Source organism: Canis lupus, chromosome 1 (genome assembly GCF_003254725.2).
Source record: "Canis lupus dingo isolate Sandy chromosome 1, ASM325472v2, whole genome shotgun sequence".
NCBI lineage: Eukaryota > Metazoa > Chordata > Mammalia > Carnivora > Canidae > Canis > Canis lupus.
Window position 1 is genome coordinate 23,597,718 of NC_064243.1, and position 139,992 is coordinate 23,737,709.

General features: G+C 48.3%; 1 protein-coding gene and 1 long non-coding RNA gene across 2 annotated transcripts; one reads left to right on the top strand and one right to left on the bottom strand.

Moving 5' to 3' along the window:
• Window positions 1-50,956: 50,956 nt before the first annotated feature.
• On the bottom strand, window positions 50,957-75,217 carry LOC118352095 (uncharacterized). Its single transcript, XR_004808638.2, has 3 exons — window positions 74,937-75,217; window positions 59,047-59,259; window positions 50,957-51,214 (listed from the first exon to the last, which is right to left on the bottom strand). It is a non-coding gene; the product is annotated as an uncharacterized LOC118352095 (long non-coding RNA).
• Window positions 75,218-93,275: 18,058 nt separating this feature from the next.
• MEX3C (mex-3 RNA binding family member C) lies at window positions 93,276-113,370 on the top strand. Its single transcript, XM_025422247.3, has 2 exons — window positions 93,276-94,200; window positions 110,336-113,370. Exons 1-2 carry the CDS (start codon window positions 93,486-93,488, stop codon window positions 111,559-111,561), a joined length of 1,941 nt encoding a protein of 646 aa, XP_025278032.3. The 5' UTR covers window positions 93,276-93,485; the 3' UTR covers window positions 111,562-113,370.
• The last annotated feature ends 26,622 nt before the right edge of the window (window positions 113,371-139,992 follow it).

Consider the following 139,992-nt stretch of genomic DNA (forward strand, 5'->3'; position numbering starts at 1 on the left):
TGAAGACATGAATTAGCTGAAAAGGAAGCTATAGAAAAAGATACTCCATGCAAATTTTAACCAAAAGATCAGGTGTGGCTATACTTATAACAGACAAAATAGACTCTAAGTCAAAAAATTTCAAGAGACAATGGCCATTATATAATGGTAAGAGGATCAATTCAACAAGAAGATAAAACAATTATAAGTATATATGCATCCAACCTCAGAGCAGCTAAATATATAACACAAACACTGACAGATATGAAAAGAGAAATTGACAATAACCCTATAATAGTAGAAGACTTCAATACTCCCCTGTCAACAACAGACACAATATCCAGTCAGAAAATAAATAAGGACACAGCTGACTTGAACAACAATATAGACCAAATGGATCTAACAGACAAATTCAGAACTTTCCACCAAACAGTTGTTGAATACACATTCTTCTCAAACACATGCAGAACATTCTCCAGGATAAATCACATGTTAGGTCACAAAACAAGTCTTAATAAATTTAAGAACACTGAATTCATGCGAAGTGTCTTCTCAGAACACACTCAAATGAAACTAGAGCTCAATAACAGAAAACAAGAAAAATCACGAACACGTGGAAACTAAACAACACACTGTTGAACAACCATTGAGTAAAAGAAGAAACCAGAAGGGAATTTTAAAAACACTTGAGACAAACAAAAACAAAATTACAACTTACCAAAACTAATGGGATGCAGCAAAAGCAGTACTAAGAAGGAATTTTATAGCAATAAATGTCTACACTGAAAAAGGAAGGAGATGTCAAATAAACAGCCTAACTTATAACTCAGGAATTAGAAAAAGAAGAACAAACGAAACTCAAAATTAACAGAAGAGAAATAATAAAGATTAGAGAAGAAATAGAAAATAGAAAAAATTAAAAATCAATGAAACTAAGACAAACAAAATCAACAAACCCTTAGCTAGAAAGAAAAAAAAGAGAGAAGACTCAAAATTAAAAAATGAAGAGAAGACATTATAATGGGCAACATACAAATTAAAAAAAAGATCGTATGTGATTGTTATGAACAATTATATGCTAACAAATTGGATAGCCTAGGGGAAAATGGATAAATATCTAGAAATATACAACCTACCAAGAATAATTCATGAAGAAATAGAACAGACCAATAAACAAACAAGGAGATAGAATCGGTAATCAAATACCTTTCAACAAAGAAAAGCCCAGGAACAGGTGGTTTCACATCTGTTGATGAATTCACATCACTAAGAATTTTACCAACATTCAAAGAACTAATACCAACCCTTCCTAAACTCTTCCAAAACACAGAAAAGGGAACATTTCCAAATACATTTTACAAGACCAGCATCACCCTGATTCCAAAGCCAGGCAAAAACATCAGAAAGCTATAGGTAACACCCCTGATGCACATAGATGTAAAAATCCTTAATAAAATACTGCAAATCAAATTCAACAGCACCATAAAAGGATTGTACACCATGACTAACTGGAATTTATTCCTGCAATGCAAGGATGGTTCAAAATATGAAAATCAATCAATTTGAATAAAAGAGAAAAACACATCCTCAATTCAACAGACGCAGAAAAGAGATTTGACAAAAGCCAACATTTTTACATGATGAAAAGAGGGAACATACCTCAGTAAAACAAAGGCCATAAATGAAAAACCCACAGCTAACATCATAATCAATGGGAAGTAACTGAAAATTTTTCCTCTTCGTTCTGGAACAAGACAAGAATGTCTACTATCACTACTGCTATTCAACATAGTACTGGAAATCCCAGCCAGACCAATCAGGCAAGTAAAAGAAATAAACGACATCCAAAAGTAGAAGTAAAGTAATTTTTTGCAGATGACATGGTTGTATGTATAGAAAATTTGTTAGAACTAATAAATTCTATGAAGTTGAAGGACACAAATTTGACACATAAAAAGCAGTTAATGTCAGGCACCTGGGTGGCTCAGTCACTAGGTGACAACCTCTTGATTTCAGCTCAGGCCATGATCTCAGGGTCATGAAATTGAGTCCTACGTTGGGTTCACCCTGGGCATGGAGAGTGTTTGAGATTCTCTCTTTCCCTCTCCTGCTGCCCCCTAGCCCACACCCATGCACACACTCTCTCTCAAAAAAAAAAAACAAAACAAACAAACAAAAAAACCCAGTAATATCGCTATACACCAACAAACTATCTGAAACAGAAATAAAAAAAAAAAAACAATCTCAAAAAAAAAAAAGTCTCACTTACATTAGCAACAAAAAGAATAAAATACTTAGGAATTAACTTAACCAAAGAGGTGAAAGACTTGTTTACTGAAAATTATAAAATACTGTTGAAGGAAATTTAAAGAGCCACAAGTAAATGGAAAGGCAGCCTATATCTATGGACTAGAAGAATTAATATTGTTAAAATGTCCATAACTCCCTGTTATCTGCAGTAATTCTGCAGTTATCTGCAGATTTAATGCAATCCCTATCAAAATCCCAAAGATGTTTTATTTTTTTTACAGAAATAGAAAAACAATCCTAAAATTCATGTGGAACTACAAAAGACCTCAAATTTTCAAAGCGATCCTGAGCTAGAACAACAAAGCTAGAGGCATCACAATTTCTGATTTCAAATTACATTACGAAACTATAGTAATCAAAAATATTATGGTACTGGCATAAAAACAAAAATATAGACCAATGGGACAGAATAGAAAACCCAGAAATAAACTCATGCATTGGCTGTCAACTGATCTTTGACAAGGGTGCCAAGAACATACAATGGGGAAAAAATAGTCTCCTCAACAAAGTGCTGGGAAAACTGGCAATGTACATGCAAAAGAATAAAATTGGACCCCTAACTCATACCATTACAAAAATCCACTCAAAATAAAATAAGGATGTAACACCTGAAACTGTAAAAGTCTTAGAAGAAAACATAGGAGAAAACCTTCTTGACCTTGACCTGGGCAATAATTTTTTAGATATAACATCAAAAACAGGCAACAGGGCACCTAGCTGGCTCAGTCAGTAGAGCATGAGACTTCTTACCTAGATGTTGTGAGTTCAAGCACATGGTGCACATAGAGCCTACTAAAAAAAGAACAGAAGAAAAAAATAAAAATTAAAAAAATTAAAAAAGAACAGAAAAAGAAAAGCATAGACAACAAAGGCAAAAATAGACAAATGCGATTGAATCAAACTAAAAAGCTTCTTCACAGCAAAGGAAACTATCAACAAAGTGAAAAGGCAACCTCTGAATAGGAGAAAATATTTGCAAATCATGTATCAAATAAAGGGCTGATAACCAAAATACCTAAGGAAATCATACATATACTTCAACACCAAAAACACAAATAACCCAATTGAAAAATGGGGAAAAGATCTAAATAGACACACCTCAAAAGAATAAATTTAAATGGCTACTAGCCATTTAATGGCTAAGCATTTCTAATCATCTGGGAAATGCTAATAAAAACCACAATAACGATATTATCTCACACTTGTTAGGATGGCTACTATCAATAAGACAAAGGGAAAAAAATCAAAGCATAACAAATGCAGGTGAAGAGAAAAGGGAGCCCTTGTACACTGCTGGTGGGAACGTAAATCAGTACATCATTATGGAAAATAATATGAAGTTTCCTAAAAAAAATAAAAAATGGAACTACCCGTTGGGTGCCCAGCAATGCCACTTCTGGCTGTAGATCCAAAGGAAACAAAGTCAATATCTCAAAGAACGATCTGCACTCCCATGCTCATGGCCGCGTTATTCACAGTAGCAAAGATACGCTAACAACCTAAATGTCCTTTAACAGACAAAGGAAAAAGGAAAATGTGTCCCCAAAGGAGCACATGCTGTGTGATTCTGTTTATATGAAAAATCCAGAACAGGCAAATCTATAGAGACATAGAGTAGATTAGTGGTTGTCTAGGGCCGTCGGGAAAAATTGGGATATGATTGTTGATAGGAACAGTATTTCTTTTAGTGTGATGAAAACGTTCTAATATTATGAATATAGTAAAAACCACCAATTAAAGTGGTGAATTGTATGGTATGTCAATTGTATCTCAATAAAAAACATTATTTACCAACAACAAAAAAATGAGGTTAAATGCAATAAGCGTTACTACCTCAAATGTGAATAAGGGCATAAAAACTAGTGAAATCCGAATGAAATCTGTAGTCTAGTTAATAGTAATATAATGATATTGGTTTCTCAGCTTTAACAAATGTACCATGGCGATGTACGTTGGTAACGACGGGAGGAATCAGGAAAGAGCTATGTAAGAATTCTCTGTAAGATCTTCGAACTTGCGGTAAACCTAAAATTATTCCAAAATAAAAAGATTTTTTAAATGTTAAAGCGAAATACACACAGAGAAAGAGTGTTTCACTGCAATAACATTCAAATAGCATTTTAAAAAATGAGGGGACGCCTGGATGGCTCATTGGTTTCGTGATCAACTGGGGTCCAGGGATCGAGTCCCGCATCGGGCTCCCTGCGTGGAGCCTGCTTCTCTCTTTGCTTGTGTCTCTGCCTCTCTCTGTGTGTCTCTCATGAATAAATAAATAAATAAAATCTTTTTTTTAATAGGAAACTACTATATATTTGTTTGAGGATACAAGTTCGAAATAGGATATGAAAATATTTATGGGCATAATAAACTCCAACATCAGGACAGTGCATATCTCTGAGCAGGAAGAGAGTGGACCAGACAGTGGAAGACATTATTATACTTTCTTTTTAATTAAAAAAAAAATTAAAGCAAATAGGACAAAACATTAAGTGAAACCTGATAGAGTCACATTCAGACATGAGTCATGTTATTCTTTCTATGCCTCGATATGTTCGAAATATTCTCTTTGAGACAGTGTGAATCGGGCAACATGTGAGAACAACTCAGGCCTCAGCGCTAGTGCTCATAGGGTGGGAAGGGATGACAAGCGGCTGCACGCGAGAAGGCCTGGGGAGGCACAGACACTACTGCCGCGAGCGGCTGCTTATTCACAAGGACACACAGATTCGTCGAGATAGAGACCCCACTCTACAGTCAGGACACCCGCGGCCTACGATCACACGCACTCTGACTTTGGGCAAGTCATCTAACCTTCCCCACCTCGGTTTCCTCCAGGGTCGACTCGGAAATGATAGCAGTGCCTTTCACACGGTGCGGGGAGGATCAAATGACATAATGCACGCAGAGTAGTGGCTCTGTCACCCAGGGGACGCCTGGCACCACTGGAGATAGTTTGGATTGGGACCAGCTGGGGGGAGGCCTGTGAGCAGCCTCCACCACGCAGAGGCCAGGGAGGCTGAGGAACATCCTAGAAAGCAGAGGGCAGCCTCTCGGAACAAAGGAGCATCCGGCCCCCCAGGTCAGTCATGCCAGGTGCAGGGACCCTGCTGCAGAGCGTCCCCCGGCGCCTGGACTCCGTGCGTGTGGCCCGCGAGTTCCTCCTGGCCTACAGCTCGGCTCTTCTCTTGCTCTCTGCTGTCATTTTGTATTTCCACTTTGGAGCTGCGTTCAGTAACCCCAGAAAGGGCTCGGATGCCCATGGATAGAGAGGACGCTTGCCTTCAGAGATAAAGCTGTATCCTCGTCCAGCCTCCTCGGCCCAGCCCCAGAAACAGCCCTCGGACGGCGGCTCCAGGACAACAGCGGCCAACCATCCCTGGCCAGCCCCGGGCTGCCTTTAGAAGAAAACATTTTAAAAGGAAAGAAAAGCAAAGGCAAAGCGAACGGTAGGCAGACAAGCTCTGTGCGCCCTCCCAGGACCCACCATTTCAGCCGCTAAGCCAGTATATAGTGGGTCAATCAACAACCACCGTGAGACGGCACCCATGGGTTCCTAATCAGCTTGCCCCACTCTCTGTGAAGAGAGGCTCTTCTCTACAGAACAAGCAAATCTTACAAGCAAAGTGGCCACCTCCAAACACAAAGAGCATATGGCACCATAAATGAAAGCAAAGACATTTAACATCTTCAGAAAATATTTCCTTCTCTTGTTCTGTTCCTTCTCTCACAAACCACAACAAGTAAATAAAATCCTTTTTTAAAACAGGGAGTGAGGGGGACTCCTTGGTGGCTCAGGGCGTGATCCTGGGGTCCCGGGATCGAGTCCCACATCAGGCTCCCTGCATGGAGCCTGCTTCTCCCTCTGCCTGTGTCTCTGCCTCTCTCTCTGTGTCTCTCATGAATGAATAAATACAATCTTTAAAACACACACACATGGAGCATCCTGCAAGGCTTATACCTATGAATTTTGATTAGATAATTTCCTACCGGGGTCAAAAAGTATTCACGTGTACTGGATTCTAAAGACAAGCCGTGAGATCATGAGGTCACCTGAGCATCAGCAACGCTATTAATTCTGTAACAAAAACCCACATCCATTAGGATGACTACTCTTTGGAGAGAGAAAGAAAAAGAAAGAGGAAAGGAAGAAAAAGGAAGGGAGGGAGAAAGGAAGATAGACAGATAAGGGTTAGCGAGAATGTGAGAAACGGGAACCCGTGTGCACTAGTGGTGGGAATGTAAAGTATTGCAGCCACTGTGGAAACCAGAAGGGTAGTCGCTCAAAATATGAAAAATAGAATCCCCACGTGATCCACCAATACCAGGTATGGAACCGAAAGAATTAAAAGCAGGGACTCGAGCAGATATTTGTACACCTGCGTTCAGAGCGGCATTATTAGCAGTAGCCAAAAGGGGAACACAACCCAAGTGTCCATCAACAGACGAAGGAACAAGCGACCGTGGCATATGCACACAGCGGGGTGTTATTCGGCCTTAGAAAGAGAAGAAATTCCGACACACGCTACAGGAGAGAGGAACCCCGAGGACGTTAGGCTGAACCAAATACAGCCAGACACGAAAAGACAAATACTATAGGATTCCGCTCATCACAGGTAATTAGGGGGTCAAATTCATAGGGGCAGAAACCTCTAAAATGGCGGTTTGGGGGGCTGCAGGGAGAAGGAGCTGAATGGGGACCCAGTTCCGCACAGCGCGGAGTTCCATGGGTGGAGGGTGGCAATGGGTGCACCGGAGCGGGAACGTACCTCATGCCACTGAACTGTAGGCTTGAAAGGGTTAAGATGGTAGGTGTCCTGTTGAGGAGACTTTGCCACAATTGAAGATTTTTTTTTAATGCAGTCCCCCAAGAAGGGGCTAAATACCTATTAGTTGCCTGGAGGTGGGAGACAAAGAAATATTAGGGGTGAGTCTCTGCTTCTCCCAAAATAACACAAAATGTGGCTCAGCCCAAATCCCACACCGTCATCACTATCACCCACGGACAAAGTTCCTTCCACGCTCCTCGACACTCCCTTCAACTTCTGGGTTTCTTCATGCACAGGAAACCACCGCTTACTCCGTGTGTGTGAGTGTGTTTCCGCTGGGAGGAGGAGAGACACAGCCTGAACCACACACACCAGGCCTGTGTCCTTCAGAAGCACCGCATCGCAGGGAAGTGACACTGGACGGAATTACCCACCTCCCACCCCCACCCCCACTGCGCCTTCTTCAGCCCAGACACCGCGTTTATCAGCGAGCATGCAGGTGCACGCACACCCCTGTTTTCCAATTAACCTCTTAGCCCCTCCAAGTTAAGAGGTAAATTTATTTAGACTCAAAGTAGAAAATGATATGCCTGCTTAATTAGACAGTTTATCTGTTATCTTCATTAAGTTTATCTTTGTTGGAGAGAGCTATTAATGTAATCACTCCCAATCACAACCCAACCGACTGCAATCCCTGCAGATACTTGGGCCCACAGGACAAGAGGGAAGAATCGATGAACCTGCAACGACCAATCCTGCGTGAGGTCGGCTAGCCAAGAAGAGATAGGATTAGACTGAGTTAGGCAGTAGCTGCATGAAGGCTGGTGGAGCTGCTGCTGGCCTTGTGGGGACAGGGAAACCCACTGGGCTTGGCTCGCGGGGGCTTGGGGGCTCTGTGTCGTGGCCTCGGGAGCCCGTGTCCCGCGGCTTGATCTCCAGGCTGCTGAGCACAGGAGACAGTACGGCAGAGCCCTCCTGGACCACAGCCTGCAGGGCCCCAAGAGAACATCCTGGAAATGGGAAAGTAAGACCTGGAGACAGGCTGGGCACGCGTAGTGGAGAGCTGGGGTCAGAATTCAGGCCCCCAACCTTCATCCCGAAGCTCTGTCTACTGTACCGCCAACACATCACACATTCTCCCATTGTCTTCGGAAGCATCCAGCATCATACAATCTGGCGCAAGTCAGGTAGGAACAGGCAGGTGGTTCAATCATTCCTCGACCATCTCCTATGAGTTCACTCCCCTCAGTCCACCAGCAGGGACTCACAGACCATCTCTGCAGGAAGCCAGACACAGCTTTCTGCTTCCAGCGTCACCTTAAGAACCAGACTTCACAGATGCAAGGACTTTCTTCTAAGAAAATAGGAACAAGAATTTATTGTCCTACTTTGATCAGGGGAAAGAAGGTTGCATGGACTTTGCCCTGCTTGGTGGTTAGATGCTAATGTGTGAGACAGGGAGCTCCCACGAGAGCCCTCATGCCCCATCATCACAGGGCTGAAGAAACGGGGAAGGGGCCACATGCTTCCCCGTAACTCATGAGGCATCTCTGTGGGCATCAGGCAGGTAACTGATGGGAAGCCAGGAGCGTCAGATAAACACATCCCACCACTTTCCACCCATCAGCACCAAGTAATTGCTTTTCTAGGCTTCATTTCAGAAGAGTCAATGTCTTACGATAGTGAATAATTTGAGAAATCCACTATCCCAAGAATAGAAAAGAGGGGCCTGCGTGCATGTGTGTGTGCACGCGCGTGTGCGTGTAAGAAAGAATAAGCAAGAGCGATAAAGGTGGCAGTTAAGATTCCAAAAAGCAAATGCTTAGAGCTAACTCACTGGCCCGAACCAAATGCTGGTAATCAAAGGGAATGCCATTAATGGGTGCTAAGCGCACGGAGTTAATCAGAAACGTGGAACTTAAGGTCTGTATAATAGCCTTCACTCACCACACATTTCATGCTGCATTTTCAATTACCCTTTAGGCAATTAACTGTGCAGCTTAAATGAAATGTGTGGAATTCGGGAGAGATTAAACCTAATACAGTCTGCTAGCAAAGCTTCAGCATTCAGAAGTTTAATGAGGTGATAATGGGGAAGAAACTGCCCTAACCCTTGCGAAGCCGGGCTGCACCCAATCTATCATGCGTTGTCAAAGGTGTGCAGCAATCACAGAGCCTCCCCATGCAGTGGCTGAAAGTTCGGGATGCTTCATCTGGAAGCAGCTTTTTCTTGTCCCGTCTTCCGGCCCCCTCCAGATCTCCCAGACCCTCCCAGGAATGACAGGAAAATGTAACTCTCTCCACAAACCTTAACATTTGATTTTCTGGCTGTTTGGATTAAGCTTCTCATGAGATTATCTTTTCCTCTCCCAAATTGTTCAACATTCTCTTGACTTTTCTCGTCTAAATTAGCAAATACGTGCTCTTCACGGGGCAATTAATTTTTTAAAGCGGACCATTTGTGAGTTATCTTTAAGAAAAATAGCATAGAGTGCAGATGTCAGAGATGCAGCTTCTCTTCCAGCTCGGCCCATTGAACAAGCTGGATGATCTTGCCAAAGTCACTTAACTATATTTCCATCCAGCATTCATTCATGCAACAAATATTTACTCTACGCCTGCCATGGTACTACGCTGTGCCGCGTACCATCCGTAGGAAGGCATGAAGATGTATGGAACACGGCCTTGGCCCCCACGGAGATCAAAGTCCCCACGTGGATCTCAGTACCTGCTAGGTGCCCAAAGTTGAGCAAAAGTAAAGTGCAACAAGAATTCAGAGAGAAATCCCTTTGGCAGGAGCAGATCCCAAAGACTGAGTGGAGCCAACCACATTCAGGTCAGACTTTGAAAGACAGGTGAGATTCAACAGACAGAAGAGAAGGTGAAAAATCAAGGGCAAAACCCGGAGTGGGGCAGTGTCATACAAATGTGTTCAGAGAGGAGAGGTCCAGTTCGGCCAGCTGGCAGAACAAAAATAGAGCAAAACTAACACATGAAAGCTTTTCAAGGCCAAGCTGAGGAGTTGAGAACTCGTCCTCCGTCTGGCCTCATGTTTCGGGTAGAATGACAAGCAAAGCAGAGGATAGAGCTGGAGACTAGTTTACAGGCTAAGGGACTAGATCAAATGCAAGCTAATAAGACATGAGCTAGCATGAGGGCAATGGAGGCGAAACAAGTGGATCGAAGCAAGAAATATAACAAAAGAAATTTCTTCTCAATTCCGAGGCCCACCTTGAAGATAAGGAGGATATTAAAGATGCCTGAGGTTTCCGGGAAGGTGCTGAGGATAATAATGGTAAGAATATTAAGAGTTGAGGCTGAAAAAAAAAAAAAAAAGAGTTGAGGCTGGTTGGACAGGAACGTTTCTGTGTTGCTGTTGTTTGTTTTAGAGTTTTTGAGATTTAGGCGTTGACCAAGTCTCCAGGGGGATGCCAACAGGAATTTAAATGAAGGACTTTACTTTGAGAGAAATCGGAGCCCCCAGTTCATTTGTAGATTGAAGGTTTAGACAAGATCGGTAAATTCCCCATACTGGATGCGTGTCCTGTATTAGAATCTCCTGGAACTTTCTGAAAGAACAGAGGTCCAGGTCATATCCCAGACCAATTAAGGCATAATCCTACACGTGGGATCTTGGTGGGCAACCACCAGAGGGATGGTGCCCTCGTGGTAACTTCCAGCCCTTTGATAGTTCCGGTTTCTCACCTTTTTCTGAATGAGACTATGGGGAGCGGGGGGAAGGAAGCTCAATAACTTTTACTCAGATCAACAAACATTTACCTCAAGAATTCTCGATAGAGAGAAACACTTCACTAAGTATTCCCAAGCAAAGGCTGGCTTCTTTGTTCTTTAGCCCCCACTGGCAGCATTTTCGTGTCCCCCCCACCCACTACCACCACCACCACCGCCAAGAGAGAGCTACAAAAGAGTTAAAAAGAAAGAAACCTAAGGAAGTCAGTAGGTTGGGAGGAAGGACAGGGAAGGGACCCAAGTTGGGGAAGGTTGACCAGAAGTCTGGAATCCTGAGTCACTGCGACTTGGGGGAACTTGGGACCCACATTGACTGGACGTGATCATTCCCACAGGAGAGCCTTGCAGAGGATCCCACACACATTCTTTATTCCTTGTGGCTTGGAAATCTCTTTCCATCCATTTTCTCATTGGATCCCACAACCACCCTGTGCACTAGACAAACTGGCGTTATTAAGACTTTTTACGAGTGCAGAAACAGAGGTCTGGAGTTGGAAGTAGCTCTTGCCTCAAGTATTCCAGCTAGCAAGGCCAGGATTAGAAAGGACACAGTCCTCAGGCCGGAACTCTGCCCACCGCATCCTGCTGCCTCTAGAGATGGGTGCTCTAGGGAATCTAATGGTGGCGTGGGTGAAGAATCAGGGACAAAAACTTCTTAATTAAGCATCCGCTTGGTCAGCTTATAAACCCTGTCATCCACCAGGCTTTGAACTAGAACTCAAAGTATGAAGCAAGACTGGCTAGTTTTCATCTTTCTCCCTGCATCTCTTCTCTTCTTTCCTCTATCTAGTGGCGGAGGTGCCTAAGAGCAGTGAACCTGGTACAGAGCAAGAAGATAGAGAAGCAAGCACGATGTGTCCTCCAGAAGCTGGGTAACCACAGCTATTCACCAGGATTACGGAGCAAACGCGAATTCTATGCTGATATGTTCGACCGTACGATTCCTTTGGGCACGTGACAGGTACTCAAATATTTCCTGAACAAGAAGTGGGGATTCTATGCTGGGGTCCTCACGCCACCTTGTCAGCACAACTTTGCTTGGACCAAAGCGACACAAAATACTGCACATTGCATTCCATTTATACCCATTAACACGCCAAATGCAAGCTGATAGAGACTCCCCAAACCAGAGGGAATCCTATGGCTCAAACCACTCTCACAGGCCTCAGTGGGTTTCAAGGAATAGGAATTCACTCAAGCTAAAAAGACTGTGTTGTAGGATGCACAGAAACTCCTGCACTGCAGGCAGACCTTGGGCCACCTCTTGGCACCCATGTGCTCTCTCGGAGCTCTTTCTCTTCTCCATTTCTCTTTGAGGGATCCCTCCACTTTACATCCCCAAGTCTAACTCTCTACTGGACCTTTCAAGACTACTTTGCCATCTGTCTCCGATGTCAAATTCTCAAAAGAGGGAATTGGGTGCTGGCCAGCTAGTGGGTTGACTGGACTTTGGTCAAGTGTTCCCCACAAGTCCAATCAGGGGACAGGAGGGTGCATGGTGGAAACAAGGCCCCCAAGGCCCCACCCCTCCTGTGACTGAAGCTATTGGTGAGGGGGAAGTAGTTTCCAGAAAAGACGGCTATGGGTAGAATAAGCATCCTAAACATATCTATTATGGTCATTATCCTATATAATTATACTAAGAAGTTGTTTTAGCTGCATTAGCTAAAATAAGACCGCATTTACGGGCCCCTGTACCTCCAGGAATCTTCTCACTGAGCATGAGTCTTACGTCGCATTTTTCAATACAGTTAGGAGATGGGCCACTTTCTAAAGCTATTACGTGGGGACGCCTGGGGGGCTCAGTGGTTGAGCATCTGCCTCTGGCCCAGGGCGTGATCCCAGAGCCCAGTATCAAGTCCCACATCAGGCTCCCTGTGTGGAGCCTGCTTCTCCCCCTGCCTATGTCTCTGCCTCTCTCTCTCTCTCTCTCTCTCTCTGTGTGTGTGTCTCTCATGAATAAATAAATAAATCTTTTTTAAAAATCTTTAAAAAATAAAATAAAATAAAGCTATTACGTGTTTCAAGTGCATTGGACCTTGAGGGTTGATTACAGTAGATGGCTTTAATTTTCAACATTTTTTCTTTTGAAATGAAATCTGTTTTGACTCACCATATTAATTAATGTAAGTGACATATAATCTGGAGATTTGTTTTTCTGTCCAAAAACAGCTGTTTCTCTTAGCAACACAGTAAGAAGTGCCATGTCTGGAGAAGAACCCCTAAGCCTTGCCTAGCAAATATCCCAGTACCTTCCAAGTACCAGGCACCATGCTGGCCTAGGAATGACGTCACTGCATCCTCCCAGCCACCCCTCCAAGGAAGATGTCACGATCTCTTCTAAGCAAACAAGGAGATTTCCAAGGAGTTTACACTTTAAAAAGAGCAGTTTAGTGTAGTGATTCAGTATGGGCCCACAATCCCTAGGACTGCGTCACTTCGGACAAGTAGTTAATATCTCTGTGCCTCAGTTTCCTAATCTGTAACACAGCAGTAACCTTAGTCCCTATCTCATAGGCTGGCTAGAAGACTTGAACAAGCCAATAAATGAAAAGCACTTAGAAGAGAGCCTGGAGTGTAGGAAAGGTTCCAAAGTGCCACCAGTTATTATTATTAGAATATAGTTTAGAACAACACACACGAAATAATCAGATCTTAAGGGATCCCTGGGTGGCGCAGCCGTTTGGCTCCTGCCTTTGGCCCAGGGCACGATCCTGGAGACCCGGGATCGAATCCCACGTCAGGCTCCCGGTGCATGGAGCCTGCTTCTCCCTCTGCCTGTCTCTCTCTCTCTCTCTCTCTCTGACTATCATAAATAAATAAAAATTTTAAAAATAAAATCTTTAAATAATTGGATCTTAAGACACCACGTATCTAAGTGCTAAGGTGAGTGTCACATTTCAAGGAGCAGGAAATGGGTAGGAGGTGAGCAGCCTAGAGGGTGGAGACCAGCTAAGGCGGGTGGTAAAGGATTGAGGAGATACGGGTGGGTGGGGAGGGACTTGCCCTGAAGTCACTGGGGTGCAACACCGGGATGGAGGCGAGGAAGGGCTCACCAGAACCAGCTGCCCTCTGGCGATTTATGTCTGTGCCCAGGAAGGAGAGCAGCACAAAGAGTGGATGGGTAGGACGAGGCCAGACGGGCAGCCAAAACAGGATGCGCGGCTCCCTGGGAGCCCGTGTAAGCTCACCACTAGAGGAGAGGCTGGCTGAAGATGGTAGTGGGGGAAGCAGGGTCCAGTAGTGACCAGAGCAACGGGAAACAGCCCTCCTGCCCCTAGCATGGCTCCATGGGCCACGTGGACAAGACCGCGCAAACCCAAAGGCAATGCGTCCTCGCTCCTGACACAGACCAGTCGGCTCTCCTCTCCAGGCCTCAGTTTTCCCATCTGTAAAATGTGGAGATTGGGACTGAGCCTGGGTTGGACAGCAAGCTCCTGGCCTTCCCTCTCCCCGGCTTCAGAATACACCTTGGAACAGGTAGAAAGCGCAGCTCACGTTTGCAAAGCCCTTAGTCGGAAGACTCTAGAGGTCGAGTGACCTTCCCTCCTCCACACCTGCCATCATTTCTGCAGATGCCACGTATGTGTCAGGAGTCCCGGCTCCTCCACTTAGCAACCCGAGTACTGTGTGTGCCTGTGTCCTGGAGGTCCTGGGCCTCGGCACTGCCAACCACAGAGGCGTGAGCACACCTGGGCTGCTCGTCACGGGAGGCTGAGTGAGGCTGAGCGAGGGCGGAGCTCCGTGAGCACGAGGCACCTGGTGGCAACACATGGGCCCAGTGTGTCGCGACAGGCCCTGAAGGTGCCGTCATGTGTCCTGGGCTCGGGTTCCTCGGGCTAGCACAGGCCCAGTGGCCGTGAGCAAAACACTCGGACACCCCGGTTCCCTTGCCTGGGAAATGGGGAGAAGACGCAGATCGGGAGCCGCTCAACAGCTCTGGGGGTGGCGACCTCGCTCCTTCGGATGAACGCAGCGTCGAGGTGAAACTTCAGTGGTATTCGTTCTTTAAAAATTCAAGTTGGAAAAAAAATATCTGAATGATATTCAGGAGGAATCTTGGAACGCAATTACTAAGCCTTCAAAAACGCTGCTGGAAAGACTCGCATGACTCAGGGGTCGGAGCCTCGCAGGGCGGGTGATGTGGCACCTGCTCAGCTGAGCGCGGGCTGGCCCGGCCCTGGGAGCCGCGTGGCCCGGGGGACCCGGAGGCCTGGGGCCTGCCGTCAGGCCCTTTGGGGAGGCCTGGACGAGCCAGGGCGGCCTCAGGGGAAGCACCAGCACCCACGAGCGGTCGCCCCGGCTGGCTGGGTGAGCGGACTGGGCGCTGAGCAACGACGGCCAGCAGCCCGGCCCGGGGGAGCAGCGCAGGTGGCCGGCCAGGGACCCCGTGTCACACGCTGGCACCCTCCGGAGGCTGGGCTGCTTGCCAGGCCCCGGCACTCGGAGCTTTCAGCCCGTCCGGGGGCTTGCGCAGGCCCCGTTGCCCGAAGGCCCCCGTGCCAGGGAGGGCACCCACCTGCATGCAGCCTGGCAGTGCCCCCTCCACGGGGAGAATGGCACCAGCGGCAAGTGCAATCCTTAGGCAAACATGTTCTTCCGGGAGAACTTTTCAGCTCGGACTGAAGTGGCTCAAGTCTCTTAAAATAAGAATGTAATAGGGCAGCCCAGGTGACCCAGCGGTTTGGCACCTGCCTTCGGCCCAGGACCTGATCCTGGGGTCCCGGGATCAAGTCCCGCGTTGGGCTCCCTGCATGGAGCCTGCTTCTCCCTCTGCCTGGGTCTCTGCCTCTCTCTCTCTCTCTCTCTCTCTCTTTGAATAAATAAATAAAATTTTTAAAAAGAAATAGCAAACAAGCAAGATCACTCTGTAGAGAAAGGATTGACCAGGGACAGGGCCGGGGATAGGAAGGCCAGTTACAAAAACAGTGACTCATTCTTGGTAGAGCTAGATCAGGCTAAGCATATTGAAGTTATAGACGGGGGACAGGTGCCGGCGGTGGCAGAGGGAAAATAGGAGGACTTGGCTTTGTAACAGGGAAGCCACAGGGCGAGGATAATCATTAGGGCGAGAGTCCGGCATCCCAAGGAAGTGGCTGTGCAGCCCTATAAGAAGGAGAAAGGGGTTTCAGAATGAGCATAACACAACCTGAAGCTTGCCAGGGAGCCGGGCGTGGGGCGGGGCGGGGAGGGGGGGGGAGGAGGCCCTGAGCACCTGTCGGGACAGGTGTCCCGCCTCGGCATCTGCATGGCCTGTTCCCAGCGGCCCATCAGCTGCCAAGGGGCCAGGGCTCATCCCTTTGCCCGTGCCCAGAGCCCAGCCCGGCACCTGGCACACAGCAAGCACCAACCCAGGCCTGCAGGCCGGACAGCAAGGAAGGGCAGGGGCCCCCAGGAAGGGCTAGAGAGAGGCGGCTTCTGTGGACCCAGCGGCCCTCCCGACTGCGGGGTACCAAGGCCTCCCGGAGCACGGGGTCTCGGGGGCCCACGTGCCCGAGGCCCGGGGTGCTGGTGACATGAGGCTTCGCGAGGCTGGGGGCCGGCAAGCTCCACCTCCTGCTCCCCGACGCTGCAAGCCTTCAGGAGCGGCCTGCACAGCACCCCGGCCCAGCACCACCTAGAACCTTCCCCCCCAATGGCTCTCTCTGCTCTCCTGGCTCATTTGTCCCAAGACAAACATCTCTGGGCTCTGGGCTTGGAGGGTTTCCTCCCTGTCCTTGTTTTCACCCCAACAAGACTATGATTCCTTAAAGTCGGGGACCAAGTCCTATTTCCTTTCTGCACAGAGCCTGGTACGATGGCCAGTAAGTTCCCTCTCGTTTATCTCATCATCCCCCAGTGGAATGTTTCTAGGTGGCAGATTGGGTGCAGTGGATTTTTTTTTTTGATATTTTATTTAAATTCAATTAGCCAACATGCAGTATAACACCCAGTGCTCGTCTCATCACGTGCCCTCCTCAGGGTGCAGTGGATTTTTAAGTGGCATATAGGATTTGTACTTTGTAGGGACCAAGAGACCAACAGGCAAAAATTTAAAGATTAGGCCCCACATGCAAACTGATGTGTGATTTTTAGGTCTTCTAACCGTCTCCCTCTCTTTCTTCCTTACAGAACAACAGAATTAGGAGCAGCAGCAGGCCTGCACCGATGGCCACCTCTACTTACCTTTTTGACCTCTCTCATCTATCGTGCTCCCCCTTGCCCTCTGTACTCCAACAAATGACCTCTCCAGTGTTCCCCGAACATGCCCGGTGTGCTTCCATCACCTCAGGGCCTCTGACCTTGCTCCTCCACCAGCCTGGGAGTCCGTTCCCCAAACAGGCACTTGGCTTATTCACTTGCCTCCTTTAGGACTTTTCTCAGATGGGACCTTCCTGGTGAGGCCTTCTTGACCACTATTTAAGATTATAACCCACCCTCCCCCCACCCCCATTCCTCTTCCAATACTACCTCTCTCCTCCACTGGCTTGATTTGTTTTTTTTTTTTTTTCCATGATGCATATCACCATTTCACCTACTGTAAGTTGTGTTTCCTTTTTTTTTTTTTTTTTTTTTTGATTATCAGTTCCTCCCAGTAGAATGTAGGCTCCATGAGAGCAGGATTTCTTTCTTTCTTTTTTTTTTTTAACAAATATTTATTTTTTTGTTGGTGTTCAATTTGCCAACATATAGAATAACACCCAGTGCTCATCCCCTCAAGTGCCCCCCTCAGTGCCTGTCACCCAGTCACCCCCACCCCCCTGCCCACCTCCCCTTCCACCACCCCTAGTTCATTTCCCAGAGTTAGGAGTCTCTCATGTTCTGTCTCCCTTTCTGATATTTCCCACTCATTTTTTCTCCTTTCCCCTTTATACCCTTTCACTATTTTTTATATTCCCCAAATGAGTGAGACCATATGATGATTGTCCTTCTCCGATTGACTTACTTCACTCAGCATAATACCCTCCAGTTCCATCCACATCGAAGCAAATGGTGGGTATTTGTCGTTTCTAATGGCTGAGGAATATTCCATCATGTACATAGACCACAGCTTCTCTATCCATCATCTGTCGATGGACACCGAGGCTCCTTCCACAGTTTGGCTATTGTGGACATTGCTGCTAGAAACATCGGGGTGCAGGTGTCCCGGCGTTTCACTGCATCTGTATCTTTGGGGTAAATCCCCAGCAGTGCAATTGCTGGGTCATAGGGCAGGTCTATTTTTAACTCTTTGAGGAGCCTCCACACAGTTTTCCAGAGTGGCTACACCAGTTTACATTCCTACCAACAGTGCAGGAGGGTTCCCCTTTCTCCACATCCTCTCCAATATTTGTGGTTTCCTGTCTTGCTAATTTTCCCCATTCTCACTGGAGTGAGATGGGATCTCATTGCAGCTTTAATTTGTATTTCCCTGATAGCCAGTGATGAGGAGCATGTTCTCATGTGCTTGTTGGCCATGTCTATGTCTTCCTCTGTGAAATTCCTGTTCATGTCTTTTGCCCATTTCATGATTGGATTGTTTGTTTCTTTGCTGTTGAGTTTCATAAGTTCTTTATAGATCTTGGATACTAGCCCTTGATCTGATGTGTCATTTGCAAATATCTTCTCCCATTGTGTAGGGTATCTTGTAGTTTTGTTGACTATTTCTTTTGAGAGCAAGAATTTCTGAAGGTTGAATTTATTGCTGCATTTCCACTGCCCAGAACCGTGCCTATTACACTGCAGGCACTCAAAGTATTTATCAAATGAATAAACAGCAGAACTTTCCAAGCTATATCATGTGAACCAGTAGGTGGTACGGAACCAATGTTGTTATAGTCACATACTTATTAATATTATGCTTTAAAAATTGAACCAGCACATCAAAAAGGATTCCCTGGATATACTGCTTAGTATGAAATTGTTTTTGAAAAGTAATAGATTTTGAATTATAATGATAAATTATAAATTATTTAAACAATCAAAATATGAACTAGTGAAGTATTAGGTAAATAGAAATTCCGTCCTCCCCAGATGTCATAAAATCACGATGGGGTCTGCAAAAGACGGAAGTTTGAGCCCCTACTGGATTGATGATAGATCATCTGATTGTGTTGCTATTGTGAATTTTTCAAAAATCCTAATCTCTAAGTTAACAGTAATGCCATTTTATTGTCAGTATATGTGAGACATGTCAGTGTGGCCCTTCTGTCTTTGAATATGCCCTGGGACCCCAATAGCTCAGAATTTATTTCAGTCTGGTGCTCTGTACAAGCCTAAATATGTGATTAGTGATGAAAATAATAAAGGACAATAATAACATTTATTGAGCATTTACTGCTAAGCATTCTAGACCTATTATTCGATTTAGTCTTCACAACCTTATGAAGTAGGTACTATTATCATCTCACTTCATAAAAAAGTGAGAACTAGAAAGTTCTATGAATTTGCTCAAGATATTTGCCCAAGAATTTGCAAACCTAGCAAGTGAACAGAAATAAAAACTATGCAGTTGCCTTCAAAGCCTAGTCTTTTCAGCACGATGTTTTTGCTTTTCAAGTGGTAATATTTATCATTTTTATCTACTACTTTCGAACAACATAGTAAAAAAGTCAAACTTCATTCTCTATATTTTTGGGAAACCTGTTGGCTCCACGTTATGACTGGAGATGAAAATCCATCTCCTCTGACCACCCTCCTCCCCTCTATTACCCAATTTTGGTTGTTATATTCTTTTTTTTTCTTTTATATATTTATACATATTTATATCCTGTTTCTTGATTTAGCAGAATCAAACAACATCTCTGGGTCACCTGCTATGAAAAAATGAGAAAATTCATGTGCGCTTACACCACTGTCCACCGTCTCAGCCTCTGGGCTGTCTGACGTTTTTATTTTTGTGCATTGTTTCTTTCTCTTTATAACATTTTCATTGTGTTCTGAAATGATAACTGCCACCGTTGCGTTAGTTTTATTGCTGCCTTTGGACAGATTCAGTCGCCCCTGCCAGTCCTTCTTCTGTAGCTTCTTCGTTCACTTTTGAGACAAGTACATTTTATCCTTCAGTAGTTTTTTAAGGTCTTGTGACAACTATACTCAGGACTGCCACCGACGTCTGTACAGGTTGTACGCTGCACACCATTCATAGTAGGGCCTACATCATGAGTGGCCACGTGTGACAGCCATGACGTTCTATCATATTTGAAAATATTTCTCAGCTATTTATTTACTTTTGCACAATTTATTTTGATATAGTTTTTTTCTCTGTCCCTGAGGACTTTTTTAACTACTGCTCTGGTTATTGCTCCAGTGTTTTCTTACAATAACTAATACGTTGGAGAAGCATAACATGTGAAGCTGGCCTGTGTCCCAGACTTGGCCTTATGGGTTCTTAGTTAGAGGACCAGGGTTTTGCTAGTCTGGTACGTAAGCAATAATACCTTCTTGCAGTGTTATTTTATATTATTCCTTTTATTACTTACAATATATATTAGTAATTAGATATTCTTATATATTATATTTGATATATTTGCTGATCATTAAATGCAAAGCTGACCATCTTTTCATGTGTGAGGGACCTTTTAATCCATTTTTCTGTGAGCTGGCTGTTCATGTCCTTTGTCCATTCTTCCTTGGTTTTTAGATCTTACTCTTGATGATTTCTAGAAGTTCTTTATTTACCGGAGTGATGAGCCCTTTGCAGCTCAAGACCTGTCTCCTCCAGGAATCTTCACTTGAGTCATATTCTCAGATGAGCTAACAGCTCCAGCCGGGGAGCAAACACAAAAGGGGCTTGACTCAGACTTAACATGAGGTAACTAGAGCAAGGGAAGGAAAGGGTTATTAGCCCTGAGCTTGGTGGTTTTTATTTACAAACTGTGAAATCTCTAGCTTTGGAGGGCACAATTATCTTCACATGTCTTGACCTAATGATCTGAGGCTGTTCCAAAGCCCCCCTAAGAGGAAGGAACAAAAGCAATAATTCAGCTTTGTGCCAGGTAACACCCCCACCTCAAAACCAGAACACCTAACTCAAAAAAAAAAAATTTAAAAAAAAAAAACCCTAGCCTTCTAATGTCTGACAAGCTCTATCTAACAGAAATGATTTATACTGTATGATATGAAATTGGCTCCTCTTTTCATTGCTAGTCATGACATATACAGGGAGGGAGCCAGAGCAGATGAAAAGAAGCACACAGAGAAAGAGGAACAAAAACAAATAAAAGCAGAGAGATCATATGGTGTGGATGTTAAAACAACTCAGGAGCCAGACCACCTGGGCAGCCAGTGGCCCAATGGCCAGGAGATCCCACTCTGTAGTTTGCGCTGTAGCCCTAGTGTGTGGAGTTGGCAAGACGGCAGGTATTTCCCAAAACACATCAAGTGGTGACTTTGATATATTTGACTGTATATAAAGTTCATCTCAAAAGGAAAAGAAAACCACAAAGATTGGATTCTAATATTATGTAGCTAGAATGTTTAGGGGTGACAGGTTCTGGTGCCTGTTATTTCATTTATAAAGCATCAAGAAAGAAAGTGGTGTGACAGATGGAAAAAGAAGGGTGTTCATGTGGACAGGTGCATGGGAGAGTAAGTGTACTAACATGTAAACGGTGGAATCTGAGCAGCAGGTATAAGGCTGTTCACTACAAAATTCCTTAAACTTGTCTTGCATTTTGAAAATTCATGTAATAAAATCTTATGGGGGGATCCCTGGGTGGCTCAGCGGTTTAGCGCCGCTTTCAGCCCAGGGAGTGATCCTGGAGCCCCGGGATCAAGTCCTGCGTCCGGCTCCCTGCATGGAGCCTGCTTCTCCCTCTGCCTGGTCTCCACCTCTGTGTGTGTGTGTGTGTGTGTGTGTGTGTGTGTGTGTGTGTGTCATGAATAAAATAAATAAATAAATAAATTTTTTAAAAATCTTATGGGCAAAAGCTGTGGGGAACAGCCAACTCGTGGAAACAAAAGGAAACACTCAATTATGTCTAAATGAATCACAGAGGAGAAAAAAAGACAACGGGGAGGGAAAGCCCCCCTCCAAAAAAAATTGAGAACCTGGGTTTCAGGGTGGATGGGCCTCAGTCCTAGAAGAACAAAACTGGGAGCCATGAGGAGACAACCACCAAAGGAAACTGTGTAGATCTTCATAAAATTGCATCTATATGAAAAGAAACAATCTAGAAACACACAAAGTGATAATATGAAAAACATTATAGTCACAGTTGGTTTGGCCCTGAGAAAGAAGAAACCAGATATGATTTTACTACAAGAAGTAAAGCTTACGACCTACAGAGAATTTTACTGAACATAAAGGGGGTAGGTTTTGGAGTCTTCCTACAACTAGTAACAGAGGAAAGGAATCACATAGAAGGAGAATTTTGTTCAATATGCAATTGAGGATGTTTGAAAGAAAATCTCAGTTGCCAGGTGTATATGTATAATGCTGTCCGTGAATGGGAGCCTAGGAATAATAAAATGTGTTAACTGTCTCCCAAAAGGAGTTTTTCCTCCGTACAAGAATGTTTCAGTGTTGTTTTTCAAGAGGCTGACACGTAAGTAGTCATCAAAAAAAAAAATCAATCTATAATAAGTAAGGTCTCTAGGCAGAGTTTGGGAAAGCTGAATTGAAAATGACAACTGGGGTACCCGTCCATCAAGACTCGAACACATTTCTTCTCTCTGTTTGCTAAGGATAGATATTCAGTAAGTATTTGGGCAGACAGGGCACCGAGAGAGCTTCAAACACAATTTTGTAATGATGAATTCCAGGCCTTTGTATCCTGATCTGTAGAATGGAAATGATTCTCGGTGTCTGACACATTACTAACCCTCAGTAAGTATTTCTACTGGCTTGTGAGAACACCTAAATAAAGATCATTTACTTCCATTCATGTGTCTGAAATATACGTACCAGAAAGAGAAGGAATTGGTAGAAATTTCTGGACTGTGACAGAGAAAGAAAGAGCAGAGATTATGAAGTATAAGGTGTAAAATAATATTCTTCCAACATTCCAGAGCCATAGCTGAGATCAATTTTTCAGTATGTAATAAATTTGTCTGAATTGAGAATGAGCTAGATTGTATTAGATCAAGAAGGAATTTTTTAAACGATCAAAGCAAGGAGGGAAAGAGGGCTCCAATTATCCTTCAGGATTTCGGAGAGGATGGCACATGCTAAAATGGACACAACTGATGGAAGGATAATGTCACATATTTGCTTGCCAGTTATAAAGGGACATGTGTTCATTATTAAAAATCCAAATAATACCAGCACGTATAAGGCAGGAAGTCAAAGTATCCGCCTTCAATTATGTAGGTTGGCGTTGAAAAATAAAAGTAAATATTCCTCCTCCAATTCCCTGAGCAGCTTGCAATCCATGAACTGAATTTCCCAATTCAGCCAGATTTGTGGAGGTGAGACTCTAGCATCCGTAGCTAAATCTGCCCAGGTGACTCCAGGGGGCAGCCCAGAAGGAGAAGCAGGGCCTTGGGGCGGTGGACCTTCAAGGGTGAGCCTCGAAACAGCAGCAGCAGCAACAACACCTAGGAACTTAGTAGAAGTGCAAATTCTTGGCCTCCCAACCCCACCCCCACTACTATAGGTGTTCTGAGACTAACTTCCAACGTGGGGGCGAAGGGTACGCCCCACACCAACAAAGAGCAGTTCTCTGGACAGCAGCAGATCACAGTTTGTGCATAAAAGTCTGCTAATTATGGGTATTGTCATCTCAAGAACTTTGCAAAACAAAAACAACCCTTGGCTATGATGATTCTGGGAAAAGAAACAGCAGTAAGAGAGTCATATGCAGCACCCAACACAACATGGTTTAATAGAATAAAGAGTTGTGGGTTTTTGTTTTTTTGTTTTTTTTTTTTTGAGAATATTAATAGGGATTCGCCGTCAAGTTGGCAGAGGCTGTCACATGAAACAGCTGGAGCAAAGGCGCGTGTTCAAACGCTGAAGGCAGAAAATAAGTTCAACTCGGTTCTGGCACCATCTGGCCAGAGACAGTGTCCGCTTAGGGCCTAGGGCTTAGGGCTGACCGGTTCAGGGCTCAGTCCTGCGGGCCTCCCCTCTACCGCCCCTGCAGCGGCCCTTGCGCACCCGTGTTACTCTCCGTTCTTCGGACCCACCGACCACGGACTTTCCAATGACCCCTCCTTGGCCTTCAGACCCCAGTCCAGGTGCAGGCTGTTACCTGTGCTTCCGACCAAGACTGGCCATGAAGAGGTCCCCATGACCCCCATTAGGTTCAATTAAGTCGCGAGAGCAGCTCTCAGAACTCGAGACAACGTGGCTCGTGGGGTCACCCGTTCACAGACGAGGACGTAAGTCAGGAACAGCCAGAGAGAAGAGCTGCAAGGACAGGGACAGGGAACAGTGGGGCGCTCCCAGGTCCCCTCCAGGGTACCCGCTCTCCCAGAATCTCCACGAGCTCACAACCTCAACGCTCTCCAAACCCTCTCCTTTTGGGGTTTTTATGGAGGCTTCATTATATTCCCACACGCCTGATTAAATCATTGGCGGCTGGCGACGGATTCAACCTGCAACCCCCTTCGTCATTCCTGGAGGGCGGGGATAGGACCGAAGCTTCTGCTGTCCCAGGCACAGGCTGGATTTCCCTGGCAACCCGCCCCCAGCCTCGGCGGCCCCAGGAGCACTTCAAAAGTCACCCCGTTAACAGAGAAAAAGATCCCTTTACTGCTCTCAACTCTTAGGAAACTCCCGGGCTTTCGGGAGCTCTGTGCCAGATACGGGGACCCAGACCGATCCCTCCTCCTTACTAGAAACCACGGTTTCACTTACTCAGTGACAACCCGGGAACAGAGCCCAGCAATCCGGGCTTCGAGGAACACGTCAGGGATTCGGTGCAGCTCAAGGGCGAGACCCACGGTCCTCGCGCCCAGCAAGAGAAGATGCCGGTGACGTTTGTATTGAGTACAGTCCCCAGGGTTTGCATGATGTCACACCTGAAGAGTGTAGCTTGTCGGACGGACAAGCACAATTGGTGACATAATTAGAGGACAATTTTGTTTTATCTTTCACTTTCCCTTTCAAATGTCGGAGTAAACGTCACCTGTCCCTTCGCTGAAAACACAGCCGGGCCTTAGGACTTTGTCTGCTCGCTCTAAGGCAACATCTCCCAACCTAGAAACTACAAGATATCTTCAAAGATGAGACTCCTCCTCTCGGCCATGCCCTGCGAGGTGGCATGATGTCTCTCCGTCTGGCACATAGGAAGAGAAGACGGCAAGGGGTAAGGAGGGCCGAAGAGGTCCCTTGTGACTGATGGGCCTGCTCTCATAGCTGCGGGGGTAGACATCTAGGGCCACACGCCCCCCCATGGAGGCCACTCTGCTAGACATCTCTGCCCCCTCCATTGGAGGTCAGTCTGCTACACGTCTCTGGCCAACTTCCCCCCCATTGGAGGCCACTCTGCTAGACGTCTCTGGCCAACATCCCATATGGGGGCCTGCCTTCCGCTCCTCAGGCCACTGCCCCCTGCCCCCCATGGCCCTCTGCTGTCCCCTCCACAGACTCTGTCAGGGCCTCCTTTGCTGTTCCCTCACCTTCTCTGGGGGCGGGGCAAGATGCTACATGGCTCCAGCCCATTTCTCACTCCTGCAAGGCCAATCGACCTCTGATCCCCAGGAAATCCTCGTACCCTCCACAGCCCCCCAAGTCCCTGTGAGTGTGAGCAATACACCTACCCTGCTGGCCCTACATTTCTGTGACTTTCTCGGACATGAGTCGGGCACCCCCGCGTCAGCTCTTCCCCCACCTGCAGGGACGGAGATCAAGCTCTCCTAATGGTTCCCTTGAAGTCACTTGCCCCCATTGGACAGGAGGTGGGGACTTACATTGTGGCAATTGTTCTCTCAAGAAAATTCCCTCACACATTCTCTGTCCTCTCCTCTCTCAAATTTGTATTATTTCAAGCAGTTGAGCAGTCCGAGAGAATTTGAACCCATTTGGGGACATTTTCTTTGTAAATGGTCCATACAGTGATTTGGTTTTGGAATGTGACGTATCATGACTTAGGGTCTGTATAGAAACTTCTATTTTATTTTTTTATTTTTCTAAAGACTTTATTTATTTATTAGAGACAGAGAGAGAGAGAGGCAGAGACTCAGGCAGAGGGAGAAGCAGGCTCCATGCAGGGAGCCTGATGTGGGACTCGATCCCAGGTCTCCAGGATCATGCCCTGGGCTGAAGGCGGCGCTAAACCACTAAGCCACCGGGGCTGCCCAGAAACTTCTATTTTAGTATTCTGTTGCATAACAAGCTTCTCATGTGAGGTGTGTGACATGACCATCGTTATCATCCAAGGTCATATCCCTAAAAGAAACAAGGCAGAGACATGGACTCAGGTCTTCCAGCTCCAAACTGCTCTTCTAACCCTCCCATGAGATTAGACAGCACTTGCCGAAAGATAAATAAATATGAGACAGACACAGAATGTATGACCATTTATCAAAGTGGAAGTCCAGCACAGGCCGACAGCCCTAAGAGTACGGAACCGGAAAGAGCGTGCTGCACAAACACACCCAAGAACAGGAAAATGTAAATAAAATGGTACCTTAGATAAATTTCTTTTGATTGCAAAGCATAAAGACCAACCTAGAGCACTCGAAATAAATGGCTCTGTTCACTATCTGGGTTGTGGTAACGGTTTTATGGATTTACACGTACGTCAAAACGTACGTACGTCAATTATACCTCAATAAAGTGGTTAACATTCGAACAGAAGAAACAATAAGACGGGACGGAGTAGGACGGCCAATACGCAATACGAGGGATGAAGACATTCCGGGGTAACAGGAACATGAAAACTGCAGGGGCGATCAGAAGTACTAACCACATCCTATAAAACAGGAACATCAAGCAAGGAAGGGGGGGGGAGGAAAACACTGGGGGGTAAGCGTCCCTCCGATACTGGTATTCAGTGTCTGTGGAGGTCTGTTGGCTTCGGTAGGTGTTAGGAAAAGGGTTGTAACTATTCCAATATACAATAAGAAGCAGAGTTTACAGCGAAAATTCTTTTAAAGGTCCAACGAGACCCACGTACATATTAGCTTTTCGAAAGGTGCAAGTATAACCTGCGAGACGAACGTAAGTCATTATTAATAGCACGTTACTAGTGATTCCTGGTTGATTCAGGTTTCCCCCATCAGATGCCTTCTCCCTTTGTGTAAGATTGAATATCACGCACATCTTTCTCGTCTAGAGGTTGAGAAATTTCCAGAAAAGTGTTTTCGCATGGACAGGCCCCCCCTCATTCGCCTCTTTGAGCCCGTCGCGGACCCTGCCTTGCTGCTGGCATCCGTCACCAGCCCGGTCCCACCTGCCGAGAGGAGGAGCAGGGACACCTTGTGCTGCAGCTGGGCCGGGGCGATCGGCGCGGCCAACCATCTGCCACGGGGAAAGCACGTCCCCACGCGCGTGTGTGGAGCCCACAGATGGAAGCCCGGGGCTGGTTACGGCTCCTCAGAGGGGGGCAGAGCCTGCGTCTTCCCTCCCGAAGCGGCCTTTCCAAGGCCTGCAGACTGCTGGGCCTCATTTCCCGGGACCCCCCCACCCCCCGAGCTCCCGAGCAGCCGTGATCACGTGCCCCTCTCCTGGCCACGTGTCCCTCTTCTCCCCGGGCGATGTTCTTGTCTAGCACCCAGCGGCCTCCCTTGGCACCTGTTCATCAGAGGAGGGATGACGTCGGCCTGTGTCCCCAAGTGCCTGGGACAGTATCTGACACACACTGGGGACTCGAGGAGGATTCGTGGAAGGAAAGAAAGAAGGGAGAGAGGGAGCAAGGCGGAAGGCAGAGTGAGGACGCCCTCTCGGGAGGCTGGGCCCCGCGGACGCGCCCCTGTGCCACCCGTCAGGATGCTGAGGGAGGGCACGGCCTCGCGACGGGCCCTTCGCCAAGGGGGCCTGCCTCGTGGGAACACGGACCTGAGAAATTTCCAGGACTTGGGAACACTGCCCTTTCCCCCAGACCACACCTGACCCGGAGGGATGGTTTCCCACGGCAGGCCCTCCATGCTGTCTACCGGCAGCCCTTCCTGCTTCCTCCTCAATTAGAGAACATCGACTGGCTTGGCAAGGTGCCATGTCAGCTCCCTTGGATTTCCTTGCAGGCAGGGAAGGGGCCATGTGACCTGGTTCTGGCAAATAAGAAATAAGAAGAAGCCTACGGCTTGGAGCTCCTAGGGAAGCTTGGTTGTTTCCTTGGAAAGAAGGAAGGAAGGAAGGAAGGAAGGAAGGAAGGAAGGAAGGAAGGAAGGAAGGAAGGAAGGAGGGAGGGAGGGAGGGAGGGAGGGAGGGAGGGAGGGAGGGAGGGAGGGAGGAAGGAAGGAAGGAGGAAGGGAAGGAGGGAGGAAGAAATTGGCCTTTTTACTGTCGTTTCTCCCCTTCCTACTGAAGCAAAGCGTGGTTCCTAAGGGTGAAGTAGTCGTCTTTCTATCGCGGAGACCAAAGCCGCCCACTATGGATCGCAAACCAGGGAGATAAAGGAAGCCTGAGCCCCTGCTGCATTGTGGATACTTCCTATCAGCTGGAGACCGCCTTCCTCCAGACTTCATGTAAGAGGAACACGAAACCTGTGTTTGGTTCACCACAAGCAGATTTCTGTTACAAACTGTCGGATGTAATCATAACTGATGAGTCAGGAACACAACGTGGATAAGGGCAACACCAACTCTCCTGGAAACCAGCCCACTGGGAGGAGAATCACAGCAGCGAACCCCCATGGGTGCAATCCCATGAGTTAGAGCTATTGTCCCAATTATGGTCTCTCAGACTCCTAAGGAAAGAGACTAAAGAAAGCAACCGGATGAGGTGCTGCAACGCCCCAAGGTCAGCCCAACGAGGCTGTCATGGCGTCCGTCACCCCCTGCCCGAACACAGGATTGGCGCCCTGTTGGTGGGAGTGGTGCTGCTGGGTTCGGGTGCAGTAGGAAGACAGCTTTTCAGGGAGACAGTCCGGTGGGTGGGACAAGAGTGGGGACCGCTCGTCAGACTACCAGCAGACTAGCACCTACGGCCACTATGGCAAAGTGATGAGAGATGACGGCAGAGGATGGCGTGTCATGGGCTAGAACAGGATGTCCACACGCCAACAGAATCTCCCAAGCTACCGAGGAAACAAGCTGAGGTAGGCGACGGAAATTTGATGGACTTTTGGACGTTGCCGTCAATGGCCCTGATCAGATGTTTGGAGGACCAGATGCTCCTGGCTGCCCGCCCAACAAGGGTCCCCTCGACCTTTCCTCCTTGCCGAGCAGCCCATCACCACCGCACAGGTGAGGAGGCCACTCCCCTCTTTCCCAGCTTCCCCTGCGGCGGAGGCATGAGCCTGAGACCTAACCCTGGCCTGTGGACCTGAGCAAATTTCAGCGAAGGGCTTCCAAAAAGAGATTTTCCTCCTAACCAATGCACTCTTCTTCACTTGACATAGGTTGAGGTCAACACTGTGGCGAGCATCAGTCCTGAACTGGGTCATACGTGGGTCAGCAGGGACATACGGCTCTGTTCTCGGGACTTTACCCTTGGGTCCATCATCAACAAGCACGTTTTCTTCGAAGTCATCGTTTTGTAAGAAGATAGGCCTCCAGTGTCCAAAAAGCAGCAAACGTCCTGAAAGCCGTCACGGGGCTTCTAGCAGTCAGGATAGGACAGAGAACAGCCACGTGACTCCCCTGGGACTCTCTCGACCACCCCCCTCCCCAAGAGTTGAACGAGGAGCCACTGCAACTTCCAAACTGCCAGGAGTGAACATCGCGTCAACACGGCGCTCTCCCGGGGCTGAGGGGGCATGAGGCTGGGCACGGCCGCCTCCCCTCCCCCCGACACCCGGCGCCCAGCCCCTCAGCGGTGCCCACATTCCATGATGGGGACCAGTCTTGGCCCAGAAGTCAGCTTTAGCAGCCCCAGAGCATGGCCCCGTCCACAGGGTGGCAGAGGGCCCAGGGGTGGCTTCGGCTGCCACGGCGCTGCCCGGGGGGGCTCCTGGGCCTCCCCCCGCAGGCCCCTGGCGGCCCAGCACCTCGCAGGTGGCCTCCCCTCCCCGCAGGTGGCCTCCCCAGGGTGTTCCCCAGCCCCGGGACTGGAGCTCCCCGCAGGCCTCAGGGCCACAGGAGGAAACCAGCTCGTCCCAGAGGTCACCGCTCCTTGGGATTCTTAGATGCAAGTAATACATGTTTTTATGGCAAAGAAGAGGAAGGAAATAGAGGAAGGGAGGAGGAAGAAAGGAAAGGAGCCCGTAAGGCTAAGAAACACAAACATCACACGTCTGCGCATCAGCAAGCCGGCCTGCGGCTGTTAGTCTGCACGGCCGTGGACGCGGACAGACAAGGTGACAGGGCTCCTATGACAAAGTGCAATAGTCCCGCCCGGGCCCTCGCGTGCCCCGCCCTTCCCCTTGGCAGCACAACCGCGGGCCCTCGTGTCGTGGCAGGCAGCTCTGCCCTCAGCCCAGATGCCGCACCATTTCCTCCATCGATAAGATCGGGGAACAGAAGCCCCCGAAGGGCAGGAGCAGACGCCCCAGCTGCACCGGGGGGCGGGTGGTGCTCACGGCGCACCCCGCACAGGCCGCTGGCCGCCTCGGCACCCATGCACCCACCAGCCCCCCAGAGGCCGGTTTGGGAGCTTCAGCATCCGACCCTGCCCAGCTTATCCTGGCCTCAGTGGGCCTTGGACCCCCCGGCCCCGGGTCAGAGACACAGTGAGCTTTAAGGAAAGCGGCCCGAATCTTCAACGTGATACTTACTGTTTTCAGAGTGTTCTACGGTAAAAGAAGGTATATTCACACTCGTTTATCAGACACTTAGGATTCCCGTTGGCATCCATTTAGGATATCTCATTATTTTTTTAGATAAGTCCCATCACTACGCCAGATCTCGGTGCACTCCCATAAATATCTCCCAAAGATAAGCTTCCAGACGTAGAACTTCTGGATCAAAGAAAACCACAGGTTTTAAGGCTCTGAAACAACCGAATTGGCCGAGGGTGTATCAGTCTTAGACTCGTGTCTCAAAATGCTCAAGAAGAGTGGTCTGTACCCCATCCTCACCTTCGCTGCCGCTGGACAAAAATATGGCAGGAAAGGGCAACCAACCCACCTGCTGTCTTTTTTTCTTATTTGTAAATTCTCGAGGGAACGTAAGACACATTTTAAAGATTAGGTGACTGCTGCCCGTTGGCTCAATTCATACTTTTTTGAACTGCCCATGAGAGTAAATAATTCCGAAAACAGTCAAGAGATTATTTTCGTCCCGTCTTTTGTGAAGGGAGAGTTCTCGAGCTTCGCCCCAGACTCCGGGATGTCCCGCCGCTTAGACGCCTTGGGGTAAAACAGCCGAAGCCTGGGTTCTGTGCGCCGCGGGCTCCGCAGGGGTCAGAGAACAGCTCTCCCGTTCCCAGGGCCTGGCCCCCCACGGCTGCACCCTCGCCGCTCCCCGGATCTGGTTACGGAGGCCCAGAGGCTCAGGCCCATCTGATGAAGCAGCGGCGGCTTCTTTAGTCTCTAACTGCAGAACCCCGAAGCCACCCGACCTGCAGCGACCCCCCCAGATGCAGCTCAGCCCAGCCCACCTGCAGCTGCCTCCTATGCCCCAGGCCCCGGGGGACCTCCCAGGTCACGCGTCCTCACGTCCCTCTGCCCTGGTACACCCGGAGCTGAGGCACTGAGACCGAAGCCTGTGTCTGTGTGTCTGTGTCTGGGTGTCTGTGTGTCTGAATGTGCGTCTGTGTGGGCCCGTGTGCGTCCGTGTATCCGTGCATGTGCCTGGGCCTCTGTGCATGTGTGAGTGTGCGTCTGTGTGTGAGTCTGTGTGTGCCTGCCTCTACGTGTCTGCGCCTCTATGTGAGGGTCTGTGTCTGCACGCGCACAAGCACCTGAGTGTGTCTGTGTGTCATTTTGCCAGAGCTGAGCACCGGCCTCGGCCTGGGGCCCAGTGCTCGCGGAGGCCTGGGGATGGGAGGGAAAGGCCCGGCGCTCACCTCTGGCATGGAGGAGCAAGCGTGGGGGACCACCTGGGGCAGGTGGCGGAGACGGTGACGGTGACGGAAGGCAGAGTCTGCGGATGCCCCAGCAGAGGCAAGGCCACGTGGCCTGGGAGGCCGCCCCGGGTCTGGAGCCTGGAGGGCTTCCCGGAGGAAGAGGCCGTGAAGGCCGGGCGGGGCCAGTCAGGTGCAAGGCTGGAAAGGGCATTCAGGGCCCAGTCGGTGGAGGGCAGGTGGTCCACGGAGGAGCCACGGGGAGGCCGGGGGGCTGGGCCGGAGCCAGGGTCCTGGCCCCAGGACTGAGCGAAGACGGCCCGACGTGATCAGCCCCGAGCACCACAGTTGTGTCCACGCGGACATCAGGCGACTAACCCGGGAAGACAAGAAAGGTATAAATTGCCTGTTGTGCCTGAAAATACAGCACTAGCGGCTGCCCTCGATGTGGGCTGAGTACGGTCCCACGGGTGTTGTTTTCCCACACAATGGGATTTGCTTACAACCCAGAAAGCTTTGCATGGGCTCATCCTCTTGGTTCGTCGGGGTGGCTCCCTCTGTGGTCTGGTCTCCTCCAAGGCTTCCAGGCGGGAGGAAGAGGGAGTGCCCCTTCTGCAGCCCAGTCTTCAAATACATCTGGGGAGCTGCTGTCTCCACCTCCACCCCCTGCCTTCACCCCCTCCCCAGTGGATCGACCCAGAGCCCCTCTCTTTTCTCCTCTCCTGATCTCTCAGGCTCCTCCTCCCAGTCCACAAGGGGCTTTTACTGGCTCCCTGGGTGGTGGGCAAGTGCCCTGCTGTCACACCCCACCTGGCTTCCTCTTCTGTGGTTCACCTGCATAGACTACGCTCTGGTCCTGCAGCGTTGTCTCCCACAGAGCCCACAGACTCCATTTCCCTCAAGGAAGCTGGCTCTGCATGTAAAGCTCCTACAAATGAAAATCCCCATTGTTGCCTCTGCAGGGCACTCGGAAGGCCTCTCTAGGAAGTCAGGGGCTGGAATTGGTCTCTGCTTTTCAGCTAGAGTCTGTGAAGCGTCCTTTGTGGTCAAGAATCTAACATTGCCTGAAGAGAGGTCTGGCCTTCACCTTTGGCCCCTGGGGAGGTCAGCTCTAAATGCTTGGAATTTCCTGCTGGATAAGAGTGCCCTTGCTTACGTGGGGGCTTGGAGCCACACCAGAAAGTCCGGCAATATGATTTATAGCAGGGGCTTTGAGTCAAAGTTATCAGTTCAAGTTCTGGAAGAGCTGGAACCCAACAGGAGCCTCGTGGGCAGTCGGCCATGGAACTCCAACAAAAACACTGGACGCTGAGGGTCAGGTAAGCGTCCCTGGTTGGCGAACCAGAACATACGTTATCACCCATCCTTTCTGGAAGAGTGACACTGTCCATGACGCCGGGAGAGGCCAACTGAAAGCTCTGCACCTGAAACTCTCTTAGGTCCTGCCCCATGGGCCTCTTCATCTGGCTGACCTAAATCCCCATCCTTTCCCTGTAATAAACCACAACATGAGTGTCACAGCTTTTGTTGATTTATTTCAAGCCTGAAGATGGTCTTGGAAACGTGCGCTTTATGTCAAAGTGAGGGCAGCCTTGGGAGCTGTGCCTCTAACTTCTCTAACTTTGCACCCCCCGATTCAGTAGATGTCTCAGCCTCAATGGGGAGAGAGGGAAACAGAGGACAAAAATGACCAACAATGAAAACTATACCAGGGAACAGTTGAAAATATTATCCCATCCCACATGTATAAAAGGGAAACCAACAGGGCATAGCAATCCGTGGTAAGTGCCAACAGTGAGTCGCTGGCTGAGTGCTACTGAATTCAGAAGAAAGAGCCGGGACTGTGGGGAGAAGGAGTCGGGGAGTACCTCGTAGAGCTGGTGGCACTTGCACTAGTATTTTGAGAAAGTAGAGAAATTAAACAGGCAGGGTGAAGAACAGCGTCCCAGGTGGGAAGGAATGGTTGATGTCCGCTTGCTAAATTGGCCTGTTACTTAGAAGTCTAGGGAAGAAAGGCTACAATAGAAAATTAGGGTATGATTAGCCTTGAAAGCTTCTTGATGTTATTTATTTCCCTGAACTCCCTCATTAGCCAATCATGGTGAGAATCTCTTCAAAATACCAAATAATCACTCTGCTAGTTTGGAACACAGAGGCCAGGCTCCGATTCTTGATGCTTCTTTGATCTTTTCCACAGCCCATGCTAAACATGTATATGAAAGAATAGATTGGCCATGAGAAAGAACGGTGTCCGTGAAGACCTCAGTGGCCTTTGCACCCACAAGAAAGCCTCAGTTACTAACAAGGCTGTTGTATGGCCCAGTTCTGAGAGGTGCCACCAACATGGATGAAAGTGAACCGTGTCCTCTAAAGTTGTGTGATGCGGCTGCCCTCTTGGGTAAGGAAATGCCTCCGGCTACAAGCCTGATACGGCTAATTATGCTAAGGGGGACTGCAAACGCCCAGAGTGAAGCCCGCGACATAAGTAAAGCAGAGGGAAACATGCACACACAGAGATCCCCACACATCCGGTGACGATCAGAACTGTCAACCTGGGTCACTTTCTGGATGCACAAACACCAAAGACAGCACTTGTAGTTCCGAGGAGGTAATCCAAAGGCCAAAATGTTGGGAGCAAGGAAGATCGTAGCTGTTCTAGTCCATCCATCCTGGAGCTCAGAAACGCCATCAACCAGGAGCCCCAGCTCTGGTGGCACGAGGATTCAGAGGCAACAAGCCTGAGCTGCTAACTACTCTCACTGTCCTGGAACAGAACACCACAGCCTACGCAGGCTGCAAACCAGAGGATCCCGTTTCTCCAAGTTCCAGAGGCTGGGAAGTCCAGGTGAGGTATAGGCAGATGCCGTGTCTGGTGAGGACCCATTTCTTGGTTTATGGGTGGACATCCCCTCAGTGTCCTCACACGGCAGGAAGGCCAAGAAAGCTCTTGGGGTCTGCTTAATAAAAACACTAGGCCCATTCGTGAGAGTTCTGCTCATGACCTATTGCCTCCCAAAGCCCACCTACCTCCTAATACCATCACATTGAGCGTTGGGACTTCAACACGTGAACTGGGCCGGGACATAGACGCTCCGTGCATTGAACCATCCCACCTGGATATCTGCACTTTTTGCCATCTGTTTCCTCCAAGACACTACAGAAAATAGAATTTCCTCTTTCAGTATGTCTTATAACATTTGTAGGGAGATAGTGACCCACCCGGAGAGTCCAATAAAAGCTCTAAACTCTTACCTCAACTACATACACACACATAGAGTTTTGTGCAAAACTGCAGACAAGGGAATAAAGGGGAATGGAGAAAAAAAAAATAAGTGGGAAATATCAGAAAGGGAGACAGAACATGGAAGACTCCAAACCCTGGGAAATGAACTAGGGGTGGTGGAAGGGGAGGCGGGTGGGGGTGGGGGTGACTGGGTGATGGGCACTGAGGGGGGCACTTGATGGGATGAGCACTGGGTGTTACTCTGTATGTTGGCAAATTGAACACCAATAAAAAATAAATTTATACAAAAAAAACTGCAGACAACCTGAAGCCCATCCTCAACACCCTACTCCTCATAGAACCAAAGTGTGATCCCGCGACTCAATAAGAAGTATCCTTTCCTTACTAACACTCAGCACTTTGCCTCCATCAGGAGCTTTTGAATTTTAACTGCGCCACAGTGGCAGTGTGGTCATTCACTTTAAAGACTTTGGCTTTGAACTATGTAATCTGCAGAGGTGATCAGTTAGCATGAAAAACCCTACACAGGAATCCACAATTCAGAGGTGGCTACTAAGCCCTTCAAACGTTGTTGCTCACACCTCCTCCACCAGTTTGTTAAATAGCAAAAAAAAGATGTGAAAGATGATCTATTTTGGTGAGTGAGTGGTATTCAAGAAACATAGTTGCTATTAAAATTACCCAGGTTCCTTGTAGACATTAATGTCGACTTAAGCCAGACACAAAAGGACAACCATGATTCCACTCATATGGGGGATCTGAAATAGTCAAATTCATAGACACAGAAAGTAGAAGGGCGGTTGCCAGGGGAAAGTAAGAATGTGGGATCCCTGGGTGGCGCAGCGGTTTAGCGCCTGCCTTTGGCCCGGGGCACGATCCTGGAGACCCAGGATCGAATCCCACGTCGGGCTCCCGGTGCATGGAGCCTGCTTCTCCCTCTGCCTGTGTCTCTGCCTCTCTCTCTCTCTCTCTCTCTCTCTGTGTGACTATCATAAATAAATAAAAAAAATTTAAAAAAAAAAAAAAAAGAAAGTAAGAATGTTTAATGGGTGCAGAGTTTCTGTTTGGGATGATGAAAAGTTTCTGGAGATGGTTGGTGGTGATGACAGCACAACGTGAATGATTTACTTGATGCCACTGAATGGTGTGTGACGCTTAAAAAAATGGTAGAATTTTATGCTATGTGTATTTTACCAAAACAAAAGAATACGTATGTATCCAGTCCCTTCTGTGCCTACATAAATGAAGTATTAGGATCAGGCAAGCCCAGGACCTAATACTACCTTCAGAGAAACTTGCCTCCTTTACAAAATCCCATCCCACACCTTAGGGACTCCAACAAGTACTTGTGTGAGTATCTTAATCCAGGGTGGATGCGGTGGTTTATGATGGCAAGGAGAGCCAGTCTTGCTCTTGGACTCTGAGTTTAACTTGACTCCAAAGTCATCAGAAACCACAGCATTCACCTTGAAGTAACGCTTTGACCAGGTCAATGAAAGGACCTTCGCCCAAGCTCACAAAGCAGACTGCATGACTGGTTCTGACGTGTCTCACACAATTTAGTTGAAGATTCGCTTTCTTTGTAACATCCCACCGTGAGCCTGGTTGTGGTGGTCCATATGCCCCTCTATTCATCAGAAGCTGTTAATCCTTTACCTAAGGAGCTGGACAAGAGCTAAACAGATCAGATTTGCCCAAGCCACACCCCAAGAGTGCCTACGAGCTTCTTTCAGAAGAAACTCCGATCTTAACCTCCAGCCAAGAATGCAGCCAAACAAACAGTAGCTCAGGCCTCCACATGGCTGCTCCCTCCCGCAAAGCAGACAGCGGCCCAAGGCCTTACACCCAGCGGGGATAGTTTTGATTTTAAGAAAAGGCACAGGATGAATGGAGAACCCTGTCTTGTCTCCACCCAGATTCAATAAGAGAAAGTAGCCGCATCAAGATGTTTTAAGAGCTGCCCCATAATATTTTACCAGCTGCTAGGGACTATGAGGAGGAAAAGGAAATACTGTCATCTATTTAATTAAGGAGCTAACCCAATTATGACAAAACATTCATGCACACCACCGTATAAATATATACGTTAGATTAAAAGTGTGGAACTATGTCATAATTAAGCTAAAGCTTGTAAAAATTAGAAAAATTGTTCATTCTCGGGGCCCCTGGGTGGCTCAATCGGTTAGGCATCTGTCTTTGGCTCAGGTCATGATCCCAGGGTCCCAGGATGGAGCCCTGCATTGGGCTCCCTGCTCAGCAAGGAGTCTGCTTCCGCCTCTGCCCCTCACCCTACTTGTGCTGTCTCTCTCTCTTTCTCTCCTTCTTTCTCCCTCTCTTGCTCTCTGTCTCCCAAATAATAAAATAAAATTTAAAAATCAGAAAGAAAGAAAGAAAGAAAAAAGAAAGAAAGAAAGAAAAAAGAAAGAAAGAAAGAAAGAAAGAAAGAAAGAAAGAAAGAAAGAAAGAAAGAAACTGTTAATTCTCAAAATTCAGAAGTGCTGTATCCTAAAGAACAAGGAGTGAGATTGCAGTGATGAACACAGGTTTGACCACACGCACCACAGATGTTAACTAGCCGGTCCTCTCCATCACGGGCGCATGCTTATTGAGCAGGTACGATGCACTAGGCTGACCTGGGATGACACACAGATGAGGATGGCCTTGGCTTTTTTTTTTTTTTCCCCTTACAAGTTATTTAAAGAGGAAGTGAAAACCAAAAAAAAAAACAAAACAAAACAAAAAAACAATTCAGAGATTGAAGATCTCCCCCCGCCCCCCCGACTACACTTCTGGCACCAGATGTGGGGGTTTTCCACACCAACAAACCGATTCTCTGCGGTCTTACAATTCAGTTCAACTCTGGCATTAACTACCCAGGGATGGTGTCAGATTTCACAGGTTGAAGGGCTCAGTCCACAAGACCAGCCCCTCTCTGGACGCCAGTCACAAGTATCAGGTGCCCAAGTTGTCCACACCTCTGAGCAGCGTGGCCACAAAGTCAGAGTTTCTGACAACCCCACCTCAGTTTTGATCATTTGCTAACATGGATCGCAGAACTCAGGAAAGCACGCTATTTACATTTCCTTGTTTATTATAAAGATACAACTTGTGAACATTCAAATGGAAGAGATGCAGAGGGCCAGGTCTGGGGAAGAGGCGTGGAGCTCCCTTGCCCTCTCTGCATGCGCCACCCTTCCAGAACCTCGTATTGTCCACCAACCTGGAAGCTCTCTGAATCCTGTTCAGAAGTTCTTGCGGAGCTCACTCTCCAGCCCATTCCACCTGCCCAGAGCTCAGTGGGAGGGGCTGAATGTTCCCACTCCCCCAATCACTGGGTCTTGTAGATGACCAGTCCCATCTCGAGGCTATCTAGGGGCCCACTCTAAGTTCCCATTAGCACAAACTCAGGCTCATTATGAATGGCAAAGTCAGTCCTAACACTCGGGAAATTCCAGCAGTTTAGTTAGTTCCTCCTTCCCAGAAACTGGGGCAAAGTCCGATATATTTTTGTTTTATACTGCAGTATTAAAGTATTCGAAGTGGGTTTCAAGGGGACACAAACAAAGTAGTGGACAATTTTATTGGGGGCAATGAGTCAGGGAAAGCCTCAGACAGGAAGCCGTGGCTGCATCTTAAAACATGACAGGTGTTCACTGTATAGACAATGGAAGAAATGACAAAGGGCAAGGGCCCAGCGCAGGACCTTGGAGGACCAGCTCCCAGGAACTACCACAGCTGCTCTGACTGGTCTCCCTGACTCCTCTGTGGCCCCATCTTCCACCAAAAAGTCAGACGAATTGTTTAGAAATGCACATCAAATCTTATCACTAGTTTGCTTTCAATCCTCCAAGGACTTTCCATCTCACGTTAAATAAATAAAATCTAAACCCTTTGCCCTGATTAACAAGGCCCTCCGTGATCTGGCCCTGCCTACTGCTCTGTCCCAAAGTAACATTTTCCCTCCTTCGTAGGCCTCATTCTAACCTGATCAGCTTTGGGCAATTTCCCAAGTTCCTTCCCATCTGGGTGGTTACTTTTATGTGTAGACCTGTCCAACCACAGGGTACCCAGATTAAACTTCATTTCTGGAAGTGGCTGTGAGGGTGTTTCCAGGTGAGATTAGCCTTTAAATCAGTGAACTCAGGGAAGTAGATTGCACTTCCATATGTGCGTGGGCATCACCCGCAATTTGTTTCAGGCCTGAATAGAAACAAAGGTGGAGGATGGAGGAATTCACCCATTTTTTGTTTGTTTGTTTGTTTCCTGCCAGCCTGTTGAGCAATGGCATCTCATCTTACCTTCTGCCCTCAAACTGGAGTTTACACCATTGGTTCTCAGGCCTTCAGACTCAGGAATGAATTGTACCACCTGCTTTCTTGGGTCATTAGCTTGCAGGTGGCATCTTGTGGGACCTCTCAGCCTCCTTAATCACATGAGCCAATCCTCATAATGAATCTTTTCTACATAAATAAATATGCACATGCACACGGATATGTATCTACCTCCTGCTGGTTCTCGTTCCCTGGAGAACCCTGCTACACCGTCCCAGCACCGCTGTGTTTCTGGACACCTTGTTGGCAGCAGAAGGTCTGGTCGATGGCACTGAAAAGTTTGGAGACAGCGTAATGACGTGATTGACAGCCCAGTTTCTGATGTCAGAATGCCTCGCTTGACAGTCTCACTGCTCTTGCTGGCTGTGTGAAAGTTTTTAACTTCTCTGTGCCTTGCTTCCCTCATTTGTAGAAAGGAAATACTAAACAAAAACAGTGACTACATCTATAGAGTTATTGAAAGAATGAAATGAGTTAGTCCTTACAAAGCTTTTAGTACAGTATCTGCACAGAGCACGAAGCTCGTTACATTTCTTATCTTCTTATGGGTGAAGGCGGAAGGCTGGAAGGTGTTAACCTTAGAATAAAAACTGCAGGTTGCTTCACCAGGAAAAATGAGTTTGGAAATAAAAGGATTGCACTCAGGAACAAACAAACCCTGGAAAAATAGTCAGGAGGTAAGGAGAACAAAAGAGAGGGATGCTTTTTTTAAGGAGAAAAGGGGTAAACTGGGAGTTATAAACTAAAAGTCCATTGGAGCAAACTGGGAGTTCCAACTGCAGTGGCTTCTCGTTGGCAGAGTTGTTGAAGGGCTGGATGGGGTCAGGTGAGCCTTTCCTCCCCTGCTGGGATAGTAAAGCAATACCCACAGGCAGGGCCAGGGCAGTTGGCTCTTCCTGTTGGGTCCACAATTGACTAGGAGTGGTAAGGCATGAGAGCCCTCTCCCTGACTCCACTTCAGAGAGGTTTCCCATTATGAATATTCACAATGGGTCTTGAGCAAGAGAGTAATGGGATCAGGTTCCCATTTTTGCACGTCAGCCTGGGACTGAGAGTGGAGGAGCTAGACTTGACCCGTAATGTCTACATTCCTTCGTTCAGCAAACTGATACTAGACAATGTGCTGGGGCCTGAGAGAGTCACTACTGTCACCACGGGGCCGTGGATTCTGCATCAAGTCCCAGCCTGAACTTCTCCCAACTTTGCTAAGACCGTCCTTCCAAAATATGCTTCTCCAGGTGGATAGGCTCAGTTCCAGACCCGGGTCTTTCTTAATCACTTGGCAAGTAAAGAAGACACGGAACTGGAAACTGAGACCTGGATTCTGGTCCTCTACTGGAAATAGGGCCAGTCACATCTGCCCTAAGGACAGATCCTCAAGGCACACATTAAAAAAAAAAAAAATACTTGACACGGGAGTCTGAGGAAAACTAAACTCTGACTCTGGGTTGGTTGGGTTTTTTTTTTTTGTGTGTGTGTGTGTGTGTGTGTGTGTGTGTGTGTGTGTGTTTTAAACAAAAGTAACATACCCACATGGACAAAAATTCAAATAATACCATAAGACATTAAAATTTGAAATTAAAGACTCCTACTCACTCGACCCTCCACCTACATTATCTCTCCACAAAAGGTAGCCATTGTTAATAGCTTATCATTTATCTTCCCTGAAAAAATCTGTTTTTGCATATATCTGCATTTTATACATAAATATATTTAAAAGTTTACACAAATGGTGTCATGCAGCTTTTACTCCATAAATGCTAAGTTCTTTGATATTCATCCCATCAAAAAGTGGAATCTGAATCCCCTCCCCTGGAATCTGGGCTTATTGACTGCTTGACCAATAGAATATGGTAAGTGATGCGGTGCCAGGTTCTTGGCACTTCGGGTCTGGAGATGCTTGTTCTTGGAACCCAGCCATCAAGCTGTGAGGAAGCCAAGAAACCACAGAGGCTACATGTGGCTGTTCCAAGTGACAGTAAGCATCAACTGCCAGACATGTGAATGACCAAACCTTCAAATGATCCCAGGCCGCAAATGTCAGGTCACCCCATGTCTTCAAGCCGTCCCACCTGCCTCCAGGTGGAAGAGATGAACGGGCCCCATCAGACCCTCCCAACTTGCAGATTGGTGAGCAAAATTAACAATTGCTGCAGTTTGAAGCCAGTAAGTTTGGGACGGTTCTCACACAGCAACGGATAAAAACGGTAAAGTGATCACACTTTACCCACTGCTATGAAATTCCTTTTCTTTTAATAAAAAAATCCTGCAGATCTTTCAACAATTCATACATATCTAAATTGTTAATTTTGGGATCCCTGGGTGGCGCAGCAGTTTGGCGCCTGCCTTTGGCCCAGGGCGCGATCCTGGAGACCCAGGATAGAATCCCACATCAGGCTCCCAGTGCATGGAGCCTGCTTCTCCCTCTGCCTATGTCTCTGCCTCTCTCTCTCCCAGTGTGACTATCATAAATAAATAAAAATTTAAAAAATAAATAAATAAATAAATAAATAGTTAATTTTAATGATCTAATCCTCCATTATATGGATGTTTCATATTAAACCAACCAACATCCTGTTGATGGCATCTAGATCATTTCCAGTTTTTTCCCACTTCAAACAATATTGCAATAAGCATTTTAGCAAACTTTGGGAGTACATCTGTAGGATAAATTTCTAACAGTTAAATGTTGGGTCAAAAGGAATCAGCATGTGAAATCTTGATAACTATCACCAAATTCCATCAAATTCCAAATTCCCTTCCCTATAAAAGTAATAAAGGCAGGCAGCCCCGGTGGCTCAGCAGTTTAGCACCTGCCTTCAGCCCAGGGTGTGATCCTGGAGACCTGGGATCGAGTCCCACATCGGGCTCCCTGCATGGAGCCTGCTTCTCCCTCTGCCTGTGTCTTTGCCTCTCTCTCTCTCTCTCTCTCCCTCTGTGTGAGTGTGTGTGTCTGTCATGAATAAATAAATAAAATCTTTTAAAAAAAAGTAATAAAGATTCCATCAGTTTATACTCTTACCTGAATAAAACTGGGATTCTCTGAGGAAGAAAGATAATGAAGAGAAGCCTCATTTATTCCTCTGGGGCCATCCTACCTTTATATACCTGGAGTAATATATGGTTATTTTCAAAAATTAGCTAAAACTGAATTTGTTTCATGCATTTTCAAGGAATATAAACCAGAATGCTCACAATCATAATTAAAGAAATGTAAACAAAAGAATAAACTTTAAAATATTTATCCATTTAAAATAACAATAATAAAACAATTACATGCTAACGTATTTTTATAAAAATAACCATATTTTTCAAAACAAAAATTTAGTGAGCAAAAGGACATTGTTTCATATTTTTGCAAATTAATTTCTGGCTCAATAGAAGAAGGTTGGACTCTCATCTCTGCTTCTGCATTCAACATGTCATGATATGGATTTTTTTGTTGGCACAAATTTTAAAAATTCAGCCCCACACAAATAATACACATGGAAAAGGGGGAAATATCTGAATAGCTTTTTCCAATAATTGTAAATATTCTTCTCTGATATTACACTAAAACTAGACGAGTGTTAGAAAACCATTCCCATTATGAACATTATGAAAATTAAGTAAAACTGAATTTGTTCCATGCATTTTCAAGGAATATAAACCAGAATGCTCTCCATCATAATCATAGGCCCCAAATGGAGTCACTTCTGCTAGACCACATCACCAAATCAGGGCTTAATACCTAACCTCTTTGCAGTGTCAACCTCTCAGATAGATAGTATTAACTGGTCAGTCTGGAGTTTTCTGATGTTCAACATCAGTTTTCTGATGTTCATCAACATCTGTCACATGTGCCCTCTCCATCCCCCAAAGGAAGATAGGATAATTTACCTAAGACCCTTTTATCTACAGTGAAAGGTGATCTCACCTGAAATAAGCCTTCTTTTCTGCTTATAACTTTGTTATCCTGCCTTTAGAAGCCCATCTCTTTCTGTAGCCCTTTGGAAGTCTCCCCTACTTGCTAGATAAGATATTGCCTGATTCATTATGAATCATTTAATAAAGCCAAGTAGATCTATAAAATTCAGCCAACTGAATTTTTGTTATTTAACACAAGTGACATATTCTTAAAGGTTAGCTGTGATGTTAACACATCTAACCTGAAATCAACTCACTAAATATTTTCACACTCTGTTACATTAAATTCCACTCATCTGCCTTGAACTTTGAGTGGATCTTTTACCCATGCATGATTTTATAACATCACGCATCAGTCATTTGAGACATTGGTTTACTAAGCTATGCAGAGCTTCTAACTATTGGCATGTCTCATTATACAATATCAAAAAGAATCACAGTCACTTATATCACCACCATTCTCATCATAAAAGACTTTAAGGATTGGAAGTTGTCAAGATCACAGTGGCAGATACAAGCTTTTTGAAATTCTTCTTTTTGCTTAAGACTCTAATTTTTTCATTGGCAGTAAATATTGTCAGTTATTTTCCTTGAAGTAGCAGGTTCGCTTTGTTCATTTTCAACAGTATATCTGTCAAATACCCAAGTCTGAATAGCCATACTTTGTCTGACAATTGTTTTTCAAGTAAAAATGATGTTTCATGAAAAAAAAAAAGTTCAACTGACAAAGCAAACAATAGCAAAAGTGCTTTTCTCTGAGACAATCATCACACTTTGATTTGCAGCAGAAGTACTTCACACAGAACATTGAAAATATCTGTGCCCAGGGATGGCAATTTAATAAAATTCAGTTATTACCATTTTATCAGATAATTCTTATGTACAACTGGTTTTTTTTTAACCACTAATATAATTTGATGTCACTACCATAATTCATGATAAAGTACCAGGACTTTTATCCCTCATTAATTTTGTATCACCACCACAAGAAACATCAACACAATGAACAAGGCAAATAGCATCTTATTTACAATTATTACAAAAACCATTTTAATCTCTCAGAGTTCCTAAAAAGATGTCAATATCCTCAGAGGTATGCAGACCATACTTCAGGAAGCTCTGGTCTAGGCAAATCACAGTAAATCCATTTGCTTACTTGTTGACTGGTACAATTCCAGCCAAGGAGATATGAGGAGAAATCTTTTTGGGGAGTTTTGGAAAAGTTTTCCTCACTCTTAAAAGGGATCTCAAGACTCAAAGAGAAATCTGTACACTTATGTTGATAGCAGCATTATTCACAATAGCCAAGAGGTAGAAAAACCCAAACATCCATTGATGCATGAATGGATAAGCAAACCCTCATATATACACACACAATAGAATACTACACAGCCTTAAAAAGGAAAGAAATTTTGACACATGCATGCCACAGCGGGTGAATCTTGAGGACACTATGCTGTGTGAAACAAGCCAGACACAAAAAGAAATACTATATGATTCCACTTATATGGCCTACCCAGAGTGGTAAAATTCATAGACAGAAAGTAGAATGGTGATTGCCAGGACCCTGACATGCACGAAATAGAGGATTATTGTGTAATGGGTAGAGAGTTTTAGTTTTGTAAGATGAATAAATTTTAGGGATTAGTTGCACAACAATGTGAACACAACACTCTTGAACTGTATACTTAAAAATAAACGTGCTAAATTTTATGCTGTGTGTATTTTACTGCAATAAAAATATTTAAGATTTTTAAATCAAATAAAATTATTAAGAAGGTTCTCATGGATAAAATAGGTGACAGGGATTAAGGAGTGCACTTGTGACGAGCACTGGGTGACGTGTAGGACTATCACTATATTGTATACCAGAAACTAATATAACACTGTATGTTAACTGGACTTAAGATAAAAATTTAATTAAAAAGGGATCTTAAAATAAGAAAACAGATTTCAATTCTAGCCTTTGGTTGATGTTGTGTGGAGAGGTGATGCTAAAGCCATACTGCAGTCTTGAGAAGTTGAACTCCAATATTTTGAGGATAACAGAGGAGAAGGAGGAAATAATGGAAGAGCCTGAATCTTGATAACATGATTAAGATCCTAAATTAACCAACCTTGGCACCCCCTACTGTCAATCATACTATGTAAGTTAACACATTTTCCTTTTTCCTTAGGAAATATTCAGTGGGATATTCTGTTACTTGTAGCTAAAAGCATTCTCACTGATACCAAGAGAAAAGTATCAAAAAAAGCAAACAATGAGTTTAGCCGTTCCTCTGCCCCTTGGTCACGGTACAGTCTTGGGAAAATCATTTCACTGCTCCCTGCTGTTCAAGGCGGAAGATGGATTCGATATCTATGGACACTGCCTATGACTTTTAACAGATTTGCTATTATATATGCTGGAAGTTGGATATATCATAAAATTTCGCTTATCCACATTGGCCTTTTATGGCTGAGTAAGTATTGAGATTTATTCCTCTTAGATCTAGGTAGTTTATCTGCCTGTCACTGACTTTCCTGAACTACTCAGAGGATTGACTTGTTTTCGGAAGCTTGAAATGACAGGTGTGGTTACTTCATGTCAGGGTGCATGTTACGCAGATGCCTGCCACATGGGCATGGTGACGAAGACCTCCTCTCCACAAGAAATCTCGGAACTTGTGTGAATTATAGAGCCTTTATCTCCCTACTGGGAAAGTTCTGAGACCTAAAGTATGGAGGGCTATAACAAGTGGGATGCGGGTACCTGGGTGGCTCAGTCAGTTAAGCATCTGCCTTTGGCTCAAGTCATGATCTACACATACAGACACACTTGAGCTCTCTCACTCTCTCTCTCAAAAAAAAAAAAAAAAAAAGTGTCTCCGTGGCACATTGGCCAAGGCCACCAAAATTCCATAGGAGCACACCTGATTGACAATACCATTTAAGAAATGAGATTGTTCAATTGCGATATTATAAATGTTTGGTGCTGGCAAGTTTAGTGTACAGTCAAGTTTTGCTAAGAAATTCTCCCAGCAAAGCAGGAAGGTATTGATTCTTCTAGCTCTAGACATAGAGGTTGATTCTCCAAGTCCAGGAGAGTTAAGAGCTTTTCTTAATCAGAGATCTTCGGAATGGCAGTGATCTCCCCTTACCGGCAGGATTCTTTGTCTGAGTAGGTGTTCAATGTATCTTTGAGTTCCTCCTGTCCATCTCCCCCACCTTACCTCCAGAGCAGACAGGCAACTAAACAGGTTTGTTCTGGCTGGAGTCAGAAGGAATAAAGACGGTCTTCATGTTCATGGCAACTCCCAGCTCCTTTGGAAATACCTCAGAAATGTTGTTTAAAATTTCCTGCGGGGGGGTACTCCAACAGCATAAGGTCTCGAAAGCTGAGTCCTATCTGATTCCTATTATAATTCTTTCCTTGTCCATCACCTCCACCACACTGAGTGACTTGAGGAAGGAAACTATCTTTATTCCTCTCTGGCACTATCCGGTCGTAACAGAGAATCATTAGATTTTTTTTTTTTAATAAATGAAAGAGTGTCTGAATTCATTAATGAATGAAAAAGCAAACCAGTTCCTTTGTGTGGGATTATCTGTTGTTTTCTTGTGCCCTGAATTTTCCCTTCTTTTAGTAGTAGCAGCTTTCTTCCTTTCTCCCATGTGGTTCCAGTGGGGCTGCGGTTCAGTACCCGACCAGACCCGATCCAAGCCAATCAGGATAGTCCTTATCACTCACCACAGGGATTGGTCCTTGGACCAGGTATGCAACTCAAGCAGAACCAACCAGTTCCCTGGCATTTGGATACAGGGAGAAAGATATTGTCTCTGCTACTGAGGCCACCAGACTATATATTCCTGGGGAAGCCCATGGTTCCATCTTTTCTTGCACAAGAAGTAGCTTCTCTACAGAATACAATATAGAAAACCCAGAGAGAAGCAAAGAGGTGGGGCGTGGGGAGGAGATGAGAATAAGAAAGATTGAGATGTAAAGAGACTCAATTATATTTCTTAGAACCCTGATTCTTTTGTCAAGTCCCTTCATCCCATCCTTTCCATGTTTTGCCTCCCGTTTTTCCCCTTCTAGTAGTCTATGTGGGAGTCAAATGTCTTTCTTCCTCAAGCTAGCCTGACGCCACCTGGAGTTTAAACCCTGTTCGAAGGCATATGCCTCTTAAATCTGTCCCAGATTATGACGAGACAGTGAAGAAAGGGAAAGAGAAAGAAGGCTTGGGAAAGACAGACCACAGAAGGAAAAGGAAGAAATCAGATGTGCTCTCCCACTTTACACTTTTACCTTATGTCCAGTCAATGAGAGTGAGGAGAAAAACAGAGATGGAAGACGTCGTGGCATTTTGGAGATGCTAGAGAATTGGGACATTAGCTAGTCGGTCCAGGATTTCTCAGCGTCAGCACTATTGACATTTGGGGCTGGGTAGCTGGGGTGTGGAGAGAGCTGTCCTAATACACTATAGGATGCTCAGCAGCATTCCTGGACTCAGTACAGGTAGTGACAGGCCAGGTGTGACAACCAAAGTGTCTTCAGATACCGCCAAATGTCCACCGGAGGGCAAAATTGCCCTTGTTGAGCCCCACGGAACTAATCTGACCTCTCCATTTTACAGATGAGGAAAACAAGACTCATAGTGGGAGGAATTTTGCCCAAGGCTGCAGAGAGTCAAAACGAGAATCTAGATTGCCCCCCAAAATTGATCATTTGATCATAAAGGCCATATTTTCAGACTGTTTTGTGTAAAGCTAACTCTGATGAAAAATAGTAAAAAAATAATAATAATAATCACACAATATCTATAATACAGCAAAAGGTAAGAGAGAGCCATGGTTGGATGTGAGTGGCTCCTGGGCCGGTCTGCCCAAAGAGCATTTGCATTGGTGAGAGCACCGTGCACTGCCACCAGCAAAGGGTATTGAGGCAAAACACGTGAGTTGTCATTTTATTTGTATCAAGCTCAGGAAAACTTCTGGTGTAGTATGCAAGTCAAGGAATATTACACAACCTTTAAAAAGAACTTCTGTGACAAGCCACAATGGGGATGAAACTTGAGGACACGATGCTAAGTGCAATAAGCCAGGCAAATACCACGTGATTCCACATAGATGAAATATCTAAAGCCGCCAACCTCATAGAAACAAAGCACAATGGCGGTTGCCAGGGCTGGGGGAGGGGAAATGTGGGGTTGCTGTACAAGGGGTATAGAGCTTCAATCATCAAGGCGAGAAGGTTCTAGAGATCCCTGCACAAGAGCAATATGTACTGTACACTTAAAAATGTGTTAACAGGGTAGATGTTATGCTGAGCCTTTACCACAATAAAAAAAAAAAAAAATTAACACAGGCCAAGGACTGTTGCCATTCTGTCTCCCTATTTCCTTCAGAGTCAGCTCCTATTTGGAAAAGTTTCTAGTGTTGATTGATGACAACCTGGAAACCGCAGGTCCCAAATCCCAGCCCTCATTTATTACACTCAAGTCACTGCAAAGGTACAGAATACAAAATGACTTGAAAGCCAGTGTTAATTATCACCAAAGGCCCATATTTTCAAATACAAGTGCAAATCTCATTTCTTAAACAAAACTACTCCTTATAAACACCATAAAACATTAATGCCTAGAGATCATATTGGTCAAATCCTTCCTCTTAGAGATAAGGGCCCTAAGACTCCAAGAAGTTGCAATTTTGCCTAAGGTCATCCAGCTAGTTAGCGATAAAGTCCTGCACGCAAACCCAGGTCTCCTGAACCCCAGGTCAAGACGTTCTCTGCTTTACCCAACTGCTGTCCTGCTATTCCAAGAACCCCCAATATCCCACCTCCATTGATATAAATTATTGAAATGTTACTGCCATCCCAGAGAGGAATGAAAGGAGACCTCGATAAGGAAACTGCGGGGAGACATCAAAGAGGAGAGATGTGATGAAAAATAAATGAAAACTGCAAAAAAAAATTTTTAAATTAAGAAAATTCAAAGGACTAGGGAAGGAAAATATCAGAGAGTGAGAATCAGGCCTAAAAAAAAAAAAAAAGACATTAACAAAGATAAGCTTCTAGTTATTCTTGGGCCCCAAGGAGTATTTGAACTGCTGCCAAAATTGCTTTTGACCTAAATGGAGAATAAAAACTATTTTCTTTATCTGCTGAGAGTAAAATCAAATTTCACGTTAGGAAGCATTGGTTTGGATGAGGTGAGCTAAAATTTTAGGGAAGAGAGTATTATTAGCCACTCTAGCATACCTGAGGCTCAAGAAGCGTTTGTTGCTAAGGGAATATCTAGATTTTACTAATCCGTATTAGTCAATTACTAATCCAGCGCCGTGCCTGGAGTTCATTATTCCAGTCTTGCTTCTAAATAAACATCCTCCTCACCCCCCCCTTTCTCCTACACGTGCACACTCACAACTTGTGTCCTTCACCACGTGCTTTCACACGCATGCACACGCATACACGCATCTGCACGCACACACGCCCGGACTTGAAGCCCCTCCTTCTCCCCATCACCCCCTTTCACACACGCCCCAGGCTGAAGTGACCTGGACAAAGTCTGCTTCGGCTCCCACCCCAGTTCACTGGGCCGGTGGTGCACATATGGGTGACTGTGCTTTCGGCTGTGAGGAAGCACCCCAAAAATAAAATGAGCTTCGAGCAATACATTTCCTCATAACAAGAGTCCTGAGACGCACCTTGAAGCACAGGGGGGTGCTGACCTGACTTGCCCTGCAGCTCCCCCCCACCCCGGCAGAGGACAGCACCCGCACACTGAGGGCCGGGGCACGGGGACAATGGGGAAACACGTGCTCACGGCCTCGAGACAAGGCCGTGTGACACACGCCCACCCACTGGTCTGGGCTCCTGCTCCTGAGGCGTGGAAGGGGAAGAGAGCTGTGTGACTGGAACGGCCTGTGAGGCCTACCTCGCGGGGCTCGAATGTGGGGAGACTATGACGAACCGGAGATGCTTCGGCAGGTGCAGATGCTGACCTGAGGGCATTCAAGGTGCGGGAGAGGTGGAAGTAGAAGAGACAGTGGACTGTGTGACTACAGGGAGGTGGGGGTGGGGGTGAGGAGGGCACAGCTCTGGGGGTCATGCAGCTGGTCAGGGGCTCAACGCCACAGCGGAGACCCACGGTGTACTGCATGCTGGCTCACTGGATCTAAATAAATAAACTGAGAAGAGGGGGTTGACCCTCCAGGCTTAGGGAGAGATAAGAGTTAGGACTGTTCACCTCCAACCATGAGAGTCAAAACAAGGGGGAGTCCCTCACGGAGCAGGGCTGGGGAGGCCACCCTGGAGACCTGGGGACTGAAAAGACTTAATCCCTCAGACAGGAAGCGACTACGCCTGGGAGGCCTAGTTCTGTCAAATCTGAATTGCTAGGTGAAAAGGAAAACTGAAGGGTCTAGAGTCAGGCAGAATGAGTTATGGGTCCGTGTCCAGTGACCCACTCAAGGGCCCGGGGCTCTCCTCTGCTGGAACACCAGAGCCTGTGGAGGCAGGAATGGGTGCACACAGAGCTGCGAACGGCAGACGTGAGGAGCAAGTCCGCAAGCTCGGAGAGTCATGTGAGCTCTTTTAGACTTGCAATTCCACTCCCTGAGGATTCAGCTTAGGGAGGGAGCTCCTGTTCCCCCAGGTCAGGTGGGTTAAAGACGGGCTATTGCATCAGTCAGAGAGCAGTAATGCACAACTGAGGCAAGTGCACATTTTTAAGTTTACTTTTAGAGACTATTAGCTATGTTATTATATGATACCTTCATATTTCATATGACAATACACTGAGCTACGGGAAGCTTCCGTGCTGGCTGAGTTGATTCAGGGAGGTCTGGGCTGTGGAGCAGCTTCTCCATGGTTCTTTTGGGTGTCCTCTCCCTCTGGACTGCAGAATGGCTGCAACAGCTGCAGTGTCCAGGTGTTCACACGAGGTCCTCCCCAACAAGGACGAGGATGAAGGGCTGCCTTGTGTCTACCCCTCTATTGTCGAAAGAAAGAAGTTTTCACTACACGTGATCCTTACCCTCCCCTACAGACTTCCATGGGCTTCATCCCCTCAGCCAGAGCTGCTCACAGACTCGTGTTCTAGGTTCAAGGGAGCTGGGAAAGTGAGTATGGAGCCTGGCAACCTCTCTGATGGGTGGTGGGTGCCACCCGACACAAAAGAAGTCAGAATGAGCATGGGCACCCAAGCAACAGTGCCCGTCACAGCCATGGTGGAGGAGGGGTGAGAGATGACGTCAGAAGACAGGCTCAGGTTGAGTTATGAAGGGCCTGCAGTAGGAGTTTGGGATTTATTTTATGACCATGAGAACCCAGCATAAGTCTCTGTGGTGAGAAGTCACTGGCCGGTGCTGAGATTTAGAGAAATAACTGGACACAAAGGTGGGAGAAGGTTTGAGAGGAAACGCACAAGTCAGATTGGGGCAAGGATTAGATAGTTAGGACACTTTGGGGACCCCTGGGGGAATCAGGAGGCTGTCCCCCAACATGAGAACATGTTCAAGAATAACCAGTGTGTGTATACTTGGCAGAGTTGAGAAACTAGGCTGTAGGCCCAGCTTTTCCACTAACCTGAGAAGGTTAATGGAAAGCACCTGAGAAGGTCACTTCCCACGCCCTACCCCCAGCCTTGGTTCCTCATCTCTAAAACGGGGTCACCGGACTAAATGCACTGCATCCCCCCTTCCTCTAGCAATCCAGGAAGGCCAAGAATGGCCCACTGTAGGGGTGTTTGCTTAGGCAGATGCCATCCACCGTCTTACAAGCAAGGAAACAGGGCTGATGAGAGGCGAGTCACTCCCCACACTGCCACCAGCTGAGTGGCACCCTGTGTGTTCCCCCCAACATCTGCTCCGTCGTTAGTAATGTCTACACTTCCAAACACAATGGGGTTTATTATCGTTAATGATAAGCACCGTTATCGAAGAACTAGAGAAGCTCCATCTCATACCGATTATTTTGTTTTGTGCCTCACATCAAATCTCTTTCTTCCCAACACATCTTTAATTTTCTTTAGAACACAAAAGAAAGGGCAGAAGAATGGGTCGAGTGATATCAGGGTTCTTAACCATGAGTGAACCTCCGAAATCACGTGGAGTTTTTTGTTTGGGTTTGGTTTGGTTTAGTTTTCAAAAACCAGATCCACGAACCCCAGCCCAGACCTAGAGACTCTCTGGCTGGGGGTGGGTCTGGCAATATGAAATGTTGAAAGTCTACCCAGAAGATTCTGATGGGCCCCCTAAATTCTCTTTATTAATTTGGTTAACAGATATACTGTGGCTCAACATCCAAAGGTCTAAAGTAGAGAGAGTTAAAGGTTTTATTCCTGCCCTAAAGGAGTTAGCAAACAGCAGAAGTGAACACAGAAGCCAACATGGACTGGATGGGGTACGCGTACCGGGCCAGAAGCACTGGGGTTATAGGAGCCCCCGTGAGGGGCTCCCCTTCGGCCAAAGGGGGCAGGAAGTCTTCTCGAAGGAGACAGGCTTGAGTTAAGCGTTAAAGGACAATCAGAAGTTCGAGGGGGTGGGACGAGGAATGCCACGGGGAAAGGTCCAGAATCCAGAACTACTGCTCAGGCAGAGAAAGCAGAGCGGGACAGAAAGGATGGGAACGAAAACCAACAGGAACTGCCCACTTCTAACGCTCCTAGCAGCCATGTGGGAAGACACTCTCCTTCTTGACCTGCAGTGTCAAGCCTGAGGAATCACAGACGGGACTGGCTGTCGGTGTGGGGGTGAGAAGTCGGAGGATGAGGAGGAAATGCTATGGCAAGAGCCAGATGGACGGGGGGGCTGCGCGACTGTGAGCTTTTGCTGCAAACACGCGAGGCCCCCTGTCCGGAATCAGCAAGGAAATGGCAGGGAGAGGACTAAGCTTTGCAGCTAGGTCCAGCGTCTTCCTCGCCAGCCCCCACCACACACACACACACACACACACACACTCACACACTCACACTCATCAGGCTGCACTTAACCTTTGCACGAAGTCTCCATCCAGCCTTTTCTCCCCCTGGAAGCGCAGCCTGATTATATCTAGTTGGCAGGCGGCTGACTGCGGGGGTGAAGGTCAATCCCGCAAGCACCTGTAGCCCTGACAGTGGCGTTCCTCACGAGCTACTCAAGCCCGGCCTGAGTTGCACTGAGTGATAGTCTTCTCTGAGGAGCAAACCGATTCAGCGACCCACACTCACACTCCTTCGTCCTCTGCAGCTTCCGAGCTCTGTGATTTAGGGCCACTGGCCTCCACCGCTGGGCGGAACTTCAACACCCTGGCACTGCACCCCCAGCACTCTGACAGCTGCCCTGAGCACTGCAGGACCTTGAAGGAAAGGCCCCTGGAAAGGCCCGTCCTGCACAAGCAGCCTGGAGCAAAAGCTAGGAGGTTCAGGGGTTAGACTCTGGAGTTTAGAGCCTCCCTCATTGTTGATCTGGAGTCTCCTTGTCTCTCAAAAAAAAAATATTTAAAGGAAACATTTTTCATGGGGGCCAAACACCAATCTCTCCCAGAGCTTCCAAACACTTATGAGGCGCCACTGTTTGCCAGGTAGCCGGTATGCAGATGGTTAAGACCGGAGCACATGCTGAGATGTGGAAACAACCTCAAGCTGCTAAGCCTTCATCTGCAGCCCTCAGCTCCGCCCCTGCAGAGGCCTGGTGGAGCACCTTTGCGGCCCACTGTCTGTCCTCTTCGAAGGAAGGTTTTGCCCCCGTAAGAGAATCCGTGCAACCCACCTGAAGTGGTTCTCAGTGGGCGGGGACTATGTCCCCATCCAGGGGATATTTGGCCACGTCTGAAGACATTTTTGGTTTCCACAACTGGAGTGCCTGGCCTTATGGGCCAGGGGTGCTTGTGAACATCCCACAGCACAGAGGCAGCCCCCAACAACCATGAATTGTCTGGCCCCAAATGTCAATAAGCCCGAGACTGAGAAAGCCTTGAGGTAGACTATGTAAGGGAAAGATGTGCTCTTCCTTCCTGTGACTGGAAGCTGGGCCTCCAGTTGTTTGTTTGGGTGAAGAAGACTCACAAATGCTTGCTCCCCTCACAAACCCAGAGACTGGCGGCCCAACCGCAGCATTTACAGACGCTGGGAAAACACCAAGTGACTTTCTGAAGTCACCCAAGGTAGCCCAGTAGAACCTGGGTACTGAGCACAGGGCTACTGCATCATGCTGTGGCCCCTCCGCTATGCCATGGTCTTTTTATTTTTTTTAAAGATTTTATTTATTTTTTCATGAGAGACTTGGGGGGTGGGGCAGCAGAGACCCAGGCAGAGGGAGAAGCAGGCTCCACAGAGGGAGCCCGACGCGGGACTCGATCCCAGGACCCCGGGGTCGCGCCCTGAGCCAGAGGCAGACGTTCAACCGCTGAGCCCCCCGGGCACCCCTGTGCCATGTGCTTTCAAACCAACTCTAGTTTCGACCAAACTGTTGGTGCCACAAGTTACAATATAATGCTGCTACTGGAGAGGATTTTTTCTTCTTTTTCCAAAACTCTTGGAACTTTCACATTGGAACTCTGTGTGTGCATGTGCATGTGTGTGTTGGATGCCCCCCCGCCCCCGTAGAATAAATCTGCCCCTCTCTAAGAGGGGGGGAACTTCAAGGGATTATCCTGCCAGACCTGGATTGCAGGCAGGGTAGGTGACATGACGGCCCAAGGCTTTAGCCAGGAGCTAATGAGGAGATCAAAGATCCTTGATGTTCTTCAATCCCCAGGATTTCTGTCTCCATACCTCTACCCTGGGGGGGGGGGGGGGGATCCCAGCACATGGAACCGCTGTGGAGTTGAACAGCTCCTAGATACAAACCCTCCGGGCCCAGGTAGCCAACTCAGATTCCTGCTCTGGCTCCTTCCAGCGGACAGAGCAACGAGGGGAGATCTCCACTGACGGTCACGTCTGGGGTGGCCGCGGGCTGCGGGCCGTGGCCAGAGGGAAGACGCCGGCTCCGAGGCGCCCGGGACCGGGAGGGAGGAAGCAGAGTTGGGGAGGGCGGCTGCGGGGCAGATGAGCCTGCGGTGACGGAGGGTGGGGGGGACAGGGCGTGTGCCCCGAGATCTGAGACATGCAGTTGGGAAGGAGGGTGTGAACCAAGCCGCCCGGAAGGAGAGTGCCAAGGGGCAGCTGCCCAAGGCGGTAGCAGCTGGACAATTCACAGACAGCGGTCTCTGGGGAGAACATGGAACAGAACTGCAGGTGGAAGTGAACTCAACTTTAAGAGCCTTTTGAGTCCACTGTCCAACCTCCAGATGAGACCAGAGAGCACAGCGGGATGAGGGGATAGGTTCTGGGAAGAGACGGTTCGGCAGTTTGCTCATGTACCCTGTTGGCCTTCTATCCGTCCAGCACACAGTGAACCTCTGTCTGCTGCAAGGTTCAGGGACCCTCCAACAATGGTCTAGAGATGGCGCCCGAGGTGCTAGACCCCAAGGACCCCTTGGGGAATCTTTTGGGGTGCCACGTGGTATAAGGGATCCATCTATGCCAGGATCACCTGATAGAAGCCAGATTCTGAGGAGGACAAAGAGCCTCCTGAGAGGAAAACTCCTCTGAGTGATGGAAAAGTCTGGAATGGTGGGTTAGGCCAGACCAGGCAGCAAGGCTGTAGTGCCAAATGGGAGGGATGGGTTCTTTCCAATTGGGAGACTATTAATCATCCCTCCTCCCCGGCACCCTCGTACTTGGCCTCTGCCCTGGTATGTACGTGCTTCAGGGAGAAGAAACCTGGACACTCAAACGACAAGAACCAGTTCTCTCTGGGCTCTGGTTCCCGTGCTGGAGGAAGGACCCCTATGGGGGCTTCTCTTCTCCCACTCCTCCCCCGAAACACAGACCTAGCCAATTTGAAGAAGAAGATCATTTTATATCAGTTGAGAGAGAGAAAAAGGTTCACGTGAGCTGGAGAGAGATGTTGGCAAACCCCAAAAAAGTCACGAAGAGCAAATCCCAAAGGTCAAGATGCAGTTAGCACCACCGCAAGATGCAGTTAGCACCAGCACCAGGACAACTAACAACATGCACTTTGGAGTGAGACAGAGATGCAGTTCCACCTCCTGGGCCTGCTGCCTCTCTGCCCTTGGGAAGTTCACTTAACCTGTAAGAGCGTTCTTGTAAGGACTTAATGAGATCATTCCTGTAACATACTTAGCACTGTTGCCATAGACTTAAGTACTTGTGTCTCCCCAGAATTCACATGTCAAATCCTAATGCCTAACGTGATATTTGGAAGTTGGGGCCTTTGGGAGGTGATTAGGCCATGAGAGTGGAGCTCCCATGAATAGGATTGCGTCTTTATGAAAGAGGCCCCAGAGAGCTCCCTTGCCCTTCTACCATGCAAAGACCAGAAGGAACACAGCCATCTACAATAGGAAAAGGGTCCTTGCCAGGTACCAAATCTGCCTCCGCCCTGATCTTGGGTTTTCCTGCCACCGGAAGTGTAAGAAATAAGTTTCTATTGTTTATAAGACCCCCAGTCCGTAGTAACTCTCAAAAAAGGTGTAGATGTCGTCATCACCGGTGGCTAAATGTCATTGGTGGCATTGAGATTAGGGGACTGGAGGCTGGCCAGGAAAGCATGGAACTCCAGGTGGGCCTGGATGATGACCAACACCCAAGAAAGTCGGAGCAGTGGGGCTGGTGGCCAAGGTGGGGAGAGCATGGCAAAAGGGCCAGCAGGGACGATTCCGTGTTCCAGGAGAACTCTCACAAAGCCAGAGGAAGAGGGAACTCTAGGCCAATCAATTCAATAAGTATCGCTGGGGGAAGTAAAGCTGAGGTCTGCTGATCGGCCTGACTCAGTAGATCCAATGACAAACTGGACCCTTCATAGGATTCACAAGGCCCAGAGGGTATCAAGAATGCTGATTTTTAAAAAATGGACACAAATGTCTCTTAAACCTATAAAAAGATGTTCAGCCACATGATAAAAAGAAAAGTGCAAGGGATGGCTGGGCAGCTCAGTCAGTTAAGCCCCCAACTCTTGTTCGGCTCAGGTCATGATCTCAGGGTCGTGAGATCAAGCCCCACATGGGGCTCTACACTGAGCTGAAACGTGCTTAAGATTCCCTCCCCCCCACACACCATCATGCTTTCTCTCTAAAATAAAAAAAAGGAGAAGAAAAAGGGAAATAAAGAAAAGTGCAAGAAGCTATAATCAGAAGGACAAGAAATAAAAGTTTAAGAACACATGAGCAATCCTGTAGATTGTTTGCAGGGAGTTAAATTGGGTATATTCTCTGTGGAAGGTGGGTTGACAACAACTAGCAAAACTCCAAACGCATGCATATGCCCTTGGATACGACAATTCTACTTCTAGGAATGTATTCTCCTGTTGTACTTGTCACATATGTGCAAAATAATCTATGCACAAGATTGTTCACTACAGCACCGTTTCTCATAGAAAAAAAAAAAGGAAAAACCTAAATGCTGAGTAAATAAGTTATAGCCATTACAAGATGCAGCCACTAAAAAGATTAGTAAGGCACTCTGTGTGCTATGAAATGAACTCCAAGAAAACAATAGAACTTCTGTCTACTAGGACATCAATATGAAAAAGAAAAGAAAAAGAAGGGGCACACACACACACACACACACACACACACACACAAGCACCTTCAAGGAACTACACTGTTGGACTTAGGACAGAAAGGACCACAACTGACCTGCAGCCTAGTGTTCCCATTTTCCTCTGAGATCTTGGCCATTCAGCCCTCTGAGCTCTAGCTTCAACTGTGAAATGGAGCTAAGAACTACTACTTTAGAACTTTGCCTTGAGGTTTAAATTTAGAATTCGATGTGTGTTTATACTAAATGGTATCATATTAAACTCTTATTGTAGGAATCAGATAACAGATGGTCCGTATCTACTACACAATAATTATTTAAACCATTATATAAATTTTTGAAGAGCCACTTCATCGAGCTTTAATTGACATGTAAAAAGCTGTACACATCTAAGGGATACAACTTGATGAGTTTGGTGATAGCTACGCACCTGTAAAATCATCACCACCATCAAGGCCATTGACATATCCATCATCTCTCCAAGTTTTCTCCCCCACCCTGTGTCTGTGTGTGTGTGGGGGGGGGGCGGTAAGAATGCTTTCCATAAGATCTATCACCTTAGAAAAATTTAAATATACAATGCAGTACTGCTACCTATGGGCACCATACCACAGAGTTGATCTCCAGAACTTATGTTCATTAACTGAAACTTTGTGCCCTTTGACCTTCACTGCCCCCTTCCCCCCTGCCCAGTCCCTGGCAACCACCCTTCTACTCTCTGCTTCTAGGAATTTGACTACTTTAGATTCCATGTCTAAGTGAGATTATGCAATATTTGTCTTTCTGTGTCTGGCTGATTTCACTCAGCATAAAGTCCTCCAGGTACACCCGTGTTGTCCCAAATGACAGGATTTTCCTCCTTTTTTTTTTTTTTTTTTTGATTTTCCTCCTTTTTAAGGCTGCATAAAATTCTTGACTACATGTTTTAATGGCCGAATTTCTCTTTTTTAAGCCATATAAATTTGCCTACTTTCCTCAACACCCTCTCCTTTTTCACTGCATCGCTATAGACCCAAATTGAGTTTTCAGTTTGCAGAGACTAGGATTTATGGCTACCCTGGCACATGGGAGACAAAACTATCAGTAAAATATGAGAGAAACCCATACCAGGGAAGGACTCTTGATTGACTAATCAAGAGTCAATAAAAATCTGATCTATGCAATACCACCAGTTCAGTTATTGGTGTGACGGGAGAGGTGGGGGTCTACCCAGGCTTTCATTTGTGCTCACAGATTTACTTACTGTCTAGCCTGGCTGAGAAACCAGGTACCAAGAAGCGTGAAGATGATTTTCAGTAGTTACTCCTCAGATGGGAGTCAACCTTCCCAGAAACATCCGGTTAATCAATTCAATAATCAGTTGTTGATGGGTCTCGAATACCGAAGGAGTCAAGATATCTGGGGACAGTATTTTCTCTATTCTTCTCATTTATAACGTTGCTGGGAAATGGGGGTCCTTTAAAGAAAAATAATAATAAAACAGGGAAAGAGAAGAGACATCATGGACCACCCTCGGTCCTCAGTCTATTGCTTTTACGTTGCCACCTCTTCCCCCAAAGAACTAACCCACTATCAACATTTTGCCTGTCCCTGCTAGGCTGTGGACTCCTATATCCTCAGTCCTATCCTCCTTCCTAAGCACACAACTGTCTGCTTAGGAGAGATTTCGGCATGAATTGCACTGCTACCTTAAAATGAATGTTTTCTTAAAAAACACATTATCTCTCCTCTCCAGCCTTTTTATGTCCATCACTTTTCATTATGTTGCTCTCCATCTCCTCCCCGTCAGGCTCCTAGCATTTGAGCCTGAATAATCACGGTGGCCTTCAACATGATTCTCCTACTTTCAGTCCCTCCTACCCTCCAATATAATGTACTGGAGGAAAGACTTTTCCCTCTACCTCCATGTTCCATAGCTGAGTCTATGAAATAAACTGGCAATGGCCAGGTTAACAGAAGAAAAAGCATACAAATTTATTAATTTTGAAAATTACATGGATGGGGGCACCACAGGGGGAAGAAGTGATTATCCAGAAAAGTGGTGAGATTTGAAACCGTATATACTGTCTTAGTGGTGAAAGGGGGAATGTAGGCAACTGAAGGAGAGTAAATGTTTTTTAGGGAAAATGAGGGGGCCCTAGAAGAATAGAAGGGAGATTTGACAGTTTATGAGAAGGTTTATCTGGGTGTCAACTCTAGTGTCCTCTCCTGTGATCAGAACTCCTCTTCCCTAGTTGATGGAACCCCCAAGGAATAGACTTAACCATAATGAAGTCCCTAAATTCTCTGAATTCCCCTTATGGAATTCAGAGAAAGCCTCTCCCGCAGCTGGTGTTTGTTCAAGTGTCTTCAGCTCAAACTAATCAATATCCCAAAGCAGCATACTTTGGGGTAGCATGTCCTGAACTCTTCAGTTCCCTGCACAGACAAACAGATTAGTCCATAACATGGCCTTCATTGTCACTCTCTACTCAAAAGCCTTCCCTGGCTTCCCAATGGCCTGTACAATAAAGTCCAAAGTACTTGTCAAGGCATTAAAGGAATGCTAAGGTGCACATAACTTCCTCCTCCTCCAACCTTATTTCTCAGTATCTTTATAGTGGGATTTCTCAAGCTCAGCACCATTGACATTTTGGACCTGATGATTTTTTGTTGTTGTCACAGACTGCCTTGTGCCAATGGAACCGAGAGTAGCATCGCTGGCCTCTACCTACTAGATGCCAGTCACATTCCCCACCCCAATTTTGACAATCAAAAACGTCTCCCAACATTGCTAAATGCCCTCTTGGAGGCAAAAATCACCCCAGTTAAGAGCCATCACTCTCCAGGAACTTCACACATCCAAAGTACTAATCAATTCATTGTTCTCCCTCTTAAAAAAAAAAAAAAAGCATTCATTCATTTATTCATTCAATTATATATGTATGTGTTCATGGTGCCTGTTTATACATGTTTATACCTCTTTGTCTTACCATATTGCTTCTCCTTCCAGGACACTTCAAAGGGCTTTAGGCCCTTGGGCAAGTGGTGCTCTTAACTACCAGCAACGTAAAGATCAGATGATCTGTTATTCACAATGTAAAGCATTCCGTCATCTGGCCCCAGACTTACCTCTTCTGCTTCAGCTGCCACCAGTTCATTCTCATACTCTCTGCTCTAGGCAGACGGTTCCCTTGAGTCCACCACAGCTTCTAGTCTCCCATGGGGTCACTTCCTCTGACTTTGCAGCTCAGATCATGGCTTTTCCTTGTCCAGACCATTCAGGGTTCTGAGCACCAACTCCATGCTCCTCTGAACAGCCATGGCCCTGTACATACCTCCATCAACATTCCTAGCATCTTCTACTGGAACTGTACTTTTATTTCTCCAGCTCCCCAAATAGATCATAAGCGACTTAAGAGTTAGCTCTATGTAATATTTTCCATTGTTTCTACAAATCCAAGCATAGTGCCACTGGTTTATAGTCACACAAAAAAGATAACTAACGAGTACCATTGGCTATCATAGCCTGGCCAATTTGACACATAAAATGCACCATCACGGGCTCGAAGATGGGTAAATAAAACTGGTATATTCTATAGCAATCACTCCCTCTTCTGCACTCAATACTAATAATTGTCTCTAACATTCGTTTGAGACATATCATACAGTGACCTGATTTATTGTTTATCTTTGGTTTTTATCTGTCTTGTCTTTCCAACTAAAGTAAAAACTCCTTCAGGCAGGAAGGATATGCCTTATACAGAGATGAGCACACAGCAGGAACTTACAATGTGTTAAATAAAAGAGCTAGTTTGAGAATGATGATAAAAATAAACTCAGAGATCCTTTGGGATAGATAAATCAGTATTGAACCTCAGTGCACCAACTGAACACAGTTTGGCCATTTGCCATGAGACCCTTCATCTTCTGCTCTCTCAAGAATAAATTCCTACCTCCCGAGAACCACTGAAGGCTTTGAACGTTCCCAAAGGGATGGTTTTTACCTATAGGATCTGAGAGTAGAAGCCACAGAGGAGGGAGCAGGTAACTCCACAAAGAGGTTCAAGACCCAGTGTTAACCAACAGAAAGAAAGTATTATGGAGACTATAGCACAGAGAATATAGGGCCTCTAACTAACTGCAGGGCTCTATAGGCAAAAGTAACTTCCCAGGAATGACAATATGTGTAGACACATGTGGTTCTTGATAGAATATCTGAGTTCAGGAAATGATAAATAGGAACAGAATCCTCCTTGTCAGGTCAAGTCCAAGACTGTCAAGCTTTTCCTGAGCCCCAGTCATATTTAGTGACCCTCCCCCACACCGTATTTTCCTTTCTTTTTCATTTTGCATGCACCATCTTTGTGCTATATTGTAATTATTTGTCTACTTGTCTGATTCTCTCACTAAATGGCAAATTTCTAGAAAACAAAGACTGTCTGGTTCATCATCATATCTCCTAACACCTTGAACAATGATTGGAACATAGTTGATATTTAACATTTCAGGAAAGAAGGCAAGAAGGAAGAACAGAACAGAGGACATGTGTATACACACACACACACACACACACACACAGGAATCTGGGACCTGTTTCTGACCCTCCTAAGGCAAGGCACTTGAACTTCCTGGGCTTCTGTTTTATCATCTAGAAGACAAGGAATTTATAAAGTTAGGACTATGAGCATTCAAGAAAAATACATAGTTTAGGAGTTGGGTTTTGTTTGTTTTAATGTGCATCTGCAAGACATAAATCTAAAATGGAGCAAAGACTTGATTATTTCAAAGGAAAAAAGGAGAGAGGGGGGCAGGAAGGAAGGAAGAAGTAAGGGGGGAAGGAGAGAGGAGGGGAGGAAAGTTGCAGTAATGTTACCTACACTCTCAAGTTAACTGAAACTTGGTTAAAAAGAATGTATGGGATGAGATGACTTGTTCTTGACAATTTCCTGAGCTAATTAACTCTAGTTCAATTTTGAATGTGCAAATAAAAAACAATATAGCTATATTTATAAAATACTGAGCATAACAAAATAGAAAATTTAAGGACCCAGAGATTACAATCATGGGAATGCACAAGTAACTATACTTCAAAGAAAGAATAAAGTCAGTGCTACTTAGACTATTCTAGAGCATTTTAAAAAGTGGGTGGGAGAGTCTATATTACTTATTGAAACTAGTGTGATGTGATAACAAAGCCAAAGATGTCATGGCAAAACTTCACACCAATCTCACTTTGCGTATCAATTCAAAAACCTAAATATAATAAATAAAATAGTAAACAGAATTGGGCAATTCAGAAAATACTTAGCAAACCATGACCAAGTAGGGGCTATTCTAGAAATGCAAGGATATTTCACTATTAGGAAATTTAACATCTCATTGACCGTGTCTAGGGAATAAAAAAAGAGAAAGTAGTCATGCTTATTTCTATGGATGCTGAAAGCACACTTGATATTTGATAAAAATGTAATGTCTACTCTTAAAATCTCTTACTGGATAAAGACCATCTTTAGTTTAAAACAACGAAACAAAGAATTATTGAACACTTACTATATGCTAGGCACGGTTCTAGGCACTTGGGATATGGCAGTGAATAATGCAGGCAAAAATCTCTGCCCTTTTGAGGTTTACATTGTAGTGGTGGGGACAGACAATAAAAATAAGCATAATGATTAAGCAAATTACCTAATATGTCAGAAGGCAGTGTGCAGTATGGAAAATGAAGTAGGATGGGGAAAATTAGGAAAGCTGGGAGTAGATGTAATAGTGATTTTTTAAAATTTATTTTTAAAGAGGAAGAGGGAGGTAGAGGAGAGGGGCAGAGGGAGAGGAGAGAGAGAGAGAGATGCTCAAGCAGGCTCCACGTCCAGCATGAAGCCCAACAGGGGGCTCAGTCCCACGACTCTGAGATCACAACCAGAGCCAAAATCAAGAGTCAGACGCTCAAGCAACTGAGCCATGCAGGGGCCCAGCAGTAGTGATTTTAAATAGGGTGGTTAGCGTAGGCTCAACAAGAAGGCAGCATTGTCACAAATACTTTGAGGGGGTGAGGAAGCACCTGCAGCTCTCTGGGAAAGGGGGGAGAGAACCTACCAGTTGAGTTCAAGAAATGGCAAGGAAGACAACGTAGCTGCATATTTTGTAGTATAAGGTGTGAGAAAAGATGTGTTGCTTGAAGGTGTGACAACCACGCCCTCACAGAACCACATCAAACGACAGAAAGGATGGTATCTCCCACATTTCTTTTTAACAGGGAAGGAATTACATCCAGAAGCTCTAGAGCTTCATAACACCATCCAATCTTCCTAATCTATCAATTTTACACAATCCTATTTTTAAAAACCAACATAATTTTTTTTTAAAAAATAGGCAAGCTGATTATCAAATTCACATAGGAGAAAAAAAACAAATCTCAAAAATTCCAAAAGAGAGGCACAAATAAGGGAAATGCACCTTATTAGCTAGTAAAATAACTGAAGAGCCATCTGAAAGAAAATACAGTTGCATCCCTCCATCACACCTTATACTGAAATGAAGTCCAGATTGATTGAAGAGGGAGGAGACAAAGTAGTTAGAGAAAGCTGTGGATAAGGAGGCTGCATTTTCACTGTAACCCTGTGTTGGGACGCCCGGGTGGCTCAGCCGTTTAGCATCTGCCTTCAGCTCAGGGCATGATCCTGGAGTCCCTGGATCAAGTCCCGCATCGGGCTCCCTGCATGGAGCCTGCTTCTGTCTCCGCCTTTCTCTCTCTGTGTCTCTCATGAGTAAATAAATAAAATCTTTATTTAAAAAAAAAAAAACCCTTTGTGTCTTATATTTTGTTGTGCACGTGTTGCATATTTAAAATTAATTGTTGGAAAATGTAGCTCTTACATAAGCAATATAGTATAGTAGAAAGACCACAGACCTAAGAATCTGGTGGTGTTTTCACGTCTTGATTCTGCGCTAATTAAATTGTAACCTTGGGCAAATCAGGTCATCTGCACTTCATCTCTAAAGTGTTAAATGAGACAGACTCCACTTTAATTCTAAAGTTCTATAGCACTATACGCTTAAGCTTAAAAACTGACCTAAGGGGAGTTTTGTTTGCTATACCTAGTTTTGACAGTTCTCTAATAAACAGTAGGTGATCTACTGTGGAAGGTAGCATCAAACAGCATCAGCGCCCACCGCATTCACACTCTTACTGTTGAATGAAGCCAGCATGCAAACCGCGCATTAGGGCTCAGCCAGGAGCATCTGGTCGGTTAGTCATGGAGAGAGTTGGCCCTCCCACATTCCAGATAAATAGATAAAGGTCACCTCGTGGGATTGGATGCCTGGGATCATGAGGCCTGTGACTCATACCAGAGGGCGCCAAAAGGATTCTACAGTCCACAGCCAGCGCAGAGCCCTATTGTCGGGATTTATTTGAATCTCTGATCTTTTCTGGGCCCCACCTTCTGGCCATCCTACAAAATACTTCTGTCAAATAAAGGAAGAGGAAATTTATTTATTTATTTATTTTATTTTAAATAAGATTCTAAAAAGGAAAAAGATAAAACATAAATCAGTCTGATGACTTGTTAACAACTATACAAAATAGTATTGATTATTAGCTAACTTAGCCAATAGGTGAATCATTTTATGGTTTTCAAGGAACTGAAATGCTGAAAGGCATCTTAGCCATCAGCTAGTCTAAACCACGCATTTTACAGATGAGAAAGGGGAAGCTGAGAAAGGTCAGCTTTTGTAGTGTAAGGTACATAGCCAGTTCTTGTTTAAGGTACATAGGCAGTTTCTGGCAAATTCAAGATAAAAATTCAAATGTCCAGGGATCCCTGGGTGGCGCAGCAGTTTAGCGCCTGCCTTTGGCCCGGGGCGTGATCCTGGAGACCCGGGATTGAATCCCACGTCGGGCTCCCGGTGCATGGAGCCTGCTTCTCCCTCTGCCTGTGTCTCTGCCTCTCTCTCTCTCTCACTGTGTGCCTATCATAAATAAATAAATAAATAAATAAATAAATAAATAAATAAATAAATAGCTGTTTCTACCTGTCATCTTTCATCTTTAATGTATCTTCCAAACTGCACTTTCATGTACCACCTGTCAAAAGTGTGCTTTATTTCAAATAATGGTTTGGAATTGTCCGTTGCATCTGGACCTTGATATTCTTTAGACCCATGACCTAAGGAGCAGAGCTTTGGAGCAGGCACCACTGGAGGAGGGCTAAAGGGAACATGGAAATTCCAGCTGAGATCTGCTCTTGAGAAACTGTCCCCTACCCAATTCTTCCCACCATCAGCCATCTCCCATCACTTACCCAGAGACACTTGCCATCGGACACCTTTTTTTTAAACCTTCAGGCCCTTCTTTCCACTGCCATCCCCAGCCAAAATGATTCTTAGAGCTCATAAGCTTCTCTCAGACACATGCCCAACCTACTTCTACCCAGGAACCAGCTGTCAGCAAATTTCCTTGGGGGTTTGTATTTCCCTTTAACTTAAGTAGGTCATTGCTCTAAAGAAAGTATAAAGATGGAATGAATGAAAATAAGCTGCTAGATTTGGCTTGTGTGAGATTTGTGAAAAATGCAAGGAGATGGGCAGTGTGGCAGGGCTGGGCCAGCAAAGGAAGTCCCCTCTGTTAGCCGCCCCATGACTCAGCTCTTACAGCATTACTAGTCAGACGGGCAGAGTAAATATTCAAGGGATTTAATCAAAAAGATATGAGGTCACTGTCTTGCCTGTGTCTATATGCACTTCTTCTGACACAGAGGAAAGAGCTTGAGTGGGTACAAGAGATAAGGAATCGGGAGGATGCCATTTTGTAAATTGGAAAAAGGTATTTGGGGCTAAAAAGATGAAGATGCGTGACCTGAAATGCAGAGGTCTTATCAACACAGTTGACTTCCTTCCAACAAAAATCAGTTTGGGCGGTGATCTATTTGTCACCTCACCTAAGCTTCCCCATCTCCTTTGAAGGGTCCAGAGGCCTATCGTCCACAAAATAAGCATCCCCAGGTGGATGTAGGGTGTTGGGTAGGACACCCAGTGGGATTAGTCTGGGTGAAATCAGAGTAAAATGACAAGGATGATCCTGTTGGGGAAAAAGGAAGGGAAAGTCACAAAAAGGAAACATCTGTGTTGTAGAGAAGGGAGCACTGCCCGCAGGGAACAGGTCTGTTCTCTATGTGAGGGCCACAGCACTTTCTGGCACAGCTGGCTCTCCCCTTCTTGAGACCACCTAGAAGCCTGCTTCCTGCAAAGTGCAGCAAAGTCTACTGCGCCACTACCAGCACACTCTCTACCCCATCACCGGATAGGGCCTCGTTTGCCACTGCTTAGATACAGCTACTACACCTATCGGGCTGCAGGCATCTTCACTTCCAGGAGATAGAAATATGCTAGGAACTCACTAAACTTATTGGTTGTATCATTGTTGCCGCTAAAACGTTGACTCTTAAGATATATAGTGAGGCTGACTAGAAATCTGTTGATGAAGTGTTCCTTAAGGCTAGTGAGCCCTGCTGGAGTACATACCTCCATTCATTCACTCATGTATTAAGTATTTGTGGAACACCCACTAAGAAGCATCAGTGTGTAAAGGGACACAAGGATGAAAAAACTGTTCTCATGAATTGTATTCTCCAGTCTGAAGAACTTACCAAAAGAAATAACGGTGTGAACCACATATATAATTCTGAGTGTTCCAGTGGCCATATTTACAAAAGGTAAAAAGAAACAGGTAAAAGGGATTCTAATAATATATTTCGCTTAACTCAATAGATCCAACACTTCATTTTGACATGTAATTAACATTTTTTAATTACTGGTGACATAGTTTACCTTTTTCTGTATGAACTCTTTGAAGACCAATGTGTATTTTATACTTACAGCCTATCTCTATTCAGATGCTAAATTTTCATCAGATGTATTAGTTTGTGTTTAATTTTCATAAATTTACAGTTGATAAAGTAGATTCACATGCTCAAGATTTTTCAAACATACTTAAAAATTTTCTGCTAGGGGCAGCCCGGGTGGCTCAGTGGTTTAGCATCGCCTTCAGCCCAGGGCCTGATCCTGGAGACCCAGGATCAAGTCCCACGTCGGGCTCCCTGCGTGCAGCCTGCTTCTCCCTCTGCCTGTGTCACTGCCCCTCTCTCTGTTTCTGTGTCTCTCATGAATAAATAAATAAAATATTTAAAATAAATTAAAAAATAAATAAAATGAAAAAAAATTCTGCTAACTTTATTAGTTCTTAAACTTAATTTGTTAGAATTAGAATGCAGCTCAAAGGTGCATGTATTAGTTTGCTGTTTGTACTATAACAAATTATCACAAATTTGGTGAGTTACAACAAAATGAATTTATTATGTGGCAGTTCTGAACTCCTAAAATTGAGGTGTTGATAGGGTTGCATTCCTTCGGAGAGCTTTAGAGGAAGATCTGTTTGTTGCCTTTCATTTTCCAGCTACTACAGGCTGCCTGCATTCCTTAACTTGCCATCTGCTCATTTCGTCCTGACTTCTGCTTCCATCATCACACCTCCTTCTCCACCTGATTTTCTTTAAATTTCCTGCTTTGCAATTATAAGGACCCTTGTGATTATATTGGGACTGCTTGGATAATCCAGGAAAATCTCCCCATCTCAAGATTCCTAAATTAATCACATCTACAAAGTCCATTTTGCCATACAAGGTAATATCCAGAGGTTTTTTGTGATTAGGTTGTAGATATCTTTGGGGGGCTATCATGTCAAGAAGATGAAAGAAGACAACAATGATGGATGGAAAGGTCAAGAAGGAAATATGGAGGGTTATGGTGATGGTAAGTGAGGAAGGAGCCACAGCAGCAAAGTTTTGTAGACCACGGCAAGGATTTCGTTCTGTATCTGAGACCAATGGAAAGTCATTGAATTTGCATTTTGAGAAAATGCATTCTAACTGAAAAATTAAAAATAGATTGAAGGAAGGCAAAAAAAAAAAAACCAAAAAAAAAAAAACATTGAAAATTAGTTGAGACCCTGTGTAGTAATTAGATGTTTGAAGGTAATGGCTTGGCCTAAGGAGGTGGCTGTAGAGGTGGAGAGAAACGGAAATATTTGAGAGAGATTGAGGAAGTAAATTTTGTAGAACTTGGCAATAGATAAGCTAAGCAATGGAGATTAAGGGTCAAGGCCACGTTGAAGATGACACTTAGGTTTCCAACTTCCTGAGCTAGATAGATAATGGTTCCGTTTACCACAACAAAAAAATACCTCTCAGACCAGGTTTGTTTGGGGGACAAGGAATGCAGTTTTGAACATGTTGGGTTTGAAGTGACTTTAAGAGAACCAGATAGAAAATCATTGGGCAGTTGGAGGTAGAAGTGCAGAGTTTCCTCTGGGTAGCAGAAGAATTTCAGAGCTTTGGTTTTTACATGGTTATTAAAGCCTTGTGTATAAATGAAAACACCTAGAATAGAGGCCAGTAGGAAGAGTGCCTAGGACATAGCCTTAAGAGAGTTGAACATTCAATGACAGATAAAAAAGAGACCAAGAGCCTACAGCATCACAAAAGCCAAAAAAATATATTATTAAAAGAGGATGTGGTCAATAAAGTTGATTACTCCTGAGAATTCGGTAAGTGGATTTCTGAAAGACCAATAGGAATTCACCTACACTATTAGTCCATAAACTTCTACTAGTTTACACCAGTAAGGCCAGGGCTGCCTGCCATGCCTCTGTACCAAGTTTAAGTTAATCATGGCCATGGTGACTGCTTTAGAGGTGGGCACATAACCACAGGGAGCTAATGAGATCCATTTGTTGGTACTTCAAGGAAAGAGCGTATCATTCCCACTGTCTTGGGAATGATACTTGAGGAGATATAGATACTTGAGGAGATAAAGAGCCTGAAGACATTGCTACCATTTTGCTACTAGTCTAGAACTAGAAACAACACTTGGCAGAAAAGAAAGATGGTAAATAACCAAATATTTATGACATCTTTTTGGTTCTAACTCCAGTTGTGCCTGAAGCTTGATCTAGCCCTACACTTTCAACCTAGATGAGCCAATAAATTCTTTTTGTTTGTTTGTTTTTTGATAAGCCAAATAAGTACAAAATGTCACTTACAACAGAAGAATGCTAAATTCTACAGGAGGATAAATGAAATCTGTGTTTAAGACCTTTTGAAAAACTGCCTTATATGTTAAGATGATCAGATGTTGACTAAAATTCTCATCATAATCATAAGAGATTGTGAAAGCAGATAACAGAACTTGAAAGCAGGAAAATAAAATAGCTAGAAATACCAGAAGAGTTTCTATGTTCATGAGCTCCAATTTGTGAAGCACTCAGAAACAAATAGGAATATATTAAATTAGAGTTAAAAATTATAGTCCCAGGCTGTCTTAAAGTAATTTCTTTATTGTGACCAGAAATCTGGTTCCAAGGTTTTCTTGTTCTCTTTTGTCTTGAGCTTGTATCTTTCATGAGCCCTGAAATGGCAATTTTACAGATGCATGAATTATAATATTCATGATTTCCATGGCATTGTAATTGTACTCAGTAATTATAATTTTCATTGACACAAAAGTTACAGACTCCTGGGACTTGCTCAGTAGAACTTAAGACTGTTGCTAGGCACCTCACAAAAGTGATTATCCCCTTTGTGGGAATTGAGGATTTTGACCTTGAATAACTTTTACATTGGGAAGTTAAAATTTACTGGCCTCAGCTTCTCTGAACCCATTTATGTTTTCTTTTTAATTCCAGTATACTTAACATCCAGTGGTACATTAGTTCCAGGCATACAATACAGTGATTCAATACTTGCATACATCACTCAGCGTTCATCATCAGAAACGCACTCCTTAATCCCTATCATCAGTTTCCCCCTCACCCCCCTCCCCTCTGGTAACCATCAGTTTGTTCTCTGTAGTTGAGTCTGTTTCTTGGTTTGTCTTTTTTCCTTTGTTTTATGTCTTAAATTCCATATATAAGTGAAATCATTTGTCTTTCTGTGGCTTATTTCACTTCACATTGTACTTTCCAGCTCCATCCATGTTGTCGCAAGTGGCAAGATTTCATTCTTTTTATGGCTAAGTAATTACTCCACTGTGTATATATACCACATCTTCTTTATCCATTCTTCAGTCAGGGACACTTGGGCTGCTTCCATAACTGGGCTATTATAAATAATGCAGCTATAAACACTGGGGTGCACGCATCCCTCTGAATTAGTATTTCTGTATTCTTTGGGTAAATACCCCATACTGGATCATAGGGTAGTTGTATTTTTAACTTTTTGAGGAAACTCCATACTGTTTTCAACAGTGGCTGCACCAGTTTGCATTCCCACCAATGGTGCAAAGGGTTCCTTTTTCTCTGCATCCTTGCCAATGCTTGTTGTTCCTTGTGTTTTTTATTTTAGCCGTTCTGACAGGTGTGAGGTGGTATCTCATTGTAGTATTGATTTGCATTTCTCTGATGAGTGATGTTGAGCATCTTTTCATGTGTCTGTTGGCCAGCTGGATGTCTTCTTTGGAGAAATGTCTGTTCATGTTTTCTGTCCATTTTTTAACTGAATTATTTGGTTTCTGGGTGTTGAGTGGTATAAGTGCTTTATATATTTTGGATACTAACCCCTTATCTTCTCTGAACCCATTTATTAAAAATTCACCAAAGTATGGGTCTGCCATGACTCAAGAGCATGGATCTAGGAGAAGAAAATCTATGAGCATCTACTGAATACCCACCATATACAAGACAATGTGCTAGGCACACTCAGAGGCTTGAGGAATTGTCTTGCTTTTCACAGAGCTTGGAAACTTGTGGCAAAAGTAGGACATATTCATGAAGAGTCACACATCAATATAAAACAGTATCTAATACGCGATAAAAAAGATTTGTACAAACAAGACCTTAGATGCTGGGAGAAGAAGAAATCAGTTTGGGGTAGAATGCCCTGAGGGTAGGCACAGGTGAATGGGCAGAAATAAAGAGCTCAGCAGACGGAAAGCTCTGTATTAACAAAGAAGCAGAGAGAAAGGTGTTGGTAGGTAACTGTATCATAGAGTCGCCTGCTAAAGCAATGACTCTTACAGAGTTTTAGCTGGAGGGAGGTGGCTTGAAAGGATCAGGAAGTCATTAAATGATGGCCTGTAAACTTTAGGCTTCATCTTGTAGGAAATAAAGTTCAAGGACTGCCAAAGATTGAGCCGATGGATACAGATCATCTCTCTTCCTCAGTATTAAAGCCATCATAGCTATGGACACAAGAGCCTCGACTCGGTTTGTGTGAGAAATAAACTTTTTGTTGATCAACACAGTGTAAAATGAAAAGTGAGATGTTGGAGGTTAGGACTGGGTCATGGGAAATTGGAACGTTGTACTAACAAAGCTAGATTTGCATCTTACTGTGGCTGCTACGTGGACGATGGACTTAACAAGGATGAGACTAAATCAGGAGCCCAAGTAGAAGGCAAAGCCCTAGGCAAGAGGTCATGGAGCCTATCCGACAGTGGTGACCACAGGATTGGGGAGAAGGAGATGGGATCAAGGGATAGTTGAAAGCAACATCATTAGGACTTGATGACCATCACTGACTGTTAGGGGTGATGGGAAGAGAGGATTCTAGAATGACTCCCAGGTTTCTGACCTGAGGGGATGAGGTGGGAAGTGGAACCATTAACCAGGATACAGGAAGAGGAGCAGCCTTGGGAAAGGAAGGTCATGAGTTCAGAGTTGCATATCATGTAAACCAGGACTCACTGGCTGCAAGTCATGGAAACCCATGTCAAACTACCTTAGGAGACTTCACAGTTGATAAAATTGGATGATGGAAAGGTAGAGAAAGCAAAGATTTCACAACTAAATCTAAAATCATCAGGACTTGCTCCCTGTCCTGCCCTCTCTCTCTCTCTACACTTGGCTTCTACCTGCAGTTAGGGCTCATTCCATCAAGGCCCTCCGAGTGGCAAGGGACATGTCTAACAGTGGTTCTGGAATCTAAGAAAGAGAGTTACAACTTGCCCTGCCAATATGGAAAAATCCATAGACACCCCAAGGAATAAAAGAATGAATGAGATGGTCTAAGTCCCTGGTCTCAGGAGACATGGTCATAAAAGCACAGAAACTTGAGGCCATCTCCAGTACCTCCAGAGGGCTGAAACCTGGTGCATATTAGGAGTTCAATATAATGCTCATTAAATCAAAAGATGATTAATGGTACTTTCCATGAGTAAGATCATTTGGCATTTATGAAATCGTTTGGTTGCACACATTTTATCTATTACAGAGACTAGAGCCAGGCAGTCCTCTGTCCCCACACCTAACCCGTGTGCCAAATATGACACATAGGTAGAATTTTCTGACAGAAAGGCCAGCCATACCCATTGGCCATTCTGTCTGCAGCCATACCCCACTTGCAATGCCTACGCGAGCTCCTCCTGGCTACAGGAGTCATGATGCGTCTTAGGCCTCTCATCAAAAAATTCCTCCCTAGTCACCACCACCCCCACTGCTACCATCACCACTGAGATTTTACCAACCTGTGCCCCACATTTTTACCTACAAGTTAGGAGAGAAGGCTCAGAGCCCCAACAGACCACTTTTCAGCATCATAAAACAACTCTCACAGGGAAAGCTGGTTTCTCTTCGTAATTGAGTTCCTCTGAAGGCAAAGACTGGATGGGCACGCTCAACCGTTACGAACTAAAATCAACTTCCAGGCCTACAGTTTTCAATATTGTGGCACATGACACTGTTCGCCTTTTGTCTGAACTTCAATATATTTCTTTTACGGAGTTTTATTTGCTTAGGCTGTCGGTAACACTTACGGAGGGCTACTCTATTATGCAGGATACCGTACTAAACACCAAAAGGTATATAAAAGCAGCCAGGTGTCCCCAGGGCACAATCAAAAGAGTGACAAAGATAGTAATTATTTGCTAAATCTAGATCAGACCCTCCATCCCAGTGTCTAGATTCCGATGCCACTAAACTTCTTCCTTCTGATCCTACGGGACCCCACACAGATTCACCAATGGCCATGATCATTTTTTTCTCCTACATTATGGTGGCTTCCAGTTCATTTATCATTTTAAAAGCATATCTGCTTTCCCTGCTGCTACTGTCATACCTCCTATCATCACCAGGTTGTTGTGGCCTTGGCTATAGCCACACATTTATTTTGTTCCAGCTGAACACTAGAGTGCCACACACATACACACACACACACACACACATATCTGTGATGTACTCTATTACCAGGCCACAAAATAAGTCTACTCCCAGCCTCCATTCCATAGAAAACTGAAGATTTAGTTCTTCATTCCACTTGTTTTTTTATTACAACCCTCCTGCCAACAACCCTGGCACTTGTCTCTAGAAACTACCTTAACAGTATAACACTGCTGGGGCACCTGGGTGACTCAGTCACTTAGGTGTCCAAACTCTTGATTTCAGCTCAAGTTATGATCTTAGGTTGTGAGATCAAGCCCTGAGTTGGGCTCCGCACTAGGTGTGGAGCCTACTTAAGATTCTCTCTCGCCCTCTCTCTTTGCCCCTTCTCTCCTCCTTCTCTAAAAACAAAGAAGAAAGAAAGAAAGAAAGAAAGAAAGAAAGAAAGAAAGAAAGAAAGAAAGAAAGAAAGAAAGAAAAACACTGTTAAAATCTCTAGGGACTAGGCCTAAAGACCTTCTGGAAACCTTCACTCCTTCCATTCCTGAGCCTCCTGCTTTCTTGCCTTACCCATAGTCTTTGTACCAAGTTTATATACACCCTCTCCCTGCTCAGGTCTGTTCTTTCCCTTTTTGGTACTCACTCTAAGGGGGCTTGTGGTTTCTCTAACAGCTCAGAAGTCTTGGGCCTGGTGCAGGGCAGAGGAGGCTATGCCCCTCAAAGGGGCCCACACCAGTCTGTATTCAGAGCAAACAATTAAGGCCTCTGCCCCTGGGGTTCCCTCTACACAAAGACAATTCAAGGTCAATTGTTTGGAATTCAGAGCCATCTTCCTAAAGAAATGACCTAAAAGGAGTACGTAGGTGCCCAGAACTCAAAAAAGTCCATTTGACTCAACATATGTCATCTGGAGTTCTACATGTACTCTAGAACCTACCTAACAGTACACCACTGTTCCTATAGTTTCTATGGAAAAAATGAGTTCTGAATTCCAGCTGCGAACATACCTCTGCCTCTGCCATCAGCAGGAACAGCCCAGCATTCACCTTCCACAGTCGGCCCACCCAATGGTAGGGAAACGCCAGAGGCCTAGCAGGTTTTGTTTTTAAGAAAGGGGTTGAGGGGGAGGGGAACTCTGGGAGGTGGAACCAGGCTGTGGAGAGCGGAGAGGGAGGTTTGAGGGTGGAAGAGCCCAGTTGCCTCTGGGTTTCAGGGTCTTCCAGAGAGGCGGGCTCTCCCCCAGGCTCTAACCCAGAAGACACGCCTGGTCCTGGTCGGGCCTGGTCTGTTACGGGGAGAAAGAGGGGGAGTTCCAGGGGAAGACGGGGCGGGGACTAAGGAAACTGTGTCCGTGGGCTTCTCTGTGAGGTCAAACAAGGAGTTAAAAAGAAACCACTTTTAAAAACTAAAGCTAGAGGCATGTTATGATCAGTGCTACGCTTAGGAGGTCAAATCGAACGCAGTACCCCGCCTTGCCGCCCTCCGACACACAGCTCACGGAACACGCAGTCTTCGCGAACCCCCTTTTGCAGACGGAGAGCATGTTTGGCTTCTATGTCCCATCTCTCTGTCTCTCTCTCTCTCTCTCTCTCTCTCTCTCTTATTTGCTCTTTAATTAATTCTTGGCTTGCATGGAGCCGCGGGAAATTTACTTGCAATTAAAAAAATTTAAGTCTGGAGAAAACAGGTATGTGAGATTCCATTTTATTTCCTTGGATCTATTTGAAAGATCAAGAAAAAAATGTTTTCCTAGGTTGGAGTAGGGAGAGGGGTGCACATATTTTCTGTAGAGTAGTCCCCCCTTATCCCAAGGGACGAGGTTCCGAGACCCTCGGTGAATGTCTGAAGCCCCAGATGGTACAGACCCTGTGTATGCTTTTACTGTACACACCTACCTACCTAGGAGGGTCTTACTTGTAACTTAGGGAGAGTAAGAGATTAAGGAGAATAATAAAAAATGAACCATTATAAGTTAGTGTAATGTAATAAAAGGTAAGAGACTATGATCTCTCTCTCTCTTAAAATATCCCACTGTACTGTACCCACCCTTCTCGTGACGGCGTGAGGGGACACAATGCCGGCGTGCTAGGTGGCAGTGCTGTGGACCACCAGGCGCCGTGACGAAGCAGTGGCCGCCGTGGCTTCAGTGGGAGGCGACTGCCAGCCCCTGACCAAGTGTCAGAGGAGGAGCAGCAGCTCCAGTCGGCTGTTGATGGGGCTGAGACCAAGGAGGGCAAAACCGCAAATAAAGGGCGACTGCTGTATTTTTAATGATTCCTGTTTGGAGCCTCCAAAAAGTAAATTTCAGACAATAGTAACGTGGGGGGGTGGGCGTGGTGGGGGTTAATTGCAGGTACAAGTGGATTTGTTTATTTATTTAATTGTTAGGGTTTTCTTACTTTCATTCCAGTAGAGTTAACATACAGTGTTACATCAATTCCGGGGGTACGGCATAGTGACCCCACAATCCTATACGCTACTCGGTGCTCATCACCGCGAGTGCACTCTTTAGTCCCCATCACCTGTTTCCCCCAACCCTCAACCCACTGAACGGATGTAAAGAGGGATTTTTTTTCTCTTATCTAAGTCCACTCTCTTATTCTACATTTGAGACCTTCGGAGGCCAAACTACTTTCCCACGACCCCATGCCAGACGTGAAAAAAGAGAAAGATGATTTAGAGAATTTACCAGATTCAGGGAAGGCTGGATCCGATGGGCTAGTTTATGTGCCACAATCCTAGGAGCTTTGGTAACGAATGGACAGGTAAATAGGTCAGTAACTTCTTTGATTCAATCAACTCCACGGTATTTCCCGAAGCCAGTACGGACCAAACCCCGCAGGGTGTGGCCCGGAGTCACGCACACAAGGCACACCACGTGGCCCCGTCACCGTGCAGTCCACACGTCTTTATTCAACTTACGTGCATGGAAAAGTAGAGCTGTGTGTTTTTACAAGGAACCAACTCCCACAGCAGGTGTCCCTCGCTCTCCGACAGGAGGGCAAGGCCAGAGCTTAGGGGAGCCCCCTGCAAGGGCATTGTTGGCTGCAGGCCGGAGGGCTGGGGCCTTGAGGGACAACCGGGAACCGTGCAGGAGAGGAGAGGACGCCTGGGAAGGGGGCCTGCGGGGGGGAGGGGGAGGCCAGCCGCCGTGGCCTGGGCACGAGGAGGGGAGCCGGGCAGGGGGCGCCGCAGGGAAACCGGACCCGGAGGCCGTCGTTCCCTGCGAAGTGCTGACCTGGGGTCCTCTCTCTCGAGCCAGTCCCTCTCCTTTCCTTTTTATGTTCTGTTTAAACTATTAAGTGCACGTGTTTTATTTTGGAAAGGTTGAAAAACTAGAGAGAAAAGAGCAGGAAGGCCTTGAGAAGCCCCGGTGCCCTCATGCCCGGAGATGACTTCAATACCTGTTGGGGCGCATTCTCTCCCAGCCCTGCTCGCCGCCTTTGGGACTAACTACTAAACGGGATGAGGGAGGTAGACTACGGGGATAGGACAACTGGATTTTTTTTCCCACCACTGCCTTCAAGCTTGCTTCCTCAGTCCCGCATGCTCGGCCCCCGGCCAGGCTGCAGGCCGAGCCACCCGCCCCGTGGCTGTGGGACACCAGAACCCTTGCAAGCACAGAAATGGAAAAGTCTTGTGTGATCTACACCAGTGCTTGTCTCTCCTACGAGCCCAGCCCTCTGTGGAGCTCGTGGATGAGGAGCAGAGACGGAGGCATGGCCTGGTCCTTCCTGCTCCCCATCCCACCCCACCAAACCCGGGGGAAATCCACATGCACTGCCCCAAAGGTAAAGCAAGGCCTGGGTCCCACGGCCTCATCCTGCCATCTGTCCAGCCAGCTTCCACCTTCGGATTCCTCCTCCAGGGCAGCGTCTTGCCATCAGGTTCAATCCTGAAAAGCACACCCTAGTCCTATAAATGCACTTCAAACAATTCCTCCTGAAGAACCTCTTAATATGGATTGTTCCTAGTGGGAGTCAAGAGTACTAGACTTCTTTAATTTTTCTTTTTCTTTTTAAAATTTATATTAAATGCTGTGGGACTGCCTTAACTCCTTGCTTGAGAATATGAGGATACTATTATCAATTATTCTCAGCTTTTGTCTATCCTAAAATAGACAAAAGAGAAAGTTCCGTTTCACATCCTCGTAGATACACACACACACACACACACACAAAATAATGATAATAATTGGAACCACATCACATCATTTTGCATCCTGCTTGAGTTCCATTAGTATCACACGGTGAGCTTTCCCCATGTCAAGCAAGTATTTTCCAAAAATGTGATTTTTATTGGCTTGTGATGTTTCATTATACACCTGTCCATTCCTCATTCATTATTCACCTGTCACTCAATTAGAGCATTACAATTCGGCTAATATAGTTATCATTGCAATAAACATCCTTGCATGTAACCTTGGTCATATCTTTGATTATATCCTTAGGATAATTCCTTGAAGGAAAATGTTTCAAAGGATGATGAAGATTTTTAAGGCTCTTGATACATAAAACAGAGAAAAGTCTTCAAGAAGAGCAGGATGCCCCTCATACACATGGTACCGGAGCATCTTTACCAAATTTTTCACTTTTGCAATTTGATTCGTGAAATAGATATCCAATGATCTTGATTCATGTTTTTTATTGTTATTGAGGCAGATTCTTACTTATTGACGGTAATTTTTCTTCTGCAAATGGTTCACAGCCTCTGCTCATTTTTTTTCTTGCAATGTTAGTATTCTCTTACTGATATAGAAACTGTGTAACAAGAGCATGTACCCTTTTTTTTTGTCATAATGTATTTATTGCAAATGCTTCCCGATTTGTTTTGTTTTTGTTTATAATATTTTGGCTTGCAGAAACATTTTAACCTCTGTTCAGTCAAATCTGTTGGTGTCTTCTTTGTATAAACTAGCTTAAATGAAAAGGGATTTATTAGAAGGATAGTAGTTAGCTCACAGAAATTTAAAAAGAGATCCCACAGAAATCAGGGCAAGTCTGTGGACTCTAGGAAAGGCAACTACTCTCAACATCATAAAACCTAAAACTCTGTCCTCCTTCTGCTTCTCTCATTTCCCCTGGTCTCCATCTGGCTTCATATACTCCTCCATCAGCTTTCTCCAGAGTGATATCCTTTTAGCTTTTATACCCAGAGAGGCCAAGAAGACTTATCTTCAGGCAGAAAAATCCTAGAGAAGGACTCTGGCTGGCTCAGCCTTGTGCCAAGCTCACCTCCAGACCAGCCCTTGTGCCAAGAAAATAAAGGACTCTGGTTTGCCAGATAAAGGATATATCAAGAGAGAATAGAGCAGCTAACTTGAAGGAAAGAATGGGCTAAAGCACTAGGCGGACAAAGCAAAATAATACAGAAACAAAAAACTAAATGTCCATTAGAGATTTTTTTCCTTAGGATTTTCTTCTACTGGTATGATGCTTCTTTCTTCAACCCCAAATCAAGAAATTTTTCTTTTGAATTTCATTTTTTTTTTACATTTGGTTCTAGCTTCACCAAATCCCTCATTCCCCCTCCTGACACTCACTTCATCATTTCCACTGGCTTGGCCGTAGCCAGAATGGCTAGTTCGGGGCCCTGTGTCTTTGTGTGTGGTCCAATGAGCTCATTTTCCTGATTCCTCCCACCTCCCACACAGGCTCCCATTCCTCAGTCCCTCCTGCAGGCCCTCACAAAAGTGATGTTCCCAAAATACCCCAAGCATCCCTTCAGTGATGTCACCTTCCTCTTCCAAGCCTCCCTGCCTCGTGCACTTATTAGAGAGGAGATGGCAGCTAAAGTGTCAGTGAAAGGGTCTCGTCCACCTTCGCAACTCTGCTTGGTAGATAAAATCTCCATTGGAGAGAGGGACACGCAGCCTCAGAGAAGCAAAATCACTAAGGAACATGTTGTTTGGATGTGGTGGTGCTGGGATTTACTCTACGTTGCCTGAATCCTTATACCGGAAACCAAGTTCCTCACAGTGGATGGGCCTCAGAGTACAGTCGAAACACCTCAAACTTGTCCAAATTTCCAGGCTTGGTTTTCTTTTGTTGCCATACCTCCATCTCTCACTTTAATCAAACCTACCTATTTGCCTCCCAGTCCCACCACCACTAATCCCAAGCCTGCGGGCTTCTCTTTTGTCTTCCTCTCTTTACTTGGGATGAAGAAGTACTTGCTCCCCAATGCTCTGCCTACACCCCACCCTCACCCCGCGCCCCCCTTTTCACCTATTGAGAGTTCATCTCCCCTGAATCGCTGCTTAATTTCACTTCTTCCATAAAGGCTTTCCTGATTACCTCACGAAAATAGTTCTTTTTCAAAATGCCTAAAACATGCTTCTCCGATACCCAAGTTGTTTGCCTTTTTTGCCCGTGTACTGTTTTAACTTTTGACCATCCCGCCAGGTAGATTGTGAACCTTTTGGGACCGAGGCCATGCCTCATATTTCTTCATATTCCCACATGCTTAGTCCAAGGCCTTATAAGAAGAAATGAGTCAATACTTGTTGATCCACGTCTGTCTCCTCCAACCTGCTGTATTAGGAGGCATAATAATCCTTAAAGATTTTCCCCTTCTTCCTCTCGCTCTTAGTTCAATGGTAAGCCTTCCAAATCCTTGGCCTTTCCTTTTAGGATCAGTGATTTTCATGAGTGAAGAGACTATCAATCGTACAATTCTGAGATTGTAGATAAATATACCAGGAAATTTTCACTACCATATACATAGTTTACCTCCTCATAAACCTGCAAAGGAAACTTTCTACCAGAAGTTATTGGTACATCTGAATAACAGTTCACAGCAACTAAAGAGACAGGAAATCAATATTAGAAGACATTGCATTACACTTTCTATCCATTACTATTCACTTTCTTTTTTTTAAATCTTTTTTTTTTTAATTTGATTTTTTTAAAATTTATTTATGATAGTCACAGAGAGAGAGAGAGAGGCAGAGACACAGGCAGAGGGAGAAGCAGGCTCCATGCACCGGGAGCCCGACGTGGGACTCGATCCGGGGTCTCCAGGATCGTGCCCTGGGCCAAAGGCAGGCGCCAAACCGCTGCGCCACCCAGGGATCCCTACTATTCACTTTCTAGTAGGTTTTACAATATTATTTGATATAATACATTAGCTGTTATGGGGAGACAATGGTTTTGAGGAATGTGGAGAAATCATCTAAAGATTGTCTTATTTGATGGAGGTTTAGAGCATCTGTTTCAACTGGCATTGCTTTGGAAATTGCAAGAACCTTTGGAGATGATAAATGTTTACAATTTGTACCCACATTGTTACCAACACAATAGTCTGTTAAATCCCTTGCCATGAATATGAACAGACTGCAGGCCATCCGCCCTGTTTGCCACGGGGGACACAGGCATTATTCGCAAATTTTAACCGCTCCTGTGGCACCAAGTCTGAAAATGAAGCACAAAAACATAGCCCTGGGGAAGTTTTGCTGGTGATGACTTTAGTGCAAACATAACCACAGGGACCAATGCCTCTGTCACCAATACGCAGGGACCAGAATAAAGTAGGTTTATCCTTTCAACCCAAGTCCTAGTGGACAGTTGGCATATTTTAAAATTCATCCTATCCACTGCAAACTCAACGACTCCTTCACAAGACCCAAAGTAGAGAAGTCGGAGGGGTTAGACCGATATGGAAGGCGCACGTCTTCCTGCTCCTCCTTAAGACCCGTTTCTCCTGATGAGTGTCCAAACATTCTACTAAAAACTAGGAGAAAAAAAAATGCTCCCATATCGTCCTTATCCAGAGAAATTGACTCTCTAGTGTCGCCAAATGAGTAGCAAATTGGTTCCCAACAATTGTTTTATTATAAAAAACAATTTTAAGAAAAAAATTAAGAAAAAATTTATTGTCTGAAAAAAGAATGTTAAAAAGAAGAATGGAAGTATTAGGAGGTTTTTTTGGTTTTGTGTCTGTTCTTTCCAACTAGGAGTCATTCGTATCCCCTGAAGGGTCAGTGTCCTGCGGGGGAAGGTTTGGGAGCGAGATTTACAAGGAAGGACCCGGCCTAGAAAATCAGGCTGAGCTACTTCCCTAAAGCCAAGGCTTAGAGGGTTGCAAGGTTGGGGAGGATGAGCAGTAGGGAGGCTGAGAAACCCCAAATCAGAGAAGAGCCACAAAAGAGGCTACCGATGATCATGAAACCCCAAAATATGTTATCCTGGACTTGCTGTGTCTGTGGCTCTCCCCACCGATGGCATCACTATCCTTCCGACTGCTCAGGTCAAAACCACGGAGCCAGCTGGCACTGTCCTCGAAACCATGTCCTGAATCCCCCTGCATCGTATGACCCTGCTCCTACCTGCGCCTCCTACAGAAAATGCTCCACACCTTTGAAAACGTCACTTCCGTGCTTAACCCCCAGCAATGGCTTCCTTTCCACTCACAGCGAGGCGACCGTACTTGACGTGGTCCACGACGTGTTGGCATCCCCTGCTCCCAACTTAGACCTTCACTCTCGACGTGTCACTCCTCCTGGCTCATTCTTACCCACTTTCCACTCAGCTAACTTCGGAACCTACAAGTCTTTGCGCAGACACCTGCTCCTCAGTTAGGCCTACCCTCATCACCCAACTGCACCCTACCCCAAGACGCTGCGGTCCCCACCGTCCTTACCCTGTTCCACTCATTTCGTTTTCGTAGTAGGATCACCTCCTAACATACTATGTAGTTTATGTATTACGTTTGTTAGGTTTTTGTGCCCTCCCCCTTATAAAATGTATGTGTCCTCAGGAACAGAGATTTTTCATTTCATTAATGCATTCCAGATACTTTCAAGCACCTGGGACATAGTAGAAGCTAAATTATTCTCTTTTGAATGACTGAATAAATAACTCCGTATTTTACCTGTGAAGAAACTGAGGCAAGACAGAATAAGGAATTTATCAGGATGAAAAGTAGCGAACTCCCCCTCCAGAAGACCTATTCCATGGGTTAGAACTTGGATAGAAAAACTGAGTTTCGAATGGATGAAACCCCAAAGTTAGGAAAATCAACGTTACACAATAAATTTTAAAGGCAGATAATTAGAGGTGGCGTAGAATATGAGAGATTGAGGAACCTTCCTAGATGCTGACATCATCCATAATAAGGGCAAAAATCAAAGAAGAATGTAATTATTTACATGTTCACCCATCAAACTCCTTTACATAGTTGGATTATTTCTTAAACGTAAACTCATAATGTGTTAAAATCATGTTTTTTACTTGCAACATGATTGTACAGATTTCCTTTTCACCTTTGTAAAGGCATTTTTTAGCATCTCTTATCCACTAATATTTACCTAATATTCTAGATTCGTTTCAATATGTTTTCTTTCTTGTCTACAACTTCCTTCTTTCGTTTTCTCATTTTATCTTTTATCAATCTTTATTATTTTATGTATTTCATGTGATCTCTGTCATAGCTTATCTTGAGTTAACTCTTAGTTAGCTGAACTCTTTAGTTAGCTAATTAAACTATTCCTACGTTTTTCAACATTTTGGTGCCTGTCACTTTTCCTGACTGTACTCTTTTGTGGTAACTTCTCCTTTATAGTGAGACTTTTAAACTAGTTCAATGTAAATTTGGGGATCAAATCTGCTGATTTCTCTTTTATTTTGAAGCCAGAAATTTTTTACTGAGATGTTCTTTCTTTTTGGGTTTTCGACTAACTTCCTATTTCTATTTGATAATTCCATCTAAATATTCTTCCTTTCCGATCTGCATATCTTTTGTTTCTTTCTCTTGCTTTATTGCTCTGGTTAAAACTCCCAGTGCTGTGTCCAACAAGAACCCGAAGAGTAAATACCTTTGCCTTGTTCTCAATCTTAGGGAAAAAGCATTCAGTCTTTCCCCTTTAAGTATAATGTTAGCTACAGGGTTTTTGGCAGATTTTCTTTATCAGGGTGAGGAGATGTCCCTTTATGCCTAGTTTTCTGAGAGCTTCTATCACAAATGGGTACTGAATTTTGTGATATGTTTTTTCTGCATCAATTGAGAAGATAATAAGATTTTTCTTTGGACTGTCAATATGGTGGGTTATATATATTTTTTTTTTTAGTTGAGATATAATTGACAACATACTGTACATGTTTCAAGTATACATAGTTTCTAGGCTTTTAACACACTCCCAAGATTTTTGTTTTGGTCTTTAAAGATTTTATTTATTTATCTGACAGAGAGAAAGAGAGCACAAGCAGGGGGAGCAGCCGAGGGAGAAGCCGAGGGAGAAGCAGGCTCCCCGCTGAGCAGGGAGCCCCATGTGGGGCTCGATCCCGGGACCTGGGACCATGACCCAAGCCAAAGGCAGACACTTAACCGACTGAGCCACCCAGGTGCCCCTATTCCCCAGATTTTAAACCATCACCACTAATTCCAAAACATCCCATCACACCAAAAAGAAACTCCACACCTCAGCAGTCACCTCCTTTCCCTTCACTCCCTAGTTCTTAGCAGCTGCTAATCTGCTTTCTGATTTTATGTGTTTGCCTCTTTTGGATATTCATATAAATCTAATCATATGGTACGTGGCCTTTTGTGACTGGTTTCTTTCACTTAGCATGACGTTTTCAAGGCTCATCTGTGTTGTAACATATATCAGTACTTCATTTTTATGGCTGAATAATATTCTGTTGAGTGGATATAGCATTTTGTTTATCCATTCACCAGTTGATATTTGGGCTGTTTCCACTTTTTGGCCATTATGAAAAATGCTGCAATGAACATTCCTGGCAAGTTTATGAACATATGTTTTCATTGATGAAATTTTAAATATTGAACTGGCTTTAAATATCTGAAATAAATTCCACTTGGTGGTAATGTATGTGTGCTCTTTTTATATGCTGCTAGGTTTGATTTGATAAAATTTTATTGAGATTTTTGTGCCTATATTCATGAGAGATTTTGGTCTATAGTTATTTTGTTTTCTTTGCATTCTTTGTCTGGTTTTAGTATCTGTGCTGCCATCATAAAATGACTGTGAAGTATTCCTTCCTCTTCTATTTTCTGGAAAAAGCTATATAAAATTGGTCTTAATTTCTCTTTAAATATTTAGAAAAATTCTCCAGTGAAACCATCTGGTCCTGGAGATTTCTTTTTCAGGAGCTTTTCAATTACAAATTCAATTTTCTTACCAAGAAATAGACTCTTAACTATAGAGAACAAACTTATGGTTACCATGGGGGAGGTGGGTGGAGGGATGGGTTAAATAGGTGACGGGGATTAAGGAGTGTACCTGTCGGGGGATGGGGGATGCCTGGGTGGCTCAGTGGTTGAGAGGCTGCCTTTGGCTCAGGCCATGACCCCAGGGTCCCGGGATTGAGTCCCACACAGAGTCCCACATCGAGTTCCACATCGGGCTCACTGTGGGAAACCTGCTTCTCCCTCTGCCTGTGTCTCTGCCTCTTTCTCAATGTGTCTCTTATAAATAAATACATAAAATTAAAAAAAAAAAAGAGTGTACTTGTCGTTATGAGTAATAGGTATTGCATGGAAGTGTTGAATCACTAAATTCTACACCCGAAAACTAATATTACATGTATGTTAACTGGAATTTTAAATAAAAACTAAAAAAAAAAAAAGTTCCATTTTCTTAATCACTATAGGATATTCAAATGGTCTATTTCATGTTGGTTGGTAGCTTGTGATTTTTCAGGAATTGGTTCATTTCTTTTAAGTTGTCAAATTTGTGAACATAACAATGTTAGTAGTATTCTCCTTTTCTCTTCTTAATGGCTGTGGGATGGCTAGTGAAATCCACTGTTTCCTTGATGATACTGGTGATATGTGTCTTCTCTCATCTTGGTCAGTGTTGCTAAAGATGTATCAATTTTATTCAGGTTTATTTTGCTCTTTTTTTTTTTTTCTTAGGTAGGCACTTAGATTACTGGCTTAAGACCTTTCCTCTTTTCTAACAAAAGCATTTCAGGCCATACATTACTCTCAGGTCTGCTTTAGCTGTAGCCCACAAATATTGATACATTGTACTTTCATTTTCATTCCATTCAATGTATTTTTTTAACTTTCCTTTGAGACTTCCTCATTGATCCATGAATTATTTAGAAGTGTGTCATATGATTTCCATGTATTTCAAGGTTTTTTGGTTCTCTTTCTATTATTGATTTCTAGTCTGATTCTATTACGATCAGAGAGCATACTCTGTATGATTTCAATTCTTCTAAACTTGTTGAGATCCGTCTCACAGCTCAGGATATGGTGTGTGTGTGAAAGATACACGGGCAGGTGACAAAAATGTGTGTTCTGTTGAGTAGAATATAAATATCAATTAGATCCCTCTTGGCTGATGGCATTATTCCGTTCTTCTACGTTTTTTATTATTTTGTCTAACAGTTTTAGCAATTGCTGAGAAAGGGATGTTGAAGGCCCCAAATATAATTGTAGATTTGTCTAAGTCTCCTTTCAATTTTATCAGGTTTTTTGTCTTGCATATATCTTGAAGCCCTGTTGTTTGGTGCATGTACCTTGAGGATTGCTGTGTCACTTAATAGATTGCTACTTGTGTAAATAAATGTCAGGTTCCAGGGGTGCCGGAGTGTCCAACTCTTGGTTTCAGCTCAGGTCATGATCTTGAGGCAGTGGGATGGAGGCCCATGCTGGGCTCCACGCTTATTGTGGAGCCTATTTGGGGTTCTCTCTCTCTCTCTGCCCCTCCTCTGGCTCATGCTGCAGCTTTCTCTCTCTCAAATAAATAAAATCTTTAAAAAATATATTCTCAGGTTCCACACTACAGGCAGAAATATCCCAGGCAGTCTGTGACCAGAGCATATCAATATTCACACTAAATATTGTCAATGTACAAAACAAGTTTTAAAACATTTTAATACACTTTATTTTTTAAATCAATTGTTACCTATGTTACCACAAAACAGCAGAAAGTACATAGAGTTCCCATATATGCCCTGACTCCACACACATGTGGCTTCCCCCTCCATCATCCCGCACCAGAGTGGTACATTTGTTACAATTGATGAACCTGCATTGACACATCATTATCACTCAAGGCCTATAGTTCACATTAGAATTCACTGTTGGTACTGTATATTTTATGGGTCTTGATAAATGCATAATGGCATATATCCACTATTATAGTTGCATACAGAATAGTTTTACTGCCCTAAAAATCCCCTGTGCTCCTATTTGTGTCTCCTTCCCCTTAACCCCTGCTAACCAGATCATTTTACTGTCTCCTTACAAACCAGAGGTTTTTATCCTGACCTTTTATATTAATTAAAACAGGTTAACTGCAGTAACAAGTACACAAAAATGCATACTTCCAACTCAACAATTAATACTATACAATCAATACAACATAATACTTCAAACCCAACGCAAATATTTTTCCTCTCACATACATCTAAAACACGTGTATCTGATTGGAGGGCACCTCTCCTCCATGTGGTGATTCAGATTCCTTTCATGTGTGGCTCTCACATCTTTAATATGTGGCTTCTATGGGCATCATACCCATGTACATCACAAATGGGAAAGGAGTGTGGAGATAATACATGAAGGATTTTTAAGGGTTTGGTCAGGAAATAGGGTAAAATTCATTCTTATGGCTTACTCCCAACTGCAGCGGAGGCCAGGAAATGCAAGCTACCTGTGTCCTCAGGAAGAAGAGAAAACCAACTTAGTGACCATCTAGCCAGTCTGTGTCACTGCTATGGAGGCTAACTGTGGACAGATTTTAAGGGGTTAAGCGTTCAGAAGATATATGCAAAAATGTTGCCTTAAATTGCATTTTCCTAGGGAGATGGAAGGACTAGCCCCGTATCAAGTAGGAGACACGTTGGGAGAAGTTGAATTTGAGCTGAGGCTTAACAATGGGTAGAGAGAGGTGGTTGGGATAGAAGGTAAGGGGAATCTGGCCAGGAAAACATCAAACATCACAAGCAGAGGCACAAAGATTATAACATGTGTTTGAAAAATGGCCAAAAGCTCAGACTAGCTGAAGGATTGAGTTTATTTGGAAGAATATGCATTTAGTCAGCAAGTTGATACCGGCCCGACTATGTGTCACGGCCTACAGTAGACACTGGCTCTGTAAGGGTGCAAACAGAAGAGGGACACTTGGACAACAAGCTGTGGATAATACTGGTACAGACACGTAAGATGCAACGAGACCCTGCTGAAAGGACACTAATCTCACCCCTAGAAGATTTGCGGAAGTGATCTACAAGCTGAGCCCTGAAGGACAAATGAGTGTTTGCTAAGAGTGGTCAGAGGAGCGCTGGATTCCAGGCCTGACGGTATAATAATGTATAATATGCATGGGAATGACTGCCAGAAGGCTTCTGTGGCAGAGGCCAAGAACGCAAGAGGAAGAATGGTGTGAAATCAGTCTAAAGCAACAGTCAGGATTCAGATACAGAAGACCTTATAAATTGTGTCAACAAATTGGGATGCTATTCTAAGAACAACAAGGATTTTAAGCAGGGTAGAAGAAGGAGTAAACCTGAATTATAATCATTTCAGCTGCAACATGGAAAAGGAGTTGGAGGACAGCAAGACTGGAGATAAGAATATTGCCTGGGGACTATTGGGATAGTTCATGATGTAACTGATGGTAGCCTTGACTGTGGGAATGGAGGTAAAAATGCAGAATGATTTGAGAGTTGAGAGGGATGGCCCCCACACTTGGTCTTTACTGGGTATGCAGGTTAGAGAAGCCAAGAGCATCTACCAGGCTCTTGGTGAGAAGAACTAAGTAGATACTGGTGATATTGAATACTAAGCTAAAAAATAGATTTTTAAAAAAATGAACATCCTTAAGTTAATTTTTTAAAGGTCTATTTCTTTATTTTAGAGGGTGCAGGGGGGAGGGGTAGAAGGAGAGGATAGAGAATCCCCAAGCAGATTCCCCACTGAGTGCAAAGCCCACACAGGGCTCACTCAATCCCAGGCCCCGAGAGCCAAAATCAAGAGTCAGATGCCTAACCAACCAGCCACCCAGCCACCCCTAAAAAGTGGATCTTAACTGAGATTTCAGTTGGGAAATTAGAGCTGAAATCAGGGTTGAACTTAAACTGCTGAGTGGAGACATCCATAGAACCCAGAAGGATCAGGAATGACAACATGGATCTGGAAATTGTCAACAAGGAAACAGAAATCTTGGGAATGGATGAGCTTTTAAGTGGAGAGTATAAAGCAAGCACAATGCAGGCCTGAGGCCGACCCTTGATGACTACCCAGGAGAGCAACAGGGACACAGAGCCTGTAGAGGAGAACAGGGCATGACTGTCAAACCAGGAAGAGAAGCAGAAGGCCAGCCAAGGAAGAGAGCGCCTCCGCCCACCTTTTTTTTTTTTTTTTTTAAGAGGATGGGGGGTGGGGGTTGAGGGAGAAAGAATCCTAAACAGACTGTATGCCCAGCCCAACTCAGGGCTCAATCTCAGGACCCCAACACCATAACCTGAACTGAAATCAAGAGTCGATGTGCCTGGGTGGCTCAGTCTGGTTAAGCATCTGCCTTCAGCTCAGGTCATGATCCCAGGGTCCTGGGATCAAATCCCACATTGGGCTCCCGCTCTGTGAGAAGACTGCTTCTCCCTTTCCCACTCCTCCTCCTTATGCTCTCTCATCCCTCTCTCTGAAATAAATAGATAAATAAATCTATCTTTAAAAAAAAAAAAAGTCGATGCTTAACTGACTAAGCCACCTAGGCACCCCAGGAAAGAGTGCTTTAGGGAGAAGTCAGGGGTGTCAAATCCTGCCATGGAAAGGGTAAGCAGTGCTCGTTGGATTCAGTGATGATAAGATGAGGATGATTTCAAGGACGCAGCGATAGCCCATGGGCGCACTGCAGCGTGCCCTGAAGAAGAGCAGATAGCTACCGGAACAGTGGATTTGGAGAAGAAAGACTGGCGACAGGAGGAGTGTGCCATCAAGGAAGAAGTCTTGTCTGTTAATGTAGGAGAGATTTAAATGTGTTTAGGTAACGATTGTGAGCACTTCGAAGAACGATATCAGCGTGTGGAAGGCCTGGAATTTCAGATAGGAGACTTGGTTCCTAGGTAGTTAGGAGCCCTTTCATCAAGCAGGAGAAGGATTTGGCCATTGCCGTGCTGTAGGAAGACTTATTTGGGGGCTGGGTGTACTGCCCAGGGTACATCTGACCCTAAAGGAACTTATCCTGCCTTAAAATGAAGCAGATGTTTAGGTTTGGGTTCTAGATGAGGGTCTCAGTAGAATCTTTCAATGTGCTTTTGTGGGTACTTTTCTGGAAGTCTTTTAGGCTTTGCTTCAAAATTGTGATCTAATCATCTGTTTACTTGCGAGGACCAACATCTTTGTTAAGCTTTGTTTAGTTTGCAGTTGTTCCAACCTTAAAATCATTACATTGAGACAGGTTTAAAAGGCTCGTTCAGCAGTTTTCTTTGTCCTAGATCCTTAAAGCAACTCTTCTGCCTCAGTGTGTCTACCTACATCATAAACAGGAGCAGGGGAATGAAAGAGAAACCCTACCCAGGTACAAATTAGGGTGCTGTGTGGCTGAGGTAGAAAGGACGGTGCCGTTAAATGAATTTAAATGAAAGAATCCCAAGCGTATATCTACAGCAAAAGCAAATCTTAAATTTGCTTCATAAACAATATTTAATACATGACAAATTTAGACCCAAATGGGAAGGTCCGTGAGCTTCAATATCTCCTACCTTCTTCATAAATCACAATATTGATCAAGTATAAATTAATGCATGAGTGTGTACATTTGCGTATGGGAACTTAAGAAACCTCATTTATTACGTGGGAATGAAGCAGAAAGCAATTTTTTTTTTTTTTAGAAAGCAATTTTTATATTAGGAACACCTAAGTTAAACAATTTAGCATTTTTTAAAAAATTAGCTGAATGGATCTTATCTATATGAACCTATTCATATATTAGCTGAATGGATCTTATCTGTATGAACCTATTCATATATTCATCCCCCCCATCCTATTCATCCCCCCCTCTCAAAAGAAAAATGTGTGGTGAAACATCACTCCTGTTCTTCCTTTGGGAAGAACTTAAGACCCTTGGGAAGAGAACTTAAGGCCAAGGTGTGCGCATCAAAGGACGACTCAATGAAAAGAGGTGGTGAAAGGAACTTTGGAGAATTTCGTTTGTAATCCTACTACAGATTTCCTCCCAATGATCAATGTATCCTGGCAGAGGCCACTGCATGCGTTTATTTTCTCCGTTTTCTTGCTTTGCTAGATCTACCTTTGAAAGATGGTTGTTGTTTGTACTGAAATATCAGACAGCAGACATACAGGACTTGTATGTTCTACAAGTAAATGTTATACAAGCTACTCACTGGTACATTAAAAGTTTCGGTACTTTTGTTAAGATGTGAATTAAGACGTCCTTTGGGTATATCACAGAAAGGGTGCAGACGTAGTAAATCGTACCTAATTGGGAAGGCAGGGGAGAAAAAGATCATTTTTCAAAAGAGTTAATAGGAAATTTCTTCTGCAAACCCCAAACCACACCCTAGATCAGTGTTCTCCACTCTGGCGCAGCTTCAGAACGATCTGTGTGGCCTTTAAAAACATGTCCAGGTTTCCACTCTGCATCTCCCAGGAAATCCGAATATCCAGAGTTTGCCTCCCCTTTTGCAGTTCCTTTTTTTTTTTTTTTTTTTTTTTTTTTTTTTTTTTTTTTTTTTAGCCCTCCTTGACTTTGCTGTACATCCAGGGTTGACATCACTGCTTCAGAGCTTGGTCTACACATACGTTGTTAGGGAAGCAAGGTGCAGGGTTAGAGGAGGTCCAGGGAAACCTTGGAATAACAGGGAAGTTCTCGTGTTAGCTAAAATTCTCTGGGCCTTTGCTTGGAGGTGTGGAGCAAACTGAAGTAGGGCTCGTGGCTCGTGGCTCGTGCAGCAGCTGGAGAAGCCAGTTGGCTGTGACATCCCGGACACTGGACCAGAGCAGGTGCTCGAGTGGAGTCCGCTCGTGGGAGTCTGCGGCGGCAGCACAGGATGAACACGTCCGCCCGCACAGAGGTCCCAGGTTAGGACTCGGAGGCCAGGCGGGTTTGCTGCCGGACACGCGGCTGGCGCAGGTGAAGCCGATGGAGCTGCGGGCTGCGGGGGGCGCGTCCCTAAGTGTAAGATGCGCACCGTCCAGACGGATACAAACTATAGAAGCCTACCATCAGTGGTGGTCTACTGACTGCACGTTGAAGGGACGTTCTGAATACGCTGAACCGAGGCTATTAACTACTACTTCTCACTTTTTCTAATGGGGTCACTAGAAACCCTAAAACCACACTAGGCTGCTGTCGTCGTCGTGTAGGACCACGTGGTTTAAGACTACCCTGAGACCACGCGGCAGTAAAGCGGGGGAGAGGGTGGGGGCGGGGACGGGGTGCAGGTGGAGGTGGGGGTCGGGGTGGAGGTCGGGGAGGGGATGGGGATGGGAAGGGGTGGGGATGCGGGAGGGGTGGAGGCGGGGCCGGAGGCAGGGGGGGGGGCAGGGGCGGCGGGGGGGGGGGGCAGGGGCGGCAGGGGCGGGCCCCCGGCCCGAGACGTCGGGAAGCAGCAGGTCTGGCTCCTAAGGGGCCGCGGAACAATGCACCTGCAGAGGAGACCCCGCGTGGGGTGGCCTGGGCCACACTGGGGAAGAGCGCGTCGCAGGAGGAAACGGCTTAACTTTCTTGAAAAGCCCCAAAGAAGTCGGGTGGAGCTCGAGGGCCCCGCGGCACCTGGGCGGGGCTGGAGGCCGGGTCGGCGGGCGGGGGAGGGCCCGGCCCCGCGGGAGCAGCGCCCCGGGCCGCCCAGGAGGACCCCGCCCCTCGCTCCTCCGAGGACTGTCCCCGGGCCCCGGCCCCCGAACGACGGGACCGCGCCCTCGGCGCCCGCGCTGCACCCCGAGGCTGCCCGCACCGAGGCCGAGCCGGACCCGCGGGGAGGCGGGGACGCCCAGGTGCACGCCGCCGCCGCCGCCGCTCGCGCGTGCGCAGACGCGCTCTCCGCGCAGCCCGGCCTTCAGCGGCTACCGCGCCTTCCTCCGCCCGCTTTTCCCCGCCCCCAGACGCCGCGTCACAAAGACTGACGTGCGGAGCGGACAATCACGGCCCCTGTCGGCGGGAGGGGAGCGGACGGAAGGGGAAGGCAGCGGGCCCGGCCCGGCCCGGCCGCCCAATCAGCGAGCTCCGGGAGCGGCGGGGCGGGGCCCGAGGCGCGGGCGGGGGCGGGGCCGCGGAGGGGGCGGGCTCCGGGGGCGGGCGCAGCCAATCGGAGCGCGCCGGCCCCGCTGGGAGCGCGGCGTGGGGCGTGGGGCGTGGCCACCGCGGCGCGCGCCGGGGGCTGGCCGAGGCCATGGAACAAAAGAAGCCCTGAGAGGGGAGCCGCGCCGCCGCCGCGTCCCCACCCACCGCCGGGACCTGCCTGGCCCGCGGCTCGGCCGCACCCCGCCGTCTGCAGGCTCCGGGCGGCCCTGGCGCGCCGCGGCCCCGGGGTCCGCCCCGCCGCCCGCCGCCCGCCCCGCCGCCAGCGCGCCCGCCATGGGCCCCGCCGCCCGCCGCGCCTGACCGCCGCCCGCGCGCCGCCATGCCGAGCGGCAGCTCCGCGGCCCTGGCGCCCCTGCCCCCGCCCGCCGCGCCCGAGCCCGCGCCCGCGCCCGCGCCCGAGCCCGCGCCCGCGCCCGAGCCCGAGCCCGCCGGGGCCGCGCCGCTGCTGCGGGGGCGCCTGGCCGCGCTAGGCCTCGACGACCCCGGCCCCGCCGAGCCCGGCAGCGCCGCCCCGGCCGCGGAGGAGCGCGCCCCGCCCCGCAGGCCCGGGGCCCCGGAGGCCGCGCTGGACCGGGACGCGGACGGGGCCGGGGACGCGGACGGGGCCGGGGACGCGGACGGGGCCGGGCAGCGGGGGCCGGGGCCGGGGCCGGGGCCGGGGCCGGGGCGGGCGGGGCCGGACGCCGACGAGCCCGACGACGCCGACGAGCCCCGGCCGCCGCTGCTGCTGCTGTCGCCGCCCGCCGCCCCGCACTCGCCGCCGCCGCCGCCGCTGCCGGGCGGGCCCCTGGGGCCGGTGCTGCTGCCCGCCGCCGGCTTCGACGCCCGGGACGCGGCGGGGGCGCTGTACGGGGACGCGGCCGCCCCGGCCATGATGGCGGCCGTGCTGTCCCACGCCTACGGGCCCGGCGGCTGCGGCGCGGCGGCCCTCAACGGGGAGCAGGCGGCCCTGCTGCGGAGGAAGAGCGTCAACACCACCGAGTGCGTCCCGGTGCCCAGCTCCGAGCACGTCGCCGAGATCGTCGGGCGCCAGGGTGAGTGCCGCGGGGGCGCGGGCGGCGGTGCTGCGGGGCAGCTCGGGGGCAGCCCGGGTCACCCCCGGGGGCAGCCCGGGTCACCCCCGAGGCAGCCCGGATCACCGTGCGGGGCAGCCCGGATCACCGTGCGGGGCAGCTCGGGTCACCGTGCGGGGCAGCGCGGGGGCAGCCCGGGTTACCCTGCGGGAGCCCCGCGCATCCCGCCCGGCGGTACCCGGGCCGCGCATCCCGGGCCAGGCGGGGCCGGCGCCCCGGGGGCAGGAGGTGGCGCGGCCCGCCCCGCAGCGGGGGTGGATGCTGCGGCCGCGCAGGTGCGCCCCGGGGCACGCGGCCTCCCGCCCTCCGCGCCCTCCGCGCCCTCCGCGCCCCCGACGCCGGGACAGCGGCCGGCACCGTAACGGAGCCGAGCCTCCGGGCGCGCTCACTCGGCCTCGGCGAATCCTCGGCGCTGCGCGCAGACTCCTCCCACGTGGTCCAGACAAAGGAGCTGTGTCTGGGGCTCCCGGAGCGGCTGTGCGGTGTGCGCGGGGGCAGGCCCTGTGCCCCGCGCCCGACCCCAGGGCCGGGCGGAGAGCAGCCCCCACGGGCAGGTGCGGGGCTCTCGGGGCGAGTGGGGCCGCGACGGCGCTGCCGCGGGGGTGACCTCCTCCGCCCCCCCCACCCCCCCCCCCAGCGGTGTAAGTGCAGGGCGGGCAGCGAGAGGCCTGTGGGCGCGCTGGGGCCGCGCATCGCCGTGCGTTCCGTGCTCCCCTCTGGGATCTTAATACGAAAACCCCGTCTGCACTCTGGGTAAAGGACGCGGACTGCCGAGGACTGCTGCTCCAGGCACCCCGCGAAGCTGGGACCCTTCCACCGACCGTTTATTCCGGTAGTTTGGTAAAGAAGACTCAGATGCCTTGCTTTTTGTTTGTTTTATTTGGGCCGGTTTGGGGAGGGGGGAGGGTGTTTTTGCGATGCCTGAGATCCTACTGATCCAGGAGAGCGCTGTTTCACCGTACGGGGGATGAAACCTACCGCCCCCACCTACAAGTCCAGGATGAGTTGGCCATTCGATTAAGAGCATTAAGGAATTGATAGGTTTCAAGCTTCTATTTTGCCAGGTGTTGAGTTTATGGGAGTTGGAAATGTGAGGTCGATTCACACAAACTTGCTGCCCTTAAGAAACCAAAGTTTAATCCAACTAACGTGCGGTTAATGGCACTCTGTGTAGTAGGTGACAGCCCTACCTGTGAGGACACCGACCCTGCAGGGACTTTAACAAATGGAGACAAAGAATGACCTGGGAACAATGTGAGGATTAGTCTCTAGCTCTAATTAGAAAGTGGGGTTTTATTTATTTATTTATTTATTTAGGCGCTTGGAGTCTTCGAAGGGGTGTGGTGGAAAGGGGCTGGGAATGTGTGCGTTCAGGCTTGAGTATGAAAGACCCTTAATGCTACACTAGGAGGGCACTTCCTCGGCACAGGTTGCTTGTGGTGCCAGTTGATGGTAACAAAAGAAAAGAACATTGACTTCAGTTTGCCTGAGGGACAAGATAATGAAATCTTTTGTATATTTAGTTTAACACAAACTTTTGTCCTTATCTGTATCGTACTCTTAAAAGCATGAAAAAATGGACCCCATTTACACAAACTGTTGTCTTTTTATACAAATGCATTATTTAAACTGAATTCATTCTGAGTTTTTATTTTGTACAAGCTATTAAAATAATATTTTGTAATCTATTTAATAGCAAATGAGATAAAGTCTTTAGTTTTTCTGTGCTTATTGGGCTGTACTTACTGGTTAATAAGGAAATGTGGTTCTATTTATGTCTTAGGACATGTAGACAAATTGCTGACTACTCCTCTTACACTTAATGTTTCCTAGAGTTGACAGTACTGTTAAAAGCATGTCATCATCTTCTACCTTCTCTTAAGACCAGAAAGTCTTAACACCCCTTTTCCTACCTCTAGTGGGATCATTGACCCCTTTGCTACCTCTACCCCTCAGCAGCAAGCACCATAATAAAATCTGTAAAGGGCTTTCCCACTCCTATGGAGAACAAGGCAACTCACCACGTTTGCACCCTTTTGTTTTTTGTTTTTAAAGATTTTATATATTTATTTGAGGGAGAGAGCGCCTGCACAAGTGGGGAGGGGCAAAGGGGAAGGAGGAAGAAATCGGGAGCGGACTGCACACTGGGCGTGGAGCCCAATGTGGGGCTCAGTCCCTCGACCACAAGATCGTGACCTGAGCTGAAACCAAGAATCTGATGTGTAACTGACTGAGCCACCCAGGCACCCCTGCATTCTTCTAAAGTGTAATGGTTTGTCTTTTCTCTAAGTGAATAAACAAAGCAAATCATTCAATTTACTTGTCTGCTTTGGGTGAACTAAATGTTCATTCTAAACAATTACCCGTTCTTGCCATTTTATTCATTACCTGAAGTCATAATTTTCTGTTTGCCATCTCTTAATTGGCTTTGGAAATAATTATGACACAGATGGAGACATTTCTGACTTCAGCTCTGAAGCAAAGGGTAGGACAAATGGAATTCTGAGTCATATAGGCTAGAACTCATGTAGATGGCCTCTGGTTCCAGTGTCTTTCAAAAAAAAACAAACCACTTCTTTTGATAGTGTTGAAAGTTGGCAGTGTTGACCTCATACTTGTACTCCCCAGGAGCGTATGGCCATTTGCAAATGTTAAATTGGCCCCGTCTTTTAGGCTTTGCATCTCATTGAAACCAACCATCCTGTGAAATAAAGGTAGGAAAGGTTTTTGTATGATCAAAGAAGTTTTAGAATATGGACATTTAGGGTGAACCTGATGACAGACTTTAAGACTTAATTTTTGTTAAGTGTACTACCTGCAAAACACGTTCACAGTGGTTAATAGCAGGTTTAATTTAAGGCAATGGACTTTGTTCTGCTTTGTGCAGTATTGGTAATCCAGCTGGACTTAAAAGCAAATTAAAGTAAAACTCTATACCTATTCTTAACTACATTGTAAGTAAGTATTGAATGTTATAAATTCAGTTGTTGTAAAAAACTTGTAACTCCGGGTTTTCTGTTAGTGTTTAAGCTTAATGTGGGTCTTCAACTATTTTCATTAGTGAATTTATAGGTATGTTCTCTAGTTTTGCAGTTTGGAAAAGTCCTCTCCAGCATTTTTTAGTGTACACCCTGTCAAAAAAAATTAAGCTTGTATTCTCAATGTCTGCATATGTATAAATAATATGTATGCACTATAAAACATGTCAGAAATTTAAAGAATGAGGTAAAAATGGAAATTGGAGTTCTATTTTTTTTTCCCCCCCTACACTCCAGGGAGTTTCTTATACCCTACTTTGACTATCACTGAGCTAGACCGCTTTGGAGATTGTTTTCTTCTTTATTGAACTATTCTGTTTCCACTAATTCCCAGAGTTTGTGTACATCTTCACTTTTTAAGTAAGGACTATGGGGACGCCTGGGCGGCTAAGCAGTTGAGCATCTGTCTGCCTTTGGCCCAGGGCATGACCCTGGGGTCCCAGGATCAAGTCCCAGTCAGGCTCCCTGCATGGAGCCTGCTTCTCCCTCTGCCTGTGTCTCTGCGCCTCTCTCTCTCTATCTCTATCTCTCATGAGTAAATAAAACCCTTTTTAAGAAAAATAAATAATGAATATGCTATAGTGTTTCAAGTTGTCATAAATGCATCCTTTTGACAATTTTCCCCAGTTTTGTGAAGGTAGAACCACTCTTCAGGTTTTAACACAACTGAAATAAGGTGGATGCTAATTTGTGTATGTTTGTCTAGGAGAAAAAGAGAAACTTTGGTCTTGGCATACCTAAATTCCCTATTCAAGAAAAAATACACATTTCATAAGGAAAAACTGTTTCAGAACAATGCTAAAATACAATGTCTTTTTCTTTTATGAAGGAGGGGGGATTGTTGGCTTTGTCTTTGCCAGGTGCTACAATCTTGCGAGGCCGTTATCCCCATTTTACAGATATAGAAACTGGAGGTTGGAAAGATACCCTCTTCAAAAATGGAACTTGGATTTTTTTTTTTTAATTTTTATTTATTTATGATAGTCACACAGAGAGGCAGAGACATAGGCAGAGGGAGAAGCAGGCTCCATGCCAGGAGCCCGACGCGGGACTCTATCCCGGGTCTCCAGGATCGCGCCCTGGGCCAAAGGCAGGCGCTAAACTGCTGCACCACCCAGAGATCACTGGAACTTGGATTTTTACATCAGTTTGTTTGACATCAAAGATTAAGTTACTGCCTCTGTATTCAAGCGTTCTGCTTGAGACGATTAATAGTATTTGGGTTAACTTCTGCCTTAATCATGAGCTTTGGGATACTATATTTCTAGTATGGATAACTTAAAATGTCTTCACTATCCAAATTAATTTACTTAATAAAATTTTGATGTCCCTACTACCCAGAAGACACAGTTATCATTCTAACATTCTCATTCTCCTATGCCTAACTAAAGATTCTCTGCCGTTTATAGTTCAGAAAGTTAAGTTGTGTTATATACAAGCTAGCTTTAAAAAACAGATACTGTAACTTCTAGGCTTTAAATTTTAAATTTAGTTGATAATAGTATGTATTAGCCCTGGGACCACTGGGAAAGGTTCAATTACTGTTTTGTAAATGGGCGCGGAATCTACTGCCTGTTCTTCCTGCCTTATTCAGCTAGTATACTATTTTGATTCACTTGGAGGAAATGGAAAATAAAGTGGTAATTTAAGGGTGTTGGTCAAGTACTTGAGAAGAGTAACACTTCTGTTACAGATTTCTGTTAAAAATTTTTCAACAAAGTTTATGGTTGGAATTCTGGGTAGCTCTTCTTACATCTTAAGTTTTCAAGGGAAGATTAGCATTTAGTGATAGTGGTTAATATTTTGTGGATATGGTTTTGAATGAATTTGGTATTTGTACATATTGAAGGATTTAACAACACTTTTGTCTTAAACTGAATACAAAAATGTTTCAGGATGTATGTTTTAATATAAAAACTACCCCCAAATTCCCATAACAGTCTCTGCTCAGCTGAGGAGAGAGCCAGCAATCAGAAATTAAAGTTTCTAAATTTGATTACAATGTGCCAGTAACTCACTTTGTGATCTTGGACAAGTCACTTAACCTCCCTAGACTTCAAATACCTCCTCAGCTGGGTGTAATTTTATCTTATACCTCTAGACACTGAATGATACACAAATAAATTGAAACACATGAAACTTTTAAGTGATAAGCACATATTTTTGTAAGTTAAATCTGAAATTAGGTTGAACAACTCTCTAATCTTATTTACCTTTCTTGGCTTTAGCAGTTTCACACGTTATATTCTTCTAACGTGAAAGAACTAGACCCAACTGATGTCTGAATGCCTGCTGGCTACATGGCATATCTGTCCAGATAGTTCTAAATTATGTTGTGATAACAAAGCCCAACATCTCAGTATTAATACAGTAAAGGTTTATTATTCACTGGGGCTCTGCTCATTTCAGTCATTCAGGGACATGGGCCAATGCAGTGGCCAGCACTCCCAAGTGTGGGCTGCTCTTCCCACATGCAGCGGGTTAAGAGACCCTGGCATAGCATACGCTGGTCTTTAAATGTTAGATCCAGAAGTAATAATTACATTTGTTCGTATTTCATTAATCATAGCAAGTCATCTGGCCACACCTAACTTCACGTAGGTGAGAAAGTCTATTACAACCGTGTGCCCACCGAAGAGAGCCAGAATATTCATGAACAGCCATGATGACTACCACAGTATTATTTTATGATCAAAGAGATTATTACAGAATTTTTAATGTAGTGTATGCCATGTAGAATTTGTAATTTAAAGTTGAACTCCCAATAGAAAAAAATAGGAAATAATGTTCATAAGATACTAGATAGGTAAGTGTATTTGAAGTTTAAAAACTCCTTTAGAAAAATAAATAAATAAATAAATCTCCTTTAGGAAACTCCAAATAAATTATGGAAAAATCTATTTTAAAACCCCACCGATCTTCAGGTGATTCTAAAGTGATAGTTTTCTTTTTTTTTTTTTTTTAACTGCATCTTAATACCTCCCAGATGGTTTATTTACCATAATTTGTGGGTTTCCTTTTAACTTTTCCCCCCATGTCACTATTAGGTACCATATGGACATTTTCAAATATTAAATGTGGTATTTAAACCTTTAAAATAATTTTCTAGTATTAGTATTACCAAGCCCAGCTATACTAAATTGATTGTATGCACAGCTTAATGCTGTTGGGTTAGATCGAGTCTTTATTCCGTGACTGATTGTGAGAATTTTAAGTGCCACTCCAGAACGTTAGCGCCTCTTTGATGCGAGTGTTTGGGATTTAGGAACAATTCATGTGAGCATGGTTTGTTGCCTTTGTCCAGTAAGCAAAAACAAATTCATTGTATGCAGGGAAGCCTGGTTTGACTATAATTAAAGTTGTATCGTGGAATAATAAGACTAGGAGTTGAAATGAAAAAATTTTGAATGAAAACTGCAGGTATAGTTGAAGATCAGCATGAAGTAGTTGGTCTTTTTTGAACATGGTTGGAAGAGTGGGGAGGGAATGGTTCCAAACAACTAAAACATTTCCCAGAAGGGAAAGTATTGTTAAAAGTATTTGCATTTTGGGCTGACCTTCTTATTACTGTTCCTTTTTTCAGTACCATTCTTCTTGCCTTTGACTTCTATCTTTCCATCAGTACCATTTTATAGTATACTGTAGAAAAGGACACTGGAACTTGGAGTTAGAAAACTTGTTAGAGCATTGGTTTCATCATTTGTTTCCTGTGACTTTGGGCAAATCACTTAACCTTGCAGAGTCTCTGTTCTTTTGGGGGGAAAAAACCTTTTCCATCTCCTTGTTCTTCCTGGCCCCTGCTTACCCCCCATTTGTTCAGGGGATCAAGTTTGAGATGTCATTAGTACAGATTCATGGCACAATTGAAAGTATAAAGATAAATGACATATGCGAGGTAGGATAGTTTATAAATTTGTTTACTGCCAGATATATAGTCTGAGCAAATGCTAACTGAAACTAAAAATTGTCACTTTATTAAGTTTTCCCAGGGCATACCATTAACTAAATGATCCTCAGTATACTTTTTGTTTACAAATGAATCTGATTCTATTCTGTGGTACCCAAACAGAAGTCATTCTAAGGTTTCTGTTAACATCCTCTACAGGACATGAACCTGATTTTAAAATCCCCAGTTAGGAAAACTATTCTACCTTTCTCATCTCTAGTTTACATCCTCTTCCAGGTGTTTCAGCTTCAGTGAAAGGCCAAATATGAGCCTTTTATTAACGGTTTCAGTTCTCCTGTCTAAGTGAAAAAAGAGGGGGCATTTTAAACTTAGAGTAACTCCTTAAAAATGGAAAAATAAGGCAGGTTGAGAGGATGGTATACCCAGGAGTCCTCAGTTTACAACTTTGGGCTATTCTGGGCTTCAGTTTTCTTCCTGTATAAAATGAGATTGAACAAGGTTATTTCTTACAACTCTTACATTCTGATTTTTGTCCAAAAAGAGTCCCTAAAATCATGCAAAACTACATCGGATTTCAAATTCCCAGTTAGATTGACTTCAGCATATCTCCTCCAAGTTTTGTAAAGTCGATACTATTGTAACATGTTCTGTACAATCTATAAGTTTTATCTTTAGTAGATAAATTCTATAAGTGTTTTTTGACTTCTATAGAAAATTGTTTGATTTTTCTTTCTTTTTTTTTTTTTTTATTTTAATGATAAACCTTCAAGTGTGAGACCGTGTATTACCTCATTGATCTGTTCGCGTTCCCACCATACAGATAAGGAAACATCTATGGGGATATAAGTAACTTACCTACTAGCACCTCAAGCTAATAGAATTGGAGACTTCAACACTCCTGTCTTCAAGCGGTAGAACAAGCAGACAAAAGTTCGGCAAGGATATAGAAGGTTGGAACACTGCCAACAATATAAGAAAAGGAAATAAGAGTTTGATATCTGTGCATAAACATGTATAGACATCAATTCCTTCTGGTGCTTGGAGTTGATACAAGTCCATGAGGACAGCACTGAATCTTAATCATGTTTGCATCCGTGATGTCAGTTAAAGTAACTTGAAGCAAAGTAAATACTATTTATTTTATTGAACTGGATTATTGGATTAGACTTGCCATTTTACTATTACTGTCTTAGTTTCCATATTGTGGTAATTGGAGTTTTCTGCTCTCTTGCCTTTATCCCCAACCCTTTACATAAGGAGCCAATCAACCTAAAGTTGACTTTAAGGGCAGTAGACAAGTACTTCATTTAAGACATTAGAGATCAATATGAATACTGATAATAACAAAACCAAAATCACGTAAATGAAGCTATATGAAGTGCTGTCAGTTAATCTATAATAGACTGTATTCTTCACAAAAGATTTCAGAGGATTTAGATTAGAAGAGCTCCAAGGACACTTGAACCCTAGAAAGGAAAGCTATTACTTCTAAAATATATTGTGCATTTATGAATAGTTTGCATGGCTAATCTAAACAGTTTCTTTAAACATTCAGTTAAGTTTATGTGTATAAAACACTCTCTTATTGGGATTTAGCCGCTATTCATCAGTCTTTGAAGATATACTGAAATTGAGTCCCTGAAAAGTTAAAGGAGTTCTTGAGTAGTGTGTCTAGACTATCCCATGAGGAAAAGGACCTCCTTCATTAATTCTGATATATCGTGGAACATGAAATAATATACTTCTTTAGTGCTTTTAGAGAACTACAGTATGGAGTAATAAGAGGAGTTTGAGGTTATTAGGACAATGTGGGTTTTAGATATGACTTTCCAGCTGGGAGAGCTTAACCAATTCAGTTAAGCTTTTTCCTTCCCTGCTTAAAACACAATTATGATAATTAGAATATATCTAGAAGAGTTTGGGAAACTGAAAACTGTGCTACAAATTTGTATTACTTCAAAGCTAAGGGTATTGGATCATTTTACTCAGGAGATACTTGAAGAAGTGTTTTGGGGACTGGTTGGGTAGTCTAAAAAGTTACCCCTTACTGAGACACACCTACTTGAGTAATGGGTATTGTAATAAGCATTTTTAACACATGATTTCACTTAATCCTTCCTTGCAAAAAACCAAGTGAGAGAAGTGTCTTTAATCATAGTTCCTCACCCATGAAGGAGAGATAAGGTTTAGTGACCTGCTAAAGTTCACAACGCGGGTTAGCGATGCCAAAGTCTGTGATCCCAGCCATTACTCAACCTACCTTTCCTTGAGGAGGGGAAGAATAGGTGTGTGTGTGTGTGAGTGAAATAAGGTAGTATCCGATTGTCCCAAATGCTTTTAAGACCAAAAAAAAAAAAATGACCGTAGTTCCTAGGAGAAGAGGGACTTGGTCAGAAAATGTAAGCCTCGGGAAGGACCTAGAGGTTGAATGACCGAACATGAAAACCAGGAGTAACTGATGATAGATTAGAACCCAGGCCTGCAGAACATCAGTTTTCTGCTTCTTCCATTGTTTGCTTTAAACTGTGCCTTGGAAGGTTTCATATGTGGTAGCTGTAATAATGAGTCCTTACCTTTGTACTATTCTTGAGTTCATGGAGCCCTTCACATAAACAGCCTCCTCTTCCAAAAAGGCCATCCTTGTTACTCAGAAGCTATAAGGTGCAGAGAGGAAACACCAGGAGGGTTCTGCGTGTTAATTAGGGAAATATCTGAGCAGATACAAAAGAGGAACAAGACGTGTTTAAGAGACAGTAAAGTCTGGAAGAAGGTAGGTTATGGCTACTTGCTGGGAAAGGGACGGTTAGGGGAAGATTTTAACGTCAAGCCAAGGAGTTCTAATTTTCTCAAAGGTAAAGAGCTACTCAGGGAGTGTTCACTCCCCCTTCTTACTCAAACTGTTTGTGTGCGCACGCACACACTGATATCCCAGGGGGAACTTTTGAAGAAAAGTACGTGCCAAGGATGACACAAAGTGAAAATATACATAAAATGCAACTTTGGTGTTTGTAAGGGTTTTAACTTTCTCCAACCGCCTTATACACGTAGGATATATGTAATTTATGAAATGAATAGAAAATACAGTGGATTTCTGGAAAACAGAGTACTCTGTCAAAAATCAGCAGCACTTCCCTTAACATTTGGGGCTTCTATCTTTAAAAAAATAAAACAGATTCTTTGTACCTACAAGATGGAATTTAAACTCTCTTGCCTGACGCTGAAGCCACTGTGCGTGGTAACTTGTTAGGGCAGCATTAGAAAACTAAAACAGATAGTAAGCACAATTAAATAATAGGAAAATATTCCTGGATTAAGCCTTCCATTTTCCTTCTGCCTCCTAGAGGCTTCCTACTTTCTGCTTTGAGGTCTCCGTGGGCAGGTCACACCCTGTGTGGATTGTTTGCTTTCTGTCAGGCTAGCCGAGCACAGTACGTCTCTCTCCTACTTTAAAACTTTTTTTGTGATACCACCACCCCATCCCCCAGCAAAAGAATATTTGGCTTTGCAGCCCTTGGTACACATATTTTACTGAAATATTTGGAACATGTTGAATTTTGCATTTTTTTTCTTTTTTAAATGTTGATTGCAACCTTACTAAATTGATACTATGACCCTCCGTTTGAGAAACACTGAAGATCACATCTGATCAGTTCCTTTTCTTCCTTTTAATTCCTCTCCCCCTTGGTAGCTGAGGCATCTGGTAGAAGAGGTTCTCTTTACTCTGGAAAGTAAGACGGGACCTTTGCTGTACCAGGGAGTGCGAGGACAATAATTCTAGCTGCAGCTGATGGGTTTTAAGGCAAAACACAGCTCTAGCCACAGTGATCTAGAAAGAGGAAATGGATTCTTATACCAGGGGTAAGTTGGAGACTTTTTTTATCTGGGGGATTTACTTGCAAATCAAAATAAAATTACAACTGTGAAAGTTAGTGCTATCCTAGTTCTTAACATCTACACATTCTGGTGCACAGCTTGACACGTGTTGGTTTTTGTCTGTGGTTATAAGAAAACAATTGTTAGTTCTCACCTCTTAGAATTAAAAAGCCTTATTCAGATTTGAAGTTATGGTATCATTTGCTCTGCTGTTCAGACAATTTAAAATAATGTCAGTACTAGCCATTGTGTAATTGATGTGCTAAGTCTAGTAAAAAGTGTCCTTTTCTTAAAGGTTTTCTGATTTAATTATATTTCTTGGAAGAAACTAATGTATTTGTATGGTTCAAAATTATTAAAAATTAGAGTGTAAAGGAAAATTAAGTGTCCTTCCTACATTGTACCCCTAAGTCAACCAGTTTTATGACTGCATAGTATACCATTTTATAGTTGTCCTGGCCGCACACCAGTACAAACAAGTAATATAATACCAAGATCATTTTGCATCTGTGCAAGTATTTCTACAGAATCGATTCTGTGAGTGAGATTGTAGGGGCAGAAGGATCCATGCAGTTGTAATTTTGATAAATAATATAAAGTGCCCTCGGACAGTTTGTACTCTCAGCAGCTAAATATGGAGGTCCTTTTCCCTATTCTTACTAGCTCTGGTTTTGATATTTGTTTTGACATTTGATAATCTTATAGGTGGAAAAAGATACTTCAGTTCATGTGAAAATAGGAATTTTCATGGTCCATAACCATTTATATATTTTCTTTTCTGTGAGCTGTTTCTTTTACCTATTCGGGATGGGGGGGGGGTTGCTCTTTTGATACATAGGACAGGGGTGTGTGTGTAAGAGAGAAAATAGCCATTCTTGGTGTTTATTGTAAATAATTATTTCTTCCCATCATTTTTAGTGACTTTTGCCATGCAGCAATTTAATTTAAAGTGCAATCTAATTTATCTGTACTCTTTGGCTTCTGAGTTTTGGCTACTCTGAGATTATAAATTCTTCCATGATTTCTTAAATATCTTAGACTCTTTTTTTTTCTTAAGATTTTTATTTATTCAGGGATCCCTGGGTGGCGCAGCGGTTTGGCGCCTGCCTTTGGCCCAGGGCGCGATCCTGGAGACCCGGGATCGAATCCCACATCGGGCTCCCGGTGCATGGAGCCTGCTTCTCCCTCTGCCTGTGTCTCTGCCTCTCTCTCTCTCTCTCTCTGTGTGACTGTCATAAAAAAAAAAAAAAAAGGTAAAAAAAAAAAAAGATTTTTATTTATTCATGGGAGACACACAGAGAGACAGAGACACAGGCAGAGGGAGAAGCAGGCTCCCTGCGGGGAGCCCTATCGGGACTTGATCCCAGGACCTCGGGATCACGTCCTGAGCCCAAGGCAGGTGCTCAACCGCCAAGCCATGCAGGCGTCCCTATCTTACACTTTTCAAATTGAAACTCAATCTAAAATACTCAAAAGCTTTTTAACCTTCTTCACCTGTAAAATAGTAAAACAAGTTTGTTTTTTCTTTAGTTTGTTTTGCCTATTTAGAACTCTCCCTATTCCAATTGTTCCCAACTTTAGAATATATATATTCTAGAAATCATGTGTTGGTTGTTTGAAACTCAGAATATGGATCGATGTTCCTATAGAACCAATCCTATGAGTAATATGAGATTTCCTGTATTCCTAATCTGAATTGAAGATACTGTGTTAAAACTGTAGTCTTAAAAAATTTAGGAGAGCGAACAAATACATTCTTCTCTTTTTGCTGGTAGTGGCTTAAAGGGGTTGGCTTTGCAATCTTCCCCTTACCTCTACCCTGATCTGCAAAACCTACAGACACTGTCCTTTGGGGCAGGATAGGCCTGTCTTACTCCTATCCCAGAAGTGGTTCCTGCTCAAAGTGTTCATCTTCTGTCTTCCTACTGAGCCAATTATTAAACACGTCTTTATTAGTACCGACCATAGGCCAGATAGTGTTTTGTGTACCTTTAGGCAGATTTTTAATACCTGCTCAGTATTAAACAACAAGTATTCTACTAATGTGCAACTCACAGTTGCTTATAGTTTCAAAAGTATTTGTTTGGAGAAGTTTACTTAATTAGGCTTTCCTAGTGGTCACTGTCAGTAAGGGTTGAGAGGGGCTAACCCCAGACCCTTTGGTTATTTCTCCCTTTGTCCATATAGAAATTGCCTGGTGTTTTTCTGCAGGATGAGCAGGACCTTCTTCCTTAGAAATGTGATGCCAACAGACTGCCTTCTTGTAGCCCAGAGTATCTGAATAATAACAATAATAATAACAATAACAATAATAACAATTCCCCTGAATGTATAGGGTGAACAGTTAGTTTTTTGTTCACATTAGCCTTTCTTAGGCAGCTCTCCATCAGTCATAAATTGACTGGGCCAGTTGGAAGTGCTCTCAGTTCACAGCCCAAAGCAACACCCTTCTGTGGGGTGAGAGTCTTTAGAGATTCAGTTTGTATAAATAAGTAGATATAAGAGTTTTATTGCTTGCATCTTCTGACTCACTGTCTTTGTGGAACACAAGCAGTAACATTGTCTTATAGTCAAAAGTTACACTGCCAACTTAATCTTCTTGCAGTTCATTATAGATATAAACTTAAGCAGCATTCTTTATATTTATATTTAAAACTTTAAAGTAGTATAAATTCAACTCATTGTAGTAATTTCTTGATAGCCCCGCAACCACCCTGTTCCCTTGTCCCTTCTTATCTCACCGATTTACTGCACTAATTCTTTCTTTGCAGTTTGCTTTTAGCTGCTCCCCGCCAAGTCTTCTCAAATAAAAGTAATTTTGGATTAGGGTAAACCTGACTCTCAAAGTGTTTTCATGATAGGTACCTACGATCCAGCAGTGAGGGGGGAAAAAAGCCATTTCTTTGTAAGTTTAACAGTTTGTTGGAAGGAGGAACAGGTATGGGTTAAGATCCAAATGTCCAGTGGTACGTTGAGTAAAGTTATGTTGAATATGTTATCATTGAATTAGCATAATCAACTCCTTTCAACAAGGTTGCATTAGCAATATGGGGCCAAAATATGGAAGTCTTGAAAAGCTCAGCAAAAAAAAAACTTAGATGCAAAGCAGGATGTGTAGGAAAGGCCCAGTATCTTTATACAGAAAACTGATGTTTGTTTCAACACATGTCGTATGGGCCCCGCAGAGGCATATACTACTACTAGTCAACCACCCAGTGGTTTGGGAATGCTTAGGAATGGCACACAAAGCAGTCTTGGGTGATAGGAACTTCAGAGAGGATGAAACATCTAAATGAAAATCTGAATGGCCAGCAGGAATTGAACAGAGGTGGGGATGAAGTGGCAAGGACAAAGGAAGATTGTAGTCATGGAAGCAAGGAAGCATGGACAGGAGTTTAATACGGTAGAAGCACTGAGTTAAGGTAGAGTTAAGAAGGGGGAAAGGAGAGCATTGAAGAGATACATCTGGAAGAGAGGTAATCAGGTCCCAGGTCAACAGGGGCCTTGTGTGCCACATTGTTTGGACTGTATCCTTGTGGTAAAAGGGAGTCATTAAAACACTTTATGCAAAGAAGTGGTCTCTTGTTTTATTTCGAAACCGCCATTTGACTAAAATGAATACAGAAAATGGTTTGGAGTAAGATGAAACTGGAGGCGAGACCTGGGGCAGGGGGCGTCGCAGTTAGGCAGGTTAGAAATGATGTATATGAAGACTTAGTTTTTATAGATTATTAACTTATTGGGGGCAAACGGGGGGGGGGACATTTTAAGAAAAAGACCACCCAAAGTGTGACATGTGTCTTTAAGAGCACCTGGCATCTTCATTTTGAGGAATCTAAGAATAACATGATATATTCATGAGAACAGATCTATTCTAGCAAGCTTCACATTAAGATCTTTGAAAAGTATAACCCCAGAATTCTATGCCTTAGTTGTCTATTAGACATTTTAAGTTACACTTTGAAGCCCTCTAATCTCACATAGTTGGCGCTGGTAATAGGCGATTGCAGTCAACAGTTAAAGAATTATGGTTAGTTATGAATATGTATCTCAGATATTTTAACTTAAATGCATTTAGGATTTGGGCCAAAGGCTTTTCTTTGAGAATGGGTTTGTTTGAGTAGTCTTTTAATAAAATCACATTTAATGCCCATGTTCCATACAATTTCCAATGTTTCTTTTGAATTTAGCAAGAATTTTACAGTGAATGCAGAGTCATTCTGTTAGTTTTTTACCCCAGGCCTTAACAGTTGTCTCACGCGTACATAATTCAGAACCACTTTTTTTTTCTTTAACGTACACACCTCTATTGAGATCTTAAAAAAAAAAAAAAAAAAAAAAGATTTTATTTATTAGAGAGCATGAGCTGGGGGACGGGCAAAGGCAGAGAGGCCAACTCCCTACTGAGTATGGAGCTGAACACAGGGCTGATCCCAGGACCCTGAGATCCTAACCTGAGCTGAAGTCAGATACTTAACCAGCTGAGCCCCCTAGGGCTACCCCTTTATTGAGATTTTCAAAAATAATCAGCTTAATTTTCATACAAGTACAGTGTCTTTTTGCATTCATACTTCACTGATTTATGTCCTAATTTAGTTAGTGCAGGAGTACGACTAGTATAACCAGATATGGGGATATCTTAGCCTCAAATTCAGTTGATGGGAGCAGATGTGAGATGACCTTTGAACCATGAACACTTTGCTCATCATGAGGTTTATTAGCGGAGAGTAACATTAAAATACTGGGAGTCTGTTAACTGCTTAGAGCTGTCTGAAATTTGAGCTGCTTGGACTGACAAAAAGACCATAGATGTTGAAGTGAGAGTAGGTTTAACTGTTTTCGTAAGCTTCATTTTCCTTAGCAATAAAAGGAGTGAAGTAACCTAGTCCTAGAGGGCTTATTGTTTAGATTGAATGAGACAGTAGATGCTCAATGTCTTCCATGTGCATTAGTGGTTTTTCTTTGCCACCAACATCCTGCCAGGGAATTAGTTATTACTGACATAATTCTGGAAGTCAGACCTGCCTGTGGTCTGGCTTGCTTGTAGCAGAGGATTCTGGACATTGTTTGCAGTGCCTGATAACAAGAAGGGAAACCTAAGGTGTGACTTCTAAGATCTCCCAGTAGAGGCGCTGCCTCTTCCGAATTGGAAGGCCAGCAGACAAACAAAAACGGCCCAGAAGCATACATTTAGCCTGAAAGGAGCTTTCTGTGATTTGTCTTTATTAATATTATTGACATAAATGTTGATTCTTATGAAATATTTTCTTTCTAACAGGTTGTAAAATTAAAGCACTGAGAGCCAAGACAAACACGTATATCAAGACACCTGTTCGTGGTGAAGAGCCCATTTTTGTTGTCACTGGACGGAAAGAAGATGTTGCCATGGCCAAAAGAGAGATTCTCTCAGCTGCAGAGCACTTCTCCATGATCCGTGCATCTCGAAACAAAAATGGCCCTGCCCTGGGAGGGCTGTCATGTGGTCCAAATCTGCCAGGTCAAACCACCGTTCAAGTGAGGGTCCCCTATCGTGTGGTGGGATTGGTAGTTGGACCCAAAGGAGCAACTATTAAGAGAATTCAGCAGCAGACCCACACGTACATAGTAACTCCAAGCAGAGATAAGGAGCCTGTCTTTGAAGTGACAGGGATGCCCGAAAATGTTGACCGAGCACGAGAAGAAATAGAAATGCATATTGCCATGCGTACGGGAAACTATATCGAACTCAATGAAGAAAATGATTTCCATTACAACGGTACCGATGTAAGCTTTGAAGGTGGCACTCTTGGCTCTGCGTGGCTCTCCTCCAATCCAGTTCCTCCCAGCCGCGCAAGAATGATATCCAATTATCGAAATGATAGTTCCAGTTCTCTGGGAAGTGGTTCCACAGATTCCTACTTTGGAAGCAATAGGCTGGCTGACTTTAGTCCCACAAGCCCGTTCAGCACAGGAAACTTTTGGTTTGGAGATACACTACCATCCGTAGGCTCAGAAGATCTCGCAGTTGACTCTCCTGCCTTTGACTCTTTACCAACATCTGCTCAAACTATCTGGACTCCGTTTGAACCAGTTAACCCACTCTCTGGCTTTGGGAGTGACCCTTCTGGTAACATGAAGACTCAGCGTAGAGGAAGTCAGCCATCTACTCCTCGTCTGTCTCCTACGTTTCCTGAGAGCATTGAACATCCACTTGCTCGAAGGGTTAGGAGCGACCCACCTAGTACAGGCAACCACGTTGGCCTTCCAATATACATCCCTGCTTTTTCTAATGGTACCAATAGTTACTCCTCTTCCAATGGTGGTTCCACCTCCAGCTCACCTCCAGAATCCAGACGAAAGCACGATTGTGTGATTTGCTTTGAGAATGAAGTTATTGCTGCCCTAGTTCCATGTGGCCACAACCTCTTCTGCATGGAATGTGCCAACAAGATCTGTGAAAAGAGAACGCCATCATGTCCAGTTTGCCAGACAGCTGTTACTCAGGCAATCCAAATTCACTCTTAACTATATATATATACATAAATACTATATCTCTATATGGACTCGTAAAGGCATGGGTATAATGGTACCCCCAGTAAACTTCCTAATGAATTCTTATGACTGTTATCAGGCTTTATTGGGATTAGGCTAAAGTTGTTAGTAAACTTATAAAAGGCTGCTATGGTAACACTAAACCTAAGTGGTCTCTTGTCTATTAGTTTGGTTTGAATTATTAATACTATCCTGTAGACCCAGAGACATAGCTTGTATAAGAATTGTTAAAACTGAAGTTCAGCTTGGCTGAGTGAAGATAATCATAGGTTGTGTGAGCCTATGAGAAAAGTACGTCTAGATTTCAAAACAATGGGTCCCAAAGCCTAACCACATTAAGAGTTTATGGAGGGTACTTGGCATTACAGATGATTCAGACACTTCCAGTGCTGCCTTCTTTACACTGCCAGTTTTGACAAAACAGGTTCGTTTTTTATTTTACAACAACTTATGCCTAATTCTGCAGGATTGCAAGTAACTTTTTAATGCATTGTGATTACTTATTGGTAATAATAGGGCTGATGGCAGTTTACTCGATCACTGGTTATAATTTGGGACAAAAAACTGCTACATTGACCTTCATCTCGCCCAGAATGCTCACGGCTGGTATGATCAGTGGATCAGGAACGCAATTGTGTTGATTGTGAATTCCTACCCATTGCCTCCCTCGGTGAATGTGGAAATGGCCACCTGGGTTTTCCCATTTCAGGAAGGGCTTTGGGATGCACCTATATTGGCTAATAATTGAGGATGCGAACATTCCATTCATTAGTCTGATCAAGCTGTTGATTAATTTTTAGACTATAGATCAAAATGTGAAACATTTTATGTTCAATCCATATTTGTCTTGCACATTATAAATATATTTTTATTTTTTAGTAATTTAGGGGAGGGGGAGGGAGAGAGGGATAATAATGACCTTAGCATACTTTACAAAAGCAGCTGTGATGACCTTCAATCAGTTTACTTCATTTCAAAACTATTTCCAATCACAAGGAAAGATTTCTTTAAGATACACTTATACATTTCACCTGTGGATGTCTATAACTTCATCCTCAGTATGTTCCCAAATCTGTGCTGGCATTGAAAGGACAAAACAATATACTGGTGGGTTTTTCTACTAATTATTTTTTGAAGCGTTATTTTCCCAACACAAAAGAGCTTTTTTTCTCAATATAACAAAAAAATTGAAAATCCTATGTGTATTGAATAGTAAATAGACAAATTTTATTTTTTATTTCCACTTGAAGAGTTACATTTCGTATAAAAGTTTACAAATAACGGTTTTTATTTTGATTTTTTCAGTATAAAAATTGCCTTGATGACATATTATGATGTAATGCTAATTGCTTGTAGGATAGTTAAATGTCAGTATTGAAACCTAATCTTTAGCTGCCGTCTTGTAGATACGAACGAATGTTCACCAAGCATGTATTTTGTATTTTGTTGCATTGTACACTGCAACTAATAAGCCAAGGAATCGACATATATTAGGTGCGTGTACTGTTTCTAAAAACCACAAACTAAGAATGATAAATTATCAATATAGTTTAGTATTTGCTAATTTTACTACACTCTTTTGTTATGTATATGTAGGGAAGTCATAGGGATTATAAATTCAATTTGAGTAAAGTTTAAAACCATATATTTTATGATAAAGGGCCTTTAACTTAAGATGGCCAAAGCACTGATATTATATATTTGCTGTAAAGAGAATTATAAGAGTTTTATTTTTCTGATATTAAAAGTTACTTAATAAAGACTTGTTTCCATTAACTTGAATGTATTCTCCTTGGTGTTTTTCATGCAGCCACTAGTTTAGACTGGAAGACAGCCATTTGCCAGAATTGAACGTTTTCTTGTACAGTTTCCCCTCTCCCAAGCCAGCTCTCTTTGTTCATTCTTGGAGTGTGTGTGTGTGTGTGTGTGTGTGTGTGTGTGTGTGTGTTCTCGGTGTTAAATGCGTCGCAGTAGACCACACAATTACTAGTAACCTAATTGTAAACAAAATAATAAATGACTTTTTATACATTAATGTTAACTAAAATCCTGAATACATTTAGACTCAGTTTCTAGCCTTTGTTACAGGTTTTTGTCTTTTTATCACTACATGTAGAAAACGAATTTCTCTGATACGAAGGTACAAGTTTTTTAAACTTTCAGTTGCGAAGTACCTTCTGAAAGGTTTGTAATTGATAAAAATATTACTCCATTACTGAAAAGATTTGATACCAGTTGGAGTAAATTGTTGCCAATTACTTTTACTGTTGTAAAAGTAAGAATAAAGACCTTTCTAAGACATTTTGAAGAAACCAAAATTCTGTTCATTCTTAGGGATTTTACACGCCCATAGTGAGAGTCTTTTCACGGTAGGTGTTGGACAGAAATTCTTCGACTGCTAGAAGCCTGGAGAACATAGATTTGATGACGGGTAAGATAACTGCCCTAGAATTGCTTTGCAAGTTTTAGGATTAACTTCTACAAGTATGAAGTTTAAATGTTTGGGCGTGTTACGGCGCTGTGGTCTGGCCCCTCTGGTTTGCAGGTTTTCTGTGCCATTTCAGTTACCCATGGTCAGCGGCTGTCCAGCCTGTGGCCAGGTGGCCCTCCGCAGCCCACCACAGCATCACAAGGCCTGCATCATTCCCCTCACCTCACCTCATCATGTAGGCACTTTCTCATCCCATCGCAGGAAGGAGGGTGGTAATCTGAGAGCCCACATTTACATTACTCTTGGTTTAGAGCATTTGTTATAATGGTTTTATCATTCTTGTTAATCTCTTACTGCGTCTAATTTACAAATTAACAAACCTTACCCTAGGTGCGCATGTTTAGGGAGAATCAGAACATTTAGGGTTCAGCGCTAGCCGTGGTTTCCCACATCCACTTGGGGTCTTGGAACCTATCCCCCTCAGATTGGTGGGGGGGGGGGCTCCTCCCAAAGAAAGAATAACTTTTCTTCAAACCCGCCATACGTTCCCTCTTGGATATCTTCCAGTAATTATTCCCTTAAAGGATCTTCAAGCTGGCCAAGTGAAATAATTGAAAATTGTGAAAGAATTCAATTTTCCTGCCATTTGGGACTTTCTATGCTGTCTCTGTTTAATGCTTTACCTGCTTTTACATTTTAAAGGTTAGCATTTGTATGACAATGCAAGATAACTTCCTTAGGGAGGGTAAGATGCTTTAGATAGTAGAGGTCATTGATGAGAGGTGGGGATTGGTAGGCCAAAGAGGAAAACAGCTGAAGAGAAACCACACCTTTCTAGGTCTTCAAGATCTTTCTGCAAAGGTCTAATGGAAAATGGAGGTGCTGAAACCTGATACCTAAATGAGTTCCTGCTGCCTTTCTGTCTTAAAATTATAAATCTTTAAGAGTATGCGTGAATAACTTCAAACATGAAAGTGTTCAGGAGGAGCTATGATACTCCGCTGAATATATAACAAGCTGAGAAGAACTGGCTTGGTAATAAGCTTGCTGGTTTGAAATGGGAAATGAGGACCAAGATTATATAAATCTTTGTTCAGTGCCTACCAGCAACATTCCCGTGTTTACCCAAAGCCTCTGGCGGTGTTGTGCATAATTCATTGCATACATTAATATTGAACATCAAGATGAGGAAAGTCTCACCATCTTAAAGGCTGTACAAAAGCCCGCATATAGGCATGACCTATGCCCCGGAGACAGACCGAGGGGCTGTTCAACTAGAATGTTCTTGGATAAGTCAACAGTAGCTAGCCTCTACTAATTGAAACATTACAGAATTTTTTTTTAACGTGATTTTGGCGTGGTAGGAATGCAATAGTTATTATTTAAAACAAGTAAGTCGTACGTATTTCTCTATTTTGAAGTGCCAAGGCTCGTATCTCCCATGACCTTTCCCAAGATCAAAAGCAAACAGTGGAACTCTTGACATTGTCTGTTCCTGCAGTTTCAGGGGAATTACCGAGACCTCATAACAAGTGACCTGAATAGGGTAGTGATTTCACATCTACCTGAGTCATAGATGTTTTGTGCTGAAATAGGGAAACTGTGCATTGTGCTTTAAAGACAAAGTCACAAGCAGAAAAAAAATTTCAAAAATTGGTAGCTTGTGGAGGTCACCGGTGCTGAACACGTGTAAATAACCTTTAGTTACAGCCTTCGAGGTTCACTGTTGGGTGACCATTAGAAGACTGGTAGCGTCAATCAACAGCCATGCCTATTTATTATTAAAAAGTGGTTAATATTTGTGAGGCAAAATTTTTCTGAAGGTAAGATCTTAAAACCGCAGAGCAAAACTGGAGAGATGGCCTGGTTCATTTCTTCCATGTTGGCGGAGTGTCCAGGAACTTGCTGGAAATAACTTTAAGAATTGCATATGCGTGAAAATAATTGTGTGGGTGTCCGAAAGCTGCTTTTAATGCTACTTTTTTTTAAAACAATCTGTACTGTCTGAGCTGAGGACTTTTTTCCTGTATCTGACTATTGACAAAAACGCAGGATAGATTATGAACGGGCTGTTGGCTGTGTCCGGGTTCAGTGGCAGCTTCCCTCCCTCCATCCCATACGTGCCTGAATTTGCGCTTCTCGGGAAGTACATTCTCCTTTCCGCACGTGCTGAGCCACCAGTGCAGTGCGGTGGCTTCGGACGTTCCCTTTCAAGGCTGGAAGCTCCAGATGCCTGGAGGCTGGACGTACCTCGCTGGGTGTCTTCGGTACATGGTGAAGGTTCCCAGAATCGCCCTTCTGAGAGCCACCGTCTAGTCTTGCAGTCGAGGAAACGGGCTCCAGAAGTGTCTCGTTTCCCTGACCTATCCCAGTGGCTTGTCTGGATCCACACGAAAACCAAAGCAATGTCACTCTCGCGCCGAGGCCTGCGGTGGGCACTCTTGGTCGGGATCACGCCTTATGCTCCCTCTTCCCGAGCAGGTGGTTCCTAGTGCTTCCTGGAAAGTACACCCTCGGGTCAAAGACTATTTATGGCCAAGGATCAGAGAAATGGTCCCTTCGCTTTTACTTTCTTTACTGAGGGGTCAGCTTTGCTTGTTGTTACTCCATTTCCTGAACCCTGACTTCCTTCACCTCCCTCCGCTCTCGCCCCTACCTCTTCTAACTTGGCCAGGAATAGCATTCCGCTCTCCCTCCAGTCATCGCCGCGGGGACGCCCTCCTCCTTTCCAGGTAGGAGATGGATCAGATGGACTCCAAGTCTGTGTCTCTGAGGCCTTGACGTCCGAGGAGAACACTGACAGGAGCCGAGTATGCCACCCTGTAGGCTGCAGCTCATTTGTTAGTCATCTCCCCTGCTTTTCCGGTCATTTCGTCTTGGAAGTTGCTGCTGGACTAGCCCCACAAAGCTCATCTTCCAGCTCTGGACTTGGTTTCAATTCAAGTTCCTTTAACGGGCTTTGGCGGAGGGCATCTCACCCTATATTTTGCAGATTGTGTCCCCTGAGTCTCATTTTCCTCATCTGTAAAATGGGAATGATTACCTGTGAGGATTGCCTGCAACTCCAGAAACGGAGTTCTAGAGATGCCGGGAGTGACTCACTTGCTCTCCTGCGTAGCGTCCCCCTTGTTCTGGTTCTTAAAACCCGTCACGGCCCTGAAAAAATACGAGGTGCTGCTAAAAAGCAAAGCAAGCCAAAGCCCAAGGCCCTTGGGGTCTAGAACACTACCTTTAGGGGACTGGCGCATACCCTGGACCTCGCCGCAGCCCCGGGGCACCCGCGCCCTCTCCGTTTTGCAGGAGGGAAAGCTGAGGCTTAAAAGTCTAAGTAGCTTAGGATAAAAGTGAACCGCCCCGAGTCAAAACCCACTTTCAGGAAGACTAGCACCGAGCTGTGAGACGGTTCAGGGGATCCTGGCCCCAATCCCCGGCTCGCGGGTCGGAGCGCGGGCTCGCTGGGGCCCGGGCGGCCTGCGGGGGAACGGGGGCCGGGATGCCGGCCTGGGAGGCCTCGCTGATGTCCCCCCGCGCCCGGGGCCCTGCACGGCGCAGCCCGCGGGCGGGCACATCACCTGAGGCCCCGAGGGGCGCCCTCGCTCTGCCCCCCCCACCCGTTCCCGCCGCTCCCCCAGCTGCCGGCTGCGGGCGGCCCAGAGGAGGGTGCGTCTTCCCGGGGCTCGGGGTGCCGCGCGTGGAAGCCCCTGTGCGCCCCCGCCGGTGGCCTAAGCCCAGGCCCCGCGTGCTGTGGGATGCAGGTGGTGCCTGTTCTGCAGCCCGCGGGCCACACCGAGTGGCAGCGGTCCAGGGCGCCCTGGGTCGCCGCCAGCCGTCACCGGGGCACAAGACTGCCCCGTCCGACGACCGCGGCCTTCGATGAGCCCTCGATGCACTGAGGTGGACGCTTGGCGCCCCTCAGCCACCCGATGCTCTGCGGGCAAGTGACGCCAGGGCCTGACTTTCAAATAAGGGTCTTGGCGCCCAGGCCGTGATGTTTAAGGCAGCTCGGCTCCTCGGGTCCGCCCCCCAGACAGTGGGCGCCTCCGACCGAGCGGCCCGCGGGGCCCAGGACGGGCGACAAGGCGGCGACAAGGCGGGAGGACCAGGTGGCCCAGGGTGAGCTCCCGGGCGCCGGGTCACATCTGCCAGTGGACAGAGCCCCGACCCTGGGAGCGCCCGCAGGGCTTCACCCCACGGAAGGGGAGCGCAAGTGCCCGGCCAGGGTGCACCGGTTCCGTCCCCGCGGTGCCCGCACCTAGCATCAGCGAGGCGCATCCCCCCGAGGTGCTCCCCGCACCTGTACCGGGGCGGGTGGGGGGGTCCCTCACGCCGCAAGGGTTAAACGGGACTGAACAAGGGTCCAACAGCACGCCTAAGTCGCCTACACCTGCATGGCGGCGGTTTTCACCATTTGAAAAGTTTGTGTTTTTTTTAAAGGTTTTATGTATTTATTCCTGAGAGACACAGAGAGAGGCAGAGACACAGGCAGAGGGAGACGCAGGCTCCCCGCTAAGGGTTTTCTCTGGAAAGTCCGGCCATCGGCACCCTCTGAGAAGGCTGACTTCTCTGCGGTTTATCCACCGACGCGGGTTCCGTCGAGGAGGAACCGGCCCTGCGGGGCCGTGGGAGGGGCGGGGGCTGCTGTGCGTCCTTGCGGGGCTCGCCAGCCCGTCCCTAGGCCCGCCACCGCCCGTGCCGAGGGGTGGAGAAAGCCACCCGAGTGCGAGTCCCCGGTCCCTTGCTGCCAGATCCGTACCCGGCGTCGCGGGGCAAGCTGCGTAGCACCTGGGTGGGCTTCCTCAAGCCTTAGGGCCTCTGCGAACAGCGGTCTGACCCGGCAAAGCTCCCTCGACGGGTCCGTCGCTCTGCCACTTGGATCTTGAAGAAATCACTCGCGCGTGTACAAAGGGACCAGAAACCAGTGTGGAGGGCGTGTGCTCCAGACGCTTCCACCTCCAGACCAGAGGTCCAAGAGCAGGAAGCACTGGTGCCGGGCCGCCCCCGAGGTCGAGGCCCAGTCGGAGCGGGCCGGGCGGCCAAGCCTGCGGTGCCAGACGTGGGGACACGTGGGGGTTACTGCTTCAAGCTGCGGGCCCGGAACCTCTTGGAGGCCCCGTGTGTGATCTTGATGGATGAGCAATCGGCATTGGGCGGAACAAGATCCACATTCGAGATGAAAGTGAGCCCCTCGCCCCCCGCACCTCCAGGAGCCCAGCGGCTGGGCCTCAGCGCTTTCCGCCTCCCACGAGCCCTGACCGCGCACCGGGCTCCTTGGGCACCCGCGGCGCTCGCTGTCTCCGGAACTGGGTGGGGACAGCGCATCCTGCAGGGTCACAGCAGCTGACCTGCCCTGGGCGGCCGGGAGGCCCCGGTCGTGGGATGGAAAGCTGCGCCCGGCCGTGAGCGTCTGGTCAGGGAAGGGCGCAAACGGGGAGGGGGGGGGGGCGGGGGGGGACCCGGCAGGGCGGCGGGAGGCCGGAAGCCACATGGACAGGCCCCCTCCCCGGCCGAGTCCTCAGACCGGGGGCTTCAGCTCTCTCTCTCAAGCACCTCACTTTCCTTTTATGACTTCATCCCGGAAGGAGCCCCTTAGAGGATTGTGTCTGACGCCTCCGCTGATCCTGGGCAGGCCGGTTGCCCATTTTGCAGATGGGACTCGCCGAGGTCGCCAGAACCGAAGAGCGGGAGACCCTGATGCCAGAACGAAGGCCGGGAAGCCCAGCCCTGCTGGCCCGGCGGCCCGGACCCCGCGCCCCGCCAGGCCCCTCCGCGCTCGGAGCTCTGGGAGTCCCCGGTGTGGAGGCTTCCTTCAGACCAACCCGCCTGTCCCGTGGCGCCCCTAACCACCCGCTCTCCTGCACGGCGCTACCACCCGCTCCCTGTGCGCGGGCCCCACGTCGCTGCCTCCCGTCCACTGGCCCCACAGCAGCCCTGTGCTCTGAAACTCCGGGGCCTCAGGAGGGCTGGGGTCCGGGGGGGTCCCCACTCAGCCTCACTACGGGGCCCAGGAGGTGCACCCCACGGAACTGGAGGCAGGCCGGGCGGTGGCTGGCCGTGGAGGCCTCCCAGAGCTGTCCACCCGGGTTCAGGGTGGGATCTGCTATCATCCAGCAGGGGGAGGGGGGAGGAGTCCCGGTGCAGGGGGGCGTAGGGGGTGGGGGAGGGGGGCTGATTCTGAGCCCCACCAGGAGATAAGAAGGTGGCCTTCAGCCCAGCAGCGCAGGTGCTCCCGGCCTTGATGGCCCGAGGACACCCAGGTGCGGACAGGGCTGGGCCTCTGGGGGCAGGTGACAGCCGTGGGCGGGATGCGTCCCGGGAGGGCCTGCAGCCTCCGCTCCCCACTCCGCTCCCCACTCCGCCCCAGGCCTCGCCCCGCCAGCCGCCTCCCCACTCCGTCCCACTAAGGCTGGTCTCCTGGGCCAGCCCCGGTCCCTGGCCAGCTGGGTCCCCCTCCCACACGGGTCTCCCGGGGGCTTTGGGGACCCAGCTTGGGGCCGCCTTCTGCAGATCGAATTCCTTCCTCCTGGGAAGAGGAGCAGGAAGGCTGAAGATAGCGCCCAGCGGCAGGTCCGCTGCCAGCCAGGAGGCTCAGGTGACGCAGCTTGTGGCTCAGGCTCCGGGCTGGGGGGTGCTCTGGAGGGGGGGGCTCTGAGGAGCCTCGGCCTGTTGGCTGGCTGGGGTCACAAGCCAGGCGCTCCGGCCGCCCCGGGGCCGAGGAACTGTGGCCGCCACCCGCCCCTGGCCGCGGCCCGCAGGGACAGGCGGATCCGGCGCTGTCGGAGCAGCTGTCTCTAGGAACCAGAACAGGGACGGCCACGAAAGGGAGCCACTCCTTGGAGGCTTGGGGTTTTTTTTAAAGATTTTATTTATTTATTCACGAGAGACACAGAGAGGCAGACACACAGGCAGAGGGAGCGGCAGGCTCCGTGCAGGGGCCCGACGCGGGGCTCGATCCCGGGACCGGGACCCGGGTCACGGCCTGGGCCGCCCACCGCCGAGCCCCCCGACGCCCCCCCAGTCCTCCGGCCGGCTGGTGAAGGCCGGCGCCTCCAGATCACCCGGTCCCCGTGAGCCCCCCTCCCGCTCCCCCAGGGGCCGGGTCCACGCACAGCTCGTGTTTCTGCCCACGAGTCGCGGTCGCCATGTCCCCGCACGTGCTGTCATGAGAGGCGGCCACAGCCACCCTGGGCTGGGGTGCCGGACTGTCCACGGGTCTCTCCGGCCGCCAGTGGGAGCTGCCCTGTGTCACCGCACAGGGACACCCGTCCAGCCGGGCCCTTCCGCGGGGCTGGACAACGACCGGGTGTGTGTCGGTGGCACGGGGGCCACGAATGTGTGACCGGCTGGGCGCCAGAGCAGGGGTCGTGACGCGGGCGGCTGGGGCAGACCTGCGGCCCCTCGGACCCCCCCCCCCGCCTGGACAGGAGGAGGTGCACCTGCCGCCCCCCCCGCGGCCCCCCGGCGGCCCTGCCACCTCCCTGCTGGGGGCCAGGGGGTACCCGGGGACTGGATGACACAAGCCGCAGGACAGGGGCCTCGGCCGCAGCCACGTGAGGGTCAGCTGCTGGCGGCGGGGCTAGAAACCGGTCCCCTGTCCTGGCTGCGGCCTCCGGGTGACACGTACCTTCTGGGACGGCCGTCCCGGGAGCCCCCTGCCAGGGAGCCATCTAAACCCCCCGGAGGGGCTCCGTCTCCTTGACCCAACACGACAGTCAAGGTGCAGGTGCTCCTGGGGGAGGGACAGTGTCCCCGCACCCAGCCACCCGTCCTTGACGCTCCGCAGGCCGCCTGCCCGCGCGGTGGAAGCGGCCACAGGACAGTGGACCGGCCGCGCCCAGGCCCGACGGCTGCACGGGACCGTGTCCGCTCGTCACAGGACGTTCTTCTATTTTGAGGAGACGCCCAGGCCGCCCCAGGGTGCGAGGAGTCCCCTTAGGCCCCCCGCCAGCACCAGCAGGGGAGGCCGACCCGGCCAGGGCGCCACGGGTCAGGGTGGGGGGCACCCACGGCCCCTGGTGGGCCGTCCGCGTGGCCCTCGCCCTTCCGCCCCCAGGGCCCAGCCGTGTCCCCCCCGCCCCCCGGGGCGCCGCCTGCAGCCCCTTCCCCCGCAGCCCCAGCGTCTGTGGCCCCTGCTGGCCGCGAGCAGGCCCAGGCTCAGGGCGCCGCTCGGTGCCGCGACAGTGGACCAGGTCCTCCCCCTCCGTTGGCCCCAAGCCCCCCAGCCCCTTGGAGGAGGCGGCCATCCCCGGGGTGCGGGGCCCTCCTGCCGCAGGGCAGGTGCTGGCGGGCGCGCTGCGGGCCTGGGGCCTCCCCTGCAGCCCCCCCACGCCCCACTTCTCCTGACAGATGGTCAGAGCAAGGACACACCCCACCAGTGCATGGAGGGCACTGGGCCCAGGGCGCCAAGGTGACCCCCCAAGGCAAAGCGGGGGGGCAGGGTTAGCACCCGGGTCTGTGTCCCAAGCCCACCGCCGTGGCGTCCAGCGCACCGGGATACGTCTAGGGTGCAGGGGGTGCAGACAAGGGCGGCTGGGGAGCCCAAGCCTCGCACCAGCTCCCACCCCACCGGCCGCAGCCCCTCCCGTCTCACTGGGCACCCTTAGGCCCCGCGGCCCCGTGTGCCTCGCCCTGCTGACGGCTGTGCCCTGACCTCCCTCCCGGCCCCCCCAGCACCATCCCCCGCCCCCACCCGTGCACTGACCTCCCATCCCCCCTGCCCTGACCTCCCTCCTGGCCCCCCCTGCCCTGACCCTCCTACCTGCCCCCCCAGCACCATCCCCCCGCCCCCACCCGTGCACTGACCTCCCATCCCCCCCCTGCCCTGACCTCCCTTCCATCCCCCCCTGCCCTGACTCTCCTACCTGCCCCCCCCAGCACGTCTCCGGGGAGAACCATGGCCGCAGACGCTTCTGCATGACCAGCCCTCCCGGAGAGGCTTTTAGAGAAAACCACAGAGAGCAGCGCAGAAGCGGGGCTGGGGGTGAGGAGCTGGGAAGCCGACCCCGGGAGCAGGGAGCCTGGCCCCATCCCAGGACCCTGGGACCACGACCTGAGCGGAGGCAACTGCCTCACGGCCTGAGCCCCCCACCCCCACCCCGCAGAGGTTTTCGCTGTTTTTGCTCCCCCCACCGTCCCAGGTACCGGGGGACCCCCCACTCCCCGCTCCAGGTCTGTGCTGCCCGTAGCCACCGAGCACCGCCCCCGCCCTCTGCTGCCCGGAGCCGGATCCGAGCCTCCAAGTTCAGCTTTGGGCGCAGCACCCACAGCGGCTTTGCATCCTTGCCACATTGAACCAGCGGCGGTACGGTTGCCAGGGGGCATCCGGGGGCGTCCTCAGGACCGTCCCCTGTGGGCGCCCCCGTCACCCAAGGCCCCGACCGTTGTCGGTGGCGCCCCGAGGACACCAGGCTGCGAGGAAGGACGCTGCATCCTCCACCCTGGAGACAAGGCCGGGCCCCACGACGAGCCCAGAGTCCCCCCCCTCACCGGCCAGGGGGCCAGGCCTCCCTCTCCCCGCAGGCGCAGCCTGGGCCTGGATGTGCAGGACGCTCCTGGCAGCCTGCTGGGCGGTGCAGACACCCGGCCCCACAGCAGGCTCCTTCCCTCCGGGCCGCGGCCGGGCTGAGGGGCGCGGGGTGCACCAGGCAGCGGAGCAGCAGGCCCTGCGGGGTCCAGGCCTCGGGCGGCGCTTCCAGCTTCGGGGACCCCCTGTACGAGTGCACTTGAGAATAAGCAAGTGGGTGTGACTATCTGCGGGAGGGAGCCCGGGCCGAGGCGGGGGCAGCAGGGCTTGGGCTCAGCAGCCTCGGCCTCCTAGCCGTCGGGGCCCGGGACCCCCGCCCCGCTCCTGGCTTCCTTCCCGGGTCTCAGGCCCTCCAGGCCTCCCCGCAGCAGCCGGCCCAGCTCCTACCACCTGCCTGCACCCTCACCGGGTGCAAGAGGAAAGAACCAGGTACCTTCCCTCTGGAGCCCGGAGGCGGAAGGCGGGAGCAGCACTGAGGCCGCCAGACCTGGGAGCTCCGGCCCCAGGACCTCGGGGCGGGGAGGTGGCCCCCCAGTCCTCGCCGCGGCCACAGGGGCCCAAGCCTCCCGGCGCTGGATCCAGGCACTGGATCCCGAATCCTGGTTCCTGGGTGCTGGTTCCCGGGTGTTGATTCCAGGGGCTGGATCCTGAGTCCTGGTTCCCGGGTGCTGGTTCCCAAGTGCTGGATCCCGAGACGAGGTTCCTGAGTGCTGGTTCCCGACTCCTGGTTCCCAGGTGCTGGTTCCCGAGTCCTGGTTCTCAGGTGCTGGATCCCGAGTCCTGGTTCCTGAGTGCTGGGTCCCAAGTCCTGGTTCCCGGGTGCTGGATCCCGAGTCTTGGTTCCTGAGTGCTGGTTCCCAAGTCCTGGTTCCCGGGCGCTGGATCTCAGGCACTGGTTCCTGGGCGCTGGTTCCCGAGTCCTGATTCCCGGGTGCTGGATCCCAAGTCCTGTTTCCTGAGTGCTGGTTCCCGAGTCCTGGTTCCCGGATGCTGGATCTCGGGCATTGGTTCCTGGGCGCTGGTTCCCGAGTTGTTCCTGGGTGCTGGTTCCTGAGCGCAGGTTCCTGAGTCCTGGTTCCTGGGTGCTGCCTCCTGAGTCCTGGTTCCCGGGTGCTGGTTCCCGAGTCCTGGTTCCTGAGTGCTGGTTCCCGAGTCCTGGTTCCTGGGCACTGGCTCCTGAGTCCTGGTTCCCAGGTGCTGGATCCCAAGTCCTGGTTCCCAGGCGCTGGATCTCGGGCACTGGTACCTGGGCGCTGGTTCCTGGGCACTGGCTCCTGAGTCCTGGTTCCCGGGTGCTGGATCCCAAGTCCTGGTTCCTAAGTGCTGGGTCCCGAGTCCTGGTTCCTGGGCGCTGGTTCCCGAGTCGTTCCTGGGTGCTGGTTCCAAGCGCTGGTTCCTGAGTCCTGGTTCCTGGGGGCTGGTTCCTGAGTCCTGGTTCCCGGGTGTTGGTCCCCGGGAGCTGGATCCTGACTCCTGGTTCCCGAGTCCTGGTTCCCAGGCGCTGGATCTCGGACACTGGTTCCTGGGCACTGGTTCCCGAGTCGTTCCTGGGTGCTGGTTCCCGAGCGCTGACTCCTGAGTCCTGGTTCCCGGGCACTGGTCCCCAGGAGCTGGATCCCCACTCCGGGTTCCTGGGCGCTGGTTCCTGAGTCCTGGTTCCCAGGTGCTGGATCCCGAGTCCTGGTTCCTGAGTGCTGGTTCCCGAGTCCTGGTTCCCGGGTGCTGGTTCCCGAGTCCTGGTTCCCAGGTGCTGGTTCCCAAGTCCTGGTTCCTAGGGCTGGTTCCCGAGTCCTGGTTCCCGGGTGCTGGTTCCCAAGTCCTGGTTCCCGGGTGCTGGTTCCCAGGTGCTGGTTCCCGAATCCTGGTTCCTGAGGCCTGGTTCCCGAGTCCTGGTTCCCGGATGCTGGTTCCCGGACGCTGGCTCCTGAGTCCTGGTCCCGGGTGCTGGTTCCCGAGTCCTAGTTCTTGGGTGCTGGTTCCCGAGTGCAGCTTCCTGAGTCCTGGTTCCCGGGTGCTGGTCCCCGGGAGCTGGATCCCCACTCTTGGTTCCCGGGTGCTGGATCCCAAGTCCTGGTTCCGGAGTGCTGGTTCCCAAGTCCTGGTTCCTGAGTGCTGGTTCCTGAGTCCTGGTTCCCGGGTGCTGGTTCCCAAGTCCTGGTTCCCGGGTGCTGGTTCCCAAGTCCTGGTTCCTAGGGCTGGTTCCCGAGTCCTGGTTCCCGGGTGCTGGCTCCCAGGCGCTGGCTCCTGAGTCCTGGTTCCTGGGTGCTGGTTCCTGGGCACTGGTTCCTGAGTCCTGGTTCCTGGGTGTTGTCCCCGGGAGCTGGATCCCCACTCCTGGTTCCCGGGTGCTGGTTCCCGAGTCCTGGTTCTCAGGTGCTGGATCCCGAGTCCTGGTTCCTGAGTGCTGGTTCCCAAGTCCTGGTTCCCGAGCGCTGGTTCCCTAGTCCTGGTTCCGGGGTGCTGGATCCCAAGTCATAGTTCCTGAGGGCTGGTTCCCGAGTCCTGGTTCCCGGGCGCTGGTTCCCGAGTCCTGGTTACTGAGCACTGGTTCCCGAGTCCTGGTTCCTGGGCGCTGACTCCTGAGTCCTGGTTCCCGGGTGCTGGTTCCCGAGTCCTGGTTCCTGAGTGCTGGTTCCCAAGTCCTGGTTCCCGAGCGCTGGTTCCCTAGTCCTGGTTCCTGGGTGCTGGATCCCAAGTCATAGTTCCTGAGGGCTGGTTCCCAAGTCCTGGTTCCCGGGTGCTGGTTCCCGAGTCCTGGTTCCCGAGCACTGGTTCCCGAGTCCTGGTTTCTGGATGCTGGATCCCGAGTCCTGGTTCCTGAGGGCTGGTTCCCGAGTCCTGGTTCTTGGGTGCTGGTTCCCGAGCACAGCTTCCTGAGTCCTGGTTCCCGGGTGCTGGTCCCCAGGAGCTGGATCCCCACTCCTGGTTCCCGGGTGCTGGATCCCGAGTCCTGGTTCCGGAGTGCTGGTTCCCAAGTCCTGGTTCCCGGGTGCTGGTTCCCAAGTCCTGGTTCCCGGGTGCTGGTTCCCAGGCGCTGGTTCCCAAGTCCTGGTTCCTGAGTGCTGGTTCCCGAGTCCTGGTTCCCGGGTGCTGGTTCCCGGGTGCTGGTTCCCGGGTGCTGGTTCCCGGGTGCTGGTTCCTGGGTGCTGGTTCCTGGGGACTGGTTCCTGGGCGCTGGTTCCTGAGTCCTGGTTCCTGGGTGTTGGTCCCCGGGAGCTGGATCCCCACTCCTGGTTCCCGGGCACTGGTTCCCAAGTCCTGGTTCTCAGGTGCTGGATCCCGAGTCCTGCTTCCTGAGTGCTGGTTCCCAAGTCCTGGTTCCCGGGCACTGGTTCCCTAGTCCTGGTTCCTGGGTGCTGGATCCCGAGTCATGGTTCCTGAGGGCTGGTTCCCAAGTCCTGGTTCCTGGGGGCTGGTTCCGGGCGCTGCTCCTGAGTCCTGGTTCCTGGGCACTGGTTCCCGAGTCCTGGTTCCTGAGGGCTGGTTCCTGAGTCCTGGTTCCTGGGAGCTGGTTCCTGGGCGCTGATTCCTGAGTCCTGGTGCCTGGGCGCTGGTTCCCAAGTCCTGGTTCCTGGGTGCTGGTTCCCGAGTGCAGGTTCCTGAGTCCTGGTTCCTGGGGGCTGGCTCCTGAGTCCTGGTTCCCGGGTGTTGGTCCCTGGGAGCTGGATCCTGACTCCTGGTTCCCGGGCGCTGGTTCCCAGGTGCTGGATCCCGAGTCCTGGTTCCCGGGCACTGGTTCCCGAGTCGTTCCTGGGTGCTGATTCCTGAGCGCTGGCTCCTGAGTCCTGGTTCCCCGGGCGCTGGTCCCCGGGAGCTGGATATCCACTCTGGGTTCCCAGGCGCTGGTTCCTGAGTCCTGGTTCTCAGGTGCTGGATCCCGAGTCCCGGTTCCTGAGTGCTGGTTCCCAAGTCCTGGTTCCCAGGCGCTGGTTCCCTAGTCCTGGTTCCTGGGTGCTGGATCCCGAGTCTGGTTCCTGGGTGCTGGATCCCGAGTCCTGGTTCCTGAGGGCTGGTTCCCGAGTCTGGTTCCTGGGGGCTGGTTCCCAGGCCCTGGTTCCTGAGTCCTGGTTCCCAGGTTCTGGTTCCTGGGGGCTGGTTCCTGGGCGCTAATTCCTGAGTCCTGGTTCCAGAGTCCTGGTTCCTGGGGGCTGGTTCCTGAGTCCTGGTTCCCGGGTGTTGGTCCCCAGGAGCTGGATCCTGACTCCTGGTTCCCAGGCGCTGGATCCCGAGTCCTGGTTCCCGGGTGCTGGTTCCCCAGTCATTCCTGGTGCTGGTTCCTGAGCGCTGGCTCCTGAGTCCTGGTTCCCGGGCGCTGGATCCCGAGTCCTGGTTCCTGAGTCCTGGTTCCCGGGTGCTGGTTCCCGGGCGCTGGTTCCTGAGTCCTGGTTCCTGGGTGTTGGTCCCCGGGAGCTGGATCCCCACTCCTGGTTCCCGGGCGCTGGTTCCAGAGTCCTGGTTCCCAGGTGCTGGATCCCGAGTCCTGTTTCCTGAGTGCTGGTTCCCAAGTCCTGGTTCCCGGGCGCTGGTTCCCGAGTCCTGGTTCCTGGGTGCTGGTTCCCGAGTCCTGGTTCCCAGGCCCTGGTTCCTGAGTCCTGGTTCCTGGGTGTTGGTCCCTGGGAGCTGGATCCCCACTCCTGGTTTCCGGGCGCTGGTTCCTGAGTCCTGGTTCCCAGGTGCTGGATCCCGAGTCCTGTTTCCTGAGTGCTGGTTCCCAAGTCCTGGTTCCCGGGCGCTGGTTCCCGAGTCCTGGTTCCCGAGCACTGGTTCCCGAGTCCTGGTTCCCCTGGTTCCTGGGCACTGGCTCCTGAGTCCTGGTTCCTGGGTGCTGGATGCGGATGCTGGTTCCTGGGTGCTGTGTGCAGCTCCTCCTCTTCTGGCAGCTAAGGCTCTGTCCCTGGGGGCGACTCGCCGGGGGCACGACTGGTCCTCGGGGTGACCGGCCTTCCCGGGAGGAGGGGTGACAAGGCGCCGGTGGCCTTGCTACCACCGGCCCGGCTCCCCCGGACCAGGTCCCCCCTGGCCCCACGGCCTCCTCGCAGGGTGCAGGTTCCGCAGTCCCTGCCCCGAGGGTGCCTGGAAACTGCAAGGTCCGGTCACGCAGGAAGCCCCTGCTGCCCCCAGGCCCTGGGTCGCCTGCGCTTGCCTGCGGGTGCGGTGCTGTGCACACCCCCATGCCGCTTCCTTTCCTTCCCAGTTTATTTTTTTTTAAAGACTTTATTTATCCCTGAGAAACCCAGAGAGAGGTGGAAGCCCAGGGAGCAGCAGGCTCCCCGTGGGGACCCCGACCGGGACTCGATCCCGGGGCCTGCAGCCACCCCACCGCCGAGCCCCGAGCAGCACCCCGAGCAGCGCCGCGAGCAGCACCCAGAGCAGCGCCGCGAGCAGCACCCAGAGCAGCACCCTGAGCAGCGCCCTGAGCAGTGCCCTGAGCAGCGCCCAGCATGTTCCCGAGCACCGCCCCCCCAGCTGTCCTTTTCTTTCAGACCCGACCTTCATGCTCAGGGCCGCCGAGCGCCGCTTCGGGGCTCCGCAGGGGTCAGGGCCGCAGAGCAGCCCCACAGCGCTCCGTGTGAGCGGGTCCGGGCGGCCGCGGGGTGACCGCCTCCAGGGCCACGCAGGTGCGCTTAGTGCGCGGTCAGGAGGGAGGCTCGCAGGTGGCAGGTACACCCCGGAGCGGTCACCGTGTGGACACGGCCGCGTGGGCTGCTCGCCGGCTTGGCTGGGCCCTGTGGGGCGGGCCGGGCACACAGGCTGGAGGATGCTCATGCTCATTAAGTGACACCAGCAAAATAATCTGCCATCCCTGGGGTTACTGGACTTTTGGTTTCCTTTTTTCATTCATTTTTTATTTTGATTTTTAAGGAGTTTGTTTCCTTGCTTGGGAGGGGCCCACAGGAGCCAGGGGAGGCCGGGGGTGGGGCGAGGGCGAAGCCCACCCCCCGGGTGCCGGGAGCCCGCGTGGGCCTGGGACCAGAGGTGGGGACGACCAGGTCACAGGTGCGCTCCGCTGGGCTACCCGGGGCCCGCCTCTTGCCCAAGGAACTCTGTCTGCGACTCGGGTTCTCAGACGGTCATTTTGGTGTTTGAATAAGAGGAGCGGAGGGCCCCAGAGGGACGCTTCCCCGGGCGGCTCGGCCGGAGCCACGAGGAGAGGACCGAGGACCGAGGACCGGCGGGAGGCGGCGCAGCCTCTGCCTCCTCGGGCCGCGCAGCCGCTCATCGCTGGGTCCCTCGGTCACCTGAAGCAGCGTGGACAGGGGGCGCCTGCGCCTGAGCCTCTGCTCGCCGGACGGAAGGAGCAGCTGGGCCCGGGCACATCGCCCCGCAGTGGCCCCCCCGGGGCTCCAGGTGCCCCCGACTCCCTCCCCCGGGGACTGTAGGTCCTCAGGTCGGTCCCAGTCATCCTGCCCCGAAGACACGAGCCGCAGCTCGGTTTGGGTCATCGTCGGGCCCCCAGGAGCCCCGATCACAGGAACAGCACAGACAGCAGCGCCGGACGCTGAGACGTGGCGGCTCCATGCAGGTCACGACGGCCCTGGAGGCCGCGAGGGGTCCCCGCCAGGCCTGGCACCTCACTCGGGAGCGGACGCCGCCCTCGGTCCCGGTGCGTCCAGCGGGGCCTGGAGCTCAGGGGCCGACCAGACCCGGACACGGCGCAGCAAATGAAGCACTCGGGAGGGAGTTTTGAAAAGCCAGGGACGGCGGGACAGCCAGGCTGGAGGCCTCCGGGGGGGCGGGGGCGCCCCCGCCTCTGCCGCCCAGGGCACCCGCCCGCCCAGCCTCTGGGCCCAGGCTGCCGGCCACGGGGCCACGCGGACCGGGGGCGCCTGCACACGGGGATGTACTTTCCCACAGTCCTAGAAGCTGGAAGTCCAAGATCAAGGTGTTGGCAGGTGTGGTGTCCTTGGCTTGCCACCCCCTAGCCGTGTCCCAACATGGCCTTTGCTGCGTGCACGGTCATCCCTGGTGTCTCTCCGTCCTCCTACAAGGCCACCGGGCCTGCTGGATTAGGGACCGTGCGCACATACTGTTACAGTAGCTCTTCAAAAGCCCTGTCCCCGAATACAGTTACACTTTGGAGTATTGGGGGGGGGGGTTAGGACTCCAATGCGTGAACTTGGGGGGATGCAGTTCGGTCCACAACACCAAGAAGAGGGCATCGCACAAACTGTGGAGGCTCGGGCCCCACACCGTGTCCTGTGAAGGTCCCTCAGGACGCCGCCCCCCGTCCCCCTCCATGCCAGTTTGGTTCAGATCTGTGGGAAGACTGTGCATGAGTTCCAGGAATGCCAGGTCTCCCCTTTCTTCAGCCCCTGGCGGGGATGGGCCGGCTCTGACCTTTGGCTCAGACTCCAGTTTGTGAACCCCAGGCTGCTGAACCCACACCAAGTGCTTTGTGGAAGTGGAAAAAAGAGACTATTTGGGGTTGACCCGCAGAAGCCAGGTGGGCCCCAGTGGCCCTGGGCCCGGGCCCCAATCCCGAATCTGTCCAGGTCCGCGCAGGTCACCCCAGGTGCCCTCTGCGATGATGCCCACCCCGACAGCTAGGCAACACGTCCCGCTCCAGGGCCGGGTCACCCCACATGCCGGGGCCTGAGTCGCCTCCCCGGACACGGCCGAGGCGAGGGCGCCGTGGGATCCGCTGTCCCGGGAGCAGGCAGGCCTGCCTCCAGTGGGCTCCCTGTCACCAGCAGACCGTCGCCCCCCGTGCAGTCTCAGCCGCCACCCGAGCCGGGGGTGCACCAGACCCGCAGGCTCGGCACGGCCGGCTAGAAAAGCAGGCTCCAATAGAAAAATTATTGAGGCGTCAGAGAGCTGCCGTGACGCTGCGCTTACTGGCCCGAGACCCCGAGGGAGCAGGCCCCGGGGGGGGGGGGGGGGGCGGGGGGGGGGGGAGGCCTGTGCGGGAGCCGCAGCAACTCGGGCAGACACAGGGCGGCAGCGGCGCATGTATCAGAAGTGAGCACACGGAGCTGAGATTTTTCCAAGGTACTCATGTTGTCTTGAAAAAGATCAAAGTAATTATTTGATAACTCAAAAAAGCATCATAATCTCCAAGTTTGACCACTAAAGACTGTGTTTTGTGAAAACCGTGACTGCCAAACTAAGAGAGTGAAATAATTTAAAAAGAACTAAAGAAGGCAAGAAAGAAAAGAGAAGGAAACAAACGGGGACAAAGAGAAAATAAATAATAACATTTAAACCTGAGTGAATTAGTAATAAAATTAAAATGTGGATAGACTCAATCCTGCAGTTAAAATACAGGCTGACTTGATAAAAACAAAATCCAATTATGAGCTGCTTCTAAGAAGCATGCCTAAAATAAAAAATAGAGAAAGGCTGAAAGTGGAAGTACGGGGAAGGATACAGCAATCAAAACCCTAAAGAATGTCAGCGCAGACATCAATATCGGGAAAAAATAGATTTCAGGGCACCGGCTGGCTCAGTAGTGGAGCGTGCAACTCTTGATCTTGGGGTCGTGAGTGCCAGCACCATGTGCAGTGCAGAAATTGTTTAAAAATGAAATCTTTATTTTATTTTTTGTTAAAGATTTTATTTATTTATTCATGAGAGAGAGAGAGAGGCAGAGACACAGGCAGAGGGAGACGCAGGCTCCATGCGGGGAGCCCAAAGCGGGATTCGATCCCAGGTCTCCAGGATCAGAACCTGGGCCGAAGGCAGGCGCTCAACCCCTGAGCCACTCAGGGATCCCTAAAATGAAATCTTTAAAAAGGAAAAAAAAAAAAAGATTTAAAACCAAGAAGCAGAACGAAGAGGTACTTTGTAGCAATAAAAAATTTGATTTACCAGAAAGATCTAGCAAGATCGAAATTCATATGTGCATAAAAAGATAGCCCCAAAAATGTAGAAAGCAAAATGTTGATGACTAAAAGAAAAAATAGCAAAACTATAACTATAGTTAGGAGATAGTAATAACGTTTCTCCCAGAAACTTTGGGGAAACAGAAGGTCTACAAGTTGTTACGGGGACATAATCAATAATTATATTTATTAATATTTATATATTTGGGATTGCTTAATTATATTAATCAGTTATATTAATTAATAATATTATTAATCCTCATTAATTTTAATTAATTAATTGTTATTAATTAACGATTAACTGATAATTAATATAATTAAGTGATCCCAAATGACCAATTCCAAGCCATCGTCTAGTAAAATATTGGACTTTAAAAATAAAAAGGAGAAACATGTTTGGGACACCTAGGCACAAAGACCAAGTAACACATAAGGAAAAGAAAATTCGATTGTTGAAAAACATTTTGGCAGCAACATTTTTTGCCGGGAGAAAAATGGGTAAGATATTTAAGGTACTCGAGGAAAGATGAGAGGCAAGGACTTCCTTACCCAGCCGCACTGGCTCTCACGTGTACTCTCACAACAACAGCGACGTGCAAAACCGCAGACCCGGGAGAGGCCCAGCGCCCCGAGGACCGGGGGGCGGGCGGTGGTGGACAGACGGGCCCAGGCCAGCTTGTCTGGGCGCTTGGCAAGGAAGCTCCCGAGGACGCAGGAGCCAAGCGCAACTGGCCAAATACGGGACAATCTGAGTATCAAGGACAATCACTGGAACGGGTGACCTGCACGCGCCTCCACCGGTCCCCTCGTGTGGGCCCTGAGCCCGCGGGGCTGGAGGCCGCGTCGGGGCGAGGCTCTTCCCAATAAACACAGCGCGGGCCGCACATGCAGGTTTTCCTCCGTGTGGGTTTCCTAACGGTATTTTTCTTTTTCTCTAGATTACTTTGTCATAAGAATATTGGTCACAGTATAACGCATGAGGATGTCGATCAACTGTCCGTGTTCTCAGTAAAGCTTCTGGTCAACGGTAGCCTCTCAGTAGCGGAGTTTGGGGGATTCGGAAGTTATAGGGGGATTTTTGACGGCAAAAACCCCGGGGGTTTGGCACCCCGACCCCTGCATTGTTCAATGGTCAACGCTATATATATTTTTTTCTTTTTTCATCCCCACACGAAGCAGCACTCTCAGGCCTGGGGGGCGCGCGGTGGACAAGTCCATATTGGGCACCCCCGAAAAGCATCTCTGGGAAGCACAAACCCTACCGCAGGGCTCACACTCCCCTCGGAGCCGGGGGCGACGGGGTAGGTAGGAGAGATCCGGAGATTTAAGGGTGACGTCCTATCCGGGGACAAGATGCGCAGGGTTTTGTGTGTGTTTGGGGCCGGCTAGCGTTGGTTTTGTTTCTCTTGCGTGGGCCCTGTGGGGCCTTGGAGGAGTGTGGGCCACCCGAGTCCCGCCCCGTCCGGGGTCGGCAAAGGCAGCCTCGGGTGGTGCCCCGAAGCTCTTGGTCAACGGGGAGGCCGTATGCACAGGGGGTGAGGACTGTCGCGGCTGGTGGGTGGCAGGAGAGGGGCGGGGGCCAAGGACACTCGCGGGGACCCACGGAAGAGCTCTAAGGAGCCGGACAAGCCTCCCGGGAAGGGGCTTCCCACGCTGGGCTCCCACGCTGAGCGGCCGAGGGACCCGCGGGTGCCCCCCCCCCACCCCTTGGCCGGCCGCGTGGGCTCTGCTCGGCCCTTACCGGAAGGCTCGGGGGAGGTTACCCCCAAATACTGCAGCTTAACCCCGGTTGATGCCTCCTGACTCATCATCCAGCCGGGGAGGATTCACGTTCTCTGAAATCTGGACCTGGCGGCCGTGTCTCCCTCGGGCGTGCTGGTGGGTCCAGGTGTCACGGCCCCGTCGGCCCAGGCCCGGGGCGGGGGGGTGGGGGTGGTGGCTAGAAAGCCTGTCGCTGGCTCATCAGCCCCGAGCTCAGGGCTGTGTGCACAGCCAGAAAGTACAGGGGCCCCGGCCGGAGGGAGACGCTTCAGGTGCGCGGGGCGGTGGTGCTGAAATCCCACGGGCGTCTCTTTTCCTTTTCCTTTTTTTTTTTTTAACTAGAAAATCCGATTTTGAATACGTGCTTTGAGTCCTGGACAAGCTGCCAAGCAGCAGATCTGGCTGCTGGGGCCGCTGCTCCCCGGTTTCCGCAGGGGGCCTCAGCGCTGCTGCCACGGGGGGAGCAACGGGCCGCGTGGGGAAGGCCCGCGTGCGGGGAGTGTGCGCTCGGGGCGCCTGGGCCTCGGCCGAGCGTCTGTCCGCGCCGCTTCTGCAGGCCCAGCCGGGCGGAGGGCAGGGCTACCCACACCGTGACTCTCCTTTGCTTTTCCAAATATTTTATTTATTTATCCATGAGACACGGAGAGAGCGAGGGAGACCCAGGCAGAGGGAGAAGCAGGCCACACGCGGGGAGACGCACGCGGGACTCGATCCCGGCACCGGGGTCACAGCCTGGGCCGCAGGTAGATGCTCCCCAGGGAGCCCCCGGCGCCCCGACAAGGAGTCTCCTGCGCTGCCACAGGAGCACGCGGCCTCATTGCAAATCTCTGGAAGCCAGTTACTCCGGCCGCCCAGACACCTACTTGCCCAGGGCCCGCGGCCACCGGGAGGCCCACCAGCCGGTCCCCGCCCCCGGGCGCTCCGCAGGCCAGGCGCTCCCGGACCTGAACCCCTTGGCCACGTGCCCCAGGGAGCCTGGCCCTGCGCTGCCGGGGACTGCGCTGGCTCCGCCCGGGAGCCCGAGGGACCCTCGCCACAGCGTCGCCCTGGGCCCTGGGGGCCTCGCTCCCCCACTGAATGACGCCCAGCGCCCCAAGTCCTCACAGTGCAGCGACACTGAACATCGCAATGAAAGGCCTGTGCCCCATAGAGGCGGCGGGGGGCGGCTGTGACCCTGGGCATGGAGTCCGCACGAGGGGGCCTGCGGCCTCAGCACCTTCCAGGCCCGGACCTGCAGCGTGGGGGTCGCTCTGGGGCAGGAGCTGAGGGAGCCGGTCGCCCACGTGGAGGGGACCCGAGCCCACCCACCCGCCCAGCAGGAGCGGCCCCCGACGGTGGGCCTCAGGGCGACATCATTCAGTGCATCGCCCGGCACTTGCTGCAGAGGCTAGGTCCCCGGCCCCCGGCCCCCCAGCCCCCCAGCTCCCCGGCCCCCCAGTTCCCCATCCCCCAGCTCCCCGACCCCCCAGCTCCCCGACCCCCCGACCCCCCTGACCCCCCTGTGCTGCCACAGTCACGTCCTCAGGCCCCCTTCGCCACTGGTTCAGTGATGCGTGAACCCAATGTGGGGGACCAGCCTGGGCCCAGCCTCACGGACCCCACCTGCAGGGCCACCTGCCCCGGGGCTGCCCCCACCAGGCCCCCCTCCGCCCCAGAAGCTCACTCCCCTCCTGCTGCCTCCAGCCCCTGGGGTGCGGCGCAGGGAGGACGTGTCCCCACGGGCCTCGGGGCTCCGGCGGGGCTCAGTGGGCCACACGGCCTCCGCAGCTCTCTGGGCGGGTCTCGCCGCCTGAGAACCAAGCCCAGGGCTGGGGCGGGGGGGGGGGGTGACGGCTAAACCCCCAGGGCTGCGGCCACCCTTCACCATGAAGACGTTCTCCAGGAAACCAAATTTGCGGGGAGGTGGGAGGAGGACACGCGTGGTGCCTACGCCCCGTGTGGGACGCCCGTTCGCCCCGGGGGACCTGACAGCCCGCTCGGGGACAGGCGGATGGCTGTCGCCTCCTGCCTGCAGCTGGCCGTCCAGCCGGCAGCCACGGGTCACAGCGGGGCACTGGGTGCGGGCCTAGTGCAGACCATGCCCTGGGCCTTAGGACCCCCTCAGAGCTAAGGGGTGACATCTGCTTCCTTTTCATTTTTATATGGTCACAGACTCACCGGAAGCTGCAAACCTAGGACCGAGGCGGCGCGGGCCGTGCACCTGCCTCCCCAGCGGCCCGGGCGGGGACCGGGTGCAGGGCGGCGGCAGGGCCCACACGGGGCAGGGACGTGCACAGACAGGTGTGCGGCGCTGAGCGTCTCGCCACGTGTGCAGATCGCTCCCCCCTCCTCCTGCAAGATGGAGAAGGATTCTGGAACCAGAAAGCTTTGCCTCCTGCCGCCCCCCAGCACCGTAACCCTGGCACCCCGCAGCCCCCTCCCGTCTAAGTTTGCAACCTCAGCAATTCCGAGTAAATGACACTGTAGACTACCTGACGATTAGAGACTGGCTGCTGCGGAGGCTCCTCCGAGATAAACTGCTACGCGCGTTCACGGGCAGGCCTCCGTGGGGACACCAACGTCCAGTTCTCGGGGTAACTGTGCCACTGCGGGGCCACGTCTCCTCAGTTAGTTAAGAAGCTGCCAGGCATTGCAGATGCCTGTGCCCTCGATAGCCCGGCCCTGGGCTACGCAGACGGCGCGAGCGGGGAGTGGGGCGGCCGGACGGGCAGGACAGGCCCGCTCCACTGATGCGTCATCATCTGGGCCTTGCTGACTTGGCCGCACTGCCCGGCGCGGGGCTGGCTCGTCCCTCCCGGCCGCCGACCGGCCGCCCGCAAACCAACCGGCCCGAGCTCGCCCCCGACGCCTGCCTCCCGGGGCTCTCCCTGCCCCACTCACCCCAGGGCCGGCACCGGACACCTACCCCCGGAGCCCTCTGCGATGACTCAAAATAGCCGATCCTAAACCTGCGGAGCCTGCTCCCCTGGCTCATGCATTCCCACCTGGTTTTTTGCCCTGGTTTTCCTCCTGCCCCACTGGCGTCCTGACCCGCACGGCTTTGCTTCACCGGTGAGCCCTCTCGGGACCCGTGAGCCCCCACTAGGGACCCGTGAGCCCCCTCTAGGGACCCGTGACCCCCCACTAGGGACCCGTGACCCCCCACTAGGGACCGTGAACCCCATCTAGAGACCCGTGAGCCTTCTCTGGGGACCTGTGAGCCCCCTCTAGGGACCCGGTGAGCGGCCTCTAGACACCCATGAGCCCCCTCTAGGGACCCGGTGAGCGGCCTCTAGACACCCGTGAGCCCCCTCTAGGGACCCATGAGATGCCTCTTGGGATCTTTGAGCCCCCTCTGGACTCAGTGAGCCCTGTCTGGGGACCCGTGAGACTCCCATAGGGACCCATGAGTGCTCTCTAGGGACCCATGAGCCCCTTCTGGGGACCCGTGAGCCCCCTCTAGCAACCAGTGAGCCCCCTCTAGGGACCCAGTGAACCTCCTCTAGAGACCTGTGAGCTCTCCATAGGGACCTTTGAGCCCCCTCTAGGGACCCAGTGAGCCTCCTGTAGGGCTCCTTGAGCCCCCATAGGGACCTGTGAGCCCCTTCTAGGGACCCGTGAGCCTCCCATAGGGACCTGTGAGCCCCTCATAGGGACCCATGATCCCTCTCTAGGGACCCTTGAGTCACCTGTAGGGACCTGGTGAGCCACCTCTAGGGTCCCATGAGCTCCCTGTCGAGACCTGTGAGATCCTTTGGGACCTGTTCCCTCGAGGGACCCATGAGCTCTCTCCTGAGTCCCGATGAACCCTCTCTGGGGACCCGTGAGCCCTTTCAGGGGACCTATGAGCACCCTCTAGGGACCCAGTGAGCTCCCTATGGGGACCCAGTGAGCCCCCTGTGGGGACCTGTGAGTCCCCCATAGGGACCCGTGAGCCCTCACTGGGGGACCCGTAAGCCCTCTCTAGGGACCCGTGAGGCCTCTGTGGGGAGCGGTGAGCCACCTCTAGGGACTTGTGAGCTCCCTCTAGGGACCCATGAACTGTCTCTAGGACCTGTGAGCCTCCTCTAGGGACTCGTGAGCCCCCTCTGGGGACCGTGAGACCTCTCTGGGGACTCTTAAGACCCCTCCAGGGACCCGTGAGCCCCCTCTAGGGACCCAGGGAGCCCCCTTTAGGGACCCGTGAGCCCCCTTTAGGGACCCAGGGAGCCCTCTCTGGGGACTTATGAGCACCCTCTAGGGACCCAGTGAGCCCCCTATGGGAACCCAGTGAGCCCCATATGGGGACCCGTGAGTCCCCCACAGGGACCGTGAGCTCTCACTGGGGACCTGTAAGCCCTCTCTAGGGACCCATGAGCTCCTTCTGGTGACCTGTGAGCTCCCCATAGGGACCCAGGAGCCCTCTCTAGGGAACCGTGAGCCCTATTTAAGGACTAATAAGCCCCGTCTGGGGACCCATGAGCCCCCTCTAGGGACCCGTGAGCCCTTTCTGGGGACCCGTGATCCATCTCTAGACACCCAATGAGGCCACTTTAGGGACCTGTGAGCACCCTCTGGGGACCCGTGAGCCCTCTCTAGGGACCTGTGAGCACCCTCTAGGGACCTATGAGCCCCCTCTAGGGACTTGTGAGCCCTCTCTGGGGACCCTTTAGCCCCCTCTAGGGACCCATGAGCCCTTTCCTGAGTCCTGATGAACCCTCTCTGGGGACCCGTGATCCCTCTCTGGGGACCCTTGAGTCCCCTGTAGGGACCCGGTGAGCCACCTCTAGGGACCTGTGAGCTCCCTGTTGGGATGCGCGAGATCCTTTGGGACCAGTTAGCCCCCTCTAGGGACCCAGGGAGCCCTCTCTCCGGACCCGTGAGACTCCCATAGGAACCTGTGAACCCTCTCTGGGACCCATGAGCCCCCTCTGGGGACCTGTGAGATCTCTCTGGGGACTCCTGAGCCCCCTGTAGGGACCCGTGAGCAACAAAGTATGTCACCGGCAGTCGTCCCCTGCCTGGTTGCCCTCACCTTCTCTGAGTAGTAAGACCCACATCTGGGCACAGGAAGACCCTGTCACCTTGTCGGGGTGAGGCCACCCTCACCACCACCCTTACCACCACCCTTACCCCCCACCCCACCATGAATGGGAGCTCCCGGAGGGAAGCACCGAGGAGGCCCAAATCGCTTGTGGCCCGGGCCCACCTGTACCTGCGAGGCCCCGACTTGCTGGTTACCGGGGGACGCCCTGTTCGTGGCCCCGACCCGGGACTGGACGTCCTGGTGGCCCCCGGCTGGCGGCCCGCGCCCCCGGTGCTGCCCGGTGCCCCCTGGCGCGCACCCACCCAGAGGGCAAGCGCGTGGGCTGGGTGCCTGGGGTGTCCCGCTCGGCTCTGGGTCCTCGGTGTCCGCCAAGGGCCCTGCAGTGGGCTCCGGGCGGTGGCGCAGCCGGGCCGCGTGTTCCCAGGCTCGGGCCTTGGCTCGCGAACGCGGGGTCCAGCCCGGATCTCTCTTAGGGTTTTCTGTGGTGACATTTTCCTTTCTGCAGCCGCCTCTCCTGTAAGGACACCGGCCGTGTCCCCGCGACCCTGCTGCCCGCGCGGTCACTCAGGCTTCGAGGAAGCGCAGGCAAGCAGGCGAGCAGGTGAGCAGGTGGGCAGGCGAGCAGGTGAGCAGGCGAGCAGGTGAGCAGGCGGGCAGGTGGGCAGGTAGGCAGGTGGGCAGGCGAGCAGGTGGGCAGGTGAGCAGGTGAGCAGGCGGGCAGGCGGGCAGGCGAGCAGGCGGGCAGGCGGGCAGGTGGGCAGGAGAGCAGGTGGGCAGGTGAGCAGGCGAGCAGGCGGGCAGGTGGGCAGGCGGGCAGGTGGGCAGGTGAGCAGGTGGGCAGGTGGGCAGGTGTGCAGGCGAGCAG

Bases quoted from the DNA above. Each gene is read 5' to 3' on its own strand.
- MEX3C (XM_025422247.3), top strand. From the start codon at position 93,486: ATGCCGAGCGGCAGCTCCGCGGCCCTGGCGCCCCTGCCCCCGCCCGCC. The intron at 94,201-110,335 runs GTGAGTGCCGCG...TCTTTCTAACAG, and splicing joins CGAGATCGTCGGGCGCCAGG to GTTGTAAAATTAAAGCACTG.